We start from the raw sequence: 132,374 nt of genomic DNA, 5'->3' as shown, positions 1-132,374 counted from the left end.
AGTACTTTTATGAAATTGTGGCTTCATTTAATTCAACTTGTTTATTATCATCAAATAAAAGATCTGAACATCTATCTCTCAATGTTTTTTTTAATGATAAAAAATAATCATGAAATGGGTATAAAAGAAAATTGATAAAAGTTACTACGAATCTCTTAAAAGAATCAAGTTACACCTTTCTTTTGAGATTATATGTATAAAAAATGAGGGTGAATTTTCTACCAACCTCCTTATCCATGTGAACATGATTATAATTATCAAATTTCTTGGTTAATATGGACGGATATAAAGATATTATGCCAACTTGATGTACTCGAATAAAGCAACCCACACGTTTGCTTCCATTGAAAATTATAAAGAAAGAAAAAGCTTGTGTACGAAATTTTAAACTAATATTCATATGCATCGTATATAAATCAAGTAAATATATACAACAAAACTGATCAAGAACAAATTGCTTTACCAATGAGAAAGCGAGTGAATAAACTAGAAATTGTATGAATATACAAAGAGGCCGAGGATGGGTATGTAGCAATGCCATACTTTTCCACCGTCCAGATCGAACGGTATATATTCCGTAGACTATTTTCGGGAAAGTGCTTCTGAAGTAGGACCCACAGTGGACACGTGGCAGAAAGAATTCCCGACCATGAGCATCTACATGATAGAGATTGATATTGAAATGTCCACACCATTGCTACGTACACCGATCAGACGGCTTTAGGGCTCCACCAATCACTGCTTTCTTTCTTAATTTGCATGAGATGAGAGATGTCCATGTCCGCCGAGGAAGGCTCCTCTATAAAAGTCTAGTCTACCTACGTCTAAGAGGTCTAGTGGAGTCTAGCTAGGTGGTCACAAAAGCTAATATATACATATTATTAGTATGTATTATAATAAAAAGCTAACATATTTATATAATATTTTAACATGTGAGGATGTTATTTTATTGCCTTATACAGGCCATCCCTAATGTAAGAAGCTACTATGGTAATACCCAAGTTAAAAAGCTATTTCGATTGTCCTTCTCCAACATTTTTTGTTCATAAGAAAAAATATTACATTAAGTTGACAATTGTCAAACTACTTGTTACATAGATAATAAAGTCAAAGAGAAAGTCCAAAAGCACATTAAACTCTTACAATATTTTCATGACACTTTTATTTTTTAGTTACAATGAATCTAAGTATTATTTTATTTTATTTTATTTTATGTTGATCTATGGTGAATTGACACTTATTATAAAAATGTTGTGAAATGTTTTATTATGTTGGTAAAAGAACTCAAAACCGTAAGAATAACTAGGCATCGTATCCAAAATTATGAGATTGAAAAGAAAAAAAATGTAAAGACTAAAAAATTTTAAAGCAACAATAATTACATTTACTCTACTCTACTTCTCTCCGCTCTCTCTTCCTCTCTCTCAATCCAAACTGACCATTAGTGAACAATATATCATTTCCCCCAAGAAATGTACTTCATGGATTCATAATGAATGCTACTGTGTAAATGTTGCTTGCCATGATTGCCATTACAACTTAGCTTTGTCTTTATTGCCTTAACAAACACAAAGGATATTTGTATAGTTTTTCTACAAACACAACTTTTGTTTCACAACTTTAACCATAATTTTGATGTGATTGACCATGAGTGGTTGTCTATCACTTTCATATAAATCCATCATTTTGCTCTCCATAACTCACAGTCGAACACATAATAGTTGTGGCAAAAATTGTGTCTACGCAATTTCTTATAATCATAAAAACCACCTTCGAAACTTTGTATTATTTAAAAAGGCTTTATACACACACATGATGGTATTTGAATCCCGGACATCTACTCCATGAGTATTGATTTTTACTATTGTGCTAAGACGTACACCAAAAATTATTTTTGGTGTAGTTAGGATTCTATCACAAATTTCTTATTCAATTACAAGAAATTTTAACAATAAAAACTAATTAGGCCTATTTTTAAAAAGTTTTTCCGTGTATGGAATCTTAAATTAGGTCCTATCATATAAAATTAGCAAAATAAAGTTGATTAGTGTCTGTTTAGTTAGCTTACTATCAGGCAAGGTACCGATGATTTTTTTTTTTTGTGTAATCGGGATTTTATCATACATCTCTTATTCAATCACAACAAATTTTAACAATTGAGCTAATTAGACCCTTTTTTTTTCTATGGAATCTTAAAATTAGTTCCTATCATATAAGTTTATCATAATAAAGTCGCTTAGTTTGTGTTTATTCTTGATTATATGTCAGCTTATTGCTATTTATTTTTTCCTACTATTTGAGAGTCCCACATGAGTCTCCTACTTATTTTTATTTAGTTTTTACCTTTTATCCACACTACTTTCAACATAAAGTTTTCAGTAAAAAATTTTTAGTATTCGTTTGGCTAGCTTATTTGTTTATAAATGAGACAAAAAATAACTTTAAGGAAATAAGTTAGCTTCAAACAAATTTATTTTCTTAAAACCACTTTTTATCTTACATTTAAGCAAATAATTCAACATCGAATAAGGGATGTTAAACACACATGACTATAAGGAAATAAATTAGCTTCAAACAAGCTTATTTGCTTAAAACCACTTTTTATCTTACATTTAAGCAAATAATTCCCAGCAAATAAGGGATGTTAAACACACACAAGATTAACTTCTAAATATGGTATTGAAAGCTCACTAGTGCAAAACATTATAGCTTATTTAGACCCCCAATTTTAAACTTACGGCTAAATTGCTTTTACTCTACTTAACTAAGTGTGGAATAAGAGTAAAAGAAATGCAATAAACCGGAACTACTCTTTGGTGCATAAGCATATGCAATAAACAATAAATGTAAAGCACAAAGAATAAGAGATGAAAGATGCAAATACAAGATAACATTGAGACGTGCTACTAAAGAGGAAATCGAAATACTCAGCAAAAAACCTCTTTACAGCCCTCCAAGCCAAAATGATCCACTAGTGAATAAAGTTAAAATACAAGGATATCAACAAAACCCCTCCAAGCCTAATCTTCCCACTGTACTTGAACCCTCCAAGTTCCAGCTCCCAAAGGACTTCACCGAGTCTTTTCTTCACTAATTATCCGGATCCTGCAATTAGCTCCAAATTGCATCCACCATAGAATAGCTTCTTCCAATACTTTCATCATGCACCAAAACAACTCTCAACACTTAAATTGGGTGAGGTATATGTTTAGGCTAAGAACCTCTCAAGGATTTGTAATTAGAGAGATAGGAGTAGAGGAAAACTAAGAGAAATGTGTAGATGATTGTGGGTTTAAAATCTCTAACTCTCAAGTCTATTTCTAGGGTTTTCTCTTTGAAAGTCTCCTTACAATTTCATGGGTAATGTGGGCTTTTATAGCGTGGGTAAAGAAATGAGTATAGCACACTAAAACAAGTTGGCAGTGCATTTCGTGGGCCATCTCATGAGTTGGCTTAGTCACGAGATGCCTCCTGGCACTTAATTCTTCAGCTTCCAGCATGTGCTTCTCATGTGGTCTTTCACGAGCAAGTCATGAGTTGTCTTTTCTTCATAGTTCTTCACCAAATTTCACACACTCAACCTTTACATTAAATCTCACAAACATACAGGGACATGATTGATTAAATACAATCAAATTTGACATAAAATTAAAGCCAACAAAATTAAAATTACAACTTTACAAATATTTTTCCTCTAATTAAGACATTTGATATTGTGAATACGTTTGTTCTTGTTAAGTCTTGTCAATTTTATGTTTATTTGCGTAATTATTCTAAAAAGGAAGTGCATGCACGGTAGCCACCTTGTTAGTAATATTTTGACTGAACCAAAAGCTAGGAGCCTGGGACTAAATCTTTGCTTTACTGTCTTCGGAGTTTAAAGAAAAAGAAAAGATAATTCCTTCTTATCATATAGACATTAGGAGAAAAGGTACATATAATAGGGAAAAAAATTGAATTTTACAAGTCAATTCACGTTTATACCATTTGTTATGTGGCCCACTATAATAACTACATTAAAATTATTATAAACTCTATTACCAAAATTTCAAAAAGTTTAAAATATTACTTTGACTAAAAATTTTATTATAAAAAATTTCAAGAAATTTCACTATTAACTTAAAATTATTTTTATCATTTACCATAATTTTTAGTATTGATAAAAATATTTCTTTCACAATTTGCTTCTAGAATCCATCATCTAATACAAGGTAATTTTTATTATCTATTTTATTGTTCAATTTTGATAATATTAATAAAATATTTTGTGTATAATATATATAATTGATGTAATATGTAATAAGGTGTATATAACAAACACTAACTTTTATAAAATTAATGTAATATAGAATTTGAAACAGAAAAATATTACAGTAATTTAAAAGTGCCAATGGCACAATAAGTAGGTTCAAAACTTCATAAGTGGCGTCTTTATGGCTGCTCACATTCATAGTCATGAAACGACTATTCGGCTTGGAAAAACTTGCCAGGAACTAGATTCCTTATTGATGAAGATATTGTGTTTTTGTTCCTTTCCACTTACCCACCTGTGCAGTTCATGATTTTCTACCCACTCGCTTTGGAGGTCTCAATCTATAAAAAGGGGGGATTCAAGAGAAAAAGAGTGACATAAAAGAAGCAAAGAAACAAATAAGAAAGACAAATTACAAGTTGATATCCTCATCTTCAATCGTTTAATGCTAAAGTTGAAAGGCAACTTTGCGGGTTAAAAAGTTGACAGAGATCGATAAACATAGGGCTTTTGCAATTTACTAGCACTTTTCCCCATTCGTTGCATGTTAGAATAATTTAGGTCCTAAACTAAAGAAGATATTGTTATGGGTTGAATTTTACATGTAAAAGTTATCTATAATAGGTCTTTTTTTTTCCAAGTATAGGCTTGATTCTTTCAAACGTTAAAAGAACCTATAGAACATCAACAAACATTCTGCTTTGATGTTCAATTATAGCTTATAGATATAGATTGGTAAAATCAAAGAAAAAGTTTCCTAAAGAAAAAGTAAAAAATTTCATTCAAGCTGATCATTTAAGAATAATATTAGAACAAGGCCCCAAAATAATATTGCTTTTGAAAATAAATTTATGATTTTATTAAACAAAATATTAGGAAGCAACTCAAGTGAAAATAGAAAGGATGGTAGAAAACGTTGATTTCAATGGGGTATCATGTGGAATTTTAAATGGGAGGTAGTGTGAAGAAGACATGAATTGAATTCAGAATTTTATGTTTTGATACTATTTTAAATTATCAATTCTCTCAAAACCTTAAACTTTTAGTAGATAATAAATTTAATCATTTAACCACATAGTTCTAATAGAAATTAGGCGAAATACCACAAGAGTATGTATAAAACAACTTAGTTTACCTAGGAGCCTAGCTATCATATTACCGTTAGTTTTTTATTTTGTTTGTGTATTTATACCTAATTTTTTTCTTTTATAATTCAATAGTTACATAGAGAATAGGAAATTTGAATCTTAAACATCTATGTTGGATATAAGTTGATGAGTTATAAGACTCTTAGCTTTTTTGAGCTACCACTTAGAAACCTAGGTAACTACAATATAGATGTTTTTGTCCCGTAAATGTTTCTTTACTATACCTTTATTTATATATGGTATAGATATCAGCGATATCATAAGTAAATAGCTAGATATGCCTAGGTGCCTGATTACAATTCAAGCAATACTCAGCTTGCAAATAACAAATCCTAGTGACATGATAGTAATTTTATTTGAATTTTGCACGTTATGTAAACCAGTCATTCTGTTCTTTTTGTATACGTTTGTTATAATAAAAGTTAAACGATTAGATTTATCGTTTTAATAGTTTAAAATTTTGACATAAATAATAGTTTCAAATGTCCTTTCTAGGCTATACATTTAAAATAAAAATAAAAAGTTTTTTGGTATATTTTCAATTCTTGTTTTACTAAATGTTCTTGGTCAGGACAAATAAGACTTTACATATATGTGATATATACTTAGTTACAACTGAATTTTTATGTAAAAAAATCTTGTAAAATATATATTAATTTTTTTTTTTTCACATAAAGAAATAAAACATATTAAGAAAATAGTACAATCACGACTCACGAATTCCTTAGCAAATTGTAACTTTTTTTTATTAAGTGTAAACTAATAAGCTGTGTGCACTCTAGTCATTTCCTTAAGAAAAAATCTTATGCCTTACAAAGTGATTCATTCAACTTGTTTTTTTCATCTTTTCGCCCTCAATATATGTACAACATCTACCCTACTTCATGATTTCTAAAATTCAGCTTTAAATGAAAAGGTGGAAAAATTTATTAATGTAGAACATTGTCCATAAGGTATTACCAATTTACGAATACATTTGCATCTCCTTGGATGCCACTTTATAGTTGCTTACTTTTGGATGCTTGTCTCTTTCTATGCCTAAACTATTTTTCCATCACGCTGTTCCCTAAAATATTCATGATGAAGTCATCATGCACGTACGAATATTTAACCTCTTAGGAGTCCTATATAGATATATAACAAGTAAATATATATATCAATATAGCTGATAATTATCTAATGCTAATGTTTCAAAGTAAGCTCAATAGAAAGTTATTGGTGTTGTTCCAATGGCATGTACTCCATATTTTCATTTATGATGGTCTCTATTTAGGTACTTTTTATTGCGGGATCCCACCACATTACCCATATAGACATTCAGAAAATGCTTTATAGTGTCATCATCACTATTATCATCATCATCTCTCTCTTACATGCATGGGGAGCCACTGGTCACTTTTTTAGCACTAAATCACAGTCCACAGCATCAAAAGAAGCTTATATGCTAAGAAACTTCGTCCACTCAAACCCTAAAAATTATAATAAAACAAAAAGAGAGCAGAGAATGAGAGAATAAGAGCAAAGTAAACAAAAGCCTCTCTTAGCTTTCCTCCTCCTCCTCTTTAATTCTCTTTTTCCCTTTCTTTCTTGGCTCTGGTATTCCCTTAGTGTGATTCTCCACCATATTTCTAAAAGACCCATCAAACTTTATAAAAGAAAAAAAAGATCAAAAACCATGGTGTTCTCATCTGTTCCGGTCTATTTAGATCCTCACAATTGGCAGCAGGTAAGGTTTTCTTCAAATTTCATCCACACCCTTCTCAACCCAAAAAGAAAAGAAAAGAAAAAAAAAAAGAAGACCAAATTAAAAAGATATAAATTATTCCTATTCTTTATTGATCTCTTCTTGAATATACCAGATATATATTTCTTTCTTTATGGATCACAATTACATGTGTTTATTATTTTGTTGCAGCAACCAAATCATCATCATCAACAAGGAAGTCATGACAGTGCTCAAAGCCCACAGCTTTTTCCACCACTGGTTCCACCACCAACCCATCATATCGGCGCTGGAGCTTGCTCGATTAGGCCTGGTTCGATGGCTGATCGAGCAAGGTTAGCCAAGTTACCACAGCCAGAGGTAGCTCTCAAGTGTCCACGGTGTGAATCCACCAACACCAAGTTTTGCTACTTCAACAATTACAGTCTTACTCAACCCCGTCACTTCTGCAAGACATGTAGGCGTTACTGGACCAAAGGGGGTGCCCTTAGAAGTGTTCCAGTTGGTGGAGGTTGCCGTAGAAACAAGAAAAACAAAAGCAGTCGCACTAAATCTCCTGCTAATTCCACTGAGAGACAAACGGGTTGTTCCAACTCTAACAATGCAATTCCTGCTTGTTCCTCAGACCTAAGTGACAATTTGCCACTTAAGCAACCTTTTCAATTACCCTACCTTGCCTCTTTACAGAATCATACCCGGTATGGTGTGGGAAATCTTGCTGGCTTAAACTTCAATGATATCCAAGCACAGACTGATATGGGGTATCAGATTGGAAATAGTACTTCAGGTGGGATTAGCAGCACAATTTTACCAAGTGGAGGAGGAGTTGATCAATGGCGTTTGCATCAATTTCCTTTCTTGGGTGGCTTTGATTCATCCTCAGGTTTATACTCAATTCAAAGTGATCATGGTGTTGAAGCACCATCTCCTTTGGTTGGAGATAATGAGCTTAGGACTATGCCTATGTCTTCAAGTTCTAGGGTTTCACAGCTCACAAAAATGGAAGCAAGCCAAACCCAAAATTTATCTGGTCTCAACTGGGGAGGAAATGCTTGGACAGATATATCAGGTCTCAACTCTTCTTCCACTAGCCAACTTTTGTAATCCATGATGAAATGGAAGAAGCTGTATAAGATGTGATGAAATTGTAGAAGCTGAATCGAGGAAACTCTCTCATTATGATGCCCGATCTGAGGAAGAACCAAAAAACAAATGGTAGTATCGGTATTCATTTACTTTTGTTAATTTGTTTGTGTGTACCTTTTTTTGCTTTCTGTATTGTATGGACTTGTTTGCAGAAATATTGTGTGTGTGTAAGTTGATGGGGTTTGTTATATATAAGACTTTATATGAGCTTTATTTCTATAGAAAACCTTCGTGGCAACTTATATCCCAATTCTATGTCTCTTCATGCACAAGTTTTGGCACCATGTATATCTGAGTGGGAAACTTCAGCAGTACATATATAACCAGCATTTTGCACAAGAAATAACCTGTACTACATACGAAAATAGATAGATAATACTACTAAATGAAGCGGATGAGAGCCCCCATTAGTTTTTGTTTGCTTAATATATATACGATTCAATTTGTGAGGACATTTAGGAATATTTTTTTTCTTTAGAATCTTTTCGTGAAACACTAAACTGGGAAAAGTCCGAGTAGTTTTTGTCTGCATTGTGCTAGATAGGTCTGTGTGATTCGATTGTATATATCATTCTCACTACTTGACACTAAATGAAGAAGACACTGAAAGTTGCAGTAGAGCTTCATAAATCTGGATCCTTTTTGTCGGTCAGCTAGTCTAGGTACTTTGTTATTTATGTAGCTGATAATGCTCTGTACGTCTCTCTCCCTTTCTCTCTCTCATTTTGTTGCCTCTCTATGAAATGGATCCATTTCAAATCCAAAATGTGATACTTTTCAGCTACTCTCCGAGAGAGGAACATTGGTTCTCCTCCTCACATTTTTCCCATCCCTCTAGTCATGTCAAAATTTGTAATCCAATAAACCTTCTTGAAGATTCATCATTTGAGAGGTTATTTCTCTCCTTTTCTTCTTTTGTTATTTTTGGTAATGATATACGTCCTCGTTTTCAGTTTTCATATTCCCAAGAAAACGGTTTACTCAGACATTTAGGCATGTAGACCAGAGATAGAGAGAGAATGTACACTACAGTGGCACACAACACAACAACAGTACTCTTAATGATATTGTAATAATACCGACCAAAAAAAAGAAGATTGTGTAATAATAAGATAAGAATCATAAGATGGGACGTACTTATTTGTTGGTTGTGAGAATGAATGATGAGGAAGTGAAAGGCAACAATTTAAGAAAACGCCAAAAATCTCACTCAAAACCATAAACTTCCATTTTCAACCAAACCTAAGTATTCTAGAATTTCGTTGTTGGAAGAATAATATTGTAAGACCAGAGCTTTATGGTCAAAATAATTATTGTGAGACCTTTTGAAAGCTTTGTTTTAATATGGTATGTATGCCTGTCCCTCTCTCTCTCTTTCTCTCTCCCCCTCTCTCCCTCCCATGCCCTTCAAATTTGATTAAGAAATCAGTGCAATTCTTACACAAAAATGACTAATAATTTCGAACATTATTATTCAAATCCAAATGGCTTGGTAGTCTATAAAAAGAACAGGAATCAATGCATGGATTTGCTTTTGCAAGGACCAAGGCTGCCTTGCAAGAACGAATAAAGCAATTTCAAAATAGTGTACTCCCACATATAAAAAGGTTCAGTCCTCTCTCTCTCTCATGGCATGTAGGCAGTGAAAATAATCCCTGTAATTCAGAGAAATGTCGAGGTAAATGGGTAATAAAGAGAAAAGAAAGGGAACAATAAAAAGGAGTGTCAATTTGCTTCTGTGGTACTAAGAAGAGCAATCAAAGGAGGGCTCGGAAATCCATGCTCTACATGTTGGAGACCGCATATATAGATAGTCGTAAAATGTTCAGATCTGTTTGTTAAGAAGTGCTTCTTCTTTTCTTTAATTTATCTGTTTTACCGTGCTTTTAGGGTTAATATATTGGCCAAACCTATGCCATTGTCATCACGGAGAGGGGCCCAAGTTTGCATTTCTCTCTTTCTTTCCTGGTCTTGTTCATGGTCGTCATCTTCTTCTCCTTTTTCTTCTTCATCTTTTTTCTGTTTCTTAACGTTAGGTGGGACATCTAGAACAATCAAGTAAATTAATATGACGGCAAGCCACAAACTACATTTTAAGTGTGTGTGTGTTAGAAATAGAGAGAAGTTTATTTTATTGATTTATTTTTCTCAAAAGATAAAAGGGATAAAAATAAGTTGTATATAGAATAAGTAAGTTTTTAAAAACATTTATATAAAAAACTATATATAAATGTTAGGTTTTAAATTAGCAAATTCCGCAATAATGTAATATTTGGTAAGTCAGTAATTATTATTCAATTCAAGATCAAAGTGCGAAGATGCAATTCAAAGAAGACTTTTTGATGGGCCAAAAACGAATTAACCCCTTGTAATAAATTAATCAATTAATTTAGCCAAGTGAATTAATTAAGTTAATTAACATTCAAACGCGTAGTAGTACAAACAAATCACCAATAAACTAAGTATGCAGTAGAAAATAGATTAACACGGTGATTTATTTACGAATGGAAAAAATCAAAACGACAAAAACCCTATCGGGTGATTTTAAGGTCACTACTCCCGAAATTCCACTATTATCATAACAAGTGGCTACAAGTAAAAAAATCTCAGTACCTTATACCAACCTACAATTGAACCCTTACCCCAATACCAAATTGGACTTGTTCTGTAGTGACAATTTTTCTTTTCGATGCACGGCTCCCAGTACGTGACTAACCAATTGCGTGGATCCCAGTACACGACTTCAATTACTAACTAGAGAAGGTTGTTGGCTGCAAAGTTCTTCAATTCATCCCAACAATGAAGATCAAGAAGATACTTGGTCACAAAACTCTATGATGCACAAACACAGAAACTTCTTCACAAGAAAGATGAATTAGGGAAAATTCTGTCTCCGGTCATAATTTGCTTGAACAAACTTTTGCTCAACACTTGTGCAACTTGTGTACACTTTGACGGCCCTTAAAATAATCCTTTTATATATCTAGGGTTGTGAGAAAAGAAGGTTCAAACACATAAACACGGATTGGAGTCAAAACAGAATTGAAAATCTGTTTTTTATAAACCTCGACAAATAGGGTATCTGTCGAGCCACAGGACTGAACAGCTCTTTAAGCTTGATAGATGGCTAGCTGTCGAGTTTTAATAACAGACACTTTTCAACTTGAATTTTGGACAGACTTATATATCTTCAACACTTGATCTTGAAACAAAGTTTCTTGAAGTATTAATCACATCCTAGATCTATCCAAATACAAGTAAAGTGCGTTTTGTCAAAGGATTAGTTAATTATATAAAATAGTGACATATGTTCCTAACAAGTGAATCACATATGTCCTAACACTTTTTATTAAGATTTCAACTGTTCTTCAATCAACTCTCGATGAATCGAACGTTAGCTTTCAACCAACTTTTGATTTCTACTCGATCAATCCCAAAAATGTTTGACAATTATTCGATCACAGTTCAAGTGATAAAAAATTATAGACTTAGTTCAGCTACGTGTTTTCATTGAAGTTGGTCCTTTTGTATTTAACCCTAGCTACTTGCTTCACCTACATAAGGCCTTGTAATAACACAAGCAGTGACCTTATACTACATAGAGATAAAATAAAGCCTCCATCCCAATAAGCTTGGGAGTATAGAAATAGATATTCTTATAGGCTTGTATCCATATTTTTGGTCAAAGCTTGAAACCACGACCTAGTCAATCAGAGGCTCTAGTCATTAACACAGACGAGTTGTTTGTAAAAGGCATTTATGTAAAAGAAGTAATTTGGAGATGTTCTAAAACTGTTATGAGTCACAATAGTGAGTTCATCAAGGCATTGATGTCTAAATTGGTTCTTTCAATACATATATAAAGCTAAACAAACTGACAATATATAAGCTGGACCAACGGAAATGTATTGTTTTATTTATGCTGTAAACCTTTTTTATTATTAATCTTCTGATGAATGGAGTGCTAGGGGTCAAGATAGAAGGTGAACACTTCTTATAGGAGCCTAGCTGAGTAATTCTTTATTGATAACCAGTTAACCTCAGCTTGATTTTTATCACACCCGCCCCCCCACCCCCCCCCCCCCCCCCCAAAAAAAAAAAAAGAGTTACTTTCAGCTTGATACTGAAGCTCAACTTTCCACCTATCAGCCTAATATTAAAGCTTTTATTTTGGTTAAAGGGAAATATTATAAAACTAGGCCAAAATGGCTAAATTAGAGGCAGTAAGCTTGGGCCTATAGGAGTCTAGCCGTGTAATTTTCTATTATTGATAACAAATTAAGCTCAGCTTGATTTTTCAAAATCTTACTTTATTGCTATCAGCGTATTAGTAAAGCTCGGGCTTAAATGGACTTGACTCATTGAATTTAAGCTCAAAGTCAAGCCAAAACCTAGTGCATTGAACAACTATTGATTCAACATTTGTTTACAAATATTTAATCATTCATGTTTCATAAAGTTTAAGTCTTTTTTATCCTCTCTTTTAAAAATTGATAGCAATAAAGTAAGATTTTGAAAAGGTAAGTAAAAGAATTCCATTAGTAAAATGAATATATAGTGTGTAAAAATTCCAGGAGTTGATGAAATGGAGGAGTTTATGATTTGCTCGCGGTCCCCAATTAAGAAAGCACTCGAGGTTAATGGAAAATCTTAAAACTAAGACACATGGCACAAGACCCTTTAGCCTTTTTTCAGCATGAAGTTTGGTAATTGAGGCAAGCTGTTTCTTTGACATGATAATTGGCATCTTAATAGTACATATATGACTGCCAGTTCTATCAACGAAAAGTTTTCCAACCTCCTTCATAATGAGAGCTAGAATTGGCCTCCAACTAGGTTTGATGGCCTAGTTGATGATATTCAAATTTCTATTCTAGGTGAATTAAGTCCAAGAAGCTAGAAAAAATAGATTAAAGTGGTTACTTTCTTCCACTGGTGAATTTACTTGCAAGTCAGCTTGGAAAAAGATTAGGAGAAAACAGCCAGTTGAAAAAATGGTGAAAATTGAATCTTATGTTGGGTAACTTTCAAAGGCCAAGTTATCCGCCCGTGATTGGCTTGCTAAACGAGGATATTATGCTGATCTCCTGTGTCTTATCTGCAAAGCAGCAAAAGGCAATTGGAGTAGTGTATGGACCATTTATTTTATGAATGCTACTATATTTTACTAAAAGATCGTGGCAGCAAGTATTATAAATCTGTGCGAAGTCAAAAGGTAGATTGAATAGATGGTCCCATGTGCTAAATTTGGAGTATTCACTCGTTGAAGGGAAAATGTGTTAAAGTATACCATATGCTGGCTAGTTTGGGCTGCCAGTATTTACCATGTTTGGTATCCAAGAAATGCAAGAGTTCATGATAATCTTATTAACAATGAGGAGAAGAATTTGGGACGAATTAAGAAATGTTGCTAGGGCTAGAATGGAGAGATGCAAGGGTTTAAAAATTCAGTGCAAAATAGGTTACTGTATAATTGGTGGATTATATATCTTTTCTGTACTAGAATAACTGCCTGGTATTTCGAATTGTGATATGAACTTGTTGCTGCTTCTTCTCAAAAAAGGAAAAAAGCTGTTTGTTATGGAAGGAACTCATTCATCAAAACAAAATAAAATAAAAAACCAAAAAAGAAGTATATAAGTATTCCATCATTTAAATGAACAACATTTAACTATATAAGTGAAATGTCATATACTCATATACAATTTATTATTAATTTCATAAACTAATTAAGCTATTCAGGAGCCCGCAAAAATAAGCCAGCCAATAGCCAAGTTGGAAAGGATATAGGTCCTTTTCATTTAAATGTTGTAAAAATTGGAGGATGGATGTTCTCTCTCCACATCGATCACCCCTTTGCCATATTTGTGTTATATATATATAGGGTTCTTTTTTCTTTTTTCTTTTTTCTTTTTATGAAGTGTATGTATATAGTTAATCTTTCACATACGGAGCCTCAAACAAAAATGATAAAAAGATAGAATCTCCTTGAACTTAATAGAGTTATAGTGTGTTATATTTACGGGGGAAATCTTAATGAAAAAACCTAGTGCAGGCGCGTCTAAAACAATTCAAATGATATGGTGCAGAATGTATAATGCAGTAAGCTAGGTTAAAGAGTGGTCCACTAAAACTCAAACTCAACTACACATATGGAGTAGCAAGCATGCAGTGAAGGTGAGGTGACACAACAACACAAGGCCCACAACATGGGTCCTATATCGTGTTGTGTCAAAGAATCAAGAAAGCGTTACCTCGAACTCGAAGCTGCAGGAATGGCACTTCCTTTTCTTCCAGAAATTTAAAAGCCAAAGCCTAATGTTGAGAGATTGGATATGCAGCATTATGTGTGAGTGTGAGCTGTCAACTATACCTTTCGCTCCTAACTCCAAAGCCTCCCACTGAAAAGTCTGTTTCTTGGCACTTGGACCTGGCTAACTGGGTAAGTATGGAGAAATTATTCTTGGGTCATTTATGAAAATGATCAATAGAAGTGGGTCCACCCTTGTGCTCAAATTATTGGGGAGATAAACACATTGAAGAGCTTATTTAAATAATTTATATAACATATAGAGATGCACATTAACTCAAAAGACCTAAATCCAATAGGTATGTGCTCAATTATGTTATATTAACTACTTACTCTTCTTATCATTATTCAATGCAAGACTTCACTCACATATGTAACCCAACAATCTTCTCCTCACGTATGAGTCTTCTCCTCACGTGTGAGTCTTTTCCTCTCTTTATGAGCTTTAAGACCTCCATGAGCCATAAACAAGTCTTACTTGCTCCTCTTACCTAATGAGCTTTTTCCTTCACTAGTGCATCATCCATGGGCCTCCATGTATCAACCCCGCACATTTTTATCCTCCATGAGAACCTTGTACTTCACCATTGTCTAACACTATTGGCAATAATACTCCTTTATTGGGCCTTTTTCAAGATCGTTTGTGCGAGCTTTATGGACTTGCTCAATGCAATATATTGTCCACACTCCAACTGCGAAAGGGACCCGCTTACTCCATTTGCAAAAGGGTTTCAAGTACACACACTCCATTCTAACTCCAATTGTGAAAGGAATCTCAATAACCTTGCCACCTTTGCCTCACACCACAATGGGCTCTAATACCACTTGTAAGTAAGATAAACATCTTAAGGAACTTCCTTAAGTAATTAATATAACATATAGAAACACATTTTAACTCAAGAGACCTAAGCCTAATGGGCTGGGTATGTGCTCAATTATGTTATATTAATTACTCACTATTTTCATCATTATTCAATGTATAACTTCACTCACACGTGTAATCCAAGGTTCCACCCTTATGTGCATGAGAGGAAAACATGCTCCACTAGATGAATAGAATTTAAAAAAAAAAAAAAAAAAATGGTTTTCAGTATGGACTCATCGACTTTGCACCATGCGAGGGCAATGGGTAAATATCACATGATGTTTCGCAGGAATTGAACGGTTTAAATAGTAGCGATTCAACGAATGTGTTATGCCAATAATGATAATTTCTCGTAAGTACATGATATTTTTTATTATTAAATTGATTAGATTAATTAGACCAGAAATTATCACTTATTTCTTAAAAGCCCATAGTAGTTGACCTGTTAAATAATCACGGTAGTATATATAATCGAGACATATGGCCATATAGGTTTTGAATTATATATGTATATATATTAGTTCTTAACCGGCGAAGTTTGATAATAAAAAAAAAATGTTTGTATATGATACATATTTAATTAATAGGTATTAATAAATGAATAATTAAATTAGAGAATTTGTAGAACATGATATACTTGATTTAATTATAAGTTATTTAGAGAAGATCAATCTAATATAATCGGAATTTGATTAGTGTTAAGTTGTTTTATCCAAAATGGCACTGAGTTCTAATTAGTTTAAGCTAATATAATTTATTATTATTTATTAATATAAAAATAAACTTATATATATAAAAATTGTCGTGTAAAAAAATGCGTGCTTTAAAAAATTTTGTATCGCAGTATTAGAATAATTCAACAAAAGGTCAAAAGTTTTCATTTTATATTATTATATAGATATAAATACTAATTGCTAGTTCATGCAATGCATGAGAAATTTTGACAAAAAACCAATTAGTATATTAATCCGATAGTAGTTAGTAATCATTATGAAGTGAATACAATAAATTAAAATTCTATTGTATCTATCAAAACATATGAAATTTGGTGTGTATATTAACAACAAAAATAACCCATGATCCAAGAATAGAATTTTTAGTTTCAAAAAAAAAGGGTATAGAAATTTTAAATTATTAATTCATATAAATTGATATATACCCATACAAGGAAAAAGACTACAAAGTGCAAAGTTCAAACCAATGAAATCATACTATTTATTTATTTTAAGAAAGATTCAACGCAAAAGGGAACCAGGATCCAAAGCCTCAACATTTAGTTGGGCCCAAAATACAAAAGAAAGGAGAGAAAAGATAGACATGGGCCCTAGTTTGATAGGGAATCGGCCCAAAGGGCTATAGTCAAAAGTCAAATCATGAGCATAAGCTAGGGTTGTAGTAAAGTTACCCAACGTCATGCTGGCAATATGCCTTTTTTTCCTTTTCCTTGTTCCTTTCTTTTCGAAAAAGTTGGGACTCTAGTTGCACAGGAGTCTATATCCCTTTAGCTCAAATAAATGAATAATATATACCTGGATCACGACCAAGCAAAGCGTATTGCCATAAGTTGTAGTTAAATTGATACTGGTGTTTCTAATATAGGCATATATGATTTAAATCCTTTTCTCCGCTGTCCTAATTTGTAACCATCAAATTATCCAAAAATAATAAAATTTAGAGAAAAAAATTATTAAAAAAAAAAAAAAGAGAGACAAAATAAAGTGCTACAAGATTGAATCACAGCATCGTATCCGATTCACTACATGCTTCCTGAATTGAATTTCAATAGCTGAGAAGATTGGGTTGTGAATTTGCACTTAAAATGTAAACTGTTTGGTTTGAATACTACAGGAAACATCTCTTCATTAAAAACCGAGGATGATTACAGATACAGTCGTACATGTTACAATGGTACATTTCACAAGTGTCAGATACATCTCTGCCCTTTTTCTTCCTTTTCTTTTTTTTCCCCCTTTCCCCTATTGAAGGCACTCTGAATAATCTCTTCAAAATAAGGTCCTCGTCCCACAAAAACAAATGAATAACTTACAGACAGGGGTGTAGGTGATCTTCCACCTTTCCCTCCGAAGCAAAGCCGCCTCTTTCAATTACTTTAAAGGAACCAAAGAAATAAAGGTAGAACAAGATAAACAAAAACAAATGTCAACAAGTGAAAACAAAATCCTCAGCTATCCTCCGAATTCACTGTGGAGGATGGCTGTGGCTGCTGACTGCTGGGTCTGAGCTTGAGCTTGAGCCTCAGCTAGTACCTGAGCCTGCTTCTGTTGCTCAACAAACCTAGTCATACGCTCTATCAACTGTGCAGCCTTTCGCTTGCCCCTTTCTGTGCCAGTTTGTGCCAAATCCACCAGTGGACCCATCACTCCAAGCTCTTTGGCCTCTGCAAGATGATGTTGGTGGTCACCAGCACAAAGGTGCACCAAAACTGCAGCTGCATTCTCTCTATTCCTGGGGGATCCATTCCCAATAACCTCTACCAAAACCGGCACTGCCTCCGCAGATCCGATGGAAGCTTTACCTTCAGCATGGCTAGCCAATATTGCTAAAATGGCTAGTGCCTCATCCACCATTCCTCCTCCTGGTTCAGTTAGCAGCCGCATCAGTGTGGGAACAACACCAGCCCTCACTGCCTTTCCCTTGTTCCCTTGGAAAATGCACAAGTTGAAGAGTGCTGTTGCAGCATCCTTCTTACCCCTTTGGGTTCCTTCACTCAGTAATGTCACAAGTGGTGGGATGGCTCCTGAAGCACCAATTGTAATCTTATTTTCATCCACAACAGAGAGGCTGAAAAGGGTAGCTGCTGCATTTTCCCGAGCTTCCATGCTCCCCTTTTTCAGCACATGAACTATACCAGGAACTGCCCCAGAGGATATTATGCTTCCTTTGTTATCCTCACAGATGGAGAGATTAAGCAGTGCCGTAACAGCATGCTCTTGGGTACGGGAGTCAGGTGTGGAAAGGAGACCAACAAGGAGGGGGATTGCACCAGCTTCAGCAATGGCTACACGGTTATCTGCATTACGCTTGGCAAGAAGGCGGATCTCACCCGCAGCAGATCGCTGGTCTTCTGGGTTGCTGGATGTGAGCTTGCGTAAAAGACTTTCAATCTTAGTACGTTCAGCAGGTGAACAGGCAGATGTTGTTTTACTGGGTCTAGTACTACTGGGTCTTTTTGGTGGTTCAATGCCATTTGCCTCACACCACTGGGCTATGAGACTACGTAAAACATAGTTGGGTGTCAGGACAGTGTTAGCAAGGATCTGTTGTGTCTTTGGACATGTCCCATGCCCTGCGTCCAGCCACTTCTCAATGCATGCACGTTCATAGGTCTACAGCAGAGAAAACAAGACCTGTTAGAAAATTGTTGTAGTAGGATGGATATAACTATATAAGCAAATCTCCAGTAACCACTTTTATGTGGCATGTGTTAAGGGGTGAGAAAGTAAAGCACATATATTGTTTTCTCATCTTTCAGTCAAAAGTCAATTCAACCTCATTATTACAATTAAACGCATTCTATTTGTATCCTACTTTGCAACCAAGTTTGGCTGTCAAGGAGCAAGCCCAGGGTGCATATACCTGCCCTGTTGAAACAATGACAGGATCCTTCATCAACTCCAGCGATATTGGACAGCGGAAATCAACTGGTATAACTGGGGCCTTAGAATTTTTGTCGCTGGATACTTGTCCACTGCAGCTTGGAGGATTACCTTTTTCTCCTGCAGAAGCTTCTATGTCAGGGTTTTCTGTTTGCACAAAATCCTTGATTTTCTTTAGCAGCATTGACATCTTTTCAATGCTCTCCCCAGGATCTCCTCCACTGGCATCAACCATCTCATGCAAAGCTAGCGACTCCTGTGTAAGATCAACTATCCCCATCAATTGTAACTTATCCGCCAATCTCCTTAGGACAGCTGGATCTGTTGCTGCATCATTGCTCTTGTTGTAAAGGGACAAGAGATCCTCATGCAGCTCAACATCGGGAGCATCAACCCTTCCTTTGGCTCTTCTGAACTGAGCAAGGACAAGTTCAACCTGGATACAGAAAGAGTTAAAACAGAACTTAGACAAATAGAAACATCATTAAAAATAATTGAAATGAGAAGCTTTCTTTGGGGCCATTCCAATACTTTTTGAACAGCATAGTGAGAAGGTGGCTAAATGGAGTTTTGATGCAACCTCTATAATTAATTATGTATGTCATACATGGGAGAAAGAACAAGCTCAACCTGGACACAGAAAGAGTTCAAGCAGAACTTAGAAAAATATTGAAACATAAAAGAATAGAATTGAGAAACTCTCTTTGGGGCCACTCCAATACTTTTTGAACAACATAGTGAGAAGGGGGCTAAATGGAATTATGATGCAAACTCTAAAATTAATCATGTATGTCATACATGAGTGTTATCATCAGATCTTCAAATCAAGACTACTACGGTCAGTATCAGGCATGTAGCTAAAGGTAGACTCCGCAAGCAAACTAATATGAAATATAAAGAAAGAAAGAGAACTATCATGTGGAGGTCCTAGATAATTACATTCTAACAAAATGACAATTTATATACGAGCCTCTACCTGTTCCTTAACTTCATCTGATATGTCCAGATTTTCATAGGAAATTCCATTCAAAGCTTGTTCCAGTTGAGCTGTCACCTCGTGAAATTTATTCATAATTTTCTCCCTCTCTAGGACCTGCAAGCAGTGTAGTGAAAGTTAATTCAAAGAGAAATGTGGAAAAGAAATATGATAGTCACAAAGGATCAGCAACTACAAAAGAAGGTCTCATCTGACTAGCAAGCATAAGTCATCAAAAAATAAAAACCTAAAATCTAGAGCACCTCTCATATAAGATCATAACTAAATGAAGGTGCATTTATTACACATGCATGTGTACTCTCTAAATATAATTGCAAGTAACCAAATATTCCTTCATTCAAAGACAAAGAAAATGATAAAACCCAAACCCTTTCTCCTACTATCAGGTTCAATGAGTTGTTTTTATCCGTAAACCCCCAAACGCTTTCTCTCCTAAAATCACAGCTTAAAAATTTTAAATCAAGAATATTTTCGTTCTTACTTCCCTATTTTTGAGTTGGGAAGAGGGGGAAGGGGGAAACAAGGATGTGGGAGTGGAAAGATGCCATTTTAATCATCCTTATAAACTATGTCAACAATGGATCACTTTTTCTACTCTACCATGCCCATAAAAGTCGACCGACCAAGTTTTCATTCTCACAACTCTCCGTACACTTGTTTCATCGCTTCTCAATTGATAGCAGCTCAAGATTATACATTAGAGTTCTAAAAAGAAAAGGTTGTCAAATTTATGCGCACCAAGGATGTGGGAGTGGAAAGATGCCATTTTAATCATCCTTATAAACTATGTCAACAATGGATCACTTTTTCTACTCTACCATGCCCATAAAAGTCGACCGACCAAGTTTTCATTCTCACAACTCTCCGTACACTTGTTTCATCGCTTCTCAATTGATAGCAGCTCAAGATTATACATTAGAGTTCTAAAAAGAAAAGGTTGTCAAATTTATGCGCACCAAGAAAGATGGAATCCCTTGGCCCTCCTGTTTTAGGGTAGTATACCTGTTACCTCAATGAATCCCCATATTAAATTCAGGCGTGTATGACTGCATGGATCACAGCCACTATATTGCCACTCTTTTCTAACTAGATGAAAGTATTAATTTTTAAAATATACTCTATTAGAATTAACAAAGGTTGGACCTAGGTGTGAAGACAAGTTTCCTCCACCCCAGCAACATATTGTGGGCTCAAGTCTAGAACCCCCCCCCCCCCGAAAAAAATGATTTGAGTCCAGGAATCAACCTCTCCATAATTGGAGTAACACTACGTCACTACCTACCAACCACCAGCCCAAGACCACACAGAAGCTTGAACTTTGTGCACTAGGTGTGGCTTTTACTCTAGCAGAATCACCATGTACAGCAACCTTGACATCAAAAACCCTAAATTGACAACTGCTCTATACCAAAGAAGCCTATTTTTTGTGGCATAAAATGATAGAACAGTAACAAATTCACCTTGTTTGTGCATCTCTCTCTTTCTCCCTCATGAATTTGAGTATATTACTCCACTGGTGGTGTAACATTTTTTGATAAGTAAAGAAAAAATTTATTAGAAAAGATGGACAATACTCACTCCCAGCACACAATATGTGTGTACACAGATGGTAAGATCATGACTAGTTACAACAAGGATAGCAGTAGAAGCATCTTAAGATCCGTCATGGACCATTCAGACCCTTCAAAAGCTCTGTTATTATGCTCTCTCCAAATGTCCCACATAAGACCCAAAGGTACCTCCCCGGTTTTATCCGTGAACTAGGCCTAATACATCCTTTAAATGAGTTACTATGGCAACACACATGTAATACAGGAAGTGCTTAATACAATCAGAAAATTGATGAGGAGAAAGTTAATTTCAACAAGATGTAAAGAAACTTAAGAATACTCCCAAGATTAAATGTATCCTTATTTTCATTTCAGTTACAAATTACTAGCTTCCGTCCGTGACAGCATGACCAAAAGAACACAAACCCAGATATCATAGAATAAAACATAACAAGAGACAAGTTCGACATCTTGATTGTACAATTAAGATGTACAAATTTAATGGAGAAAAAAACAAAGCATCAACAATAATCCAATTATGAATGTTTTAAATTTCACAATCCAATACATGAAAGGGACACTCGATAAAACCAACCCAAAATCATATCATAACTATTTTAATAGATTCTACTTCAGAACTTGATGCTTTCACAAATGACATGACTGTGACCAAGAACATAAAAATTCACTGATCTAATCAATAACAATGTCACTGAAACAAACATATATAACCAAACCACAACAACATCTTCAATTTTCAAAGCAATCGCTAATGGTCAAACTCGGAAAATTTAGCAATTGAATCGATTTCAGACTCATTTGCAATCCTAAGCTGCGTCTCTATTTGTTTTTGACTGATGGTAAGTTAGTACCTCAAAGTCCCAGTGGCAGCTCCGGTTATAACAATAACAGTAAGATTTTCTCGCACTTTCCTCCAAAATTTTCTCAGCAACCAAACAGACACAATCCAATCCAAAAAAAAAAAAAAAAAGAGAGACTCACGGAAATGCACGCACCAAGTAGATCTTGCTCCCTTCGCAACCGAATCTGAGCAATTCCTTAGCCGATTCAAGCGCTTCCCTCAACGACTTCAGAGCCTCCACAGTCTCTTCAGGTACAACCAGCTCTTTCGTATCCCTAATCTCCTCAAACAGAGGGATCAACAGCTTCAACCTCCTCGCCAAATTGCAGTAGTGCTTCTTGACCGTACACCTGTACTCCGAGATCGACGATATGTCGTTGACCATCTCGATCAAGCTCCTCACCACATCAGCTCCACTCTCTTTCTCCTTCTCTTCCTCCATACTGTAAAACGCACCGTTTCGCAAAAGTACCGCACCGTCAAGTTCGTTTCTTCTTGTTCTTTCTTTTTTTGCTTTATCAGTGTGCTTTGTTTACAGCTCGGCCGAGGCCGAAATAGCAGATAATAGTCGTCTCCATGAGTTTTTAGAGAGAGAGAGAGAGAGAGAAGGGTGTGCGACACGCGCAGAGGCTTTTTTTTGTTTTCTTCTTTTGGTGGCGCGGCTGAGAGAGTGTTAGCTTAACTAGGGGGGTTGGGTTGGGATTTAACTCTGGTTTGGTTGGACCTTTTTCTTTTTTTTTAAGTGTTTTAATATAATGCTCCTCTTAATAATTATACTTTATTATCAAACCAAGAGATTATTTTACCTCTATAGACTTTTACGATGGCAGTAAAAAATTTTATCATTAAACCAAAACATCAAACCCTCCAAATATTTTATTCATTGCCCTATGGTGTCTGGGAAAGTGTGAGAAAGAGTCTGAGTTGTTTAATTCGGCTCGGCTACTATTTACTGAGAAGTGAGAACACAGAACGACATAAAAAAAAGGTTGGTTGATGAATCTGTTAAACTAACGAACGCACGCCGGTTAATTATGCTCTTAACTCTTTTATGTTTTGTGCATACTGATTACTGACTACTGAGAGAGTATAGCGACAGGTGCAGATTATTTTAACCCCAAAAAAAAAAAAAAAAAAGAGACAGGTGCAGATCATCTGCTATATGTCGGGTGCTTTGTTTTTTTCTTTGTTTTAAATAACTCTGTGGTTGTTATGGGTTAGGCTGGTTAAACTCTATTTATATCCATAATATATTTTTAATCTCTTTAGCCCATAATGCACCTCACATGTTCTAAACTTTATCCTATCTTATCTATCAAATTGAGTTTTATGGCTTAGTCTTTTTTTATTACGGATAAACCACATAATTGGTCCTTATCCTATACACTATATTTCAATTTGATCCCTAACCTTTCAATTGTGTCAATTTGGTCCCTAACATTTTAGTATCTTTTGGATGAAAATTTATGACTTGTTTAATGGTCAAAACAAAAAATTAGCTTACGTTGATGAGACAATAAACTTAAATTTTATTTTGGCCGTTTGTCATGTTAGCAATTTCCATATAAAATATAACATTAGGGACTAAATTAACACGACATTGAAAGATTAGGGATCAAATTGACACAATTGAAAGGTTAGGAACTAAATTGAAATATGGTGTAAAGGTTAGGGACCAATTATATAGTTTACCCTTTTATTATTTATTAATAGATACAGTAAAATTTACACTTGTTGTGTCCACCCTGTAATGATTACTCTTAAAAACTATACTAATTGAGATAAGTGAACACATTGTGACATTGTCTAAGGCTTTTTTTTTTTTTTTTTGTTTTTTTTTTTTTTTTTTGGCAAATTACAACTTTCTTATTTATAGTTTGACCGAAATTTAAGTTGCCTATCTGTGGTTTAAAATTTGACACTTTACTCACCTAAGATTTGATCAAAATTTAAGTTGCTTACCTGTAATTTGAAATCTCATTATGCAAGTGTTCTATTGGATTCTTTTTTATCTTATGTAATTTTGCATTTTTATATTTTTTATGTTTTTGGAGAAGAAAGACATAAAAGCAAAGGAAAAATTACATATTTAACCATGTTTTAAACAAAGGTGGGTTTCGGAATTCTAACTGAGCTAACCTCAAGTGAAAAAAGTGACAAATTTCAAACCACATGTAGGCAACTTAAATTTCGATCAAACTACAAGTAGATAAGTTGTAATTTGCCTTTTTTTCTTTCTTTTTTTCTTTTTAAGATCTATGACATTGCACTCAATATACAATGATATACAGAATATTTACAAGTTCCGAAAGAAGTGGTAAAATTGTTTTTTGTATTATTTAACTCTTTTTTTATATAGGGAGTTGGTTAACCTATTTGTTAACGTGTATAGTGTTGTGGCTTTAGGCCCACCTAGATTACTTGTATAACACACATACTTGTACTACACTCTTGTACTGCACACATATGCCTCCTATATAAAGACTCTCATATACATTCTTTAACTGAGAAATACAATACACTTATTTCAGTATTTCTAACATGGTATTAAAGCCACTACTCTGACCTTTTCTCAGCAATCTTGTTTTTATTGGTGCTACTCCATTCTCATCGCTTCCGCTGTCACAGCAGCCATCGTAGCCTTTCACCATAGAACCTCTGACATCTTCCAACCGTCATCCTTAGGTTCCAAACCTGCAGCCGCCATCGTCGAGGAGTCCCACGCCACAGACCACTACACTTACCATCTTCACCTTGCACCTTGCTCCAATAAATATTTTGCAGGTACTACAGTGATCATCTCGCCCAAATCTACTCAATCGTGGAAGTCTCGCAATCATTGGAGCTTGCACATGCCCTCACACGTTGCCCAAAGAAGTTGCGCCTCAGTCACGCGCCTCACGCACCGACCTTTGTTCTTGCTGATGTCATTAATGACATCATCACTACCACGTCAGCCCTAGCTAATATCATCGTCCATTCATCTACTGACATCATCGTTGACCAGACCATTAACCCACGTTGACCAGACCGTTGACCAGATCACTAGCATGTGTTGACCAGATCATTGATTTTGACCAAAGGTTAACTTTGACTGTTTACTTTTCTCTAGGGTTGACTTTTGCAGTCCAGGTTTTTCTTACCCAGTTTTTCGCATAGATTTCATTTTTGTAGTCCATTTTGGCATATTTTGCTTCTAAATGAAGAATAAGGACATGTCTTCTTCTTGTTGCGATAATCGTTGCTGACAATTGAGCAAACGTTTTTGCAATTTTTGCAAATGTTTTGGCCACAATATTGAGATTTGCTATCATCGCAACAAATCAGCTGTTTCAATTTCTACTACTACTGTTGCTAACACTGAAAGTGTCCAACCAATGGCTTCTATCTCTGCACAGTCTAAGTCTTCAGGATGCACTTTCACCATGTCCACAAATGACCTTAAAAACATCATCGCTAATGTCATTTGTATGGTTCGTAATGCATCTTATTCCTCTTCTCTCTCAGCTTTATCTAGTATGTCTCCTTCCTCTTGACTTATGGATTCTGCTTGTTGTAATCACATGACACCTCACTCGTCCTTATTTTCTAAACTTAAACCTGCACCACACCCTCTTAATATTTGCACAACAAATAGTTCTACAATGTCTGGTCATAATATAGGTTCCATTTCGATCTCCAACCTCTTAGTTCCTGGGGTCTTTAATGTTCCCGACTTTTCTTACAATTTATTTTCTATGAGACAATTAGCTGAGTTGGGTTATCGTATTATCTTTTACTATTCTGGTTGTATTGTGCAGGATCTGAGAACGGGACAGGAGCTTGAGACCAGTCCTAGAGTTGGGCGTATGTTTCCCGTGGACAACCTTCGTCTTCCACTTGTTGCTCATGTTTCTGTTTCTACAGCTTCTGCAATTTCTTCTATTCCTCCCCTTACACTTTGGCATGCTCGACTTGGTTACGCATCTTCCTCTCGGGTACAACAATTGGCTTCTAGAGGTTTGTTAGGTTCAGTGTCTACAGAAAATTTTGATTGTGTTTCATGTCAGTCAGGAAAACAACCAGTTTTGCCTTTCAATACTAGTGAATCAACATCCACTGATATCTTTGACCTTATTCATTCTGATATTTTGGGGTCATCCTCTATCTCTAGTATTAGTGGATCTCGATATTTTGTTGTATTTGTTGATGATTACTCTCGCTATAACTGAATTTTTCATATGAAACATGGTTTTGAATTATTACAAGTATATTCTAATTTTGCAAAAATGGTTGAAACTCAATTTTCCAAACGTATCAAAATTTTTCAATCTGATAATGCTCTTGAGTACACTCAATATGCTTTCCAAGATGTTTTGCATTTCTATGGCACTGTTTATCAACTAACTTATCCAGGTACCTCTCAGCAAAATGGTAGAGTCAAACGAAAACTTTGTCATATTCTTGACATTGTTCATGCTCTCTTTCTCTCTGCCAAAGTTCTTGCTCATTTTTGGGGCGAAGCTGCTCTTCATGTTGTTCATACTATTAATCGCATTCCAAGTCTTGTTATCCAAAATCAAATTCCATATGAGCGCCTTTTTGGGTCACCTCCAAACTATCACCACATTTGCTCCTTCGGTTTTGCTTGTTTCGTTCTTCTTCAATCACATGAGTATAATAAACTTGAGCCTCGGTCAAGGCTTTGTTGTTTTCTTGGCTATGGCGAATCTCAAAAGGGGTATCGGTGTTATGATCCTGTCTCTCATCGTCATTGTATCTCACGCAATGTTATCTTTTGGGAATATCGCTTCTTTGTTGAGCTCTCTCACTTTCATGCCTCCCTATCTTCCTCCTTTGTCTTAAATCTTTTTCTAGATGAGGCACAGATTCCTTCTGTAGCTACTCCTGATCCTTCTATAACTACTCTTGATTCTCCTGTAGACTTCTCTCTCCAACCACCAGATATCCTTGATCCCTTTCCTAGTTCACTCTTTAATGAGCAAGTTGAAGACGAGCTACCCAACCCTAAGCTTGGGTCCCCTGCTCCTGCTCCGCCTAAAAATCTTGCACAAGACATTCCACCTCGTCACTTAACTCAAATAAGATCCATTCCTACACATTTACTTGACTATCATTGTTACACTGCCCTTACTACTCTGCACAAGTCTCACACTTATCGTGAGGCCTCCACTGACCCTTTATGGCAAATTGCAATGAAAGAGGAACATGATTCATTATCTAAAAACCATACTTGGGATTTGGTGACTCTCCCCTTGAGAAATCTGTGGTTGGTTGTAAGTGAATCTACAAGATTAAGACTCACTCTGATGAGTCCATTAAGTGCTACAAAACTCGCCTTGTTACAAAAGGTTTTACATAGGAGTATGAGATTGATTATGAAGAGACCTTTGCTCCGGTTGCTCATATCTCATTTGTTCGTGCCCTCTTAGTTGTTGCTGCTGCCAATAAATGGGACCTTTTTCAGATGAATGTCAAAACTGCATTCTGTAATGGGGATTTAAATGAAGAAGTTTATATGCAACCTCCTCCTAGTCTCTCTATTGAATCAAACAAGGTTTGTCACCTTCGACGTGCACTTTATGGCCTTAAACAAGCTCCACGAGCTTGGTTTTCCAAATTCAGCTCTACGATCTCTCGCTTAGGTTACATGGCCAGTCATTATGATTCTACCTTATTTCTTCGTCGCACTGACAAAGGCACTATTTTACTTCTCCTATATGTGGGTGATATGATCATAACTGGTGATGACCTTAGTGGGATTCAAGAACTCAAGAATTTTCTTAGTCAGCAGTTTGAGATGAAAGATCTTGGACATCTCAGCTACTTCTTGGATCTTGAAATCACTCATTCTACAGATGAACTTTATATTACTCAAGCCAAGAATGCCTCTGAACTCTTGTCTCGAGCTAGACTTACAGATAGTAAGACTATTGACACTCCAGTTGAGCTTAATGCACATTTGACTCCCTCAGGAGGGAAACTATTATCTAATCCCTCTCTTTATAAACGCTTGGTTGGCAGCCTAGTTTATCTCACTGTCACTCGTCCAGACATTTTCTATGTTGTTCACCAGGTGAGCCAGTATCTGTCTGCTCTATGATCGACTCACTATACTGCTATTCTGCGCATTCTTTGATACCTAAAGGGCACTCTCTTCCATGATATTTTCTACTCTACTCAATCTCCTCTTGTTCTCCGTGCATTTTCTGATGCAAATTGGGTAAGAGGTCCCACTGATCATAGGTCCACCACTGGTTATTGTTTTCTTCTTGATTCTTTTCTGATTTCTAGGTGAAGTAAGAAACAAACTCATGTGGCCCGCTCTAGTATTGAAGCAGAATATCGTACCTTTGCTAATACCACATCTGAGTTCCTTTGACTACGATGGCTTCTCAAAGATTTAGGTGTGTCCACGTCCTCTACTACTCCTCTTTATTGTGCCAACTAGAGTGCCATTTATATTAGTCATAATGATGTCTTCTATGAACGGACTAAACACATCGAGATCGATTGTCATTTAACCCGTTATCATCTTGTCCATGATGCTCTCAAGCTCTTCTCAGTCTCCTCCAAAGATAAACTTGCAGATATCTTCACCAAGTCACATCCTAAGGGACGCCTTCGTGATTTAGTTGATAACCTCAAGTTGGTCTCACACCCACCTTAAGTTTAAGGAGGGTTGTTAACGTGTACAGTGTTGTGGGCTTTAGGCCCACCTAGATTACTTGTATAGCACACATGCTTATACTACACTCTTACTTGTACTGCACACATATGTCTTCTATATAAAGACTCTCATGTACATTATTTAATTGAGAAATACAATACACTTATTTCAGTATTTCTAACACTATCAAAGCTTAACAACCATTGTCTTTTTGGAGAGAGACTTTGTACTTTTCTTTTTAACTTTTATATTCTAATTAATTAATATAAGCTAAAAGACAATAGTTAGCAAACCAATACCAAGACATGCTTCAACCTTCGAGTGAATTGCTATTTGAAAGAGATTTGACTGTCAGAGTTTCATATGGGTAAGGTGAGCAAGAACTTGATTGGAGCATCGCCACTTAATTACTAAATTTATAATTAATAACAAAATTGGTAAAGGAGTAAAAATAGGACAACAAGACAACGAAAACGATGTATATCAGATTCACTGACATTTGGAATAATTGTCTTCTTAAAAAGATAAAATAAAATAAAATAAAACATATTTATTCGAAGTAAATGAGTGTGATCGGCATGGCTTAACAACTCAGCAATTAGGTTAAAATATATACTTTCCCTTATTTAGCTCCACAAATTTAGTTGATCAATTTGCGGAGGTTTGGTCATTAGTCAACATAACAAAGTAGGAGTTGGTAAAAGCATTTAAGTTGATGAATCCAATTTTAATCTCTTCACCATATAAAACCTAATGTTCTATCATCTATGTTAGAATTATGTGCCCTCAAAAACAATACTGTGCATTTTTATTTGATGATAAAATTCTATTTTCACATTCATAATTTTTATAGGTATATTTCATTGTTTAAATGTGGCATGTGATGTCACCTCTGTAGGAAAAATCATGTTAATGGTTAAGGAACCAAAGACAGGGAGTAATGATTTTTCATATATTATTAAATTGTTCTAGGCTGTGGATATTAATTGAATATTACCATTGAAGCCTACACTTGTTGTGCTGCTATATGATAGGATGATTTACTCCATCATTGAAGTAGTGACTTTAAGCAAACAAGTGGGTGTAATGTAACAAGTACATACACTGAATTGGATCTGATCAAGAACACCTTATGGAGTGATCATTGTTATTTAAAAGGTTGTTCTATCACAATTTTTCTATTGTCCTCAAACATGAGGGGTTTGTGTATATTTATTTATTATGCACATAACTTTGACAATGTCAACTGGTGATGCCAATTTTAAAGGCTATATACAGACACGTTGGGTTATGTATGTAATGAGTAAAATATATAAATGCTCAACAATGAATCCACCAGTCTCTAAAGAAGATAGTATATTCAGTTGATTTTCATATTGAAGTTGGACTCAAAACAAAACCGGCCGGTGACATTTTTCAAAAATGTTTTTTCATATATATATAATATTGTATATATATATATATATTTAAAGAGTTTTTATAAATATTTTGGAGTCCAATAGAAATTATGAAATCAAGAAATTAAGGGTCACATAAGCTAGGGACATAACAATGATATTTATCCAGTCCTAGTGGCTTGTGGGAATATAGTATGGTGGAAGGACATAGATATAAAATTGTATGAAATGGGACCTCATTTGTAAATCTCTAATCTTCAGGGGTCAATTGCAATGTGTTGATGGACATTATTGCAATATGTAGAAGTTCAGATATTTTCTTGATATGCCTTATATATTGTATATTGCTTTTGTGCGCCGTAGCCTATACATGCTTTACAGATTGTCCTTTTATGGTTTCATATGTAGGCTTCATAGATTGTCTTTTATGTTATAGATTGTCTTTGATAGATTGTCTATTATGAACCTACATGCATGTATATGTGCTTATCTGTGTAACCTATATTGATATATATTGGTTCATTGACTCACCCTTTTATATTGATAAAATCTTGAGTATTGCCGAATTAAGGTATTGAATCTCAATTGGTGGGAGTTGTGTTAGACACATAAAGAATGATATTTAGTGCATTGACTCACTTTACAGTTACATCCCAGTGTTGATATATGCTAAGTGCTAAATAGGATAATTTTATAGAATAATTCCTATGGCCCTCCATTGTCGGTGAATAAAGGTTCTTTTAAATTAAAATTTTGTTGAAGCCAAAAGGATAGACTTGATTTTGGTTTAGTAGTTCCTCTTGTTTACTTCTTGGGAAGACAGGTGTGTGTATGACTGGTGGGAGTGTGGCTAAAATAGCAACATAATCATACTAGTACATATATCACACTTAGATAATGGTTTGCACTTATCCAAATAAACATGACCACTAAAATAGTGTAAAACATGTTTGATTTGGAGGCCAAAAGTAAATCGGGAGTCATAGATAAATTAAATAAAATTAGAAACATGAGATGAAATTATGATGAATAGTATCTATTTGCCTTTATATGGTGTGCACAGTATATTTCAAAAGAAATTATTGGAGCATGCAAGGTAAGGGTTCCCGATGCCCACTTCGAACTATTTATGAATATAATTGTTATATTCTGTTCTGGGAATCTATGATATTTTGTTCTTGTGGGAGGTACCATTAGTTATTCAAAAACCTGAATATGATGGATATATGTATGTGAAAATATTATTTTGTATTATTTTGCAGATTCATTATGACCAATTTTAATCCCTTAGCTAAGATTTTGGATGAAAATCGATTGTCTGGACCAAACTATGTAGATTGGAAAAGGAACCTAATCATTGTTCTTACTGCTGATAAGATAGCTCATGTCCTTAATACTGAGGCACCAGAACTTGCTTTAGCTGATGCCACTGAGGCGCAAAGAGATGCATTTAATAAGTGGCATGAGGCTGATGAAATGGCTAAATGCTACATAATGGCCTCTATGACCAATGTGTTGCAAAAACAATGCCAAGGCCTAGTTACAGCACAAGATATGATGCTACACCTCAAAGAGATGTTTGGAGAACAAAGCAGAAGTGCACGGCAAACTGCTATGAAAAATCTCATGTCCACCAAAATGGTGGAAGGAACTCCAGTTCGGGAACATGTCCTGAAGATGATTTCTTTCATCAATGAACTGGATATGCTTGGTGCAGAAATTGATAGTGAGACCCAAGTTGATGTGATCCTAGCATCTTTACCTGATTCTTTTAATCAGTTTATCATGAACTATAACATGAATAAGATGGTAGTGACATTGTCAGAGCTGCTCAATATGTTGAAAGCAGCTGAGGATCTCATCAAGAAAGAAAAGCCTACTGTAATGTTGGCTGAAAAATCTGATTCTTCTTTTAAGTTTAAGCCTAAGGGTAAGAACTTTAAGAGAAAAGGGTCTTAGTCATTCAATAAGGCTCAAGGTGACAAAGTGAATAAGGACACTGAGAAAAAGAAAGCAAAAGGAAATTGTTTCCATTGTGGTAAGCCTGGTCATTGGAAGAGAAACTGTCGCCATTATTTGGCTTCTCTGAAGAATGACAAACCTGCAGAAGGTATGCCTAATTTGCTCGTTATTGAAACAAATTTAATGGATGGTCCATTTGATTCTTGGTGTGTAGATTCTGGTACAATCTCACACATTTGCAATGTGTTGCAGGGGTTCAAGGAGACCCGAAGGCTAAATGAAGGGGAGGTGATCCTAAAGATGGGGACTGGTGCAACTGTTGCAGCCACTGCCATTGGAACCTTTTATTTAGAATTATCTTCTAGTAGAACTCTTGTTTTAGAAGATTGCTTATATGTGCCAGAAGTGCGAAGAAATTTAGTTTCAGTTTCAAAACTTGGTTGTTCAGGATATTCATTTCTTTTTACTTCTAAACTTGTTGTTAAGTTTAATAATAAATTTGTAACTTCTGGCATTTTACAAGATGGTCTTTATTTTTTGAGTTCTATTGATAATTCTATTAATTGTGTTGAGAATGATATTGCTACCAGTGTGTTATCTCTTAAAAGAAAAAGAGATGTTAATCCTACCTATTTGTGGCACTTAAGGCTTGGTCATATCAATATTGACCGAATCAATAGATTGGTAAGGGATGGGCCATTGAATCTTTTGAAGGTAGAGCCTTATCCAATTTGTGAGCCTTGCTTACAAGGGAAAATGACCAAAAGTCCCTTTACAGGAAAGGGAGCTAGAGCCACTGATGTATTAGGATTAATACACACTGATGTTTGTGGTCCTATGAATCACATGGCAAGAGGTGGTTTCTATTACTTCATTACTTTCATTGATGATTATTCTAGGTATGGCTATTTGTACCTAATGAAACATAAATCTGAATCCTTTGAAAAGTTCAAAGAATTTCGTAATGAGGTTGAGAAACAAGCTGGAAAATGCATAAAAGTTCTTCGCCCTGATAGAGGAGGAGAATACCTCTTGGATCAATTTAAGCAATATCTAAAGGAAAATGGGATTATTTCTCAATTGACTCCCCCTGCCACACCTCAACATAATGGTGTAGCTGAAAGAAGAAATAGAACCTTATTAGATATGGTTCGTTCTATGATGAGCATGTCAGAGTTGCCAATTTCATTTTGGGGTTATGCTTTGGAGACTGCTGTTTATTTATTAAATAGAGTCCCTACCAAATCAGTTCCTAATACCCCATATGAGTTATGGACTGGTAAGAAACCAAGTCTAAATCACTTAAAGATATGGGGTTGTCCAGCACATGTTAGAAAGTCTAATATGGATAAGCTAGGACTTAGGAGTGATAGATGTCTATTTGTTGGCTATCCCAAGATGTCTACTGGTTTCTATTTTTACAATCCTAGTGAGCAAAAAGTGTTTGTGAGCAGGAATGCTATTTTTCTTGAGGAAGATTATAGCCTAAATGAAAGTAGAGCAAAAGTTTCTCTTGATGAACAAATTGATAACCCAATGGCTGAGTTGAATGAGTATAATGAAGAGCAAGTAATAGTGCCTACTGAACCAAGCAAAATACAAGAAACTCGACGTAGTAAAAGGACTATCAGGCCTCTAGTTAGACTCACTTTGTTAAATGAGATTTATCTAATGGAGTCAGAGGAGCATGATAATGACCCTTTTACTTATCAAGAAGCAATGACTGATAAGGACGTTGAGAATTGGAAAAGGGCCATGGAATCAGAGATGGACTCAATGTATACCAACCAGGTCTGGACCTTAGTAGACAAACCAGAAGGTATTAAGCCTATTAGTTGTAAATGGGTCTACAAAAGGAAGATAGGACCTAATGGTAAGGTGGAGACCTATAAAGCTAGGCTAGTGGCAAAAGGGTATAATCAAAAGGCTGGAATTGATTATGAGGAAACTTTTTCGCCAGTAGCCATGCTAAAGTCCATAAGGATTCTATTGTCAATTGCTGCACATTATGATTATGAGATATGGCAAATGGATGTTAAAACAGCTTTCTTGAATGGACACATTCGAGAAGAAATTTTTATGGACCAGCCAGAAGGTTTCATATCTCATGGTCAAGAATCAAAAGTGTGCAAGTTGATGAGATCTATATACGGCCTAGAGCAAGCATCACGCAGTTGGAACATCCGTTTTGATGAGGCAATCAAATCGTTTGGTTTCTCACAAAATATGGATGAACCCTGTGTTTACAAAAAGGTTAGTGGGAGCACTATTACATTTTTAGTTCTTTATGTAGATGACATACTACTCATTGGCAATGATGTAGGAGCAATGTCATCTATAAAAATATGGTTATCTAGTCACTTTGCAATGAAAGATCTTGGTGAAGCGTCCTATATACTCGGAATCAAATTGTTTAGAGACCGAAAGAAAAGGTTATTGGGACTTTCACAAGTCAATTATATTGACAAGATATTGGCTAGGTTTAGCATGCAAGATTCCAAGAAAGGGTTTTCACCTTTTAGACATGGAATTCATCTCTCTAATCAAATGTGTCCTAAAACACAAGAAGAGAGAGAGAAAATGAGAAACTGTCCTTATGCTTCGGCTGTAGGAAGTCTCATGTACGCAATGCTTTGCACTAGGCCAGACATTTGTTATGCAGTGAGCATTGTGAGTAGATATCAATCCAATCCAGGTTCTGAGCATTGGACAGCAGTGAAATATATCCTCAAATATTTAAATAGGACCAAACATTATTTCTTGGTGTTTGGTGGTGAGGATTTGACTGTCCAAGGGTATACAGATTCTGATTTTCAATCTGATATTGATGATAGAAAATCAATTTCTGGATTTGTGTTCACTCTTGGCAAGGGAGCAATAAGTTGGAGAAGTTGCAAGCAAGATACTACTGCAGACTCTACTACAGAAGCAGAGTATATAGCTGCAAGTGAAGCTGCAAAGGAAGCTGTGTGGATTCGCAAGTTCATTCAAGAACTTGAAGTTGTTCCTTCTATTGAGTCACCCATTACTATCTATTGTGACAATAATGGGGCTATTGCAAATGCAGTAGAACCAAGGGCTCATCAAAGGACAAAACATATTGCACGTAAATATCACTTGATACGTGATATTATACAAAGAGGTGATGTAGCAATAACAAAGATTGCCTCTGCCAATAATGTTGCAGATCCACTCACAAAGGCATTGTCTCAAAAAGTGTTTGAGAAACATTTGGAAGCAATGGGTATTAAATACATGTATGATTGGTTTTGAGTGCAAGTGGGAGATTGTTAGAATTATGTGCCCTCAAAAACAATACTGTGCATTTTTATTTGATGATAAAATTCTATTTTCACATTCATAATTTTTATAGGTATATTTCATTGTTTAAATGTTGCATGTGATGTCACCTCTGTAGGAAAAATCATGTTAATGGTTAAGGAACCAAAGACAGGGAGTAATGATTTTTCATATATTATTAAATTGTTCTAGGCTGTGGATATTAATTGAATATTACCATTGAAGCCTACACTTGTTGTGCTGCTATATGATAGGATGATTTACTCCATCATTGAAGTAGTGACTTTAAGCAAACAAGTGGGTGTAATGTAACAAGTACATACACTGAATTGGATCCGATCGAGAACACCTTATGGAGTGATCATTGTTATTTAAAAGGTTGTTCTATCACAATTTTTCTATTGTCCTCAAACATGAGGGGTTTGTGTATATTTATTTATTATGCACATAACTTTGACAATGTCAACTGGTGATGCCAATTTTAAAGGCTATATACAGACACGTTGGGTTATGTATGTAATGAGTAAAATATATAAATGCTCAACAATGAATCCACCAGTCTCTAAAGAAGATAGTATATTCAGTTGATTTTCATATTGAAGTTGGACTCAAAACAAAACCGGCCGGTGACATTTTTCAAAAATGTTTTTTCATATATATATAATATTGTATATATATATATATATTTAAAGAGTTTTTATAAATATTTTGGAGTCCAATAGAAATTATGAAATCAAGAAATTAAGGGTCACATAAGCTAGGGACATAACAATGATATTTATCCAGTCCTAGTGGCTTGTGGGAATATAGTATGGTGGAAGGACATAGATATAAAATTGTATGAAATGGGACCTCATTTGTAAATCTCTAATCTTCAGGGGTCAATTGCAATGTGTTGATGGACATTATTGCAATATGTAGAAGTTCAGATATTTTCTTGATATGATTGAGAAAATTAAGAAATAATTTTGGAAAGAGTTTCAAGATAAGTCAATAACGTTCAAAAAGTTATTGATAAAATCCTACGGCTGAAGATTAGGATCCCTAAGGATCCCACGTCCAATCTCTCTCTAGGGTTTTTAAAAGTCTACTATAAAATAAGATTTTATAATATCATATTTAGTGGTTGGCCATCAGAACTACTGTGTGATACTGCAGTCTTCTGAAAACTCAAAAGAAATAGAGAGAGAGACGTGAATACCTTGGGAGGCAACACGCTTGGGTTGCTAAGAGAGGTACGCAATTTTATTCTATTTAGAATCCATGGTTGTGTGGTACAACGATCTTTAAATGAAAATATGATTTTGTTTTATATTGTTTCCGCAAAAGCCTTCAATCTATGTGAATTATTTTCTATGTGCAACAATTTTCATCTGAGTAAAAAAAAAAGGAGGCAATATATGAGCTAAATATATATATATATCTTCCATGATCAGCTGTCTGTCTTCACTGTGCATGTAAATGGTTCCATATGTCTGGGCCAAGGCAATTGAGAAGTGACAATCCAATTACCTAATGCTTGTTTCAGCTTTCAGGGAAAAACATGCACAACAATTGATGGAACATCATGCATGCCAATCAAGCTAAAGAGGCAACAATACTGTACATTTTCTTTCACCCCAAAACAAGGAAAATTCATGCATGCGGCAAAAAGAGAGTAATGCTAACCATGCACACAAAGAGGGCTAAAATCCAATTATGGTGAAAGAAAGTGCAGCTACAAGGTAGGACACGGACCTAGCTAGCCAGTCCTAGCTTCCTCTTCATTCATAGTTATTGGATATATACTGTCTTAGAAAACACGAAAACACGCAAGACGTTTTTTTCCGGTCGACAAATTGAATCAGTTCTGAATATGAGTTACTTGTGATAGGTACATTCGTTATGGCCCTTTGAGTCTTTAACCACCTCGGCAAAGGCTCGTAGATCGTTCTTGGCTCCAATAATCACATATAATTAAAAATAATAATAGCATCCACTTTTGAATGGCAAATTAAAAAATACAATGACAGTGAAGCTAACTAAAATTATGAAAGATTAAAATAAAATAAAAATCTAAGAGTTCTTAATTTGTTTATTGTTCTTTATTACAGGTGGAAAACAACTTCAACAGTGTACGAAGAATTTAATAACTTTTTTGTACAGCACAAGTTTGATGACCGCAACTAGTCTTAACAAAGATATTTGATGCTCTACAATTTGAAAACCTCAATCCCCCGTCATCTCCTCCACAAGGAACCATCTAATAAACATGACAAATTTTAGTGAATATTAAACTCATTAACCATAAAGCCACCAAACAAAAAATATTCTGCATCAAGTTAACCATATATAAGGATTGCAATTTCTGTTGACACTGTCGCTTGCTAATTAACTTTGAATCCAGCTAATATCTAATAGGACTATCATTTAGCAAAACGAATTTAAACCATCACAATATTGATCTGCTTAAAAATATTTTATCCACTACAAAAAAATAAATAAAAAAAATTCAAGCTATAACGGCATTTATAAACCGCCACTACAGGTCACTAATGCAATGGTATAGACCTGGTTGGGCTATGTCGGCAGTTTTTATTCCAGCAGTTTATAATGCTAGCCAAGAAGTGACATAATAGACTTGATCGGACTACACCAGCACTTTTGTAAACTGTGGGAATAGGTCCCATCAATTTGTATGCCTATACCAGTAGTTTCTAGCAAATGATAGAATAGCCCCGAGCAAGCATGCTCTATGAAACGGGTCTAAGACATGAACATTACGTATCGACTAGTAAAACTATCGGTGTGTATTATTTAAATAAATCACGTAACTAATTAAATAGGTCATATAACTATAAATGCATGTGAATAATTTGAAACCTTTCGAAGCTAAACCTTAAGATATACATTCTCCTCAAAAGGAGACTAACAATATTACTATCCCAAAAAAGTTCAGGTAACATTTATGTTAGGACATATGTGAATCATATTAAGAATATATGTCATTTAGAATTGGCTAATCTTTTAACAAAACGCACTTTACTTGTAATTGGGTAGATCTAGCCATCTAGGATGTATTTAATACTTCAAGAAACATGTTATTCAAGTCAAGTATCAAAGCCATGAAGATTGGACCAAGAAACAAGTGAAGAAGGATTGTTCATTAAAGCTGGACAGATTTCCGACAACTCTTGACAGATAATATCTATCAAGGTTTAATGAGTCTCGACAACTCTCGATAGATACTATCTATCAAGGTCTTGACAACTGCTTAGCAGATGTATCTGTCGAGAATTACGAAATTCAGATTTCCAAATCTAATTTTTGGCTCATGCTTATGTATTTGTGTAGGGTTTCTTTTCTCACAACCCTAAACATATATAAAACTTATTTTAAAGGCCGTTACATAAGAGAATACAAGGAGAATACATGCAAAAAGTGATCGAGTGCCTTATTCTCTCTGAAAGAAGCTATTACGTCTTTGCGTCTTAGGGTTTTGTAACCAAGTGCTTCTTGATCTTTATTGTTAATGAAGTGAAGAACTTTGCAACCAACATCTTCTTCAAGTTGGTGTGTTAGTTACGTACTAGAAGCCGTGCATCATTGGTTAGTCACGTACTAGGATCTGTGCAAAAGGGTGGCGTTCATATATTGAAGAGTTCAGAGGTTTTAAATCGGTGGAAGGTTTCTACTGTAAGTTCATCTACGAGGTTTGTAGAGTCTAGGACAAAAGGTTTTGTACTAGATCTGAAACTTCTCTTTATTATAATAGATTGTTTTTTGGGAAGGTTTCTCCCCAGATTTTTTACTGTGAAACTAGTTTGTTTCATTGGTTTTCCTAGGTCATCATATCTTGTCTTGTTTAATTTTTCGCTGTGCATGATATTGATATTTGTTTGTTTTAACAAGATTTATGCATAATAAATTTAATTAACAACTTGGGTTTAAAACTTGTTAATTCTATCAACTGGGGTCTAAATTTCCTAACAATTTAGAATCTCATATATAACATATTAGCTTTTATATATATATATATATGTATATATATATATATATACCAACTAAGGAAGATACAGAGTTTATCAAGATTACAAAAAAGTTGGATCAACCCAACTATGATGTAATGGCATTCAAATTGCCAATTTTGCAGCAACATAAACAAAGTCAAGAACACATTTGGGGACAACTAACATATTACAAACAAGTCCACTTTGATACAAAAACTCTATATTAGCGATCAAGGATCTCTCCTGCCAAGTTGGATTCTTAGACTTGTTTCAAAGTTGGACTAGATTCTTGTTGTTGGTCAAAAAAAGAATCCTATGAAATCCGTAGTTTTTGGCTGTGATGATTGCTTCCATCAAGGCCTCCTATACAACCCCATTTGTTGAACCTGCATTGCTGCTAGCTACACCATACAACTTGATAACTCCTTGTAGATCCTTAGCTTCATAAGCCCAAGCACTTCTATTAAACCTTGAATTCCTAACCCCTGGAACCTTGATGAGTAGCTGCCAGTGTCCTGCAACTATGTTGTGTTCAATTCTTGTTCTGCTACAGCTGTTGATTGATCCATGGTGGATGGAGAAAGCTTCTTTGTACCTACAATACAAATTTTGAACTGTTAGGATAACTTTCATGGGATTTGGTTGTTTTTCCTCATGAACCACCATATTCCTATGAGTCCATGTGATCCACAGTGTGATAAAAATGTTCTGCATATACTCCGTAAGAACCTCATCATCTAGATTATGAGAAACAATCAACTCCCTTAACCATTGTTGCACAGAGGTACCAATAAGGTCAGAAATGTGAACAACTAGTGGTAATCCATACCAACAAGCTTTGGCAAAAAGGCATAGCAGGAATAGATGGGATGTGGATTCCTCTTCACAGTTGCATAAAGGGCAAAGAACAATGTCAATGATTCCCTTGTTTCTTAGTAGCTGCCTGGTTGGAAGACTGTCATGCATAAGCTTCCAAACAAAATTATAATTTTTTTGTGGTGTTTTTATCTTCCATATCAGTTTCCAAATTTTGTTTTCAACATGAGGTAGCCTGTATTGTTCATTGGAAGGTGCTAGGTAGTCCTCAAGAAGAATTCTATAAGCTGTTTTTACCTCAAACTCTCCACTATTTGAATGCTTCCATAACAACTTATCACAAACAAAATTGGTCTTGGGCAGGGGAATTTGCAAAATCTCATTACAAAGAGGAAAAGGATAAGTATCCCTTACTAAATCAGCTCTCCAATTATGTGTCTGTTGGTTTATAAGATCTGCAACAGTACTAGATGTCAGAATGGGATTATTTAAGTTATGCGGCTGACTCTTAAACCAATTTAAGAGGGATATTGTTTCCTTTGCCAACCCACCATCTCCCTTCCTTAAGCTTGGGGTTATCAAATTTGATTATATTCCTCCAAACCCATGACTGGTGTGGTTTAGGAGAACAATCCTGAATGGACCCCTTAGGAAAATACTTTGCCTTGAAAGTCGCATGACCCCACCAAAAGGCATTGACTATAGAATCCATCTTTTTGCAGATTGTTTCAGGAACTCTAAAACAAGAAAATGTATATAAAGGGAGGGTTTGAAGGATAGAAGCTATAAGAGTGGTCCTCCTAGCTTAAGAAAGGAGGTTTGCTTTCCACCCTTGTAGCTTGGATTGAAGCTTATCCACTAGAAATTGAAAATATGCCACTCTATTGCCCCTTAGCTTAAAGTTCAGACCTAGGTATTTGCTGGGATTTTGCACCAAGGTCACATTAAGCTATCTGGCCAGACATTCTTGCTCATCCTTAGACATGTTTGGAGAGCAAAAAAGATCAAACTTCTCAAAGTTAATGCTTTGACCAGAGAGATGACAGTACCAATCCAGAATTCCTTTCAAGTTTGTTAAGGATTGATTATCTTTTTTGAAGAAAAACAAGGAATCATCCGCAAACAGCAAATGAGTAAAAGAACATCCATTCCTACCAACCTTTACTCCATTGATTAATTTATCATGCTCTGCCTTTTGTAAGGACAATGATAAGATGTTGGCACACATGAGAAAGAGATAAGAAGAGAGGGAGTCACCTTGTCTTAGACCCTTACCTGGTTTGAAGGACATAGAAATGCTACCATTGACAAGAAGAGTATACAAGACAGTAGTCACACACTTCATAATCCATTTGATCCATTTTTTATCGAAATTCATGGCCATCAACACAGCTTTCAGAAATTTTCAACTCACCCTATCATAGGCTTTTTTTCATGTCAATCTTTAAAGCTCCAAAACTATATTTCCTACCCTTTTTCTTTCTAAGTATATCCATGATCTCGTGAGAAATAAGTATATTGTCAGAGATGTTCCTACCTTTTATAAAGGCATTTTGAAAGGGGGAAATGAGATTTTCCATGAAAGGCTTTAGTGTATTAACCAGGATTTTGGAAATGGTTTTATAAATCACATTACATAGACTAATAGGCCTAAAATGGGACACTTCATTAGGAAAAGAGATTTTGGGGATTAGGGTGATAAAGGTATGGTTAAGAGGCTTGAAGAGGGACCCTGAATGAAAAAAAGCTTGAATATTGTTGAAAACATCAGATTTTACAATATCCCAATACTGTTGATAAAAGAAGGCAGGTGGTCCATCAAGACCTGGAGCTTTATGAGGACCCAATCGAAAAATAGTGTCTTCAATCTCAAGATTTGTTATTGGTCTGTTCAACTCGAGGCACTGATTGTGAGTAAGTTTTGGTATATCAACCTTTTGGAGTTCATTTAGAATAAAATCAACACTAATCTGATCTGTATCCTCACAGGAAGCCTTAAAATGATTCACCAATCTGTTTTCCACTTCCATTGGATCCTCTAATAGAGTTCCTTCTTCATTTCTTATATGCACAATCCTGCTCCTAGCTCTTCTCTGTCTAACCACAGTTTGAAAATATTTAGTGTTTCTATCCCCATATAAAATCCAATTGTTCCTAGCCTTTTATGCCCACTAAGGTTTTCTCCTTCCTAACATCTTTTGCTGAAGTAATTGAATCTTGAATCTCTTGTAATTCAGCCAATTTCTTTCTGATATCCAAATCTACCCTTCCAAAAACTAATTTGTTCCAATTGATTGCCTCTCTTTTGACATTTGATAATTTATTGTTCAATTGGGCAGCCCTTGAACCTTTTATATGTAAATTCCATGCCTGAAGAATCATATCCTTACATGTAGGGTGGGTAAGCCATATTAATTCAAATCTAAAAGGGTGTTTTCTAAAGGGTAGTTGCTGCTCAAAATTCAGAAGAATAGGTCCATGATCATAATCCACTATAGGTAGATTTTGAAGGGAGTATTGTGGATAAGAGTTAACCCAATTTACACTAGCAAAAGCCCTATCTAGTCTCTCCATCACAAAACCCTTCTCCTTCCTCTCTATTATTCATCCAGGTAAACTTTTGACCAGTAGCTACTAAATTACAAAGTTGTAATTAAGAAATGGTCTGTTGAAATAGATCAGCCCCAACGATTGAGCCTTGGTTAAAGGAAAATTTTTTCTCTTTAGAGAGGATTTGGTTGAAGTCTCCAATACATAACCAGTTTGGATGTGCAATGTTTTTTAAGTTCCTGAGTTATTGCCACACCTCTCCTCTCTTAGAATGCTCAAGATGTCCATAAATGAAAGTAATAGAGAGAGGGTTACCCTTAGTGTCTCACAGATCAGTATGTATAATATGGTTAGATTGAAAGACAATTTGTAAATTATGACCTGGCAACCATGCTAAAATCAACCCTCCACCCAAACCTTCCCTAGGGACTTCCCATCCATCATCAAATCCACATTTGATCCACACATGTTTACCTTTCTCTTTAACTAACCATGTTTCCATAAGAAACATAATATCAAGTTTATGCTCTAGGGCCTTTTTTTTACACTTAAGAACTACAGTAGGTTTGCCCAGACCTTTGCAGTTCCAGCTTAGAATCTTCATAGCCCTTAGGGAAGCTGCATAGGGCCAACTTCCCAATGCTCGATTCTATTCCCATTAACATAAGAAGCATATAAAACACCATATTAAGAGAAAGAAAAAGCAGATAAGTCTACTATGAGTTTAGGTGTACCTTCTTTGGGGCAAAAACCACAGAGAAGTCTTTGCCTAATGTTCCTTCTCAATCTTCCAAATTCCACTCTAAACCTTTTTCTTGACACAGCTGATGTAGAGGAATTCACAGGAATCAATTCCCTATTGTCTTCCTTTTGCACTTCAGATGGGGGTATGGATAAAAAAAAAGGCCAACACTGGTGAAGGTGGGCCAGGTTCAGGTGATGTTGGGCTTAAAATGTTCAAGTTGTCCAACCCCGTGTCCAAACTCCTAGTTAGGCCCTAAGAATTTTCCTGTGGTGCATTTGACACGTTGGCAGTGTTACCCAATTTAGTTCTGGGCTTGTAGCCCTATCTTGTAAGCCTCGTAAATTCAGACCAATGCTAGAATTACCTCTTTCAAATCTAACCTTCCTTTGTTTACTCATTGAACAAGAGTTTCCACCATCTCTTCAGGTGACTCAGGACATATTAGCTAAGTTAGGTGCAATATCACTATCCCAAAAAAGTTCAAGCAATATTTAGAATCTCATATATAACATATTAACTAAGTTAGGTAGCACCTGCATGCAATAATAGCTTTTCAGTTTTAGTTTTTAGATGCCTATACTTTAGCACTAATAATTCAGTGCCAATACTTTTAATGGTAAATTTAAAGGGGTTGATTTAATGGTTCCAAATGCCTCATAATATCCATGAGATTATGTGTTCAAAACCTCTTGTCAGCATCTTGAAGCCACCTCTAAGGGATTTTTCCTCGTAATAACCTGATATGTATGGGATGGGGGACTGCACATGCTTGAATGAATAATCAAATACTCAAAGAGAACTAAATACCTTTGTTTGTTTAAAAAAAAAAAAGTACTTTTAATGGTAAATTTTCAGCTTTATCAAACAACACATGGTCAAATGGGAAAAAACATATATAAATGCCGTTTGAGAACTTATTAGTTGAAAAAATCAAAACAATGTATTTTGCCTAAAAAAGAAAAAAAAAATACAATTACATTGATGTTTCTAAAAAAAACCATGTAGTGGGTTTCAGTTAGCTCAACTAGTAAAGTTTCTAATAATTAAATAAGAGATCTAAGATTCAATTATCACCTACACTAGAAATCAATTGGTATCTTAGTCTAATGATAAAAGAGCTATCATCCAAAATGGCCCTATCATATTCCGTTAAATAAATAGTCTAGGATCATTTATACTATGTTTGGATAGAGGGATAAAATAGAATAGTAAAGGCCATAGGGGGTAGGGGTAGGAATTTATTTCTCCCTTGACTGGGTGTTTCCTACAAGGGGAATGGAAAGTGCTTGAATTTAATACCTCTCCCATTTTTTTTTTTTAACAAATAGAATAAAATTGAACCTATGATATTCACTCCATAAAAATTATTCGTTATCTTTGGACCAAAACACCAATTTTATTTTTAGTGTAATTGGGTTTGAATTTGATAGGGATAAATCCCAAGGCAAACGAATCCAATCTACAGAGTTAGTGATAAGTGATGGTATTGCCAAAAGAGAGGGTCTAAATGGCTTAACAGTCAAAGAACTGATAGAAGGAAATCATGTCTCGGACGGAAAGGCAGAAAGATGGTCGGACTCTTTGTAGTGGACAGATTCCAACTAGATGGACAGACATGAGGGAGACAGGTACAAAGCCATGTGGCACCTACAAGGCCTAAATCTTCTCCAAGGAACCTAATATTGAAATGTCTTGCATCTCACGTTCAATCATAATAAGAGGAATCCCTACAAGGAAAAAGTCCCACAATATATGAGCACTGAAGAGGATCTTCTCTACAAGGAAATATCTTCTCCATCAAGAAACAGAGGTCAGCTCTATGCCACTATAAAAACCCAAAATCCCTCACAAACCAAGGTACGCGTATTTTTTCCCAGCTCTGGTACTCTAAAGTTGTAGAAATTCTCTTTAACTTAACCTTTGGATGGTATTTGGCTAGTACCACACCAGTATTCTCTGTAAGATTTTCTTTGTTTCTATCTCGCGGGTTTTGTCTAGAGCACGTGAGGGTTGTGCAACTCACTGACGATTTTGGGATCATCAGAATCCATGTCTTTTATTCAACAATGAGACATTTTATCTGTTGAGCTAATTAAAATTACCAAAATCTATTTTTTTAGTTCCTCCAATGTGGGGATTTGGAGGGGAAGAGATTTAAGTTTAATAAATTTTATATACTTCCTAATTTGCCCTCAATATTTTCTTAAGCATAAGGTAAATCCATAAATGGTATAATAGTCAATTTTTTTATACACAATCATCTAATGTTCTTTCTCAAAAAAAAAAAAAAATCATCTAATGTTCTTCCAATCTTACAGGCATCTACTTTCAATGTTTCATTATACTTTCAATTATGAAGACATTCAAACAAAGAGAGGAGTATCTACTTTCCTTTCCTAGTCCTCTCCTCTCTTCTGTCTTCCACTACTCTTCCCTCTTGTCATTGTTTGTCTAAACTTTCAAATATAGTATTTGATTCATTTCTTCTTCTTTTTCTTCTTCTTCTTCTTCTTCTTCTTTTTTATGAATGATTCATTTCTTCTTATTATTTTTCTAAAAATAATAAAAATATATTTTGATACAAGATAGAATTTTACTCTAACCTAATCTAAGTATATATATGTGTGAAACTCTCTCCTGGAAACTTCAACCCCATCCCTTACCCCCCACACTCTACAAGCACTTATACTTGTGGAGTGACCATCGCACCAAGGATGTGCGGTGGTAAAAATAATAAAAATATATTGAATGAAATAACAAGTGTACTTTAAAAAGTATATGGCTTTTAACCATTGTACATAAATTAGCATTAAACAATGAGTCATACTAACGAGTGCCCTTAGAGCATTTGTTAACAATCCATTTTATATAAAATAAAAAAAAATTGTCAAAACATTAATTGTTTTTTTTCTTTTCTCATAAAAATTTTCTTTAAATGAATTCTTAACCAATACTCTAAAAACTCTCGTTAGCATTTCCCTTAAACAATAAACACACACAATTAAAACAAAATAAACAGCACATTTTTCTTCTTTCTCGTTTGTATGTGTTTATTTTTTTTAAAAAGAAAAACATATTTTTGACGTAAACAAAATCCGGAAACTTCTTTTAAAGATACTCCACATGTCAATATCTGTTAGATTAAGGCTATCCCAGCTAGAGTAAATTGAGTAATGAAATTATGGAACAGAACCTAACTTCGTGGCCTATAATATTCCTCCGACCTACGGCGTACAAATAAGACTCGCTCACAATCTGAAAGAAAAGTCAAAAGAAACTTGAGATAGATAGCTTGGCTTTTTCACAATTGGGATGAATCTGGACCGTTAACATATAAAGTCACAGGATCTCTAAGACGTCTGATCTCTGCCCAGCCTGTCCGAACCTCCTGTCCATGCAGATACACGTGGCCCACATGCGCTAATGCGTGGTGGTGGGTTAAGGAAAAGATAAAGACACTCATTTTGGTCTACCTGATAGTGATTTTTGCCTTGATTTTGAGGGGACATCAATCAGCTTTAGCTCGGCTGGGTTCCAAATTTCCAAAGCCGATTTCAACTAACTAGCTCAGAGCCTTTCGTTTACCTATGAGCCCTAGGCTGGGTCCCAGTATATATTTAATGAATAAAACATGGACTTATACTAAGTTACTATTTTAGGAATTTTTTTATATGAAAAGATAGGGAGTGATTAACTTTTATTGTCATATTTTTTAATTTTCTTATGTAGATGATTAATGTATACTTGAAACTATTAATGGTAAATAAAAAAATTAATTAAAAAAATAAACTTTTCATTTATATTTAAGGTAGTTCACAATTTTTTTATTTTTTTATTTTAAGAAATATTACGTCTGTAACATTTTCATAATACTTACACAACAAATCTTAGATGATAGTTTATTACTTGCTATTATTAATAGACAAGAAAATAGTTTTAGTAGTGTATTCAAATAAAAACTCCGTAATAACCTGTCATCTAGGATTTGTTGTGAATGTAGCACTTCTCTTTTATTTTTGAAACCAACTAATTTACTTTCTTAATTAAATCTATATATAGCAAAATAGGCTAAATTTTTTTGACCTAACTCGAACTCAAATAGTTTTGACCCAAATAAAAAAAGGGATTGGATCATGATCCAACTCATTTTTAAAAACTTTTTTTTATTGTAAAAAAAAGATATAGTTTTTTTTTTCTTTTTTTTTTAGCAAAGACGAGAGAAAAAATAAGATATAGTTAGTTTACTTGTTTGTTATGAGCTTTACACTGCACAACTTAAACTCAATTGACAAAATGTGATTTTTTTTCTTAAAAACATTGATTTCTTAAAACATTTTTTGGATGACACAAAAAAAAAAAACATGTATTTATATCTAATGTCATGCAAATACAATGGCCTCAAGAAAACAATTTAGACTTTTATTTAGCTACATGCAATAAGTAAAGATTAAGATATTCTTATTGCTTGAATGACACGATAAGTACGAATTTGTAGATATCAAAAGACAAAGCAGATACCAATATTATATGGTTGCAGTAAACTTAAAAAAGTATATTTTAAATTATAGATATGTGTGAAAAGTATTTATCAGTGTGAAAAGAGTAAAGACGAAGTATATCAATAAAATTGACATAAATTATAGATGCCTATTTTTTAACAGTTCATAGCCAAAATAAAAGATGATATTTTGTAAAGTGTATATTACTTAACAATAACATGATCTTAATAAAAGAAAACTATGTGTAAATAAGTAAACGATCAATTTTTTATTTATATTCCCAAATTGAAATAGAGTGTCAACCACAGTGCATCAAAAATTAAACACAACTGTTATATTATTTTTAAAAATATTAGATTATGAAATTAGTTTTCAAGAATTTAAATCTTTTATATGTTTTTATTCATTGTCAAATTAGCTATCCAATTGAACATTTGTAATTTTGTTTTATATATTAGAATGTTGATATTGTGTAGTAGTGAAACTTATGTGTTTGTTTTAATTATATTTTCAAAGGGTAGATTAGACTTTTTGTGTTTGTATTATTTTTTTAATTAGCAATGTTGAGATTTGTATAATTTTATAATTATTGAACAAGTATTAGTTTATTGGGTTTAGATCTTTCTTGATATGGGTGGTGAATTCAAAATAATACATTTCACACAAGTAATTTGCTATATGACTCACAAAGACGCAAATACATTCCTATAAAGGGGGGGGGGGGAAATAAATGTTATTATTTTTTTTAAAGAGTCATGTGGAAAATATAGGTTGACTTGCCTAACTTGACCCGATTTGCAATTCGATTTACTCGACTTCTTCTTGACCCGAACTTGACCCGCCCTTCCATATTGCCATGTCTAGTTAAATCTAATGAAATTTTTTGAAAAAATTATTAGTCTTACACTACAAAGAAAAGAAAAAGTTGAAAATTGCATTATTATTTTTCTTGAATTGTATTTGTAATCATTGTGATTATACTAAATTTAATTGAAAAAATGTATTGGATTGGGGGTATTTATTCATTTTTCAAATATAAATAATAAAATTTGTTGATTTTAAAGATAATGAAAAATCATAAATTACTTTAGATATAGAGAGGAAACATACTTTTTTCTAAAACTAATGTCAATGATAAGTCTCAACATTTTACAATAATTTCACAATAAAACACAAGCTATTAGTGGAAAGTAAAAACTTAATATAAGTGATGATTCAAGACCAAAGTCCTATTAGCCCAAAACCTAACTAGTGATAATTTGGTGCTTAAGTTTTGTTCCGAATTTCTTAAAAAAAAGAAAAAAAAAAAAAAAAAAAAAAAAAAAAAAGAGGGTTTTGTAGCAAAAATGTTTTTTTTTTTTTTTTTTTTTTGAAGGATCGTAGCAAAAATGTTGAACACGTAACATTATTAATTTTTAATAGGGTAATGGAGGTGGGTCCCACGAGACGAGAACTGCAGTTTGAATCACATGGCCGATGTGTAGGCAATGATCGTCCCCCAGACTAACTGTCCAATCCAGCGTGGCTAGGATCCGGTCTTGGAGTTGAGGACGAATCAGGGCCGTCTATTTGGGATCCAATCACGCCAGTGTAAAATTCCTTTTTTTTATTTTTTTATTTTTTATAATTTATCCACCCTCACATCTGTGGGTCTCGATACTGTGTTAGGGTCTATGCTGATGAAGATAAAGATGCGTGTGACCCGCCGAAATTGACAGCTCAGATGCCTCTAAAACGAAGTTTGGTGTTTACCGCAACGGCTTTTTCCCTAAACTATAAGAAACGACTCCGTCACAGGTGGGTCAGCTACATACTTTCCTATTTTGCTCACCACTTATAGTTTTATTGGATTTACACGTGAAATCGAGCATACATACAAAAAAAATTGTCTGCTTTATTATGATGATGAATTTTTTTTTTTTCAATTATATATTTCTCCATAAATTCCAATCCATATAATATAGCTGTGAAACACGAATTAGTGTTGGTTTGGATAGCGATTGCATTTTCTCACAGTTGGTGTTTGGCATTTTTGTGTGGATACTATGCATTGTTAATGGAATCTGTAAGTACAGATTTTAGTAAATTTTTTTTTTTAAATTGAGTTTCATGATATTATTTACACATTTAAAAATTATTTTGCTACAATATTTTCAGTTTTCAACAATAAACAGTATCTAAACAAATCCTTAGTAAACAATATAGCCAACTTTATTGACTTTCATCAAATTTCTTTGCAAGTTTCAATTGACTTAAAATATAAATTAAAATACTTAGTCTAGAAAAGTATGTGATTTTTGCATTGGCATTTATGTGTGTATATATATATATATATATATGGCAAATATTAACCAGCACCACATAGGTGCTTATTAAGGTTATACAAAAATGAGTTTTATTTAATAAAAAATTAAATAAATAAATGAAAAGGACATAAAACTAGTCCTTTTGATTATTTTAATATTTTTTTTCTTTCTACAAAGTTGATCTCACACTGAAAAATATGACATAAAATTACAGAAAAAAACAAAAGAAATTTAAAAAAAAAAGTCAAAAGTTGCTATTAACGGGCACCTTACGGTACCTGTTAACACAACCCTATATATATACCCGCTTTTTATTTACTTTGTATGAAATGTCTAGAGAAATACTTTTGATACATGGGATTTTAGTATACCTTCAACTCTTTTTAATATTGCTAATTATTATCATGAAAAAGAGGCTAAAATGTTAACTTCATTTATTCTTTTTAAACGAAAATAATAGTAATGGTGGTGTCGTGGTGATGATAAAAGAATTGGAAAAATAATAATAATAATAATGTGAGGCAAATGTATTAGTAGTTCCTAAATACTTTTATTTAAAGTTTAATCAACACCGGATATCTCTAACTGATTCATAAATTTTTTTTTTAAAATTACATGAAAAAGAATAGGGAGTCAGTTCAATGACATTTGATTAAACTAAAGGTACCATCGTTGATGTTTCCTTTAGTTTGTTAATTTGTTAAATGACAAAAATGGCTGGTAGCGGTAGGTAAGGATACAGACTTAGCTAAGTGGAGCCGTTTGAACAAATTTTTTAATTTTAATTTTCTAATAATGGAGATGGTGAATTTAAACTAAAGTTCTTCCTTGTGAAGAGAAGTGGAGCGTGAAATACATGATCGTGTCTGTTTGGCATCATTTTAAAGTTTAGTTTTTAGTTTGTATAGCTTTTTAAAATATCATTTTTTTATTTTTATTTTTTAGGTACAAGTATATTTTAGTATATTTTTAACAAAAAATTTTCAATAAAAAATTAGACAAGTTATTTCCAAACAAACACAAAATGTCCTTCTAAAATAATGTAATCTCTCAATCATATAAAATGTGGATCTCTCAAACATACAAACTGTTACAAGAAATATAATTTCACTAGATAAAACCGAAATAAAGTAAGAGAGGTTGTAAAATAAGCTCAATTACCAAGAACCTTGCGGGGAGTGATATTTCATCTCTCATTTAATGTAAAGGTCATGATTTGATCCACCGGCCCAAAATCTATTGAAATAAGTGCAAAAGGACATTTTCTATTAAATTTTTATTTTTATTTTTAAAAACTATAAACTCAACCAGACCGCTTTTACACGAAAAAAAGGCGAAAGTTCAAGAGCATGTGGAGCCCAATAATGGCTATGGTGGCTCTAATGGGCCATCTATCTCTATGGGCTTTCAAGTCATCTATAATCTATTGATCATTTATGGGTTTTGAATCTTTTGATCCAATCTTTTTCTTTTGATCGGGCTGAATTAGTGAGTTCGGGTCCAACTTTGTAAGGTGATAACAAGTTACAAGACACCGACTAAATTGACTTCTTATAGTTCAGAGCCTCACAAGTCACATCCGTACAGTATTCTTGTAACCTTTCTTCGTCGGAATGAGTTACAGTTTGAAGTAAGAAAATGGCACAAATTAAATCACATGATCAGAGAAAGCCGTTGGAGTGGTGGAAGCTGATTGGTCGGTGTACAGTGTCATGTATCAGTGTCTTGCTTTCTCAATTTGCTCTCTCTTTGGTCCCTCGCTTCTTCTCTGCTTCCCCACTTATCATCCAACTCATTCTCTCAGGTCCTCTCTCTCTCTCTCTCTATCTCTATCTTTTACATATATATATATATATATATATATATATGTGTGTGTATGAAGTTGATTGGTTTTGAAACTTTGGGTGGTTTCTGTGGTTTTGTAGCTCTGGTGTTGTTAGTGGTTGTGGGTTTGGGGAGATGTAGTAAAAGGCTTCTTGGAGTTTCTGGGTCAGCTTCGGCTTTTGTTTTCTTCAATATACTCTTCATTTGGGCTGTTTATTTAGCTGTTCTTAGACCAGGTGCGTTTTTTTTTTTTTAATACTATCAAGAATTCTGTTATTCATGCTCTGATGAGTTCTCACTTCCGTTTAAAATTTCTTAACATGATTGAATGTTACTATAATTTTTTAAAAGCAAATTTAATTATTGTACGAGATTGTTGTTTTTGTGTATAGCAATGTTGAAACTGAAAGTATATAATATGTTCTGACCAATATAGGAGGTCTATAGTAGAACTAGTAGTGTACAAGTACAGAAGTATAGTAGTACACAGTACAATTGTAGAGTACAGTATGTACAATGGGTCCAATTGTGCTTTGGGGCATAAGGATAACACAAGTACTATCATTGCAAGAGGCTTAGGAGTGGTGTCAGCCAAGGCTTGATACTCAACCTTGCCACCTTGGTGCTAAAATGAGCAACTATAGTTTATTTCTTGCTATGCCATGAAGTGGGGGAATCATCAAGTATGGAGGAAAAACCTATGGTGGAGTGGTGATCAATAGGGTCTCCAAACCAGTCAATATTAGCAAAGGCTCAAAGCTGAAGGGATGATTGTGAAGAGGACTGGCGACCACAGTACAGGGTGCCTTTGAGATAGCAAAGAATGCGAAGAACTGCTGCAAAGTGAGTAGATTGCGGAGATGTCATGAATTGACGTACTCGGTGAAAATCATACACAATATCAGGATGGGTGATAGGCTGATAGTAATGATACTCATGAAGATGAGGTGGTAGTACTGTTTTCCTAGTGGAGTACGATCAGTATCCTTAGTGGGGTCAGAAAATGGGGACTTGACTGGAGTGGGATCAAAAGTATTGGTTGGAGTGTGAGACTCTGCTAAGGCGGGAGAGGGTATGGTTGAAGGTGTGACCGCAAACTTATGATCAGGAAAAAGGTTAAGATGAGGCTAAAAGGAAAAAGTATGAGAGGGAGAAGAAGAGATGGAAAAATTTGGAAGGACATGAAACATTTTGTATTCCCAAAAGACAACATGATGAGACATCATAAGATGCTCGGAAATTGGATCATAACACTTGTAACGTTTATGTTCAATACCATATCTAAGAATGCAATAAGGTCTAGAGCGTGGTTGGAGTTTGGTGTGTTCATAGGACTATAAAAGGATGAAGCAGACACAAGCAATGACCCTAAGTTGATTGAAGTTAGGAGAGACTCCAAATAACCTTTTCACAGGGAACATGATTATGAATAATTGGGGAAGGCAACCTGTTAATGGTGTAAACAACACTGAGTGTTGCTTCTCTGCAATGGGTGTAGGGATTGATGTAGAAAGGATGAGAGGTCAAACAGTATTCAGGATGTGTTAGAGTTTACATTTGGCTTGACCTGTTGTAAGGTTCCAAGATATGAGGATTAATAAATGGTGCCATATTGTTTTATGGTACTAAGAAAGGCATGTTGTTTAAGGGCTTTGCATGATAATAACTTTTTTGGTGTGTTTTGAGAATTGAGTTTTAATCATTGTGGCAAAGTCAGGATAAGTGTCAAGTAACTCCGAACAACTTTTCATAAAATTTTTCCATGTGTGATGAGAAAATTCATTAAGAAAAATGACAAAAGATCTGGTGGAAATAGAACAGGCAATGATCCCAATACATTCAAATGGATGAGGTCAAATGCGGCCGAGGCAATTTGCTCACTATGATGGAAGGGTAATGTTGGTTGCTGCCAAGTTGACAATGAGTCCAATAAAAAAGATGTGAAGAGACTGAACCAAATATGTCGTTTGACACTGAGGTTTGTGTCTCTGTGTAGCAAATTTGATCATGGTACGAGTTGGGTGTGTGTGCATACATCCAGTGTGTAGCAAATTTAATTATATTATGACCTGTGTGCATGTTTGTGTATAGCAAATGTGATGATTATAGTATGATTTGTGTAGAAAATTTGATCATCGTACGAGTTGGGTGTATGTATGTGCATCCAGTGTGTAGCAAATTTAATTATATTATGAGCTGTGTGCATGTTTGTGTATAGGAAATGTGATTATAGTACAATTTTTGTGTGTTCTTTTTTTCAATATGTTGGAAGTAATGAATTGGCAAGTACATCTTTTTAAGCGTTTTGAGATTGTTTGGTTCTGTGTGTTGTAAATTGGTTTTTGCTATAACTTGTTTGACTGTTGAGGATGCTTAGCACTCCTCCCCCCACCCCGGGCCTAAATAAAAAATAAATAAAAAAAGAAAGAAAGAGAAAGGCAAAAGAGATGCCTGGACTAGTGTTTGTGCAACCAACAAGGTGTACAATATGACTTTCCTTGGTGTTTTGGCTATCATTTTTTTGAATGGATTTTAGATTTTATTCAGATGCTGCTTTCATTTTATACCACACAGCATATGTGCTTCCTGCTTCGTGACGTCTCACTGTTCTGGACTAGAAACCTTGCTTGCCACACTCCACACTTGCTGTAGTAATTATGCTCATGGGTCTATTAACTAGATATATCTTATTATGAAACAAAAAGCTTGTAATCTGCAATGAAGCTGGTTTGTTTGTTTGTTTGTTTTTTTTTTTTTTTTTTTTGGTTAATGTTTTAAGAATTGATAGCTGAATTTGTTTGTTAGCTCACAGTGACCAAATTTTGCCTGCCTTGCAGCTGTATTATGTCTAATGGATATTGCATTTAACGGAGCAATCACCATGCTCATCATTGGGCTGTGTAGGTTGGTTTTTAATTTATACTGTCACTTTCAAGCTTCACCTAATTAATCTTCTCATAAAAAGCAAAAAAGATTTGAAGTTTGTTATACCATGTTTGGTTGGTTATATACTTGTTGCTCTAACAGGCATTGTTTCTAATGGCAGTATCATTTCAAGCAATCCTGGTTTGGTAACATATGGGTCTTCAGATGAACTTGTTGAAAGTTCAGTTGCTGAAGTTGAAGCTCATAATCGGGTTGGGAAATTGTATTAAGCTAATTAATGTTATAAAGTGGCACATGCACACACACACATATACTTGATAATTTAAAGTGGTACATATAATGACCTTCTATATATTCACCTGTGCAGATACTGGAGCCATCGGCAAGTGTCTTATGTCATGAATACCCAACTGAAGTAATACTATTTTTCTCAATTTTCTTTTTAATAAAAAACTTTCCAATTGATTCTTTCTTTGTTGTTTCTCTGCATTTGTCTCCAATAATGGTTTCATTTGCAGGGTTCTGTTTTGGGCAGGAGGGTAAGATATTGCAGAATCTGCAAGGGATACATAAAGGGATTCGATCACCACTGTCCTGCTTTTGGGAACTGCATAGGTAACTGATATATGTCTAACAGTTTTTCCTTGTTAAATTAACTATAAAATTCTTTGAATCCTCTTATGGTGTTATTCTGTGTGAGTTATCCCTCTACTTCGTGATTTTGCACACAATGTGACTGAATACCAGGGTAGATAGTGATGTTCATATGGTTTCCATGCAGGCCAAAACAATCATGTCCTCTTCATGGTTCTTTTAGTTGGATTTCTTTCTACTGAAGCTTCTTACGTAGCATGTTCGTCCCAATGTAAGCCCACGCTTGCCAATGCCTGATAATGTTTGCGTCATAGGACACATGAATGTCTCAACATGTGCTATACTATATAGCTATGATAATCTCACATTTTAGATAGTACTTTTGGCATTGGGATCCCCCTAAAAGAGCACATCTCAATCCAATTAACTCGAGCCTATGTGACTCTTGACCTTCTAAAACATGAATGGTTATTATAATCAGCAGCCTGCGCAAGACTAATTCCATAATATGGATCATAATTAGAGTCATTTTTTAAATTATTTTTCTTGTTTCATCTCTTTCCTTTGGGAAAGCTTTTTGGTGTTACATTTTTGCCCTTGTGTACTGTTTTTCAGTTGCCGCAAAATCCCAGATTGTAGATAAAACCAGATTGGAGGTGGGTCATTGAAGTGTTACTTTGTTATTACCCAATCAACTCAATGTTCATTCATTCTTTATTTTATTTTATGCTAATTTGTGTAGACTAGTCTGTCTGGAAATCTGGCCATTAGCACAATGCTGTTCTCCATTTTCCAATTGCTATGGCAGGTTTGTTTTATTATTACCTATATTTTTAAAATTTGCTGTCTTCTGAATGTGGTAATGAGAAGGAATTTTTTTAGACATATAATAGCATCTACTTGCATGTGTGTAGGCAGTGTTTATGACGTGGCATATATATTGTATATGTTTCAACATCAGAACAGATGAATGGGTAAGTTCCTAATAACAGGAAAAAAGGAAGATGATGGATGTGTGTGTGTGTGTCTGAGAGAGAGAGAGAGATGATTTGGCGTTTTGCTCCAGGACTGTGTCAAGCTATAAGGCAATGATCACATCTTATTTAAGTACTTAACCTTGCTGAATAATTTATGGTTAATTAGAGTGAAGGGATTTCTCTCACTCCCTCCACCCCCCCCCCCCCCCCACCCCAAAATAAAAAAAGGAAAAATGAAAATGCATGAATCTTCCCTTTGTCCAATCTGCAAAATAGGTGATTTGTGTGTGTGTGTGTGTGTTTTCTCAGATAAACTGGAAGAAGTATCCAGAGTTCCAAGATGTTGTTCATTCTCAACAAGGTAAATATATTTCAACGCACTATTCTTCTAAATTTCCATAACCATTGATAAGTGGAATAATATCCAATTTTTAATCTTTCTAGGGCAAAGCTTTAATGAGATGAGATTTAAAAATCCATATGATAAGGGTATTCTACAAAATGTGAAGGAATTTCTAGGCTTCTAGCTATAGGAGAAAAGTACAATCTGCAAGCCTGCTGGGTTGTCTTGCTTCTTTGCATTGCTCTTAATGGCATATCTTGAGTTGTGAAGAGCATCTTTGATTCAGTGCATGAGATTTTGAGATTTGGGGGGGTGAGAGAATGAATCTTTGGGAAGTGTGGATTGGATAAGTACCTCTATGAAATTTCAAGTAGAACATGTACTGGCAGCAGTCTGAGAAGCTTCTTCTTCTTCTTTACATATTAGACTGTCCCAGTGTCCCCTTAATGGAAGAAGGGTTATTGGCTCATGTAACCTCATGGCCTTAAATGTGTGTATATATGTATATCTGTGATTAGTATTTTATTGAATAAAATAGCATGAGAAATTCATGTTGCTAATCCTGAATATGCTTTTTTTGCACCTGAGAATGAAAAATTTTCATGATATTTTAAGTTATTATAGTTAGGATGACAAGAACAAAGTACTCCGTTTTAGTTCTGTTTCTGATTCAGACAACCAGTAAGGGTTGGGTTCTATTAGGACTCAAAACATCCAAAGATCCACTAGAACATTAGAAAGGGAACCAAAATCTTGCAGGACAAGATGCTTGTTAAAGGCTCCCATCTTCAGGGAAGTTTCTTCTTTAGGAAGTGGGGGCATATTTCTGAGACCATGGCATGAATGTACTCACCATGGAGGCTGAGGCTAAAGCTTTATTAAGACCATTTCCATGATAAAGAAATATGTTTCATGTAGCTTGACATGGATATTTTGAGGCATGCATGCAGGACCCTTACATGTTAGACCCAATGCTCATGCCAGTTGGGATCCCCATATTGTTCAACTAAATGTGGAAGCTTCTAGTAGAGTGGCCCTCTTGGACTAGTCAATTTAGCTTATTCTAGTGTTTGTGGAGGCAATCAGTTTACCAGTATGGACATGGTTTTGGCATGACTACATTGCAATCTATAAGGTATGGATTTGTCTATCGAGGTTCTGTATATGCTATGTACTACATGATGACTGCCTAACCCAAATTCAAGAGATCACGAAAAACCTGAATTATAAATAAACACTCATCATTGGAAAAGAACTAAGAGAGCTGTGTACTCTCTCACAGAAATTACAAACACACCAACTTCTCTCACACACAAACAGCTTGAATTACATTTATTTGATGGATAATAAACACAAGCCAGATATGGTAAAACGTCATTGGCCATTTAGCTTAGCCAGAGATCTCAATGTTCTTGACCTCAGGTTTCTTATCCTCCTCCTTAGGAACAGTTACAGTAAGCACTCCATTCTCCATACTGGCCTTAACCTGATCCATCTTCGCATTCTTTGGCAACCTGAACTTGCGGAGGAACTTCCCGATGCTCCTCTCGATACAGTGCCACTTGTCATTCTTGTCCTCCTGCTCTTTGCTTCTCTCTCCACTAATTTGGAGAATTCTGCCTTCTTCCACCTCTACTTTCACTTCTTCTTTCTTAAGTCCAGGAAGGTCAGCTTTGAAAATATGAGCTTCTGGGGTCTCCTTCCAATCAATCCTTGTGTTGATAAATGTGGAGGTTTCACGTGCAGAGGTGAAGACACCATCAAAGGGATCCCATATGTCTAGAGAAATTGGATCGAAAATGTTGGTTCTTCGGCCACCAAAGAGGCTAGGAATGAGAGACATTTTTGAATACTCAAAAAACAAAACTCAGTGACGAAAATAAATGCACTAGAACCAAAATAAAGCTTTGATCAATTCCAAGATAAAAAAGATGGGGAGGGTACACCATATATATAATGACAAGAGGAGGATTCTAGTTCCTTACCTATAAAATAATAGTAGAAAAGTAAAGAGATTTCTGGCACTTTCATGGCCCTTCTTTAATTATGTATGTCTATCCTCTTCTGTAATCTTCCTATACTTTCACCCTCATCTATCTTTTTAAAAGGGTTCAACTACCAAGAGTCTCTGTTGTTCCTTTCTACCATTAGGTTTTAAGACTATAACTACACTAATCTGGATAAAGTTTGGTTTTACTTTTTAAAATAAGTAGATAGGAGGGAGGCTGAGGTGAGTTTGAACTACAAACATAAAACACCATAAAAGATACCATTATCATTTGGTTATCACTTGAACAGCAAGTTTGGTTATTCTTGAAAGTTGAAACATAAGTACTGTTGGAGCTCAGGAACTATATTAAAGCTAAAACAAAATGTTAAAATTCCACATTATAGACGCATTTATATTTGAATAGGGAGCTTGTGTTTATATGTGTATCAAATTAAAGCCAAACTTGTGCAATTAGAGACCTTTTCTTTTTACAGCCTCAATTCTTAAATGCTCATGCGCCAGCACGAAGTACATGTTGAGCAACAACCCATCTCGGAATACAAGCAGTAGCCCTATTGGACTATATTATATTAGCCAAGTCCAATAAATTGTAATAGTATGTCCTGGGCCTGCCAAGGGATTTGTGAACCTCTCAGCCAAACTTTGACCTTTTGAGGTGAGGCTCATTTATAAGAGCTTGCCAGAGCAATCCCCAGTTGGAATTTGCATCATCAATCCTTCAGTTCTTTCTTGACCTCACAGCTATATTATGGGGCTTGCAACTTCTTAATAATTAAAAAAAAAAAAAAAAAAAAAAAAAAAAGGGAAGAAGAAGTGAAAAGGGAACCAGATTGACAATATATAGGTTGATTTAACAGGTGCAAAGTATGTGATAAATGAACCTGAATAAATTCGTCCAGCATTTGAGCTTGATTATTCGATTTTGGCCAATTACAGAATTGGATGTTTCAGATGGGTGGAATAAATGCCTGAGATGAAGTAGGTAGCTCTGTTATATAATAAGAGATTCTATCTGGTATTCTGTACAATACAATTAAACTTTCATTCTTTTTATCCCAAAAACAAGTTTGCCATACTTGAACTCACTTGCCACTTGGGGTAATATGCATGTTAGCTGTACCAACTAGTGAATATTCATGGATTTTACCATAATCTGCATAATAAGTTTGACCGCATCTAGTTTTCTCTACATTTGGCACCTATTTCATTCCTTTAGGATTCTATCATAGTATCATTGCAAACTGCTTAGTTTTATTAAGTTCCAACTGGTATGGTTCCTTTGAAAACCCTTGCAGATTGAGAGGCTGGCATGAGAACCTATCCTACAAAACGTACAAGTCACCTCTAAATTGGCAAAATCAAGGCTATCTATCTATGGTTTTTTGCTAAGCAAAGACGGGTATCTGTTCTTGTGAAAGTATGAGTAATTCCCAAAATATTAACTAGATGCAGGAGTTGGATATAAACCTGAGATTTATATGACCAAGTCTCAAATGACACCCAATTATTTAATAAACAATTAGTTAAGTCTTTCATTTTCAAGCATTTTACAAACACATAGACGCACATACAAACCAAGCTTCTTCCTCATAGATTAACTTCAAAGTTCAAACACTATTTCCAAGGTTGGAGGACATCCTGCTTAGCCAAAGATCTCAAAGGCCTTGACCTTAGGCTTCTTCTTATCCTCCTCCTTAGGAACAGTCACAGAATTACAGTGATTGCTCCATTTTCCATTCTAGCCTTAACTTTATCCATGCATTTTCATGGCAACCTGAACCTACGAAGGAAATTCCCACCGCTCATTTCGAAGTATTTCCACTTGCTATTCTGCCCATGATGTTCTTTGCTATCTCTCCACTTCTTGGAGAATTCTGCCTTCTTCCACCTCAACTTCATTTCCTCCTACTTTTTCCTCTAGCTACCCTTATAGTCTTTTTGAAAGGTGGCAAAAGCAGAGGTGTCTCCTGCTGAGGCAGGGATGTGGACATTAATGCTGGAGGTGAAGAATCCATCAAATGGATCCCATATGTCTGTAGAAAATGGGTCAAACTCATTAGTTTGAGGACCACTAAAGACTTGAGAGGCTAGGAATTAGCAACATCTTTATAAAGCGAAGGAGTTCTTGAGGAAAAACCAAAGACATAAGATAGCTTTGAACAATGATCAATTACACATTGAAATAAAGTGGGATGAGAATGAATAAAAAGAATAAATGTTATGGTGCTTTCATAAAGGTTCTCTAATCAGTCATCATGTCTCCCCTAGTGGATTCACAAAGTGAAATAATTGATCACTAACCATTTCTGTAACAATCTACCGCCATCTTATTCAGCAAGAGACGCAATTGCTAGCGGTTTTCATTGTTGCAAACTATTATTTAATAAACACTACTTAAAAGGCTGAAAGCTTAAAACACATGCGTTCAGACAACTTACTGAGTGACGCATAATTAGTTCAAGGTGAACTCTACATCAAAGACAGGTAATTCCTTTATCAAACATGCGTTGTAAAATACTTGAATAGAGAAAGTCACGCAACTGGTATTCCAGTGTGCTGTGAGGCGTGCCAGAAAATCTACCAGATACTAACAATGACTTCTTTTCTAGACTAAACAAAGGGAAGGAGACCAATCCGTGGAACATCCTACTTGAGCATGATCCAGCACCTACCTATTGAGTAACCAATGTCCGAGCGGCTTAGATGGGAAACGGAGGGACCTCAGACACTCCATCAGGTGGGTTCAGACTGTTCAGTTATAGTTTAACCTGAGTCTCAGTTTGTTTAATTTCCGTTTATTTTGTTAAAACTGAAAACTTTAAAAAATTAGCTGAAATAATATAACGAGACGCATGAATAGTATTAAAAAGTGTAATAGGACCTATAAATAGTTACAAAAATAAGCTAAATAGTAAAATAAGTTGCTCCAAATAATCTTTTGCTGGATGAGGTCTAACTCTCATATTTTTGCCGAAGAAGAAAAAAGAAACCTAAACGATTAGAATAGAACTTTCCAGAGTAGAAACAAATCATCAATTAAGATGGTCATGAAACACAAATGAAATAGGTTTTAGCTAAAACCCCATAAAGCACATACATAGCCCAGCACTTCTACCATTTTTAACACAAAAAAACAACCCACGTTACTCAAAACCCATAATTTACATATCTACATAGCTTAGCAATTCTCCCTTGATTTCTGAAAATCAAAATGAACCGTTGGAGAATCTCCTAGTCATGTTAGATTTGGCTGCTAAGGCAACTCCTCAAGTACCTTATTCCCAAGGAAAACATCTGTAAGAACTGTGGTAGAGTCAAATGAAGCCCTTACCAGCTCCAAGCCCTGAGTTCGAACACATTCAAACCAGATCAATCACATATATAAGCAGTTGAAAATAAAATTTAAACAACATTTTGACTAGTATCATGTAAAAGAAAGCAAGAAAGGCTCTTTGATAAAACCTTCTTCATGTCAACCTCAACCTCCTTCTCCTGGAGGGAACTAATATCTTTGATGTTTAAATCGTTTAGAAGCGAAATGCTAGAAATGGTTGACATGGGTTTCACCATTAGATCATCCATCACCATATATACCACCGCACCTCTAACATACCCTGTATCCTTGTGTTGAGCCACCACTTTTTCCTGAGAGTAACCAAATGAATACGGGCTTCGCCCAACCGTATCTTGTGATCTTGAGAAAGCAGAACAGGGTGGAGGTGGAGAGGTAAAGTAGGAAGAGGTTGAACCAAATACACAATTAGATGTTTTTTGTGCTTCAGTGCTGGTCATTTGGTTTGGTGGTACAAAGTTCAGCAACAACTGGTATAAGTGGCTGATGAGAAGGCTGGGTTAGGCCTCAAGAGAGAATCCTTGGTTAGGTTTGGTTGAACATAGCAAGGGTCAAGGTTTTGGATACTCTCATAGACTTTACTCAAAGACCCTGACCCTGAAGCCATGCCATGATTCCAAAGAAGTTCCATTATGGAACCAAGAGGTATCTGTAGAAGTCCAAAGAGAAGTCCACAAATTCCTTCCTGGCTTCTGCATGCACCACCTTGTTAGAGCTGTTGTCTACAAGAAGGTTCAAGGTTATAGTTTTGCTGCTCTTGGTATTGGTATTGGGTTCTGATGCGTACATCTTGTTGATTATGGGTTTTCTTTTTCTTTCTTTTTTACCTCAGCGTCCTGGTCTCTATGGCCTAGTTAGGAGCGCATATGGATGGAGGATATATAGATGCGGAGAAAAGAGATTTAAGAGTGTAAGACTATTGATTACGGTGAGATTTCACCCGCGCTTAATGTCTTGGTTCAATATTTCAGAACTTTTTTTGACCACTATTAACACCCTGTGACGGGTTTAATACATAATAATAGTGATGTTATTAATTAATAGGATTTACGTAAAAATAATATAGCTCCAATCATAAATGATCTTAGGGTCGTCTCAAAAAAAAAGGGTGTATTTGATAGTGCGAAAAGGCATTAAGAGCTTTAAAACTGTTTTAACAAAAATACCAAACATTTGATAATTTTTCTAAAGAATTCCAAGAAAAATTTTTCAGAACCATATCAAACCAAAAATTAGACTGTCAAATCGATGAATTGTATAAGATTCTGAGTTGATATGAAAGATATTATGAATTTGCAAAATAATCGCTTGAACCATGAAAATCCTTATCCAACCACTTTTCAAAGAAAAATATTAAACCACACGTTTTTATTCAAACTATTTGGTTTTTTTTTTTTTTTTTAAATAAAGTTATTTTAATAAAATTGCGATACTTTCATTCAATTTTGCATGTTAATTTGTTACTTCAAAAGTCTTTTGGTTTTTTGGGTCAAAAGATCAATTCAATTGTCCTATTTTTTATATATAAAAACACATTAAGCTCTACACTTTAATAAATAAATAAAATTTAACAACAATATTGTATTAATTTCAATGTTTGTTTTATAGGCTTGGGGTTTGGTTGAGATCCGCTTATTTTGTTGAAATTGAAAACTTTTTACTGAAAGTACGGTAGATAAAAGTAAAAGTTAACTGAAATAGTATAGTGAGACTTATGAATAGTACCAAAAAGTACAGTGAGACACATAAATAATAGCAAAAATAAGCTGAAAAGTAAAATAAATTGACTTTTTAATTTTTGCCAAACACACACTCATTACAATAATTATGTTTCTTACGTCAACCAATCAAGCCTTACAAAATAGTTAAAAAAAAGAAGATATATTCTCTTAGTCCTAATTTGTTTGTCTTTTATTTTATTTTGGGATGTTTTAAAATATTGTAATGTTTATAAAATTAAAAACCATTAATTTATTAATACTTCTATAATACTCATACTTTATTTCTAAAACCAGTTTAGATTTAGTATTTCAATTTTTTGATAAATTTATTTAAGAGTAGTTTTAGAAACTTACACTTTTTATACCATAGACAAGAGAATAGATAATATTCCTTTAAAAAGTTGGGTTTTTGAAATTGGACAAACAAATTTGAATAGATGGAATATATATATATATATATATATATATATATATCTTTACATTTTTATTGGACTAATGTTAATCTTTCTCCACAAGATTTGAGCAATAAGGTTTTTTTTTTTTTTTTTTTGGGTGGTAAATGGAAATTTACTACCATTAAAATGAAAACACAAAAAATCTCACAACTTTTATTATAAATCGTTATGTAGTGAATTGTAAGCAGGAGAAAGTGTGAACTTATTATTTGACTTCCACTTTTACTAATGACCTGTCTGGATGGAAGGAGAAGGAGGGAGAGTGGAGTGGAGTAGAGTAGAATTTGTTAAAAATAAACTAATTTTGTACTAAATTTACTTTACTCCCCCTCTCTTCTCCTTAATCTAAACAGATTATAAGTGTGCGTTTGGTTTCAAATTAAAAAAGTGTGAACTTATTTTTGAGATTATTCATGGTTATTCATGGTCCTATGATACTTTTTTGTACTATTTATAAATATCATTATACTATTTCAGTTAATTTTTACTTTTATCTATAATACTTTTAATCACAAATTTTTAATTTTAACAAAATAAACTAATCCAAATATACCCCTAATTATGAAAAAAATTGTGACACTTTTTGTTTACCTTCAATTACTCCCTTCGTCATGGAATAACTTGATTGAGCTTTTCAGATAGCACGTGATGCTGCAGCAATGGATAGGGTTATACTTTATAGTTCCTACGTGCCTAGCTACGTTGCATCAGCTGTGCTACTCTTCTGCAAAGTCCTACGTTGAGGTTTGTCGATAGCTCTACTAGGCTATAAATTTTTTTTTTTGAAAGGTTCGTAGGCTATAAATTATTTGCGTACGATGGGTTGTTGTGGGGCCAGTTGGGCTTTAGATAAAGTATTGGCTTGGGTGCAATGATGGGTTGGGAGTGGGCCCAATTACATTTGAAATACAATTTATTATTTTAATTAACTTTTAATTTTATCCACCATATTTTTAGTAAAAAAATTTTTATTTTAACAAAATAAGTGATTCTTAAACATACCCTAAGTTTATATATGTGTGAAACTCTCTCTTAAAAACTTGAATTCTATCTCTTTCTCTCTATACCTCACAAATACTTATACCTGTGAAGTGACCAACACACCAAATGTATACATTGAGACCTTATCTTTTTACTAAAATTGAGACCATATCCTCTTTTTTTTTTTTTTTTTTTTTTTTTTTTTTTTTTTTGTTTTGGAGATAAATTGAGACCATATCTTTATTACCTGGAATGGAGCCTTTTTTACTTAAATTGAGACCATATCTCACATTTTATAAACATATAAGAATTAAAAAAAATTTCTCATGAGCTTTTGGTATATATTATAGGAATATGAATGATGTGTATGTAAGTATTCACATAAAGAACAATTCAACAAACTAAGAGATTGTTTGGGAAGTGATGAAAACTTTCAGCTTATTTGATTTTGTAGTTTCTTTTTGGTATTATTCATGGGTCTTATTACACTTTTTAGTACTATTTATGGGTCTCATTGTACTATACAACTAGTTTTTTTTTTTTTTTTTTTTTTACACTTTCAATAAAAAGTTTTCAGTTTTAGCTAAATAAGCTAGTTCTAAACAGATGCTAAATGAATCCTTTCAAAAGAGCAACGGGTAGAGCAATACTGGGGATCCAAATACATAAAAAATCTCAAAAAATTTTCATAAATTAAAAAGGAAGCACACAAGAATCATGATTTGGAGCAGAAATAAAAATCATAAGAACCCAGGTTAGCTGGGAAAAAAAAACCACAATCAGATTTTTTTTAAGGTTTGAACCTACCACTTAAGAATCCAATCAAAACTCATGAAAATACCAAAAAATAGCAAAATCTATACCAAATCAACAAAACCCATACCAATATGAACGGATTGATATCCAAAAAATAACCCATACCAATAGGAACGGATTGATATCCAAAAAATAACCCATCATAGAAGAGCAAACCTTGAGGTTTAGTGCAACGATGCCAGCTCCAAAAACGATGTGTGCGGCAGCAACGCATGTGGCGGGATGGAGCTTCGGTGCTAAGAGGAGAGGAGGAGATGGATTTGGGGTCTAGGCATTTAGTTCTCCAGGTCTGAGACTATCATGTATTCGTGTTTGAGAATTGTAGGTTTAATTGAATTATGGTTGTGTGTGCTAGAGTGTATTGATTTTTCATTAAAATTATGATGTGGCGTTTATTTGTTGGTAATGTAAAATAAGGCTTTTGCGTCAGCTCCTAACCGAAGTTAAGCTCTTTATTAATTTTAATATTTTATGTCTCGGTTAATGTGGTCAATGGATCACAATTCCAATGGTCAATAAATAAATAAATCCAATAGGACGAAAAATTGTTTTCAACTTTCTTAAGGAGTAGAAGACGCTTATATGTGTGTGTCTATATATATTATTATTATGATTATATGGATGCTTTTGAAAATATTTTATTCTTCCAAAATGAGAACTATGACCACTCATGGTTCATTCAGTTTGACAGGAAATTCAAAGGACAAATACCCTCGTGGTTCCTCAAATGGTGGGAAATGTTTGGATCAATTCCACAGAACTTCCCAGAACCTCTACAGGATGCACTAAGGTATTTTAGCTCCAGATTCCAGGTAGACAGTCATTCTTCCCAGTTTCCAGCAATCTTACACATGACAATTAAGTACAAGATTCACTGGATCAACATGTGGAATTATGCTATCAATCGAAATTTACTCGATAGGGAATTCTTTGTGAAATGGTGGGATAAATTCAGACCTACTGACATTATCTCCAAGTTACATGACGACTTTCCTCTTCCAGTACAGAAACCAATAGCTCATTGCACAAGATCACAGTCCAGCCTAGACTTCGTCCAGATTTCAGGAAAATCTAGCAAAGAACTTAAAGATCTTGCCCAATAGCTGCTCCTCCAATCACAGCAGTTAGAGTCAGCAGAAAAGAACTCTCCTGCCTCTTCAGAAGCCTCATGCAGTCGTGCTCCAATTGACCCATTCCAGGATTCCCAAGATCCTTATGATGGTTACAACTTGGATAGCGACTAAGGCATTTCCAGAACAGCTCCTAGATATTCCAGAACAGCTCCTTTAGTACCCCAGAATAGCTCAAGAACCACCTTTGCCAAATCCGGTTACTATTCAGAATAGTACCCATATCAGCAGAGTTGCCGACAAGCTACTATACACTACACAGTCCAGAACACTATGCAGAGTTACTGTTTCAGAAAAGTAAGGGGACAAAACACTGTTCATAAACAGTGACCAGTTACTGTTCACTCAACAGTGCCTTGACAGAATCATTGAAGTTACTGTTTACTTTCGGTTGAAAAGAGATTCACCTTAGAGTAAAAGCATTTTACCTTCCATGATTTCCGCAATCTCTTGAATGGATCCAAGACTTCCTTCAGCTATAAAAGGAACCCTCTGCTTCAGTATTCAGCAGGTCCAGTTAGACTAACTCAGAGTTCCAATTTTACTTTGTACTCAGAAATACTTTGTAAAACCAGAATGGCTCTCTTCTCTTCTCTCTTAGTTTACACTTGTACTAGAACTACATCTATAACCTATTTATACTTCCGCACCCAGTGCCCTCTGAACGGCACCCTTTATTTGTAACTTACCCCCATTTGATATCAGAGCCAAGTTTGTGGCCGATAGTAAATGTTGTAAGTTACTATAATTATTTTTGAAGTTAATCAAGTTGGCCGGTTCAACCGCCATAGTTATCCATTATTTTGTGATTATACATTACTTTGAAGTATGTTATCTCTAACAAACATTATTTTGTTTTACATCTATTTTCTGATAGCACTTCCACTTCCATATGTTGCATTCTTCATCTACTACTTCATCTTAGTCAGTGTTTACTGTTCTTTCTTTTGGTGGTAGGCTGAGCCTCCCGTTCATTCATTTTGTTATCCTGTGATTACTTGTTTGAGCTAATCCTTTACTTCCCAGTTATCTTCTTTTTCCTGTCTTTGTTTCTTACCCAAAATTTGTTGCAGATGTGTACTACTGAGAAGTGTCAATCCAGTTCTGTGTCGGTTTGTAATCCGGTAAGATTAAAGTTCTTAATAGGGTGTCAATACTCGCGGCCAAGCAGTAATTCCCGTCAAGCTAGGAGAGCGTTAGGGTTTGCGTACGGTGGGGTAGAAGTACACTAGAATAGGAACCCAGTGGCTGTAAGTGATTACAAGAGACATAGAAGGTGTTAGGCTCTATTGAACACACCCTGTTTCAGATCTAAGGTTAGATCCAGAAATTGGAAGATAAAGGTAGTCTAGGTTGTAATTGATTTCTTAGGCTTTTAATCCAGAATGATAAATAGGATCTTTAGAAGGAGTGACTCATCCACCAACATTAGATCTAGCAGTACTTCCCTCCCTGAGATTCCACAAGAAGATGGAACAATCAACTCGGAGTCGTACTAGCTTTCAGATCTAGATCAGAAGTTAGGAGATTGGAACATACCTAAAGTTCCCACAACCCAGGTCTATAAGTCATCATCATGGTCCTTTAAAAAGTCTTTCAGAACAGACTACCATGTTAGGACTATAGAACAAATCTACAGCATCAACAAGGAGTATGAAACATGCTACTTATTATCCCCTACAGTCATGAAAGCTCACAGGGAAAAAGATCATAAATTCCTCCACATAGGACTTGTCCAAGTAGGAGTAAAACCATTGATCAGAGAAGGGTTGAACAACTCAATTCTTATGGCCTTTAGAGACACTCGTCTTATTAGATTTCATGATAGTCTTCTAGGCACCATTGAATCCAGTTTGAGTAACGGACCAGTTCATTTTGACTGTTTTCCTAATCTCACTGTAGCACTTGATGACCCTCATATCTTGAAGGTCTTCACACTCAACATCAAAACCCATGGAACCCTTGTGTTACATGGCACCAGATAGCTTGCTCTTGTATACAGAGTGTATTATAAGTGCATGAGGACAAACATGTCCATCCAAGCGGTAGATAAGAGAAAGGCCGAAGAAACCACTCTTATCCAAACCCTAGACGTTAGATCCACAGTTCAGGTACCCAGAACCCTGAAATGGTCTGAAGTCACTTTCCCAGCACATTGGACTATAGAAAATGAAAATTATCCTCTACAGGTCCAAAACCCAATAAGAAATCCAGATCTAAATTTTGTCCAGCAGTTAGCCGATGATACGGTTAGACTAAGCTTTGACTAATCTAGGTTTAGGTCACCCTTAGAATATGATGAACCCAGGCCTAGATCTTCGGTAGATCTGTATCAGGAACAAAGGTCTAGATCCGTAGATCTACGCCAACCCCTTAAGCAGCCAACTATCCTCCTTAGAGATAGACCTGCATCCTAGTGTAGTTTGTCCGGAACACGAGCTCCCTTTCCCACATCTAGAAGAGACTTAGGTCCAGTATTCCAAGGAGTAAAAGACCACTCACAGGTTAGTACCCCTTGTTACACAGCCAAGCAAGACTCAATTGCTGATCAAGAAGAAGACAGCAATAGTCAAGACAGTCTTAAGCCTCTACCACCAAGAACTGATATGAGAAATCCTATTCAGCAAGAAACTGAATATATATATATATATATATATATATAACACAATTTAATACTCAACAAACAATCTCTGATAGTTGAATAAGAGATCTGAGGTTCAATCCCCACCTACACCAAAAACTGATTGGTGTCTTGGTCTGATGATAAATAGCTATCATCAAGAGCGGACGTCATAGGTTGAAACTCTCTCTAAAAAAAAACAATCTCAAATAAATTTTCTATCACAAAACCATCACAATAGTAGTAACTTGAGTCTACATAGATTGATTGATTGTTTGACTAATCATTGAATTCTTTTCAAATGACAATTTTTGCTAATATTAGTCGCTTTACCACTCAACTTTAATTTTCATGTAAATATCATATTAAAGGCTCCTAAATGATCCCAAAAAAAAAAAAAAAAAAATCCTTTTAAGGGTGTGTTTCTGTGAATAAAATTGTTTGTTGATATGATTATTTGGATATCATAGGAATAATTATGATTTTCCTTATGTGATAAATAATAAGAAAAAGTTTGCTTAAGGATTACAACCAAACACAAGTTTGCTTCAACAATCCCTTTCTATTCTGGTAATTGTTAGAGCAAATGATGTTAGTGATTTTGATCTACACATTCCTTACTTTCTCAAGCAGCAAACGATGATTGTGAAAGTGGAAGCAAGGATGACTATAGACTTCACCAATGAAGGTGGAGGTTGGCAACAATGGTGATGGAGATTTGAGGTTGTTTGGGTACAGGGAAGAATGTGAGATTTGTTTGGGTTTGATATGTTGGATTCTAATGTGTTATTTATTTATTTACTTATTTTTAGCTGAGATAATGTGTTATTTTTTTTATATAATTAATTTACATTTTATTATTGGACCAATGCAAAGATTGCATATTTAGCTATTGTAGGTGATATGGTCTCGTATCAAATATGTGCCAGCAGAGACTTTTTTCTTCAACAGCTTTGATTTGTAAAAACTCATGATTAATCACAAAGTACACATTGAGTAACGACCCATCTCAGGATACAAAGCAATAATATTATTGTATAAGGTATTGAAAATTTGAAATATTGAACATGCAGGAAAATTTTTAATTTTACTATAAATAAAACTTACAAATTGATATTGTGATAATTGTGATGTTGGAGCATGTGTGTTTCAAACACTTAACCTTTACTTTGTGTCCTACATTGGTTAGGAATAAACATTGTGTGGTGGGCCTTTTTTTGATTTTGTGGTTGGACTATCTCCTGCTATACTGAGGGCCCAAATATTTTGGATTAGAGAGTTGGGACCATTCCAACTGTAACTCGCTTTGGTCCGGCTTATGCACAAACTATGCCCCGTTTGCCAAAACTTTAGTCACATGCCCATGGCAGACGAAGCTGCTATGGAAGGGTTATGGAAAGCAGATGTAATAATAGTAATAAAAGAAAGCACTTTTGTCATTGGACAAAATAAATAAAGGATCCCTAATAAAAGATGAAGAACACAACAATAAGAAACACCTTGTAAAGAAAGACGGTGGAAGTAAATAGGGAAGAAATGAGTTATCAAAGAAAGAAAAAGATCAATCCGTCATGCCAAGTTATGTTGCAGGACCAAGACCAAGGAGGGAACCGTTTTTTCTCAATGTGAATAATCTCTCAAGAAGATCCTGCCGTAGAAATTAATCACTTTGAGGGAAACGGACCTGAATGGCTTGCCTGAAAGAATCCTTTGCCTTTGGCAGAAAGTATGCCTTTAGAGGGAGAGAAGAGATTAACCTATTGGTGTATACTTGTCATTCTACACTCTCTGTTTTCTCTTATTGATTCTCTCTTTTCACACCGCTTTTGTTATTTCTAATTCTTTCTCCCCTCTTTTCTTTTCTTAGTGCTTACCTATCTAGTAAGGTTGTGATTCTCTCTTCCTAGTTACTATTACCGTCCCCCCCTTCCTGTGCATGGCTATACTGTCTGTCATGACTGGCTTTTACCATTTTAGCCTTTAATTATCTTTGTCTGGTCTGGGTGTCCTTACCGACCATCGCTGGTTTGTCAGCTGTCTAGCCACCACCACTTACCTATGTTAGCCGCGCCACTCCCTATTACCAGACAAAAAAAATTATTTTGTTTGCTTACTCACCGTGGCATTTTTATCTGCCGTGGTGTGGGTATTCTCTCTTACTATCTCTCATGGCATGCACTTAGTGGTTCCAACTCATCATTGCTTCTTTTAGGTGGTATGTCATTCCAGCAGGACATTTCCCCCGAAAGAACTTGAGCAGGAACCCTAGAATAGGTTTTCCCCTCTCCCCACAGCCAGACTATACCTTCTCTTACCTCTAACCCATGACCCACCACTTCCTGTATTGGCTGGGTACAGGCTGATGATGTCTGGGTTTTGCGCGTGCTCCACTTCTGTGCATGTCCAAAACTTGTCCACTGCTCATGCGTTTGCCGTGGTTTGGAGTCTCGTCTACATATTCTGCCACCCATCCTTGACTTCTCATGGCGTGAGCTATTTTCTGATTTCCCATTCTTTATGGCCTACTCCCTTTAGGGGCTGGGCTTTTCTTTCTTCAGCCTACTATTTTACTCCTTCCATAGTCTTGCTACCATTTCTTGCCATACCACTCCGTCATTCCTGCTGTGATGTTATTTGTCCCAAGCCTGCTAGGCTTCTTTGGGCATGCTGCTTATTCTTCTCTCAATGACTCAATATGGTCATTGGATTCATACTCATGTTATATTTGGGCTTTTTTATTACATTGCTTGTAGGCTCCTTTGTCCCATTTATTTCTTCTTGGGCATCCTTGGCCCATTTGCTTTCCGTAGGAATCCTTAGCTCTTTTTCTAATTCTGCGTTCCCATGGGCTTTTACTAACTCCTTTCGGCTTCCCTGGCCCAATTACCTTATCCTTCATCCTTGGAGCTCATGGGCTTTCCTTCAACCCCTTACTTTTTTTACTTGCATTACTTCGGGCTTGCTATGACCCATTCTTACTTTTCTACATCACATACTACCCATAAGTTTGCTAATTCTCTCTCCAGGCTCCTTTAGGCCCGTTTGCTTCCTCAAGGCTCATTTGTTTATTTTATGGGCCTATGATCCATTATTCCTACCATTTGAGTTTAATGGTTTTTCTATCCACTCACTAACTCTTCTTTGCCCATATTGTTGGGTTTCTTCCTTCTATCGGGCTTCCCAAAATGAGCATCAACACATTGTTATAAGTTTATAAGGCTTTGCATATCTTAAGTGGTAAGTTGGAATACAATGGACTAGGTGTTGGTTTAGACTTGAGCTTGGGTTTGTTATATCTTTCTTGGGCCTCACTTTTTCCCTTTCATTCTTTTAGCCCAAATTTGATTTGATATATCCGTTGGTGAGTATTTGAGCAACTCGTTGGGCATTTAATGATCAACCTGTTGGGCATCAAATCTGCACAATAACTATTAGAGGCCTAGTCCATTTAGTTAGCCCACTTGTCTTCCTTAGTTGGCATATATAAAACCCTGTTTTCACTTCTTTTCTCTTCAGTATTTCCTAGCCTTGCTACTACCACTCTCCCTCCTCTGTTCAGCTCTAAATTTTTTGCTCATCTCCACAAAATTTTAGTTTTAAGTTTTTAGTTTTAAGGAAAGACAATTAAGATTGTTCCTAGTTCTTCTTGTTTGAGTGTGCGATCAACTTAAAGAAATCACTATAGTCTAATCTTGGAGGGTTGTTCGGCCAAGAGAGCCATTCACACCGAATTCTACTCCGGGTGGTACAAATCAACTTTTAAGGACAACGCATTTTACGTGATTCTATAGTTTGTGAGATCTTTCTAATTCTATCTATTTATTTTTGTCATTGCTAATTTTTTTAGGGTTTGTATTATTGAACCAAAACTTGTTTTTTATCTCTATATTTTCTAACAATCTTAAAGGTTGAAATTTGTGTTTCAAAAATGAAGAAACAAGTTGTTGATTCTCTTAAGATCATTTTGGAAATAATTTTAAACGTTGGAAAGAAAGGGTTTTGCCCATCTTGGAATTTACCGAAATTGACCGGGTTCTTTATGAGCCTAAACCCAATGATGATCCCAAAAATATAGCAAAGTGAGAAAAAAAAAACATATAAATTGTGTGTTCATACTATTAAGTGTGGTTTATTTAACAAGTTGTTTGATAATTATTGTAATTTTACTTGAGTTAAGGATTTATGGGATGAATTTAATGGTCGTTATGGGTTTAAGGATGAGGGTGCTAAAAAGTTTGCTACAGCTAAATTTATGCCTTTTCAAATGGTTGAGGAAAAAAGTGTTTCTAGCCAAGTTGAAGATTTTCAAAAATTAGTATTTGACCTAGCTAAAGAGGGTGATATTTTACCTGAGAGGTTTGTGGCTCATGACCTTGTGTTTAAGTTGTCAGACTCTTGGAAAGAGTATAAACACCGGTATAGCCACCATAGAACCTATTTGAATCTTTAACAAACTATCGTTGATATTCAAATTGAAGAAACAGATAGGACGTCAGAAAAAGTTTCTAGAGCTAAGGAATTTACTTCCAAGGCTAATGTTGTAAAGCGAGGACCTTCTAGACCTCCACAACATAATAAGAAACATGATTTCAAGAGAAAATGAAAATTTCATAATAAAAATGGCCCAAATCCTCAAATCCAAAAGAAAAAGGGTAATTGTTTTATTTGTGGCAAGGTAAGTCATTATGCGGCAACATGTAGGGCAAGGGGCAACTTCAACAACAATAAGAACAATAACAAAGGCTCTACATCAAATAACGCAAATGTGGTACAAACCGAAGAGATCATTGTGGCGGTGGTGTCTGAGACACACTTGGTGACGAAAGTGAAGGGATGGGTAGTTGACTCGGTTTGCACAAGACATATTGGTGCATTCAAAGAGGAGTTTAGTGCCTACACTCCTATGGCAGAAGGCACTAAATGTGTATATGTTAGGAACAATAGGTCTGTGCCAGTGAGTGGTAAGTACTCTTGAAGCTAACTTCCGGCAAAACTCTTTCACTCAATAATGTCCTTCATGTACCTCACTTTCGACACAATCTCATTTCGGTACATTTACTTGGTAAGGCCGGTATTAACGTTTTATTTGATGGTGACATAGTTACTTTAACTAAGAATGAAGTTTTTGTTGGTAAGGGCTATAATGATGAAGGTCTTTTTGTATTTAATGTTGATCAAGTTATTAATGAAGATGGTTCATCTTCTTGTGCTTACTTAGTTGATTCCATTGATGTTTGGCATGGTAGACTTGGACATGTTAATCTTGGTTATATAAAGAAAATGAAAGAATGTGGAATTATTAACTCACTAAGTGAAGCTAATATGGACAAATGTGAAATTTGTGCCGAAACTAAAATCACTAAAAAACCTTGTAAATCTATAACAAGAGAAACCAAGCTTCTTGGATTGGTACATAGTGACTTGGGTGATTTAAAACACACCATGACTAGAGGTAGTAAAAGATTTTATGTGATCTTTGTTGATGACCACTCTAGATTCACTAAACTTTATTTACTAAAAACCATGGATGAAGCTTTGGAGATGTTTATAAAGTATAAAAGTGAAGTTGAGAACCAAAAGAATAAAAGAATTAAAAGACTTAAAACCGATAGAGGTGGTGAATATGAGTCTAATCCTTTTAAGGAATTTTGTGACCAAAATGGCATAATACATGAGGTAACTCCACTTTATTCATTGAAATCTAATGGAATAGCTGAAAGGGAAAATATAACTCTTAAAGAGATGATGAATGATATGCTTGTTAGTTCTGGGCTATCTTCCAACATGGGGGGGGGGGGGATTCTTTCGGCTTGCCATATTCAAAATAAGGTATCTCATAAGAAAACCGGTAAAACTCCTTATGAACTTGGGAAGGGCGTAAACCTAACTTGGAGTATCTCAAAGTGTGGAGGTGCTTGGCTAAGGTCATGCTACCTGAGCCTAAAAGGAGAAAACTTGGTTCTAGAACATGTGATTGTGTGTTTATTGGCTATGCTTGTAATAGTTCATGCTATAGATTTCTTGTCATCAAAAGTGATGGATTAGAATCATACACTATTATTGAATATGAAAATGCCATATTCTTTGAGCATGTGTTTCCTTCGAAAAATAAGGAAAAAGAATTGCATGATTCTATTGAAATTTCTAATGACTTTGTTGATGATGTGCAAGAAATAAGAAGGAACAAGCGAGCTAGGAAGGAAAAGGATTACAATAATGATTTCCTTGCCTATGTTGTTGAAGATGAACCTGTAAGTTACTATGATGCAATTAAATCCGTAGATGCACCTTTTTGGTTGGAAGTAATTAATAATGAGTTAGAATCTATTATGTCTAATCATACTTGGGAATTAATTGAGCTTCCACCCAAGGTTAAACCTTTTGGTTGCAAATGGGTGTTTAAAAGGAGATTAAAACCGAATACAATTGATAAGTTTAAAGCTCGCTTAGTAGCCAAGGGCTATAAGCAAAAATATAATGTGGATTATTTTGATACTTATTCTTCGGCTACTAGAATTGCATCTTTTAGAATTTTATTTGACATTGCTTCTATTTACAAACTTGTTGTATATCAAATAACCGTTAAAACTGCTTTTATAAATGGTGATTTAGAAGAAGGGATTTATATGGAGCAACCCGAGAATTTTGTAGTTCTTGGACAAAAATATAAAGTTTGTAAGTTGGTTAAATCTTTATATGGTTTAAAAGAAGCACCTAAAGAATGGCATGGAAAATTTAATAATGTTATGCTTACACATGGGTATGTGATCAATGGTGCCAATAAATGCATATATAGCAAGTTTATTAATAATGAAGGTGTTATTTTATGTTTATATGTTGATGACTTGCTTATATTTGAAACTAGACTTGATGTTGTGTATGATACTAAATGTTTCCTTGCCTCTAATTTTGATATGAAAGATTTGGGTGAGGCAAATATAATCTTGGGTATCATGATTCTTAAGGATAACGATTGCATTACACTATCAAAATCTCACTATGTAGAGAAAATTCTTTAAAAGTTTGAACACTTTGATATGTCACCTATGTCTACACCTTTTGACTCAAAGGTGCACTTGTTTAAAAATCGTGGTGATAGTGTTTCACAAGATAAATATGCACAAATCATTGGTAACTTGATGTTTTTGACAAACTGTACTTGCCCTGATATTGCATATGTTGTTGGTAGATTGAGTAGATATACTTATAATCCTAGCATTGAGCATTGGGATGCAATATCTAGATTGTTAAGATATTTAAAGGGTACTTTTGATTATGGTTTGTCATATTGTGGTTATCCTGCTATATTAGAAGGATATTGTGATGCTAATTGGATATCTGATACAAATGAGGTAAAGCCCACTAGTGGATATATGTTTACACTAGTTGGAATGGCTGTCTCTTGGAAATCATCCAAGTAGACTTGCATAACAAGATCCACCATGAAATCAAAGTTAATAGCCTTAGAGAAGGCTGGGTCTGAAGCTGAGTGACTTAGGAGTTTGTTAATTGATATACCATTATATACTAACTCTGTTGCCTCTGTTTGCATACATTGTGATTGCCAGGCTGCCATAGCACGTGCTAAGAGCAAAATCTATAATGGGGAAAATCGACATATCTAATTGAGGCACAATATTGTGAGGCAACTTATTGATAATGGTGTAATGTCCTTGGACTTTGTGAGGTTAGAAAGGAATTTGGCCGATTCTTTGACCAAGCCACTAGCAAGAAGGTTGGTGAATGAGACATCAAGGGGGATAGGACTAAAACCCAAATTGTGACACTATGGCCTATGCCCAACCTCTATGATGGGTGATTCCACGCAGGGGTTAAATGGGTAAAGGTCATTTGTGGTCCATATAGGCACTGTCAGTTATTATGTATTCAGCTATCTCATTGAGGAGATTAGTGATGAGTCCATCCCTATGGTGTGAGACAGTGCTAAGTTGCAGATTGTTGGAGGTTGAGCTCTAGCTCTTAATGGATCCATAGTCCCTACCTATTGGGATGGGGTGTAGCACACACACTCTTGATGGATGCCACCTATGTGGGAGTGGAAGTTGTGCCGTTTCCTACGAGACTTGGGTAGGTCTCTAAAGCTCTCATGAAACCCGACGGCGCATGACCTGTATAAGGCCTCAACCTGTTTATGGAACAACCTTGGTAAAGAAAGATATGTGGGTGGTAAGTTTGGTTATCTAATAGCTTGGTTAAAAGAGTCTAACTCTACCATTGTCTAGTAGTTCCTACTTATTTATCCTAAGTATTGTTAAAACCTTATGGTACCATATTGATGCATGCCTTCTTGAGTTTATTGCATTTCCTAGTTTAGTGTTTGTAATATATGGGGGGGGGGGGATTGTTGGAGTATGTGTGTTTCAAACACTTAACCTTTGCTTTATCTCCCACATTGGTTAGGAATAAACATTGTTATAAGTTTATAAGGCTTTGCATATCTTAAGTGGTAAGTTGGAATACAATAGGCTAGGTGTTGGCTTGGGCTTGAGCTTGGGTTTGTTATATCTTTCTTGGGCCTCACTTTTTCCCTTTCTTTATTTTAGCCCAAATTTGATTTGATATATTCGTTGGTGAGTATCTGAGCAGCCCATTGGGCATTTATTTATCAACCCATTGGGCATCAAATCTGCATAGTAACCATTAGAGGCCTAGTCCATTTAGTTAGCCCACTTGTCTTCCTTAGTTGGCATATATAAAACTCTGTTTTCACTTCTTTTCTCTTCAGTTTTTCCTAGCCTTGCTACCGCCACTCTCCCTCCTTTATTCAGCTCTAAATTTTCTGCTCATTTCCACCAAATTTCAGTTTCTAAGTTTTTAGTTTTAAGGAAAGGTAATTAATGTTGTTCCTAGTTCTTCTTGTTTGAGTGTGTGATCAACTTGAAGAAATCACTATAGTCTAATCTTGGGGGGTTGTTCGGTTAAGAGAGTCATTCACACCGAGTTCTACTCCGGGTGGCACGAATCAACCTTTAAGGACAACATATTTTGCATGATTCTATAGTTTGTGAAATCTTTCTAACTCTATCTATTTATTTTTGTCATTGCTAATTTTTTTAGGGTTTATATTGTTGAACCAAAACTTGTTTTTTATCTCTATATTTTCTAACATGTGATTAGTATGAACAACATAAAATACTTCTCAATTACTTTTTTCTTTTAAGTTGATTTATCAAATTTGTAAGATCCATATACTATAATTAATTTGTAATATTTGTAACATTACTCAAATGGTATATACACCAAGTCCAATACCTTGCAACAAATAAGGAAGCCTAACCTTTCATTATTGGGCTGAATGCAAATTATTAGAGATATGATGAAACATTTTTCAGATATTTATGAACACACACACACAAACAAAAGCTTTAAGCTTGGCGGACATCTTTCTCAGCCAGAGATCTCAATGGTCTTGACCTCTGGTTTCTTCACAACCCCCTCTATAGGAACAAACACAGTGAGAACTCCATTCTCCATACTAGCCTTAACCTGATCAGTCCTTGCATTTTTCGGTAACCTGAACCTACAAAGGAACTTTCCACTGCTTCTTTCTACACGGTACCACTTATCTTTCTTCTCCTCTTGCTCTTTGCTCCTTTCTCCGCTAATTTGAAGAATTTTGCCTTCTTCAACCTCAACTTTCACCTCCTCCTTTACGAGTCCCGGGAGGTCCGCCTTGAAGACATGAGCCTCTGGGGTCTCCTTCCAATCAATTCGCAAGCTGGGCAAATTAGCATAGGTTTCGATTGCTATGGCGGGGGCGTAAGCAATGCTATAGTTGAAGAAGCCATCAACGGGATCCCATATGTCTAGAAATGACTGAGAGCGCTGAAATTTTTGAAGCTAGGTAAAGCTTAAGAAAGAAGGAAATATTAAAGTTTATGTCTAGGAATGTACAAGGGCAACAAGGCTTTGGCAGAAGCACGAGCTTGTAGCTAGATTAGATATGAAGACAGCTATTATGGTTTCACGTACCAAAATTGGGTGACGTTGTGTTTTCATGTACCAAAATTAGACCACTTTTGGGTTTTTGAAAGTTGTTACTACATAGGTTTTAACTACTAAAATTCAATTGAAGAAGGAAAAAGAAACCAAAACAGCAGTCGGAACATTTTACAGTAGAAACAAGGCAAATCCACTCGTCTATTAAGATGAATCATGAAACACAAATGAAATAGCTTTAATTGAAACCCATTATAAGCATATAATTAATAACCTACATAGCCTAGCACTTCTACCTATTCGCAAAAACCCCACCACCATTTGTGGTGTTCAAATGGTGGTGGGGTTTCAACAAGCTAGCAAGCCGTTGCCAAAGATTTGCCATTTCACATTGCTTAATAACCCATAATTACATTTCTTTCCCCTTCATTTTTGAAAAGCAAGATGTATAATTGGAGAAAGCTTTCATGTTATAATTGGCTTTGGAAGTTCAATAAAGCTAGTGGTGTGTGGGGCAGTGTGGGTGTTGATATTACTTCCATTTAAATAGAAGTTTAAAATGCCTTATTGAAGGTTGTTTGAGTTTGCTAAAAGAACGAAATATTTTACTATCGTTCAGTATGTGGCTTTGGTAGTTCAATAAAGTGTGCTTGATTAATTGGATTGTTTATCCTCCCACATAATGCCATCAAGACTAAATAGAAAACTCAGGAATTTTTTTTGTTTAATGTAAATATGCTTCATTGGTAAGAGCTAAAGTAACATGAGCAGTGGTTTGTGCTCCTAAGAAAGAAAAAGGATCCGGACCTAAAAATAATTTGGGATTGAAACAAGACAAAAATTATTAGAAATATCTGGAAATCTATATGTCTTGTCTTCAGGATCAATTTGGGTGGCTTCAATGAATACAATCTAATTGAAAGAGAAAAGTTTTTAGGTGGAAAAAATTCCTAAGGACAACACACGTGGTTGGAGAAAGTTGCTTAGACTAAGGGAAGATTAGGTGACATTGTATCTTGTATGGTATAAGCCTAGTAAGAGCATTTACATCAATCCATCTAAAGTAGCATAGGCTCTACAATTTTGCCCAACCAACCCCAAAAAAAAAAAAACACTCTCATCAACTCATGCAAAATTATGTAAAATAGGATTCTAGTTAGAGTAACCATACAAATATACATGGTGGTTGTTCATATCCAAATTTGATTTTAATATTTTCTTTATTCAGAGAGAGAGAGAGAGAGAGAGAGTAATAAAAAATTGATAAAAAAATCTAATGAAATGTAATGTAAAATAGATAATATGATGTGAGTATTTTTGAAAAATGGTTATGTAAAATAAATAAAAAGTAAGTTTTTATATTAAAGATTTTTTGCACGAATTGGTGCGAATACTCTTATACCAATCACATCGGGATATTCAAGCACACTACTCTAGTTCAAAAGAATTTGGAGTTTGCATCTTTGGGGTCATATATAAAATTAATTCTAGAATTATCATAAAATGTCCAATTTAGAGTTTTCTAGAGAAAGTTATGATCATTTTACTAAAGATTGCTTAAGATGGCAGAATACATAGAAGCAGTAAATTTTGAATTCTCTTACTTTTAGTTTTGTCCATTTGTTTTCCAAAGTGTATTTTCTAATTTCCAAAGTTACGGCCATTAGTTAGTTGTGTTTCTAATTTTGAATTCGCAAGTTTCTTGGACTGTATCTCTTACATTGTGTTTGGAAATTTGGAGTGGAAAGAGAGTAAAGGCTGGGGGGGGGGGGGGGGAGGAGATGGGAGGGGAATTGTTACCTCTTTTCCATTCTTTGGATGTTTTAAAACTTAAGTACGGAGAAAGGAATCATTCCCTTTGTTTGGGTAATTAAACATCAATGGTCCATTTGGTTGGGGTGATAAAAATGTAGGAGGATAGAAAATAAAGAGATGATGGAAAAGTAGAAGGATAAAAAATATTTTAGTTTTTTTTCATCTTGTTTGGTTTGGGGAGAGAAAAACTGGAGGGATGGAAAACTAATTTGTTAGTTGTGAAGAAAAGTTAGAAGATATAAAAATGTAGTTTGTATAAAATTATTCTCATACCCGTATTACATAATATAAGAAATAATTTCCTTACAATCATTAAAAAAATTATTATCAAATAAAATTAAAAGAATAAAACCTTACAAAAATGAATACATCATTAATATTCTAATATTAATTTTTTTGTTATTACATATAAACAATTAGAGCTGCCTTCTAAAAAAATACATATTGAGAGGTGGAAAGCTAACATTTGATGTAAAAGAACCCCACCGTTGATTAAAAAAGGAAAAAAAAAAAAAAGAGGCAACTTGATTAAAAAGAAAATACTTTGAAAAAAAAAAAAAACATAAACATAACTCAAAGACATTGAAAAAAAAAAAAAGAATAAAAAGAAGAAAGAAGTAACTTAATGCATAGATACACTAGAGAGGGAGGGGCAAAATTTGTGTTTTCCCATTTACCCCTCTTCTTCTCATTTTCTTTCCTCAAATCTCTTCAAATTGGAGAGATAAAATTTTGGTGGGCTTAGAGATAAAATACTTAATTGAGCCCTATCAAAATTTTGTTTGGGTAATTCAACATCAATGGTCCGTTTGGTTGGAGTGATAAAAAAGTGGGAGGATAGAAAATGAAGAGATGATGGAAAAGTAGAAGAATAAAAAATATTTTAGTTTTTTTCATCTTGTTTGGTTTGGGGAGAGAAAAACTGAAGGGATGGAAAAAATAATTGTTAGTTGAAAAGAAAAGTTAGAAGATATAAAAATGTAGTTTGTGTAAAATTACTCTTTTAAATAGAAAAGATTATAAAATGTTCCCATCAACTCTTAGAGCTTTCAATTTACTGAGAGCCTCCCTGATAGCTAGCAAAATTGCAGAAAAGACATAGAAGAGCTATTTCTCATTGTCCAGGTGAAAAATATTTAAAAATATTTAGGCTCCATCCAAAAGAGAAAAGTTAGAAGATATAAAAATGTAGTTTGTGTAAAATTACTCTTTTAAATAGAAAAGATTATAAAATGTTCCCATCAACTCTTAGAGCTTTCAATTTACTGAGAGCCTCCCTGATAGCTAGCAAAATTGCAGAAAAGACATAGAAGAGCTATTTCTCATTGTCCAGGTGAAAAATATTTAAAAATATTTAGGCTCCATCCAAAAGAGTAACCAGAATAAAGTTCTTCAATGCACCCCAACAAAGCGTTTGTAGTCCAACGGTTAGGATAATTGCCTTCCAAGCAATAGACCCGGGTTCGACTCCCGGCAAACGCAATTCCTTTTAAGAACAACAGTACTTGAAATCAAGTTTTACTTTTTCAGAATATATAAGACCATTTTATTTGCAAAACAATTATTACAATTGAACACCTATTTCAATATTTTTAGATGCAATTCACACTTCTTCTACACAGACAAACAAAAACTCACACATTGATTCCTTGTTTATTTAAGGAATTTTGACAGAATTTTAAGATCATTCTATTCACAAAACAATTATTACAATTGAACACCCATTTCAATGTTTTTAGATGCAATTCACACTTCTTTTCACAGACACAAAAAATATAAATAAATAAATACTGATTCCTTGTTTATTTAAGGCATATTTGATAGCTTAAAAGTTTTAAACATGATGATCAAAATTTTGATTTGGATCCTATAATTTCACCAAATCAAAACAATCTAAATCTTTCAAAAATCTTTGCGATTGTTTAAAATCGGTAAGACCATATAATTCTGAAGACCTCAAACATCCTTAATTTCTTATAATATTTTTTAACTTGATAGAAAACTTAGTTAAACCAAAAAAAAAAATCCCAATAGATTAAATTTTTCTACTCTAATATAGAGAAAGTGCCAATTGAATCAAAATATAAAATATCCCAATAAAGTATTACATTTTGAGATTTTTGACCTCTTTAAATAATACTTACAAATAAATATAATAATATATGATAATTATATCAATGAATATATAATTTATGTAATTATTTAATATACTAATGTATATTTTTTGTTTTTTTCTCAAATAATATAAGATGTTACGATCCACTATTCAATTTACAATTCATAATCTCCTCTAACTCTCACAATCCTACTCACTATCCTACGTAAAATCTTAATTTTGACAACCTTAATTTTAAGACCATTTTATTTACAAAACTATTATTACAATTGAACACCTATTTCAATATTTTTAGATGCAATCCGCACTTCCTTTACACAGAGGCACAGACAAAGAGTCATACATTGATTTCTTGTTTATTTAAGGCATTTGATATCTTAAAAGTTAAAAGTGGTCGCTTAATTAACCAGAGATCTCAATGGGCTTGACAATCATGTTCTACTTTTCAAAATGAGACCATTTTATTCACAAAACAATTATTACAACAATTGAACACCCATTTCAATTGTTTTACAAGCAACTCGCACTGCTCTTACACACAAAGGACACAAACAAAAACACACATTATAATTCCTTGTTTATTTAATGCATTTGGTAGCTTTTAAAGTTAAAAAACCGGTCGCTTAATTAACCAGAAATCTCAATGGGCTTGACATCAGGCTTCTTTTCCTCCACCTTAGGCACGGTCACAGTGAGCACCCCATTCTCCATGCTAGCCTTAACCTCATCTATCTTTGCATTTTGAGGCAACCTAAACCTCCTCAAGAACTTGCCACTGCTCCTCTCAACACGGTGCCACTTCTCATTCTTCTCCTCTTGCTCTTTGCTCCTCTCCCCACTAATCTGAAGAACTCTACCTTCCTCAACCTCAACCTTCACCTCCTCTTTCTTCAGCCCCGGAAGGTCAGCTTTGAAAACATGAGCCTCTGGGGTCTCCTTCCAGTCAATCCTCAAGTTGGCAAACGAAGAGGTTTCACGCACCGAGGTGAAAAGCCCATCATAAGGGTCCCATATGTCGAGGGAAAATGGGTCGAACACGTTGGTTCGTCGGCCTCCAAAGATGCTAGGAATGAGAGACATGTTGGTTGGAAAACTTTGAAAACGATAACTCAAACGCAGAGTGCGCTTGAAAGAGAAACAAATGAGAGCTTTTAGAGTTCGGTCTTTTCCACGATGGGTTTGAGAGTCTATGAGCTACCTATTATATAGATATGGGTGGAGGATTCTGGGTTGTGATAAGAAGAGACTAGAAAGGCCAATAGGAGACTAAAGACCAATAGGGAAAGTGGATTCTGGCACCTTCATGGCTATTCTATAGCAAGTTATTATTGAATTCTAAAGTATATTATATTATTGAATATTCTAAATGAATAGTCTGCTTTTTCTATAACCTTTTACCACCTTTTTGTTTTTGGTTAAAAAAAAAAAAACCTTCTACCACCTTCATCTGCAATTCTGCATCATCTTTCATTTATTATCATTTGATCATTTATTTATTAGTTTTTTTTTTTTTTTTCTTTTTTAAGACCACCCTATTTCTCATATGGGTGGTGTTCATTACTTACACTTTGTTATACATACTCGAACCAGACATAAAATTGTAATTTAAAATCACAGTTTTGACAGAGTTTGTGAACTTCTCTCATAAATTGTTGAAATGATTAATTGTGATTGGTAGATAATAACTTTCAAATGGATTCACAATTTTTTTTCTCTACCATTCTTAACCAACAATATTAAAATTGTGACAAAAATTATATCAATAAACTTTCTCCTTATTTATAGAGATGCATGAGTTTCCATAATTAACAGAATGTTTAGTTAGTGAAATTTGATATGCTTCAAACATGTATAATCATGACAATGTGATTTTTTTTTTTTTTTTGATAATCTGACAATGTGATGTTTGGAAACCTAAGTACATGGAAATCTAAGTATGTCAATGTTAGAATTGATTAGAACTTTGATAAGATTTTAAAGAATGTGAGATGTTTTTCTTTTGTTTATTCTAACGAATTGTGTAGGAATTCTTTTTCTTCCAAGATATCATTAGGTTTATCAATATAATGTTTTTTTTTTTTTTTTGAAAACATTTATCAATATAATGTTAAGCGTATTAGATTAAGTTATTTAATTAAATTCAAATACATAGGTGCATTGAATTTAATTGTCCTTAAAAAAAATAACACCGCATGTGTTATATAGATTAAGCTTCTCCTTTAATATATTACTAGGTCATAATTTGTGCTTATGTGTGAAAACATTAATCAACAGTGACGATTGAGGTGGTCTTATGTATGTGAGTGGGGTGATCATCTAGACTTTAAAACTAAATATTATGAATATGCACTTTGCAAGAAAATTTAGAAATTAAATTAGACACATGGAGCAAAATTAAGCAATAATTAAAAACTAATTTAGATTTTAATTGTACTTTGACTTTAATATAGTAATAGATATGATTATTTGCACTAAACACTTTAGATTTTAAATAATCCTAAACGATTAACCCGAACGGGCCGAACCAAAATATTTCCAAGGGTTTTCCATTGTGCACCTGAAAATAACGAAAAATCTAGAAAATTGTGGCCCAAACTGATAAAAAATTGGGCCTGAGAATGAAAGCCTTTAAGTCGTGTAATGAAAACTTGAATTAAATTGGTCCTGATATCTTAGAAGCAGCCCAGGTGTTGAGTTAGCTTGGACCTGATAATTGAATTGTAGGATCTGCTAATGGGCTCTATGAAAATTTTATAGAAAATAGAAGGGTGTTTGTCAAATGTCAGCCACATAATCAATACAAAATTAATAATTTTAGTTTATTTGTAATTTTTCTAAACCATATGATAATCATGTTATACTCTTTTTTATGGAAACATACACAAACTTTTTTTTTTTTTTTTTTTTGAGAAAGAAACATACACAAACTTAATATGAATTTAAAATATGACAAATTAAGAAGAATCATGAGTCTTGTGGCTTTAGTCACCTCATAATAGAAAATCTGGTTTGATTTCCCCTACTTAAAAAAAAAAAAAAAAAAAAAAAAACCTTCCACATACATTTTATGACAATCCTTTCTTTTCTTTTCTTTTTGAGGGGGATGAGAGTCCTTTCTTGTATACTCCTTGTGTTTCCCATTGGCATTTTTAATAAAAATATTATCTATATAATAAAAAAGAACCACTTTCATTAAAAATTTTGAGAAAAACGTGTGTATATATAATTATATATTTATAGATAACCAACAAAGACATATAATTAAAAGCCAAGTATACTATTTATGGTTAGTCCAATTCTATAGTTTTTTTTTTTTTTTTGAGAATCCAATTCTATAATTTGTCAAATTGATTGTCGGTTGCACAATAACTTGCCGAATAATGCTTGAAAGCGTGTCGTTTCTTAAAGTATTCTTTTGTCTATGCTTTTCTAGTTCTAGACTTCTAAAAACCTGAGAACGGTGAGAAGCTATTTTCAATTGCAATGGAGAAAGATGATGAAATTGTTGACAAATGATTTAACCTGTTGGATATCTAAATGATTCTTATTTGTAAAATTTAACAACAGATTAGGATCCAGATCGGATTTGACAGGTTAGAAATATCTCAACCTGTTACTCAATTCGATATTCTAAACTATCTATCTAATCCACTCAATCTAACCTTCCTCACTTAGCGGCGGATTCGCATGAATTGGATTTGGGCCGCAAACCGATTGGTCAGTCATGCAATTTTTTTGCATAGCCCTAAGTATGCTCACATCAATTGTCACCTTTTTTTTCTTTTTTGGATGTATCTAAAAAATGACAAACCATTTCGTAGGAAATATGTAATAAACTTTAAAGGTGAATTATATCAATGTCCCCCGCACATCTGTTCCAACCAGCACCTAAAAAGAGCAAAACCCATCTTTATCGATGTTCCTAATACTCTGCGGCCCTTGATATCTCTCTTTCATTTTTCTTTCCTACTACAAACGTAAACTATTTCTTGAAGAAACTATCTTGAAAATATCTGAAAGGAAAATTTGACAACTTAACCGACTCCAATGAGTCCAATCACCCAAGCTCACCTCTTATTACAATCTAGAAAAGATAAACAGCGAAAGGAAAAATCAGATCGATATATTCTATGTTGTTAGTGGACCTGCTGAATGTTAATACTTGGTTGTGACTTGTGAAGGGTGATCACACCATTTACAAAAATACCCCGCTTGGTAGATAGTGTTGCTCCTACATATCTGTTTAGTTTCTTTTAACTTTTATACATAACTTTTTAGAATCTTTATTTTTTGTTTTTTATATTTTAAATTATAAGTATACTTTAATATGCTTTCAACAAAAAGCTATATAAGTTTATGTCAAACGCCAACATAATGTTGTTTCCTATGGAGAATTAATAATGAAATGGTATTAGGATAAGGTTGAAATGGTATTTAGATAAGGTGTAACTCTTGGAATAAGAATATATGTTTATAACAGATATGTCTCTTCCCAATGGATATATGCTTGCCAATAAATAACTCATGACATTCGTTTGGACAATTATAGGATCCGTTTGGATTGAACTTATTGTTGCTGAAACTGAAAACTAAAAACATTGTAACAAAATAATTTTTAAATGTGCGAATAGTGTCGTAAGACCTGTGAACAATGCGTGAACAATATTTTTGTCTCATGAACAGTAAATTTTGTCTCTCCCTTAAACGCGTGAAAGCCAAAGAAAAAATAAATAAATAAAATAATAAGAGGAAAACACAACGCAGGATTCAGCAGAAACGCTGAATCCAAACCCACACATAATTTTTCTCTCTGCAAACTCTCCTGGCCTGTAGTCTGTGATCACCATCCTAAAGTGATTGTCATCTACATAAGGGACCAACAATAATATTAGAGCCATGTTCTTGATTCAATTTCCTTAAACGAGATTGTATCAATTAAGACATTCATTTGAACAAAACATAATTATTCTCTCCGCAAACTCTGATCTATAATCTGTGATCACCACTCTAATATGACCACCTTCCACGTTAGGTATCAACACTGAGAACATTAATTAGACGAAGAAGAGTCAATCCGGAAAACAATCATAATGTTTGTTACAATTTTTCAGATGTGGCAAGTTTATACTGTTTCTTTGAGAGAAGAATATAGTCAATATAAAAACAAAAAAAAACATCCAACTTGCCCACCACAAATATTTTGATTTTTGGTCTTAATTACATGGATAATGACCCAACTATAAAGTTACAGGTTTCTCATAAAAAAAAAAAAAAAAAAAATGCTGCCACTTGAATGTGACTTGTGAGACACGGAATTAGTAGGTAATTAGTAGATAAAAAATTTATCGTAGGCTTTAAGCTCTTGACTCTTGCAGTAGTTGATTATAGGTGTCTCATCCAACAATTCTAGCTAACATATATAAGGTGTATTCAGGGTGGTGAATAAACTGTGCAGATGCCTTCTCTAATTTAGGGTTGTAATCAAGGCGAAGACTTTGCCATGTTCTCAGCTCTTGGGTCGACCTCCTTCTATGTTACAAAGCCTATTTGCATTTTCTGAAGACTTTAGTGTTTGAGATGTAATGCATAAATTCAAGGCATCATCAAAGGCTTTTATTTTTTATTTTTTTAATCATCATCAACTGTGTTTTGTTTATCGTATTTTGGTGAATGAAAAATAAGTTAGATTTGACACTAATAAAAAATAAAAAGGCTTAATAAGAAAATAAACAAATATAATTTATAAATTAAAAGGTAACCTACAATACCTTAGGGTAGGTTTGTTACATTTAATAGAAATTATGTTTAGAATGATAATTTTTGTTATTAGAAATAAAATATATTGTAATGGAATAACTAAATTTATTCATAGATTTGGTTATAAGTTTTTTTTGGTCGTAAGTTATAAAATTATAATAAAACTCAAGATCTGTATTTAAGAAAAATATTGCTTATATAATTATATTTTCTAAAAATATATATTTTTTAAATTTGAGAGAATTTTTTTTTTTTTTGAGAATCGAATTTAAGAGAAATGGGTTATTTTTTTATGATTTTTTATTTTTATAATTGTTCATGCACATTGAAAGTTTGTATATTTGAAAAAAAATATTTTTTTAGAAATTATTAGACAATTTTAGAGATGAATAATTATTACTTGTACCGAGTGTGCAACCAAATAATTAGATAGCATAGGTTCTAATTAGTTCAACTGGTAAAGTTTTTAGTGCTTAAATAAGAAATCTGAAATTCAATCACCGCCTATACAAAAAACTGATTGGTATCTTAATCTCATAATAACGAATACAATCATCAAAAATAAACACTTTAAGTTGAAAAAAAAAAAAGAGATAACTATTTTACATTAATAGCAATTCGATTACATAACTTACTACAATAGTACTAAAGATGCCCTTAGGTTCTTTACTTTTGGTATAATGTTAACGTAGGACGATTCCCCACTTTATACTTTATAGTAGTAAGTAAAGTATATTTTGTCAATAACTCCAAGTAACCATCGGTACCTTCTTAAAAAAGAAAGTAATTAACCATCGGTATCAATATATAAACTTTACTTGGCTGTGTTTGAAGCTGACCCCACCTGTGCAATAAATGTAAATCTGTAAAAAGTCAATACAAATTAACAGGTGTAACTGTAGGGTCCTTCTTTTCTTATTCTTTTTCCTTTGTTTTGGGAGGTCTTTGTGAATAAGTCTAAAACAATACCAAAGTTCGCACTTAAATCTATAACATATGTAGGTGTTATTTTGTGATTAGTGTAATTAAATTTTATATTTCAGTAAATACTCGAGGTAATCCTATATATAAGTGCTGAAATCTAATCACAATCTAACACTAAAAAATATTATGAAATTAGATATAGATTTGAGTATGTTCATAACTTATGAATCATAAGTAAACTCAGTTTTTATTATTACGTACTGAATTTTCATTTCAATTGCGTGGCATAATTTGTCAATTTCATTATTTGGTCATTGGCAAAATAAATTGGGTGAAAGGTCTTCTCCAAAAGATTCAAAAGAAAAGAAAAAAAGTATGTTAATCGTTATCTGGTGAACTACTAGAGCATGAAATTATTGTTTAAACACTCATTGCATGACAGACCATTTCAGGTGTATACACATAGATGGTAGATAGGATGTCATGATCCTTCAATAAACACTAAACATGAGCTTCGAAGCAAATATATACAAAATGATTGCTCTCAACTAGTCGTGAGGCAGTTATCGGTTTCCCACAAAAATTAGTGTTTGTGACAGAAATAATTGACTCATAGAAAAACAAAGGACCGGGCTGCACAAGCAACTTAATAATTGAATCATATTAAGATAAACATACTTAACGACAATGAATATGCCAATAAATCAATAACCTTTAGGTAAATTGGCATTTTATGATGTTTCTAACTGAGACGTTTTGCAAAAAATCACAATAAATCCTACCTGTAAACCAATAAATTATTAATAGATCTAAACTTTTTTATTTGAAAAAAAAGAAAATAAAAAAATAATATTATTTAAAAAAAAAAACAAAAATTAGGGAGATCTGTCCTATAAAGAAGAGGAAGGGAATTTATTATCAATCAGCATTCTTTCTCAACCATTTGTCGTGGGCATATTAATTAACTGTAGGAGAATGAGTAACCCTCTAGCATATTCATATTCACATTCCAACCACATTTGTTTTGAACCACAAGTTATTAGTATTTATTTGACTCTTCTGGTCCTTCAGGAATAGGCTACCCAAATCCAGTCGTTGTATCTGAGTCCACCTTCGGTGCTCCTAAATGCAGCTTTTTTTTTTTATCATCCCCTATAAAACGCATCAGTTTCTTTTTGTCATCATAAGATTCCATCATGGAACTTAGTACTATGCCTTTATTTTTTCCACCTGTAGATCTTTCAAAGTGATGTCAGTACTCAATTTTCTTTTTAAACAGTAAATTATTTTGTAATTATTTTTCTGAAAAATCGTAAATTACTTGCATAGACATATCTCTCTTTTTTTTCTTTTAATGAAAAAAAAGAGGTTTTTGGCATGGATTTATTGGTCTTATGCTACGTGAAGACAATAGGTAATACCACATATATCACACAGCTTTGTTAGGCAATCACTTGAACTGCTCCTCTTTAAATGTTGAAACAAAGACTCCTATCATCAAGTCACATTTCGTGTGATAGACATATCTCTTATTCATATCTTCAATGAATACTAGATAGTATTTTTCTCGCAACTAGCTTGAAAGAAATTTCTTCCAAGCTGAAATGAGTATATCTATGTAATTCTAGTCACATGATATTTAATAGTTATATAAATCATTTAAATAATTTAATACATGTGAATGATCTTATAAATCATGTAACATATTTCTCTTACTATCCTATAATAATTTGCTTAATCAATAACTGGAGTTGGCATGGAACGTCTTCCTTCCCCTTTCAGTAAGGGGAGGTCTTGGGTTCATAAAAGATTTTGGTACCAATTCTATTATATAATTCTAAAATATTTTATCAGATTAATTATAAGTATTTTATACAATTATAAAACATTCTATCCACTTTAATTACCCAAGAGCATCTCCAATAACATCAGCAAACACAAAATACACTCTATTTTAGAGAGTATAACTAGCTACGGTTCATTATTCAAATCATTTTTTACTATTATAATAATTAGATGTTGAATAAAAAAATGTTAGAAAATATGTAGTTGTTAAAAAAGAATAAATAATGAATGAAGAAATAATATTTAAATGAGATAGAGAATAAGATAGAGAATCTATTAAAAAGTGTATTTGAAAAAATTGATAGATAAAGATGAAAGTCACTGTTTATTCTTCCAACAATATAAAAATTTAATGATTCTGCTCAAGATGACCTGACACCTTTCTTCTCAAAAGAAAATTGCCTGACATCTTCACGATATTTTTTTTTTCTTTTCTATTCATTCAATTATTTGTGATCAAAGATACAGAGGTACGATCATATAGAACAGATCCGGTTCAAGTAAGGTCGTTATTCATTCAATTATATATTGGTGCTCTTTTTGGAATTATAAATTTCTGATTGGCCCATCAATTATATATATATTTAAATGCAACTTTCTTAGCAACCATGTGACACTCTCTGATAGCAATGCCTATGGCCCTATGCCCGAAGTCTGTGTTTCTACTGGGAAGTGGGGACTTGGATCTAACTCCCAACTATTTTATTCTCAAAGCTTTGTAAATTACTAGCACCGACATTTTGTCCCTCATAACCATGGCTGCGGTACAAGTTACGGACCATTCTTTATTGCTCCCATCAAAGTAAATAACTAAATATACAAAAAATAAATAAATAAATAAAACACTTTTTATTATAGAATTTATTCCATCAGCATCATATAAAGAAAATGAAAAAAAAAGGGAAAAAATGGTAAAAGAAATGTAATAATACAATTTTAATTGAATTATGTATCAAATACTACGTCATCCGTGAAAAAAGCCACATATGCAAAATCAAAACATATGGAGATACATGAAACACCCGTAGAGATTAAGATATTTTGTTTTTATTTTACTCAGTTTTCTTTAAATATTAAAAATTCACATGTTTTAATATTGTATTGTTTGCATGTTGATAATAAAAAATAGTAAGAATGCCATTGTGGGGTCCGGCCCAAAATAATGGGCTAATCTAACTACATGCCCGTCCGAGAAGCATCCTGTCCGAGGAGAAGTCACAGTTAAAGTATTATTTAAGCCCAATTTCGATAAAAGAAACATGTCCGAGGAGTAACTCCTCCTCGGACATTACGAAGTCCGGGCGAATAGCTCGTCCCAACCATTGCATTTCATCCTCCCATCATATAAAAAGAATAAAACCCAAAATATCTCATGGAAAGCTGCCACCACCACATTAAATGTGCCACAACCACCCTCTTGGCCGCATTAATGAGGAAAAAACCCCTGAACAGTACTACCTTGGCCACTGCAACTCACAAAGGGAGTGATAGGGGTGTCTGATGGGACAGGTGCTCAAGTGGAGGCTTAGATGATCAACAAGTGTAAGGTTCAGATAAGAATGAGAGAGCTATATAATGTAGTGAAGTCCCTCAAAGAAAGGGGACGAAGAAATGTATTCAGAACTGAAGAAATAAAATCTTCTGTTAGATATCCATCTTTGTGTTCTTGTTCCTGCAACAATATTGTCCATGCATCAGACCGGGTAAGCTCACTGAGGCTAAATTCTTTGACCCATCCTCTATAAATATTCATTGTGGGTTGCGCCTTGGGCCAAGGCCTAATCAGTAGGGTTTGGGCTAGGAAAATCGTGCAACTACAGCCATATTTTTAAAATTTCAAAGATTAAATTAAAGCAATTACAGTTTAGTTAGTTAACATTTTCTAGAGTTTCCATGAAAAATATCCAAAATTAAACCAAAATTTCCTAAACTCATCACTGTTCTGATTCTACACAAGTATTAACTTAAACCCCACTTTTACCTACCTTTAAATACATATTGATGCACATCTTTCAAGAAAAAAGATGTCATACCATGAGCATATGAGAAGCCTTATCACTTGAGTTTAAACCAAGAAAATCATTTCCTTGGATTTAACACCTTGAGAGCCCGTCATAATCTTATCCTTTGAGGGTTCTTGATAATTCCTTTCAAAGATTCTATTAATGAGTTTTTCATTCAAATCATAGAGTTTCCTTATCGGATTTCAAGTGGTTGCAAATGAGTTCGTACGTGGAGGAGACTTTGTGAAGAATTCCAAAACTCTTGGGCCATTGTGTTTGGAAGCAAACGGGTTGTTTAAAGAGGTTACCAAAAAAAAAAAAAAAAACCTATTTACAAAAGTTTTGTTAGTCTAGACTCTAGACTATTGTAACTATTTCTTATATAGTGAAATTTCTTATGAGTAAATGTTCGGGTAAGAAAAAAGAGAAAGGATAGTAAAAAAAAGTCTACACACAAACATTTATTATTGGGCTTTGCTTTAGATATAGACTTTCCAAGAGGATATTGTTTTTCTTACCATGTTATGCCTGCACCATCAATTGTGCATTGATATTGAGAAAAAAATACATATAATTACAATAAATTTACAAATATATATTATAATTCATAATTAAATATTTATTATTTCTAAACTTGTACCCTTAAGACCCTCATTAATAAGATATTATCATCTCATGAACTCATGGTTTATGCGCATCTCATTTCTACTCTACTTAATCCAAAAAAACAAATAGAAAAAAGATGTCTCATTTCACTCATTTTTCCCTCTCCAAGAAGTCAAGAACATGTACTAGTTTCAATTTAGCCAATGTTTCATTTATTCAAACATCTTGCCTAGCCAAGTGAGGCCATTCTAGCCTGGCAAACTCTTTATTGGGAAAATGAAACTTTATTTGGTTCATGGTTATTGGTCACATTTACATTTAGATAATAATAATAATTTCAATAATATGCATCAAAGTTGGCTCCAACCCCCACCCCTTTATTTTTGGGTAAGTACAATGGTACATCAAGGTAATCATAACATAGGAAATTCGGAAAACTTTTTTAAAAAACAACTTTGTGAAATATAGAAATTTTTATATATATATATATATATATAATATTCAATCTCAATTTCACAAACCATGACGTAATAAATTACATTAACTGATTGGCAGAACACTGATAAGCTGAATTCTGTAACAAGCAGCAACATCAAAAGCAAAATTGAATGAAAACATGATTTTGTCGTGAGGGAAAAGTTTAGGTAATTTATGGTGATATACCATATGTTTTTCAATTAGATTTGAATATATGGTGATATACCTTATTTTTTTTTGATAATTTTGAATTCTAAACGTCTTAAAAACACCCAAAAAAATATCAACTATTTGAGCTATAAGATTTTTAACATACAGTTGTATCACTTAATAAAGTACAAACAATGTAAATTTTTTATAAAAACAATTAAATACAATGCAACCGTATCCTTCAATTTAATTTAAAAATCTAATCAAGAATATTATTAAGAATCTAAATTATACACTTAGAGGATTGTATCTGAGAAACCAAAACCAATCTTTCAATTTATACCTTGCTTTGGCTTGGACATCAAAGTTCTTGTGATTCCTCGAGACAATTAAAAAGCAGGCAGTAATGCTTATTCAGATTATTAAGTTCAAAAAGCAGGTAGTAAATGCTTATTCAGATTATTTAAGTTTCTTAATGGAGGTTGCGGTTGTTACTTTTCTTGGAATCGGATTTTTACTTGAAAGGATACATGTTCTGAGAACACTTTCGAATACATTGTTTGCTTTGGATACACTTCATTCATAAATTCTACTAAAACAATGGGTAGAATACACCTATATGGTTTAATGCATTTGTATTGATATTCCCAAGTTTTCAATTTTTCAAATTGCTCCATGTGGCGTCCAAATGTCTTAGTTCTTTTTTATTTATTTATTAAAATCGTTAATAAAGTTTAGCTACATGAGATGAAAGTATCAAAGTAACCCCCCCCCCCCCCCACCCCACAAACTCATTCACTCACATATCTTTGTTAAAAGCACATATAAATTCTAAATTGAACTACAAGACTCTTAATATCTAATTAATCACATTTATGTGGTATCTACTTATTCTCTTGCGATTAATTTTTGGGAAATGTAAACAAAATCCCCCATGTGATTTCTCCATTAATCATGGGATTTTATTGAAATTTTGAGTATAATACTTAACCCTGAATAAGGTTGTGTTTTATGTGTAATTTGTTATTGTGTTACACACACGCTTAACCCTCATGGGGTTTTTTAAGTATAACACATAACCCCATGTGTAATTGATGTATATGAAATGAAAATTTAAATATTCAAATAAAACAAAACCCCATAGGAGTTTTGTGTATTTTTTTCCCTTATTTTTTTTAATGAGTATAAAGGGAAATGGAGGAAAATAGTTGGATAACTAGAACAATTGAATATCATATTGGCAAATGATTAAAAAAAGAATTTGAAAACCCACTAGATGTTAATAGAAGTAGAACTACATCAAACAACAAGAAGGTCATTCATATTTAAAGCTTTTTGCTTAATAGAATAAATAGAAATAACAACCATAGTTGTAGTTTGTTAAGATTGATGTATATCATGCGTTCAAAAAAAAAAAGATTGATGTATATCATAAAAATGACATCAATCATAAATAATTTATTTAAAAGTTATATTGCTTTAATAAAAAATTTTATCTTTACAAATTGTGAAAATATGTCAATTTTTTTGTTTTTGTTTTTAACATTGCTCAAAAGAATTTCCTCACAGTCAAGGGTCCACGATTAGGGGCCTGTTTGGTAGAAGAGTTTGAGTAATGTTGTTTGTATTTTTTTAAAATACGTGTGGGTGAAAAAATATATAGAAATATATGTAATATTATTTAAAACCTGAAAATATGTGTTTAAGATGATTTAACAAACAGGGCCTAAATTTTCAGATTTTTGTGGGTCTATTTGTGAGACATGGAAGATACATCATATTCGTTTATTTATTTTTTTGGCTGACTGTATAGGACCGTTTTGTCCCAAGGCTACGATTGAAATCTTAATAATATTTTTGTTAGGAAATGGGCCGACATCAAGGAAGGAGCTGTTAAGACGAAAAGATATAACGGCGATATCTCTCCGCATTATAACCTTTTTCTGCAATGAAGTTATTAGCCATAAATTTCCATAAAACTTTATGAGGCGCCCACTAACATTCTCGAGGCGATAAATAATAAATATCGCCTCAATAAAGCTTTTTAATCGTAAATACCAACGGCCGACGCAGTTTCTACTTTTATAATGTTTACGCATTGTCAAGTCGTCGTCGTCGTCGTTTTTTTTTTTTTTTTTTTTTTTTTTTTTTTTTGGATATGAGTCAAGTCGTTGTTAATAGATTCGGTGCAATTCTATAGAACAAAGCTGCAAAGTTTTATAAAAAAAAAAAAAGAGGCTGCTAAAGCCTAAAGGTACGCTTTCATTGGCTGATGTAAATATGCACACAAAATAATAATATTAATAATAATAAACCCTAAATAAATTTCATACAATTAAACTTAGGGTAAAATTATGACATACCAATAAGAGCATTTACAATAAATAAGGCATAATAGCAAAAAACTCATATAAATATAAGGGCAAGACTTAGGTACAATACTTAGATATTGTTTCTTAAGTTCTCCTTTTACGATTCTACTATGTGGATTTTTCTTCTTGGGATGAAAATGTATTTTTTAGTTAAGTAGTCATATAACTGAATCTTAAAATGAGAATCTAAGAAACAACACCTAAAGGTACGCTTTCATTGGCTAAAGGTACGCTTTCATTGGCTGATGTAAATATGCACACAAAATAATAATAAACCCTAAATAAATTTCATACAATTAAACTTAGGGTAAAATTATGACATACCAATAAGAGCATTTACAATAAATAAGGCATAATAGCAAAAAACTCATATAAATATAAGGGCAAGATTTAGGTACAATACTTAGGTGTTGTTTCTTAAGTTCTCCTTTTATGATTCTGCTATGTGGATTTTTTTTCTTGGGATGAAAATGTATTTTTTAGTTAAGTAGTCATATATCTGAATCTTAAAATGGGAATCTAAGAAACAACATCTAATGTACTATACCTAAGTTTTGTCCTAAATATAAATATAAGCATTCACATAAGTTACCATGTTCTTTGCAATGCTTATATAAATATAAGCTAAGGATCTTATAGTTGAATTGGCATCTCTAGATCTCCCTCCATACATAAAGTGCTTCAAATTCAGGTAGAAAATGGTACGAATTGATCACTATTAGCAATTAATCTCACATCAATACCACCATGGGGTGTAGCTTGGTGGTAGGAGTTTTCATATGATTCTTGGCAAGAGTTAAGCAATTCAAGCAGTAATACTTCAATTAATGTATTGTGCCTATGATGATACATAATATATTACAATATTACATGTTGTCGTCAGATGGCGTGAGGTCAACGAGTTCACATCGAAAAACCCCTTTTTATTTAGCTTAAAAAAATCACATCAATAAATCTTATTTTGGACTTGAAATTACTATAGTTATTGCAATATTTTTGAATAGCTTTTGAGATGATAGTTATTTTAAGATGTGTTGTATTTATTGGTATTTTTTTTTTTTTGGATATATCAATAGTTAGAGATCAGGGATTTGAATACGAAATGTTTCAATTGGAAGTATGAAAATGTTTTATTTAAGTTATAAGACACTTGGCTGTTATTATGTAATTATTAATAGATATTTGTTATGATTGTGTTTATAAATGAAACTATATATTCATTTTAAAAAAATGTGATGTATCAATTTTTTTAATAAAGGGTTGAAATATATAGAATAAAATTCAAATTCAAATTCAATTAAGAAATAATTATTAAAATAAGGACTAGAAAAGTTGTGATATCTCAAAATTTTATGTAGTACAGTAAAATATGAGGTAAAAAAAAAAAAAAAAAAAGACTTTGTGGATTTTATACGTATTATAAATTATAGATTATAGATAAATTAAAATGATTAAAAAATGACCATATAGCGTATATATTATGGGGATGCAATACGATACGAGTAAAGTCAACACCTGGTACATGTCATTAAATCCTATTATTACGCCACTTTTATCAGTAAGGTTTGAAGAAACGACTAACGAGTATAGCACTATAGCCTCACAAAAAGTTACCCAAAGATTGATTAGCTTAAATATTAGTACCAAATTACCAATCATCTCCCTAGAACCAAGAAACACGTCGGTAGATACAATAGCTATCTTACATTAAGAACAATAGTTCATCAAAAAGTGATTAGCAAAAAAAAAAAAAAAAAAAAAAAAATAGTTCATCAAAAAGTTTATAAAAAAATAGAAAATATTTAGGAAAACAACCAATAATAAAAGGGAAATATAAACTAATACTCTGAGGGTATTGGTTTAAAAACTAATTTTAGAAATATTTTGTGAGAAAATGATAAAATAATTAATTTTCTTGACAGTTTTTTATAAATAATGTGGGGCCCAATAATTCATGGATCAGGCCCATTTGCCCTTAGAGAGTCCAAAGGCCCGAGCCGAGGAGAACTGTGGTCCAAGCTCTACAATATAGAGCACAAAACAATTTTGGGAGGCAGCCGAGAACAGTTCAGTCCTCGGCAGATCCTGAATCCCACCGGAATAAAGGGGTAAAATTGGTATAGAGACGAATTTGTAAGGAGATCCAAAATATCTTGGGGAAGTTATCCTTACTACCTTTCCAGATAAGACCCAACACCTGACAGAGCCGTACTCTGCAGCCTTATCAACCATCCCCAACAATTCTGGGATTAGATTGATGGGACAAATATCAGTCTTGTAAAGATTGACCCTACACGTGGACGAAGGACAATTAACGTAGACGAGTATAAAAGAAGAAAGTAAGTAAATCTAGTGGGGGATCCATCCCACCTCCGAAAAAGAAAGACTACATGGGGGAGAACCTCTCAACAACACCGGACCTCACTGAAGAAAGTCCGTCGTTGGGTAACCGGGATAAGGCCTCAATGGTCCTCGGATCAGTTCCGAGGAGTCCCATCCCATAGGGTGCGATACCTTAGGGCTTAAATGTTCAAGCCCAACTCCTTTTCCTATAGGAATCCCTCCAAAATCAGGATCGGAACATCGCCCCGCGACCAAACCCAAGCTTTTCAAGCCTACTCTATACAAATCATATTGTGAGGGATCTTTCGTGTGTGAGCCCAAAAATGTTAATGAGCCGCAAAGGAATCGTGTCCCTACAAATAATATTAAAACTTTCTTAATATGATTTATTAAAAATTGCTCTAAAAACACCTTTTAACATGACTTTCAGTAAAATGCTATATATATATATATATATATATATAAAAAGACAGGAAAGTGTCAATCAAGGTACAGATTTAGTTTATTAGAAAATAACTTTTCCGGATTTAGTTTATTAAAAAAAAAAAAAACTATTCAACTGAGAAAGGGTATGGGTGAAACTGAAACAACACTGGTGTCCTGATCATCTTTCTTGCATGTATCTAGTTGCCCACATTAACTATGCAATAATATTATTTATCACAATACATTAATGGCATAATTAATTTTTAATAAAATTTTGTTATCATAGAATCAAAGATACGTGATCCTCCAATTACATTTCACCGACTTCAGTTAAGATGACTCGTAACATTTCCATTAAAATATATGGTATGTAACATGTATTTTGAGACCTAGCCATGATGTAGGTCAAGGAATATTAATGATTATAATAATTAAATATATATGAATCAGTAATTGGTTTTGTATCCGACATGTGGATTATATTAAATTATATTATCAGTCTTATTTTTCTAAAATATTTCCATTCCCATGTATACCTTAGAAGTTAGAACAAGGAACCATGGGTTTGTACGGCTAAGATCTGTCCACAATAGCGGCCTTGAAAAATCAAAAGTCTCTAAACTTTGTGTTACGTATTTGAAATAAAGTGAAATAATAATGATAATAATATAAGAGAAATTCGTTACATATTTGAAGTAAAGTGAAATAGTAATAATAAGGGAAAGGTGAACAAATGCACTTAACACAATAGTTAACAACTTATTTAAAAATAATAATATTATAATTATAAATTATTTTATAATATTTTTAAAAAATAATAACTTTTTACTAAATTTTATATATATTTATTATTATTATTTATTTATTTATTAATGAACATTCATGCATAATTTGTAAAAAAATAGTTTATGGTTATAGTATTTTTATAAAAAAATACTTAGGAAAAAAAAATCACTGAGTTGAGTGGTTTTTCACTTTTTTGACAAAAGACTCATTCTTGGTCTTCAGCCTCGGTTGGTCCACAATGTACTGTATGAGGAATCTAAAAACTGCCCGATAAATATCTGACTTCTGCCCGAGACTGACACGGTCAGCTACACGCTCTCTCTCTCTCTCTTCTGTCTCTGAAAGACTTGCTTGCTCTAATAAAAGAGTCTGAACTCTGAAGCCTCTTCCTTATGACTTATGAGTGTAGTACTACTTTAAGAAACATGAACTACACACATCATATATAGAGATTTAAAGAGGCCACCTTTGTAACAAGGTGGCGCATGTGTAGAGGTGGAGCGCCACGCCGTAAAGCCTGGCTGAAGTGCGCTCACTTCTTCTTCTTCTTCAAAGATCAGAGAGAGTGAAAGAGAGAGAGACATGGGTCAAGGACTGAGTTGTGGAACCAACCATGAACAAGGGCTCTTTAGAGCAGTACAGTTAGGGGAGTTTGAGACTGTGGAGGCTGTGCTGGAGAGAGAACCAGCACTATTGCACCACACCACTGTGTATGATCGTCACTCTGCGCTTCATATTGCTGCTGCCAATGGCCAGATCAAGGTGGGTTCTTTTTCATTTCACTAGTTTTTCTGATTTTCTCTGACATTTTTGGTGGAATTTGATTGCTGGGTCTTTCTTGGTTTTGTGCTTTCTTATGTTGAAATTCATTGCTTTTCTATACATTCTTTTTGTTCTTTTTTATTGACGCGTGTTTCGGGGTTTTGTGCATTTTGTAGATTCTATCCATGCTTTTGGATCGATCTGTAAGGCCAGACGTGTTGAATCGTCAGAAGCAGGTAACATTTTATTTTCTATGCTTGTTGTTCGATTTGAATGTGATGCCTTTTTTGGTTCAAAATGTTTGATCTTGTGGTTGATTTGGAATGGTTCAGACTCCGCTAATGTTAGCTGCAATGCACGGCAAGATCTCCTGCGTAAAAAGGCTCCTTGAAGCTGGAGCTAATGTATGTAAAAGTCCCATTTAAATCTAAATTCAGATTTACTGATATTGGTTTGATCTGAGAATTAAAATATTGATGTGGTTAATCTTTTTATCAGATTTTGATGTTTGATTCCCTTCACGGAAGAACCTGCCTGCACTATGCTGCTTACTATGGCCATGATGATTGTCTTGAAGCGATTCTTTCTGCGGCTCAGTCTAGTACAGTTGCTGCTTCTTGGTTAGTTCTTTTCTCTGAATTGATTCGGTGTTCTCTCTAGATTAATTTGACTTATGAATTTTGGCTAATGCTATTTATGGTGTTTTAATTACAGGGGGTTTGTGCGGTTTGTGAATATTAGAGATGGTAGGGGAGCAACACCCCTGCACTTGGCAGCCCGTCAAAGACGGCCTGAATGTGTACATATTCTGTTAGACAAAGGAGCCCTTGTGTGTGCTTCAACCGGTGGATATGGGTAATGATTCTAGCGAATTTCAACCATGTTGATTCACGATATTCGTTTGTTTTCTGGATTGATATATTGCTATTTGCAGCTTCCCTGGAAGCACTCCTCTTCATCTGGCTGCCAGAGGGGGATCTCTTGATTGCATCCGTGAATTGTTGGCTTGGGGTGCAGATCGGCTTCAAAGAGATGCATCTGGGTATGATTTAATTCTTTTATTAATTGAAACCAAAACGCAATTAGATTTTCAATTGTATTTCCTGAAAGCTGAATAAAATGCATAGATTCCCAGTTTCAGTTAAATTTGACATCTCTTTTGATTGAATAATAAAATCATCTGCAAATTTAGCATTGTAAGTTGAGGAACACTAAGCAATTCCCATCAATGAGATAATTAAAATTTGAAATGAAAGTTTTTAATCCTTCAATTGATAATATATAGAATTTTGAGTAGCCCATTCTGTTGAATTCATACCAGCAAACGTTGTTTCTGTCCCAGCAGATCCAGAATTTCCTTGGGAAAACTTTAGATTACTAGTCTATCTTTTACTTATCAAAAAAAAAAGATTACTAGTCTATCTTTGGGTTGTTTTGTAAAATTTGTACTTGTTACATTTTCCTTAAACTTGATTTTGGATCGCAGTATTGACAACTGAACTCTTTTTTGCCATGTATATGCAGGAGAATACCATACATGGTTGCTCTGAAGCACAAGCATGGAGCTTGTGCAGCGTTGCTAAACCCTTCATCAGCAGAGCCTCTTGTCTGGCCATCACCTTTGAAGTTCATCAGTGAGCTTAATCAGGAGGCAAAAGCTTTGTTAGAACAGGCCTTAATGGAGGCAAACAAGGAGAGGGAGAAGAACATCTTAAAGGGAACTGTGTATTCCCTTCCTTCTCCATCCAATTCTGATGTTGGGTTAGAGGACAGCATCTCTGAGGTATTTTGTTCCCCGCCATTCACTTTGATATTTTTCATTATTGAATAAGAATATGCAGATTTTGAATTTCTAAAGAAGCTGTAAATTTCAATTAGAGACAACGTAAAGATTTAATTGAGCTTTTCAAAACCATAATTTTTCTGAAGCCTAACTTTGAAGATGCAGCTCAATCTACTAAACTAACCATTTATGCTAGTTTTATTGGGGGTTAAATCTATAAATCCTTTTAAAAGAATCAGAGTTGGCCACTCAGCTATTTTGTCTTGCTTGATATGCACTACTTGGCATCGATCTCCCAATTTTTAGTTGTTCAATCTCAATTTGGCAGCTTACTTGCATCTCTAACATTGTTTATACATTTGCATTTGAGAAAGATTTAATATCTTGGTCTTAAACCAAATTATGATCCTGAACTTAGTCATAAAGGCAATCAATTTCCAAAACTTTGTCTAAGGTATTTTTTTTTAGGTTACTAAGAATGTTTGAGGCAGAATCTTCCAAATATATATATATTGGAAAATCTTAAAATTCTTTCAATTTTAGACCTTGTCCCAATTATTAGCTGGTTAGCTGCTTCCAATTTACATTCGTTAGGACCATGTCTTCCGTTATTATGTGAAGTACTAATCATATGAACGCATTAAGAGAAAATTCACAGATTGTTGCAAAAATGGAACTAATGTATTCATTGGGATGATTGTTCTGCAGGTCAGTGATACTGAGCTATGCTGCATATGCTTTGAGCAGGTGTGCACGATTGAAGTCCAGGATTGCGGCCACCAAATGTGTGCACAATGCACATTAGCCCTCTGCTGCCACAACAAGCCCAACCCAAACACAGCATGCTTAACACCACCAGTTTGCCCATTTTGCCGAAGCACCATTGGCAGACTGGCAGTTGCAAAGATGAAAAATTATGATGACACCGATCACGACATTGGTGACTTCAGTTCTTCCAAGTTAAGAAAGTCAAGGAAATCCCGGAACTTCAGCGAGGGAAGCAGCAGCTTCAAGGGCTTATCTTCTGCGGTGGGTACATTTGGAAAGATGGGTGGGCGCAGCTCTGGAAGGATTGCAGCTGAAAATGAGTGGGTTGATAAGACTTGACAGTTGGTGGCATTTGGTAATCAAGACTTCATATGGTGATCAAAGGATTCACTCTTTCTAATAGTAAAAAGGAAGACCAAAATTCAAGAGAAAGCCATCATGCTGGACCCATTGGTATGTATAGATAGAAATCGATCTGTTAAATAGATTTGGGAAATAAGCAAAGAAGTGAGTTGCAGTTTGGGTTGGTAAGCTTGGTAGTTGGGGGTCATGTTGTAATATTTCTTTACTTGAGACTGAAGAAGTATTGATATTTTTGAGGGTCCTGGTCCTCTTGGATACCTGAATTGGTTAAAAAAAAAAAAAAAAAAAATTCTTTTTCTTATTCAAATCAAAATTCAACATTCTTCAGTGGCTGCTCTACTTGTATAGTTGTGGACTGCTACAGTAGTCTTGGAAACAGTCAAGATATGAATTGGGCTTTGACCCCTCTTAGCTCTCTTTCCTTTGAAAGTGAGACTCTTAAATTGAGATGTAATAACTTTTAGTTTCTATATTTTATTTGGTTGTGGAAACTGAAGAATAAAAAAATACAAATAGAGAAATGCCTTGTTTGGCTGTTGGTTGTCATGTGATCATGTATAGTCTCAAGTCCATGTATAATCTTCTAAAATAGATAAAAGTACAAATTTTACACATTTTGAACAAAAAAACACTCACATCAATGGGTGTAAAAATGTGTAAAATTATGTAAACATTTCCATGAGCTACAATAATCATATATATTTACACGGTTACTGTAGTTTGTTTATAATTATTTTATTAATTTTTTTTCTCTCGTCTTTGTTGGTCTCCGTTTTTCTCATTTTTTCTCTCTTGTCTCTCCTTTTTTCCTTCTCTCTCACTCCTCATTCACTCTCTGCTTCAATAGGTCTGATCAACCTCTTCGTTGGCCTCTTCTTTTCAACCTGCTTCAATGGGTCTGATCAACATTTTCTTGTCTCATTCACTCTTTGTTGGTCCTTTTTGTCGGCGTCGATTTCGGCTTGAATGGGTCTAATCAACCTTCACTCCGATCAACCTTGGGTTTTTGCTTGAATGGGTCTAGGTTTTGGCTTGATTTGGGTTTCAACTGCAGCTGGGTTTCGGTTCTGATCAACCATGAGAATGAAAAATGAAAAAATCACAAAGCTTGGGTCTGAGAGATCTAGGTTTCGGCTTGATGGTGGTTGGGTTTGAGAGAGAGAGAGAGAGAGAGAATATATATAAAAGAATGAATATTTTATTGAATAAATGTGTAGAATAGATAAACTGATGTAGGTGTTTTGTAAAAGTGGACGTGTAAAATAGAAAAAGTAAGTTTTTTCTTGTAAAATAGACAAAAAATTTGAACGAACTAATGTAGTTGCTCTTAGCTCTCTTTCCTTTGAAAGTGAGACTCTTAAATTGAGATGTAATAACTTTTAGTTTCTATATTTTATTTGGTTGTGGAAACTGAAGTATAAAAAAAATACAAATAGAGAAATGCCTTGTTTGGCTGTTGGTTGTCATGTGATCATGTCTCCATGGGTTAAATAATTTGAGCACTCTCACATGACCCCTATAATATAATCCAGACAAGTCAGACTGAACACCCAGGTGGGGCCTTACTGTGGGACCCAAATGAGCATGATCTAATAGGATGTTGACACGTGCAGAGGGGATATTGGGCTTTATGAGTGTGTTAAAAGCCATAAAATATGCAGGCCCACCTAACTTTGTGTGGGGGTTCAATTTTGGTTGGCCTTTTGCTTTTGGATTAATAATTTTGGACGCATACCAAGTACCAACCATGTTTGTGTTGAAGAGGCATCTAGAATAGAAATTGATGCTTGCTGATGCATGTCTTCATGCGCATGGGTATGCCCAATATAATGGCTCTTATATTTGGCTTAGGACTTATCTCTCTCTCTCTCTCTCTCTCTCTCTGAGCTCTTGATGTAGACACTTTGTTGACCTGTTCTTTGAGTTCAGTCATGGTTGGTACTAGTAGTGGATCTTTATCATGTGTCCACTAATTGACACCATCGTGTACGATTAAGATTCTAGACGCGTGGGTGATTTGGGATCCCAAGTCCAACACCTAAAACGAATAGAAAAATAATACAGTTACTACAATTTTTGCAACAAAACTTAAATAAATTTGTAGTATTTTTAAATGTTATTTAGTAAGATTTATAGTATTTTTAACATTACTTGAATAAACAATAAGCATTTATTTGGTCTTCTCATGCACGTTGGCCAAAAAAGGGGAAACTTGCCTATAGAGCACTTATGTTCACGTCACATTAGAAGGGACAATATCTAACATAATTCGAATAGCCGAAAAAAAGGAAAAACATGGTTATAGGGCATTTATGTTCACATCACATTAGGAGTGACAATATCTAACATACTTCGGACAAAACATGATATTCTGCAGGTTAGTATTTAAGATAAATAAGTTTGTATCAAAACTAGTTGACTTGCTTTGAGTTGATTAATAAGTGAGTCAATTCCATGTTCACCTTTTAAACTTGCAATTAATTTGAAATTCCTTGATTCATATACATGAATGTCATTTTTATTTAATAAAAATTAAATTTAAATATAAAATCAAGTAATTAAAAAATCAATAATGGTATTGATAAATTCTTCATTTTGATTCATTTATTTAATTAGTTGAAATGAGTCATGTCTATGTTAACCTAATACACATTTATTGAAACCAATTCAAAGTGGTCTGTTTGTGTCAAGTGTCAACCTAACAAGGCCAATATATTAAGCACGCTATGTGGGTCATGCTATATTAACCTACTTAATAAATAGGTTGTGTTAGTATAGACACGATTGATGATGCAAAAAATTGTCAGTTGAACTCCTCGTCAATAAAGATAGATGAAGGTGTTGGCTTCATCCAGAGACGAACCTTTTGGTGTTGTTCTTCTCCGGCTTTATAACTTTTGGTGTTATTCTTCTTTGGCTTTATAGTTGATGATGCAGAAAATTGTCAATTGAACTACTTGTCAATATAGATGGATGAAGGCATTGGATTGGTCCAGAGACAAACCTACAATAAGATATGGAATAAAGAAAAAGAAATACACCAATGTGGTGTGTGCTAAAGGGCCTCCGATGATTAAGTTAGAATGAAATTCAATTAAAGTATATCACAAAAGAATTCAACTCGAGAATAGTTTTTGGGATCAGAATTATCTACCTCTGGCACTTTGGTTTGTGTGGGTTTTTATAGCCCTTGTCTTTATTCTCTAAAGGAATATCTGCATTTATGGGATATGGAGCCGTTGGTATTTATGGCTAGCTTTTATGGCTACGTCAGTCATTGATCTCCATAGGCTACGCCTTACATTGAATAGCATTTAATTTGTTTGTCAAGAGATGGACAATCTTGATATATTAACACTCATCAATAATGAATGTGGAGGCGTTATAAACTTCAATGGTCTTTTGCCCGTTGGTCCGTCAGTTACGGTTTTACCCGTCTGGGGGTGTTAACTATTACTCATTTCATTTATGGGGAACTCATTTAATGTGTGCTGTAGTCGTTCATCATATGGACGATGCTGACTTGATGGATGATGCTGGCTTGATAGACGATGCTAAATTTCTCTTTTTTTTGCTATATGATGGACGATGGTGATTTTTCTCATCTTCAATAATTATTAAATAGATCTCTTCAAACCCTTGCCTCGACATAACACGAAGACAATCTGCTAAGTAAAACAAAACTATAATTATATATTTTTTAAAATAAAAGTTGTGTATAAATAAATAAATAAAATGTCCCCAAAAAAAAAAAAAGTTGAAGCAAACGTGCACCCATCTGACCATCTCCCACCCCAAGTTAAAAACGGGAAAAGACAAAGATTGGCCATTAAAATCTAATTTATAGGAGAAAGAAAAAAAGAATTCGAAATCGATGATCTAGGATGATGTCTGATTTGGTTTGCTTGTAAGCTTGTTCCTGATGAATGGATTATAGCAATCGCTGTTTTGGTGACGAGTATCTTGTGCTTTTGTTGGGGTTACGTACATACTTTGAAGTATCAAAAAGTTATTCCAAATCTTATCTCAATGTATAAATTAAGCTTATGAGGACTCAAATTGAATTGAAATCGTATTAATTTGCTCGTGCAATAATATTGATAAAAAAAAAGAAGGGACACGTCAAGATTTGAATGAATTTTTTCAGCATTGCTCTTGACGTATTTGTAGTTTTGTACCACTCAGGCACTCAATTGTTATTCATAAAGTTTGTTTTTTAGCAAATGTCAATGCAATGTGACAAGAACTGAAATATATATTTAAGCAAAGAAAAAAAAATATCCGTACGTTACAATTTCTTTTCAGCTAACTAAGATTTTGATTCCTAAACAAAATATTAAAAATATTAATTTCATCCCTAAATTACTGATTATTTCAATCTAGTCTTTAATATTCAAAAGTAAAACATATATTCTTATAATGTTTACATAACATGTTAGTCACGTGTTGATCTCACAAAAATCAGAATATAGACTCTGATTTTAGGCCAACATTTCAAAGAAATTTATTATTAAAAAAAAAAAAAAAAACTGTCACATTAATAATTGTAATTCGCAGTTTCACACTATGACAATAAGGTATTGTAATTGTTGATTGTTCTACAATCCTTCGATTGATTGTTCACATTAGATTTCAGGTTCTTTATTGCACTCCCTAGTCCCTAATAAGGTTCTTTTCACATTTTCCTCTCGGTACTTGTATTATAGTATAATATTGACTCATTTTAAAATATTAATGATTAAATTTAGATAATCAATACCTTAAGAATGAACTAAAATCAAACAGGTAGTTTAGGGTTCAAAATTAAAATTTGATCTTACTTTTTCTTTACACAAACGTTGCGATCTATTTTACTTAATAAAGCGTGTAGCTCTTTTCTTGCAAATTGTCTCATTTTTAATCAATTTCTTACTCGTATCGTAGTGACCTAGTGGGTCAATGATCATTACAGTTATGTTTTATATATTGCATTATATAATGAATTTGACAAGAAAATATCTACAAGAATGGGTCATTTTCATTGGGCTTTATTTCCAAAAAAAAAAAAGAAAAGAAAAGAAAAGAAAAAATATAGAATCTTGCATGGTTATTCCAATTTGATTCCAAATCAAAACTGTTGGAGATTCACATGAATCTGAGTACGTGTTCTATACGGCAAGCGAGATGGGAGCCGCCTATCAATTCTTCACAGGTATCAATCTTCTTCTTTAGAGGTTGTTGAATTGACGCGAAGTAATGATTCTTTTTATTAAGCAATTTCATCACCTATCATTATTAATAAATTAAGTTTGTTTTTTTATTAAATTCTTAGACAGTCCTACAAGTTTTGATTATTCGAAACTTGCGTCACTTTCCTTTCATAATTTAATTTTAAAATTATAATCAATAATTAATCTTTTCTCCACTACCGCATATCTTTAGTGCGATAATCATTCTACAAGTATAAGTGCTTGTGAGGTGTGAGGGACAAGGACCAGGGTTCAAGTCTCTAGGAAGGAGTTTCACACACATATACACTTAGATTAGGCTAAACTAGAATTCTATCTTGTATTAAAAAAAAAAAAAAAATTCTTCCCTCCAGCCAAAGCTCAAAACTATATCGTGCATGTCATGGTAATGCCGACATAGCTCTCTTGTGGCCAAACGGTTTAAAAAGGAAAATTTGTACTTTTGCCTCCATATTTTATGTCATTTATTTTTTAAATTATTGCTTATGTCAAATTTTATGTGATTTAGAATTTATGTGGACCAATTTATTATACCATATTTTGGTCCCCACGAGCAGAAATTTTTAGCTTCGCCACAGTTCTTAGTTGTTGAAGGGTTTTTATCCTTGAGACATAGAAATGACTTGAAGTTAGAGGGGGCGGCTTTGCAATTGACTGTACGCAACAACTCCTACCTCCAACTATGCTACTGCTTAGCCATTAAAGGTTTTTTTTCTTTTGGTGTGTGTGAGTGTCTTTGATGCATGCGTCTATGACTAGGAAAAAACAAAATTATTTTATTTAAATTTTTTTAAAGGGATGAGTTGTTTATTTTGGGTAAAATTGGTTGATTAGGTCTAATTTTTTGGACAAAACTTAAATACAACAGTACCTTAGGTTCCCCTTTTATTCTACTATGTGGCCACTTAACTAAATAATACACTTCCATCTCATGAGAAAAAAGTCATATGGCAGAATTTTAAGAGAATAACCTAAAAAACAGCACGTAATTACTATATCTAAATCTTGCCCTAATTTTTTTAGCTTTGCTATTAGTAATTTTTGTTGTTGGCCTAATTTTTTTGGGCTCGTATAATTCGTTTTAGATTTTAGATCTATCATCTATACGGACTTTAGAAGAGGAGAAAGGCTAAGGGTGTGTTTGGATAGAACTTATTTTGCTGAAACTGAAAACTGAAAACTGAAAACACTGTAGCAAAATAATTTTTAAATGTGTGAATAGTGCTGTGGGATCCATTTTTAATGAAAAAATTGATAAAAAATGAAATTTGTGGGTCCGTGAACAGTGCACATGTGCACTGTTCACTGAGAAAGTCAACATTTGCGGTTACTGTTCAATGAACAGTAACCGAAATACTCAAAAACGCGTGAAAACCAAAAAAAAAAAAAAAAAAAAAGAGCAAAAACGCAAAGTAGAAAACGCAAAGTAGAAAACGTTGAATACAAACACACACTAAAACTACAATTTTTTTATTTTTTTTTTATTTTTATATAAATGGTTCATGTGGTAAATGGTTATTGGTAAGTAAAAAAGTGATGTAACTGGTAAGCTCAGATGTGAATGAATAAGAATTTGCTTACCTCAACAATTTGTAAAAATGTAATAAAAAAAAAAGTATGTAGTTAGTATTACTCTTAAAAGAATTAATGATATTGTTAAAAGGGACAAGGTGTAATTTTATAGAAAATTTTTTCTCTAAAAATTAATTCGTGTATATATATACACGCTAGTTTTTTTTTTTTTTTATAAATAATTTTGGGGCCCCCCAAAGTCCAAAAATGCCTCCATCCCTGAATGATCCTTAATAGTCACAGCCACAACAAGGCAAAAGCTAGGGCTGTCCATCAGGAACCGAAAACCGACCCACCCGTTCAAACCGTCCGGACCGACTCGAAAACCGGCCGATCCGACGCCGGTGACGGTCGGCGGCGGGTCTTTGCCACGAAGAACCGATTCAGGCGGATCGGATGACGGGTTTTCTTCTCCAAAACTCGATGAACCCGATCCGACCGCCGAATCCCGTGAAAGAAGACCGAATCTACCTAGAACCACTCAGATCCGGTGAAGATTTGGTAGTTTTTGGTTAGATCCGGCGATTTGATGGAAGTTTTCGCTCAAATCTGGGCTTGAGGTGGTGTTTTTGGCTTTGATCCCGTGGTTGTCACACAAATCCGAAGAAAAATCAACAGATTCGGCGAAGATCCAGTGAAGAACGGCGAAGATCCGTGAAGAACGGCGAAGATCCGGCGATGAGATGGAAGTTTTCATTCAAATCTGAGCTTGAGGTGGTCTTTCCTGCTTCGATCCCGTGGTTGTCGCACAGATCCGGCGAAGATCCGGAGAAGATTCGGCGAGATCCGGCGAATATTTGGCGATTTCCGACGAAGATTCGGCGAAGATCTGGAGGGTAAAACTCACTCCGACTTCGACCGACCCGACCGTTGTGCACCGGATCCCGATCCGACTCGACCCGAGGTTGCCGGCGGTCGGCGGCGGGTCGTTCAACGTCCCACCCGATGTGAGCGGGTCGGTTCCGGGTTGGGCACAAACCCGACCCGGACCGACCCGTGGACACCCCTAGCAAAAGCTACCAAATTTTTATATAAGCATACCCCCGCAATGGTCTAATATATCTCTTCTCACTACTAGTTGCAATACTATAGCGTTGATGTTGTTGTGGTGTTTGTAAAATCATGTACTTCATCCTGATGGGTTAAATGAAACGCTATCATACACTTTATTTGAAACTTTAACCTCAAGCTCCACTTGGTTGTTGATCCCCCGATCTTTGATTATCACAATGCTTTCTTTTGACTAGTTAAGAATAACAATCATCTCTACTGATAATTGACACTGGGACTTTGGATCTATGCACCACCATAACTTAGGAATATGCACTTTTTTTGGCCCTCAACTTAAATTTACCATTATTGACTTGAGCATAGACAATCAAATACTCTTAAACTCAAATAAAATAAAAAAACTCTTAAACAGTTAAACTAGAGTAATCAACAAAAGTACCATATCATACCTCAAAAGCAGGTTTATATTGAAGTTTATTTGATGGGGAACTATTTATCAAATAGTAGGCCATATTAGCTACTTCAGCTCAAAAATCTTTTGACAATTGGCATTGAAACATACACTTTTTTTTTTTTTTTTTTTGAAACTCCTTATTTCCAAAGATGTGAAAGCCAAGCAACTGGAAGTAACCTATAATTTAGAAAGTTTAAATTGCATTTTAGTGTCCGTTTGGAACAGTTTATTTAGTTGAAGTTAAATTTTTTTTACTAAAAGTGTTAAAAAAATGTTAAAAAAATAAACAAAATAGTACAGTGGGATCCATGAATAGTATCAAAAAGTGTAGTGGAACCTATGAATAGTATTTAAAAGTACAATAGAACTCATAAATAATAATAAAAATAAACTAAAAATGGAAATAAACGGAAAAATTCAACTCATTCCAAAGTCTAATTTTTTCTTACTATCATTCCCACCACATGATTAGTTCAATTTGGTGAAACAGTAAAAGCTTAAAATTTAGGGACAAATTGTTATTTGGCATGTTATCACAACAATTTATTTTTTTGGATGAATAGTAGCACAGGCACAGCCTTATTTATTTAAAGGGCATTCGTTAGAAACTTTTTTTTTTGGATTTTGTTAATGTGTGCCTTTAGGGCACACAATATTTTTCATTTTTGGAAAAAATTTTCTCAAAAATTGAAAAAGTATTGACAGCTTTTTAATTTTTAAGAAAATATTTTTCAAAATGAATAGTTTAATATGTATCATTAGGCGCATATTAACCGAACCCTTTCTTTTTTTACTTGCTTTCCCCATGTTTCGTAAACCCAAAAAACCGCAAAACTAAAAAAAGAGCCTTTTGGCTGTTTTCTTTTCTTTTTCTTTTTTTTTTTTAAATTAGAAACAAAAATTATTTTCTCTTTTATGTTGTTTTGAGCTTGCCAACCAAACAAATTTTATATCATCGAAAACAGAAAATGGTCCTTGGAAACAAAAAAATTGATATTAACAAAATTAGTTACCGGATATACCCTTAGTATGCGATTGCTTTTATTTATTTCTTTGCTAAAGTAGTGTGGTTTTGCTCCTCTCCACGACCTGATTATGGAAATTCCTTCCAAAATAGCAGAGCAACCTGATGAAAAGGTGGAACTGGATGTCCCAACATATATGACAAATTTGCTGAGTTCGAGGGTTTTCAATATGTGGCAAATATGGAAAGCCCGCAATGATATCAGGTTAAATTGGAAACAAGGTCAGTCTTGGAACAATGGTCGCTAGGACAAGCAAGAGTACCTTGGACTTTGCAATGGCTGCTAGAAATTTAAAATTAGTCCCAGATATTGATAACCAAAAATAGCAAGAAATGGACTGATCCATTTGCAACAATACGTAATGGTGCTGTGCATGGTGTAAAAAAAGGTATTGATGTGGTTTCCAGGATAAGTAAATGCCTAGCCGGTGGAGGCTATGAGTAATTGAGTATGACATTTGAATAGTCTCTCTCAAAGGTTTACCATTGAGGGAGGGATAGGTGACTGCATTCCTGGATACCTCTATCTCTCAATTGCCTATATCTCTTATGCTCGAGAATTCCATTTGTAGCCTCTCATTTTTCAAAATACTTTGATTGGTACACTCTAGAAATAAGTTAATTCGCTGATTATCCTGAATTGTAAAAGATAGTTACTGCCTATCAATTTTAGGGATTTTTTTTTTTAATCATTTTAAAGATTTTCAAGGTATTTTGGTTATTTTAGTAGTTTTTGGGGTATTTTTACCATTTTAAATGTTTTTTTGACAAGGTTCTAGAGGAATTTTTGAGATTTTGATAATGTGGTCAATTTATAGATTTGAATTTTTTTGCCGCCCCAAATGCCTGAAAATGAGGACATTTTTCGAAAAATGTTTACACCAAACAAACTGGCTGAAGTTGCAATAAGGCTAATCTTAAGATTGAATCAATGATTTGGTTAAGGAAACCACCCATAAGAAAACATTGTAGCTCACTCCCTTAATGAAAAAATTTATTTAATGCCTGCAATGATTATGATGACCAATAATGTGATTCCATAAACTTTGTACTTAGAATTACAGATGGAAAGTGTCATAGAGAACAAACTAGACCAGGTGGGTGTTTAGAAAAGCCATCATCTTCAATAGGTTTAAAATACATTCAATTTTTTCTAACAGATTATTCCTTCCTAGGACATTAAATTCATTTCAATCAACAATTGAGAGGCCAAAAGGAGTTTCACACATGTTTAGTCCGATGGTTGTCCACACATGCATGAACATAGTGAAGGAACTCCAAACCCATCACCATGCTCTAAACCTCTATCTTTTCTCCTTTCAACATCTGAACTACTTTGAGGAGGAGCAATATGACCATTAACAAAAAGTGAGTTGGGTTCTGTGACAGGCTGACCCAGGTCAAGTTCGTCGGGTCCAATATTAGTAGGGCTCTGGTTCCTTCTATATTCATCAGCAGCTCTTCTCTCCACTTCAAGAAAGTGGCCAAGAGATTGAGGACTCCTCACACTCTTAGCATCAGTACTGTCCCTTAAGCACAAAGAAAAAAGCCATATTCTGGACTTGGTGCTTTTCTTTTCCTTTGAAGGTTCGGTTTTTCTTCCCCTTAATGATCTTCTAGAGAACTCTAAAATGCTAGAAACCCCAATAAGGCTCCCAAGGGTAATGCTCTTGTCATGGAAAAAAGACCCTGTAGACTGCAATGCACCATAGTATGGTAAGTAACGGGTACTTTTTGGGACTAATATCATTATAAAATAAAACCAAACAATAGTAACATTTAAATTCAATCAAATAGTTGACTGAATAGGAGTATTTTAAAAGTTCCTCCATCAATGACTATTGTCTAAATATTAAATCTTGAACCGCATGGTCAAGTCAATTGACTCAATTCTCAAATTTTCAAAAGCTATTCAACATAAGTATTTAGATGATGATGATGAATAACTTTTAAAATATATGCTAAAGTGAGATTAAACTACTGTAAACCGTTTTAAAGTCATTTTTTGGTCCACATTTGAGAGACCCCTGTATATGCTAAACTAGGGTTGCAGAATTTTCTTTTACCCTCTCCTTTCATAAGATAACTGCTGCAAAGTTCTCCCAGTCAGTTCATGGTTTATTACCATCATTAGCAAATACCTTACTTCAAATGGTTGCTAGTACCTGCCAAGAGTTTTAGCTAAGTAGTATTCCCCAATTCTCACAATAGGAAGAATCTTGTTCAAATCTCCTCTCCACTTGTTGCAAGAAAAAAAAAAGTTACTACTACCATATAAAACTAGAGCATTTCTATCACATGCTATAGATATAAATTACGGTCACATCCAGGTAAGGTAATCATAATTGGTTGTCACTGGGAAAGGACATCCATCCATCCAATATCTAATGTGCATTTGGTAAGCGCAAAAACAAAAGGTCAATTTATTGAGCTTATTTTGATGGGTTTGGCTTCCTTCCAGTGATTTTGAGCACTGGAAGGAACATGACATGATACGTGTCTTAAAATGGACACGTGTCAATTTCGTGTCCCATCCTATGCTCTTGTCCACATGAGGGAAGCTCTACCTTATTTTCGCGGGCTTTATACACACACCAAAAAAAAAAAAAAAAAAAAACCCTCCTTTTCTATAATACTTTCAACACATAAGCAATTGATAATGCACTTCCAAATGTACTCCTAATCTTGAAGTGTCTAGTGATAATTGAATTCATCTCGCTGGTACAATTTGTCACTTCATTAGAGCATCCACGCAAATAGAATTACACAAAGTAAACTGTGTGGCAATTAGGAAGTGCTAGTAGTACTATAGTGATATTAAAAAGAGTACAACAGCTTGAAAAAGGACCAAGATAACCCCTTAGAAGAGGCATTAAAGAAGAATTAATAAAGATGATACCGATTAAGAGTCTTGTAACTGGATGACATTATCTAATTCTCTTATGAACGCAAACTTGGATTTAAATCCTCCATTTTGATTTGTGGTAAGAAATATTAAAGACGGCAACAATCAAAGAGAGAGAAATTAGAAAGAGGATTTTCAAATTAAATTCCTCCAAAGGAAATCACCAGGCATCTTTGTTCATAAAAAGGACAAACTGAAAGATACCAGTAAAAGCAATAGGACTACTATAGTCTATAATCATGTCAGAGGATATGACTTTTCCTTTTTACACTAATTACATGTCAATAGATACATCAAAGACTAGACACCTAGGAAAAATGTACCAGAGCAAAATTTTTACCTCAGATTTTGTTAATATTACTGACCTCTGTGTCCAAATCCGATGAAGAATCTGTGGAGGAGGTTGGAGAGCCAGTGATTAAAGTGTTGAATGATATTGATCCAGAGAAATTTTGATTTCTAGCCAACCCAACTCTCACATTCAGGGGCTGCAAACCCAGGGGCCAGCCTTCCTCCTATAATCAAATCAGTCAGAAAAGCAATTCATTGAACCTCAGACAAAATAGACAAATATGAATAAGAGAACGCTACAATAAGAAACAAGACAATGGTACAAAAAGTAAGGCCCATTATATATATATTAAAAAACTTATAGGAAAATACTGTAGAACCAGCATGCAATCATGGAAAGAAAAACAAAAATCCAAATGAGTCAAGAGAGAAGACAAATGAATACCTGTCCGGCCATGTGTGCCAAGCACTTATATAGTACTAATGGTGACTGATTATGTTAAAACAAGTTCAATGAGGTCACCTCAAGTACTAAAAATGAATGAATGAATGAATGGAACTGTCATTTTCTTGGTGTTTTAAGCTCTGCAAAAGAACTGCAGTTAGATAGGTTAGTGAGAAGATGAATCAGGTAAATCTATATAGAGGTCCTTCAAGTGCACAGTAGCTCAAGAACATCACTAATAAGCGAGAGAGAGTGTACTAAAAACAAGCAGAACAAAACAGGGTCAAAAAGAGTAACAAAATGAGTAAGAGGGGTTATCATTTGTGTGCACCCTTTCTCGGCTTTACTTGGGTTTTGTTGACCAGAAAGAGAAAGCAGAATCATTTTGTTTTCCAAGTGAACAAATGGCCAAAGTCCAGAACAAGCTCAGAAACTGTCTTCCTAATTTAATGACAGATATACCGTATTTGAGGAGATAAAGCATTTTAATACAACAAAACACTTCTCTTTTTTTCTTTTTCTTTTCCAAATTCTTATCTTCTTGCATAAAGAAATATTTATTTGTCTTTCTTTTTTGTTATAATTTCAAGGGAAATAATATTTCGACTGATATAAGTCTTTTTTTTTGAGAAGATCGACTGATATAAGTCTAGAGAGAAATGTTCACACTATTTTTCACTAACTTGACTTATAATATAATATATGTATATTACAAATTCACAATTTAGTATCTTAGAAAACTATAAATAAAGGTTGTGGCCCCTACTATTGTTCTATCTTCTATTTGAATCGTTTTCTTTCTCATCATCCTCTCAAATAAGCAGCTTTCACGTTGCGTGAGAGAAATCAGTAATGACATGGGAATAGGAACCCTCTTAACCTTAAACGCAAGGAATATTTATTTTGAACTCTTAGCTTAGTATATAATAAGGTTTTCTTTTTGAAATAAAAATTATTTGGCTAACAACCTTGTAATTTTTTAGGAAAGTGTCTAAGATTCCAATTTCTTTTACTCGAATTATTGATTTATATATAAAAAAAATTACTTTGAGGATATTAGTGGGTCCATATATTGTAAATAGACTATTGTTATAACTCCTTAAGGTAGTTCAATGGTGGGTTCAAGTGTATGTCTGGGTGATCACAAAACCACTTTAACTTGCAAAAAATTGTGTGTGTGTATATATGTATGTATGTATGTATGAAAAAAATTATATATTAAATGAATCTATTGTAACTATCCTAATAAAAATGTTTTACACTCTAGCTTGAGAATCAAAAGAATTTAGATTCAATAAAAATAAGTTTAATACTATATTTACAATATTTTTACAATAATTTTATAACAAATTTTATATAGTAAGTTGTTACCGATTCTAATTTGAGTTCAACACTAACATCACTTTTTTACCCACCAATAATATTTTATTGTATAAAATTTGTTGCGAAAATGTTGTGGACATAACATTATTCTAAAAATAATTCTAACTCCCCAAACATAATCGTTAACCCCTTAAAAAACAACTTAAATAATATAAATAAAAATTAGCTCAAATAGCAACAAAAATAACCACAAAAAAAGGATTAGACTAAACAACAAGAAGTGAACAAATTATCAACAAAAAGCTTATTAAAAAACCAGAATAAAATAAAATCGTTAATCATTCAAATTTGTAGATCGTTTAACTCATTACATAAAAATAATATCTAATTTCATTTTTTCTTAAAAAAGGGTACCAAGAGAACTGGGTCGTGAGTTTTTCTTGGCAATGCCAACAATTATGTTCTTTTTGACTTTACAGTCGCAACAATTTTGCTCTTCTTAACTACTTGGCTCCCATTTATAGCAAATATCATTCCCTCCCCCCCCCCCCCCCTCTATTTTCCTATTCTCTATTATCACTTTAAACTCTTTCTCACTTTATTATTTTTATTTTAGCATTATCAGTTTTCACTTTATCTCTTATCAATATATATATATATATATATATACATGTTATCAGGTATATTTTTTTAGATATTAGAAAGAAATTATAATACTTCATATATTTATGTGGTTTTTTTTTTTCTTTGTGATATTGATATATTCAAATTATTTTTTAATAAAATTTATATAATTTAATTTCTTATTGATCACTTTAAAAAATATTCCTAGCGGCGGCAACAAGGCAATTGCATCAAATAATGACTAGATATTAGAATACAACAAGTCAACAACTCATAGTGGTCACACATAAATTAGATAAAAGAGAACCATTCCAATTTGGATATTTTTGCTACTAAACGATGAGGTGAGCAGTTGGACACATAGGGGATGACCCATGTGCGATGGCCGATGGGGTCAATTAATTTGGACAAAACCTAAAGATGTGCATATGTACGTGCCACGTGCCTAAAAATAGAAGCTTTTTTTGGGTCCCAAAAGCTAGTAAATTCCAAAGGTACTTGAGAAGAAATTTCAGGAACAATGAAGGAAAATTATACATAGGAACTGTTATACGAAGAAAGTTTCTGGCATTTTATGATATGATGAGTGAGAAGAAGTTGGAAGAAGAGGATCCAATAAAGTGGACAACAAATAAAGGGCAATGCTTTTGCTTTTTGTGGGTGGCAAATTGGCAATCACATCATTAACCGTATCAACAAGTCCACCCCTAGCTAGCTAATTCTAATTGAGTACCACCTTTTTAAGTCTTTTTTTTATTTGACCCACCACAAGTCCCTCCATCTTTGTCGTGACACAACCAAGCTTTCAACATTTGGGGCCACCATAAATGGGTCTCTCTGTGGAAAATCAAATTACAAAACGATTTGGTGCTTTGACTATTGTCTTCATCAGTGTTTTATTACTTAGACTTGGTCCATATGTTTTTATGACCCAAAAGAAAATGAGACCAAAGTTTGAAACAAAAATTTCATGACCCAGTTGTGGATAAGAACTAGACCCAAAAAAATAAAAATAAAGATTTTGAAAGATCTACTCAATCTCTATCAATCTCTTGTTTAGGGTTTCTTTTCTAACTAACTAAGAGCCTGTCTGGTAGAGGAGTTTGAGTAATATTGTTTGTATTTTTTTGAAATACGTGTAAGTGAAAAAGTGTGTAAAAATATATGTAATGTTGTTTAAAAACTGAAAATGAATTGTTTAACAACTCTACCAAACGGGCCTAGACTTTGAGATCGTAGTTAGTGGACAAACAAGGCCAAGCTCCTTCGGGCTACAAGTCTCATTGTCGCTTTATGAAGGCTCTTTTCTGGCTGATTATATATCAAGTCTTGAAAGCCCAATTTAATTGACAGGGAAGATCCAATCCCTTTGGCCCTTTGGGCCACGGATCTTATTTTCTCTTGCACTAACCTAGAGACCATGTTTAGCCGTTGACAACACTGGCCAAAAATTATACGACCATCTATAAGACAATAAATAAACGTGTAAGGCCCGCTAAAATTACGTGCAGCACAACCTAAATCATGGCCCAAATCAGGGATATAGTCAAAAAATTTTAATTAAGGGGGGCCTTTACTGTTGATTATGTGCAATGCTACTATTTAGCTACTGGGATTTCTTTTCTCTTTTTTTGGTGATGGTAAGAACAAAATTATCTTTGTTTAGAATTTTTTAAAAGGGCAGGGTTATTTATTTTAAATAAAATTGGTTTATTTAGCTTAATTTTTTTTTTTAATTTTACTATTGGTAATTTTTGTTGATGAACTATTTTTTTTTATCTTGTATATTTTGTTTTAGATTTTAGATCTATAAATTTTTTTTATAGTCACTAAAATGAGGAAAATACTAGCACTACAAACTTTTTTATAAATTATTGCTGTGATAAGTGGTTATTAGTAAGTAAAAAAATGATGTGAGTGGTAGGCTTATGTGCGAATCAATAAGAATTTGCTACTAAAATAGTTTGTAAAAATATTGTAAAAAAGTTTGTGAGTATAACATTACTCTTAAAAGAATTAATGATATTGTTTAAAGGAAAAAAAAAATGTAATTTTATAAAACAAAATTGCTAAAATTAGTACATATATATAATAATATATTTTTTTTTAAAAATGGGGGGGGGGGGGGGGGGGGGGGGATTGGCCCTAGTCCAAAGGTAGCTATGTACCTGGCCCAAAGCCTTTGTTTTGTTGTTGTTGTTTGTTGGTTTTTTTTTTTTTTTTTTTTTTTTTTTTTTTTTGTGGGGGTATAATTTGGTAGTCAGAGAGACGATTTCAACCTTAGACATTTTCGTTGAAAATACTACTCCCTCCATCCCACTTTGTTTGTTCTTTATTCCATTTTGGGATGTTCCAAAATATTGTCCTGTTTCTAAAAATAAAAGTTATTAGTTTACTCATGTTCCTATTATACCCCTAAGCCTCATTAAGAATAACTCTTTTTTAAAAAAGCTACTCCCTCCGTCTCACTTTGTTTGTTCTCTATTCCATTTTGGAATGTCCCAAAATATTGTCCTATTTCTAAAAATAAAAGTCATTAATTTACTAATATTCTTATTATACCCCTATTAATTTACTAATTCAATTTTTTGATAAATTTATTTAAGGATAGTTTTGGAAACTTATACATTTTTAAAAGATAGACAAGACAATAAATGATGTTCCCTTAAAAAAAATTGACTTTTCAAACAGGACAAACAAAGTGGGACGGAGGGAGTAATAAATTTATTTAAGGGTGGTTTTGTAAACTTATACATTTTTATAAGGCAGACAAGATAATAAATGATGTTCCCTTAAAATATTTGACTTTTCAAACAGGATAAACAAAGTGGGACGGAGGGAGTATTAGGTATTATCTAAAGGGTTATGCTAACGAATGCCCTTAGGGCATTAGTTAAAAATCCATTTTAGGAAAAATTTTACACCATTTTTATGGGAAATGAAAAAAACTGTCAAAATATTAATTGTTTTCTTTTCTTTTCCCATAAAAACTTTTCTTTAAATGGATTGTTAACCAATGCCCTAAAGGCATTCGTTAGCATTTTCCTTATTTTAAATTATAAATCTCTTGGTGATCCAAAGCCCATGTGAACTCAAGAAAAAAGTTGAGGGAAGTTTAGTTTATCAAGTAGGGGGAGTATTTAATAAGTAGTTGGTATGTCTAACACGTTCATTGTTCAATGTGTCAATTAGCTAAGAGCTACCCAAAAGGTTCCTAAACTAATGAACTCAAGAAAAAAGTTGAGGGAAGTTTAGTTTATCAAGTAGGGGGAGTATTTAATGAGTAGTTGGTATGTCTAACAAGTTCATTGGTCAATGTGTCAATTAGCTAAGAGTTACCCAAAAGGTTCCTAAACTAATAGGCTAGGCAAATGTAACTAAATACATGAACTCAAAAGTTTTATTACATAAGGGGAATGTGTTAGGCATCACACCCCATCTATTATAAAATATTACGTTATTTTAATATCATTCCTAATTTTTATCAGTTGGATTCCAACCCATGTATTTGGCAATTGGATTTAGAAAAAATAATATAAAGATTAAGAAAGTATATAGACTCATAGTTGTCAAAATATGAATCGTATCATAAATCAATTTTTTATTTTTGTATTTATAAAGGATATATTCATGATAAATTTTGAATATATTCAACTAATGACTAATTTATTCATCACTAATGCAATAATATTTAACAGGCTAACTAAATAAATCAAATTAGGATGTGTTTATAATAAACACATTCGAATTTATTAAACTCAAAAGAGATAATACATTACAATGGCCCAAAATAATAATTTCTTTTCATTATATTTACCATCTTGTCTAATCAACTCCATCTAAGTCAATATTATCAGCATGTTCATCATTTGCAAACATATTTCTTCATTGAAATTTTCTTTAAGATCAAAAAACATTTACTATCTCTTCTTGTTCTTTTTTTTTTTAATAATTAAAAAATAATAATTTCTTCTTGGGCTTAGACTTATAACAATAATGACAAAAATAAAAAATAATTATATTGTCAGTTAATACCTTATTCATAGTATAAGTAAAGTGTAAGTATGTAGTCCAAATTTTGTAGGAGAAAAAGAAAAGAAAAACTTATGGACATGTTATTTTATTAGGCTAAATTAAGTAACTTAATAATTTTGTGTTAAAAAAAAAAAAAAAAAACACATATACTAAGCATGTGAAGTCTAGGAAAGTACAAATAGGCATGCTTAAGTCATGTACCATTTTTTTTGGGGGGGGGGGGGGGTGTGGTGTGGAGTTGCATATTCATGTGTAAATGGGCTTATCTCACTCCCTTAAAAGCAAAGCAATTTATTATTAATATTTTGCGTAATTCTCCTACAAAAAATACACTACTAAAGGAAAGAGTTAAATTTAGATTTAGAGGAGGGGGACTTTGTTGGCTTGGTTTTTGAATTCTGTGTGCATAGGCCCAGTTGTTTTAGACCATGAACAAATTTCTTTCTTTTGCAAATAATTATTGAAAAAATATTTTTGGAAAAGAAAAAACATATTTTAAAAGTGAAAATCTCATATCCTTTTGGATATTTGGAAAAATGTCACTTTGAATTTAGAAGGAAATTCTTTTTTTGGATATTTGGAAAAATGTCACTTTGAATTTAGAAGGAAATTCTTTTTTTGGATATTTGGAAAAATGTCACTTTGAATTTAGAAGGAAATTCTTTTTGGCTTTTTAAAAAAAGGATTGATATTTTGGATTTTTGGAAAAAGGGAATATTTTCTTAGGTATTTTAGAAGATATTATTTTAAAAATCTCATGAGTTTTTATTTTGGAGAGGATATTTATAAAAAGGTGCAATTTCTCTTATGTTTTTATGGAAATAATATTTGGGCTAGAAAATGGATTTTGGGAAAATCTTAAACACTTTGGAAAACATTTTCAAGGAAAAACTGAATTCCATATGTTTTAGAAACTTACTTCTAATCTTTGAGAAAACATTTTCTAAGGGAAAATCCCATGAACATGGAAATCATTTTTTGGTAAAGATAAATCCCATGGTTTCTAAGAGAAAATTTTGGAGATAAAATCCATGGTGTTTTTATGCAAGTTTCATGGGTCTCTAAGAAAGTTTTCTTCAAAGTAAGTCTCATGGGTTTTTTTATTATAAGAAAATGTCTTTGAAAGTGAAAATCCCTATGATTTTATAAAATGTTTTCATAAAAATATCTTTGTTAAACACATGATTTGGCACTAATTTCAAAGGGTCTAGTTAATGGCCTTAGAAAATTTATTAATAAACCATTTAAAGAATTTTGATACCACTTTCATGGGAAAAATAAAAAATTGTGAAAAAAATCACTTTTTTTTCTCATAATTTTTTTTAAAAAAAAATTTCCTAAATCAATACTTTTAGGGCATCCGTTACCTTTTCCCAATTTCAAAAACAACTTGTAAAACATGTTTGAAAAATGATTTTGGAAATTTGCTTTTAGCAAACAAGCTTTGAAAATGTCTTTGAAAAACAATATGAAAATAGTTTTGAGTGAGAATTTTGACCAAACCATTTGATGTAGAAAAACCGAGTTTTACAACACTAGCTAAAAAGCTAGTATGCAAACCCACTCACAAGATAATAGTAAAAATCATAAAGGCAATAACAACATGCTAGCACACATCAATCTAGGAAAATGAGAATTCAAACATGTAAAGTTGTAATTTCCAACTAGTCTTTGTTGGGTTTAATTCCGTATCAAATTTGATTGTATTTTCTTCAATCATTTCCCTGTATTTATGTGGGTTTAATTGTAAGAGATGAGTGTAAGAGATTGATGAAGAATCAAGCGTCAAAAGAAGATTAGTGAAGTTTGCGACTAGCTCGCAAGAAGAGTAACCCGCGAAAGGCCACATGTAAAGCACATGACTTGAAGATGAAGAGTCATGCCAAGCTGTCAAATTCATGAGTACTTTGCGAGAAAGGCCATCTCACGTGGTACCCGCAAAACTCTCTGTTTGGCAAAAAGAAAAAGTGTTTTACCAAATTCTTTATCCACACTATAAATACTCTCTTTACCCACAAAATGTATGGAGTACTTTTCAGAGAGAAAACCCTAGCAAAAACACTTGAGAGTTAGAGATTGTTATACCCACAATCATCTATACATTTTCTTTTGGTTTTCCTCTACTCCTACCTCTCCATCTCTACATCCTTGAGAGTTCTTAGCCCAAACACTTACCACACCCAATCTGAGTGTTGAGTCAAGTTTTGGTGCCTTTAGGAAGTATTGAAAGGAGCCATTAAGTGGCGGATGCAATCTAGCAGAATTGTGGGATTTGGAATGACATGACTTTGAGAAGTTCATTGGTAGCAGGAGCTTGGAGGGTTCAAGTACATGGGGTAGACTAGGCTTAGAGGGTCTTTTGTTATTCGTGTACTCCAATTTATTCACTAGTAGATCGATTTCGACTTGGAGGGTCACGAAGAGGTTTTTCGCCGAGTTCTTCGGTTTCCTCTTTGATAACACGTCTTGGTGTTATCTTGTATTTGCATCTCTCTTCCCTAATCTTTAAGCTTTTCATTTATTGTTCATTGTGGTTGGATATGGCTTAGAGTAGTGTTATCGGTTTATTGCACATATTTACTCTTATTCTGCACTTTGTTAAGTTAGAGTAAAAGCAATCTAGTTGTAATTTTAAAATTGGGATCTGAACAAGCTTTAGTGTTTTCACACTAATTTGAACTTTCAATTCGTATCAGAGTGGGTCCACTTTGTTGGATTTCGATATCCTTGTGTGATCCTAGAGCCCGTTCGAAATGGATAGATCTCAATCCCTCAACGCACCTCCCTACTTTTATGGGAGTAACTATGCTTTTTGGAAAGTATGTATACGTTCTTTTCTATGTGCTATTGATGAGACCATTTAGGATTCCGTTAAGAATGGTTGGGTGAGACCTACAACACCCAAAGTCAAATGGGATAAGGCTGCACTTGCTTTGGCAAATGCTAATAGCAAAACTATTAATTCTATTTTTTGTGGTGTTTCTACTGATGAATTCCATAGGATATCTCATGTGAAGATCGCCAAAGAGGTGTGGAACATTCTTGAGACCACCTATGAAGGAACCAAGAAGGTCAAGGACACCAAGCTTCAATTACTCACTACTTGATTTGAGGGAGTGAAGATGAGTGACGATGAGTCATTTGATTCATTTTATGGAAGACTCAATGAGATTGTTATTTCCAAGCTCAATCTCAGAGAGAAGATTGAAGACGCCAAAGTGGTGAGGAAAGTCTTGAGATCCTTGCTCGAAAGCTTCCAGGCTAAGGTCACCGCCATTGAGGAGAGCAAAGATTTGGACGAGATCAAGATTCAAGAACTTGATGGCTTTCTTCAAACCTATGAGCTCCAATTGCCCTCTCACAAGTCTAGCAAATCACTTGCTTTTAAAACCATAAATGAGAGAACCAGTGATTCTTGATGATGATGTTGAAAAAGAGGTGGCATATCTTGTAAAGAAATTCCAGAAATTTCTTAAGATGAAGAACAATGGGGAAGTTGTTTGGCAAAGGGAAGTTCTCATCCCCCAAAAATGACAAAAGAGACTTCAAGAAGAAGGATTGGAAAGACTCATCATCATCCCAAGGAATTGTGTGCTGTGAATGCAATGGCCATGGGCATCTAAAGAAAGAGTGTCTAAACTATTTGAGAGGAAAGGGAAAAGTGCTAACAACTTCCCTTAGTGACTCAAAGAGCTCAAATTCCGATGCGGAAGGAGAATATGATAGTGATGGAAACTATTCATCATTTATGGCGATTACCATGGTTGATTCTAGAGATGAATTAAGTGATTTGGTTGAAGAACTTGGTGTACATTCTAAAGGTGAAGAGATTGAAGTTTCTGATGATGATGATGTGTACCTCAATGAGGGTGATAAGAATCTTCAAGAAGTATACAATGCGTTAGGGGTATAATTTGGTAGTCAGAGAGACGATTTCAACCTTAGACATTTTCGTTGAAAATACTACTCCCTCCATCCCACTTTGTTTGTTCTTTATTCCATTTTGGGATGTTCCAAAATATTGTCCTGTTTCTAAAAATAAAAGTTATTAGTTTACTCATGTTCCTATTATACCCCTAAGCCTCATTAAGAATAACTCTTTTTTAAAAAAGCTACTCCCTCCGTCTCACTTTGTTTGTTCTCTATTCCATTTTGGAATGTCCCAAAATATTGTCCTATTTCTAAAAATAAAAGTCATTAATTTACTAATATTCTTATTATACCCCTATTAATTTACTAATTCAATTTTTTGATAAATTTATTTAAGGATAGTTTTGGAAACTTATACATTTTTAAAAGATAGACAAGACAATAAATGATGTTCCCTTAAAAAAAATTGACTTTTCAAACAGGACAAACAAAGTGGGACGGAGGGAGTAATAAATTTATTTAAGGGTGGTTTTGTAAACTTATACATTTTTATAAGGCAGACAAGATAATAAATGATGTTCCCTTAAAATATTTGACTTTTCAAACAGGATAAACAAAGTGGGACGGAGGGAGTATTAGGTATTATCTAAAGGGTTATGCTAACGAATGCCCTTAGGGCATTAGTTAAAAATCCATTTTAGGAAAAATTTTACACCATTTTTATGGGAAATGAAAAAAACTGTCAAAATATTAATTGTTTTCTTTTCTTTTCCCATAAAAACTTTTCTTTAAATGGATTGTTAACCAATGCCCTAAAGGCATTCGTTAGCATTTTCCTTATTTTAAATTATAAATCTCTTGGTGATCCAAAGCCCATGTGAACTCAAGAAAAAAGTTGAGGGAAGTTTAGTTTATCAAGTAGGGGGAGTATTTAATAAGTAGTTGGTATGTCTAACACGTTCATTGTTCAATGTGTCAATTAGCTAAGAGCTACCCAAAAGGTTCCTAAACTAATGAACTCAAGAAAAAAGTTGAGGGAAGTTTAGTTTATCAAGTAGGGGGAGTATTTAATGAGTAGTTGGTATGTCTAACAAGTTCATTGGTCAATGTGTCAATTAGCTAAGAGTTACCCAAAAGGTTCCTAAACTAATAGGCTAGGCAAATGTAACTAAATACATGAACTCAAAAGTTTTATTACATAAGGGGAATGTGTTAGGCATCACACCCCATCTATTATAAAATATTACGTTATTTTAATATCATTCCTAATTTTTATCAGTTGGATTCCAACCCATGTATTTGGCAATTGGATTTAGAAAAAATAATATAAAGATTAAGAAAGTATATAGACTCATAGTTGTCAAAATATGAATCGTATCATAAATCAATTTTTTATTTTTGTATTTATAAAGGATATATTCATGATAAATTTTGAATATATTCAACTAATGACTAATTTATTCATCACTAATGCAATAATATTTAACAGGCTAACTAAATAAATCAAATTAGGATGTGTTTATAATAAACACATTCGAATTTATTAAACTCAAAAGAGATAATACATTACAATGGCCCAAAATAATAATTTCTTTTCATTATATTTACCATCTTGTCTAATCAACTCCATCTAAGTCAATATTATCAGCATGTTCATCATTTGCAAACATATTTCTTCATTGAAATTTTCTTTAAGATCAAAAAACATTTACTATCTCTTCTTGTTCTTTTTTTTTTTAATAATTAAAAAATAATAATTTCTTCTTGGGCTTAGACTTATAACAATAATGACAAAAATAAAAAATAATTATATTGTCAGTTAATACCTTATTCATAGTATAAGTAAAGTGTAAGTATGTAGTCCAAATTTTGTAGGAGAAAAAGAAAAGAAAAACTTATGGACATGTTATTTTATTAGGCTAAATTAAGTAACTTAATAATTTTGTGTTAAAAAAAAAAAAAAAAAACACATATACTACAAGCACTGAAGTCAAGTCAAATAGGCATCTAACGTTCATTAACCATTTTTTTTGGGGGGGGGGGGGTGTGGTGTGGAGTTGCATATTCATGTGTAAATGGGCTTATCTCACTCCCTTAAAAGCAAAGCAATTTATTATTAATATTTTGCGTAATTCTCCTACAAAAAATACACTACTAAAGGAAAGAGTTAAATTTAGATTTAGAGGAGGGGGACTTTGTTGGCTTGGTTTTTGAATTCTGTGTGCATAGGCCCAGTTGTTTTAGACCATGAACAAATTTCTTTCTTTTGCAAATAATTATTGAAAAAATATTTTTGGAAAAGAAAAAACATATTTTAAAAGTGAAAATCTCATATCCTTTTGGATATTTGGAAAAATGTCACTTTGAATTTAGAAGGAAATTCTTTTTTTGGATATTTGGAAAAATGTCACTTTGAATTTAGAAGGAAATTCTTTTTTTGGATATTTGGAAAAATGTCACTTTGAATTTAGAAGGAAATTCTTTTTGGCTTTTTACAAAAAGGATTGATATTTTGGATTTTTGGAAAAAGGGAATATTTTCTTAGGTATTTTAGAAGATATTATTTTAAAAATCTCATGAGTTTTTATTTTGGAGAGGATATTTATAAAAAGGTGCAATTTCTCTTATGTTTTTATGGAAATAATATTTGGGCTAGAAAATGGATTTTGGGAAAATCTTAAACACTTTGGAAAACATTTTCAAGGAAAAATTGAATTCCATATGTTTTAGAAACTTACTTCTAATCTTTGAGAAAACATTTTCTAAGGGAAAATCCCATGAACATGGAAATCATTTTTTGGTAAAGATAAATCCCATGGTTTCTAAGAGAAAATTTTGGAGATAAAATCCATGGTGTTTTTATGCAAGTTTCATGGGTCTCTAAGAAAGTTTTCTTCAAAGTAAGTCTCATGGGTTTTTTTATTATAAGAAAATGTCTTTGAAAGTGAAAATCCCTATGATTTTATAAAATGTTTTCATAAAAATATCTTTGTTAAACACATGATTTGGCACTAATTTCAAAGGGTCTAGTTAATGGCCTTAGAAAATTTATTAATAAACCATTTAAAGAATTTTGATACCACTTTCATGGGAAAAATAAAAAATTGTGAAAAAAATCACTTTTTTTTCTCATAATTTTTTTTAAAAAAAAATTTCCTAAATCAATACTTTTAGGGCATCCGTTACCTTTTCCCAATTTCAAAAACAACTTGTAAAACATGTTTGAAAAATGATTTTGGAAATTTGCTTTTAGCAAACAAGCTTTGAAAATGTCTTTGAAAAACAATATGAAAATAGTTTTGAGTGAGAATTTTGACCAAACCATTTGATGTAGAAAAACCGAGTTTTACAACACTAGCTAAAAAGCTAGTATGCAAACCCACTCACAAGATAATAGTAAAAATCATAAAGGCAATAACAACATGCTAGCACACATCAATCTAGGAAAATGAGAATTCAAACATGTAAAGTTGTAATTTCCAACTAGTCTTTGTTGGGTTTAATTCCGTATCAAATTTGATTGTATTTTCTTCAATCATTTCCCTGTATTTATGTGGGTTTAATTGTAAGAGATGAGTGTAAGAGATTGATGAAGAATCAAGCGTCAAAAGAAGATTAGTGAAGTTTGCGACTAGCTCGCAAGAAGAGTAACCCGCGAAAGGCCACATGTAAAGCACATGACTTGAAGATGAAGAGTCATGCCAAGCTGTCAAATTCATGAGTACTTTGCGAGAAAGGCCATCTCACGTGGTACCCGCAAAACTCTCTGTTTGGCAAAAAGAAAAAGTGTTTTACCAAATTCTTTATCCACACTATAAATACTCTCTTTACCCACAAAATGTATGGAGTACTTTTCAGAGAGAAAACCCTAGCAAAAACACTTGAGAGTTAGAGATTGTTATACCCACAATCATCTATACAT

The 132,374-nt window shown here is 33.8% G+C and overlaps 10 protein-coding genes and 1 non-coding gene across 27 annotated transcripts; 5 read left to right on the top strand and 6 right to left on the bottom strand.

Moving 5' to 3' along the window:
* The first annotated feature begins 6,870 nt into the window (after positions 1-6,870).
* Positions 6,871-8,486, top strand: LOC115949777 (dof zinc finger protein DOF3.6-like). The gene is made up of 2 exons (XM_031067076.1): positions 6,871-7,126; positions 7,316-8,486. Exons 1-2 carry the CDS (start codon positions 7,076-7,078, stop codon positions 8,225-8,227), a joined length of 963 nt encoding a protein of 320 aa, XP_030922936.1. The 5' UTR covers positions 6,871-7,075; the 3' UTR covers positions 8,228-8,486.
* Positions 8,487-17,227: 8,741 nt separating this feature from the next.
* LOC115987148 (U-box domain-containing protein 13) lies at positions 17,228-23,114 on the bottom strand. 2 transcript variants are annotated; one of them, XM_031110624.1, is made up of 4 exons: positions 22,625-23,114; positions 20,038-20,154; positions 19,042-19,497; positions 17,228-18,791 (listed from the first exon to the last, which is right to left on the bottom strand). In XM_031110624.1, the coding sequence occupies exons 1-4, from the start codon at positions 22,910-22,912 to the stop codon at positions 17,631-17,633; spliced, it is 2,022 nt and encodes a 673-aa protein (XP_030966484.1). In that variant the 5' UTR covers positions 22,913-23,114; the 3' UTR covers positions 17,228-17,630. The 2 variants fall into 2 exon arrangements, with proteins under 2 accessions (XP_030966484.1, XP_030966488.1); XM_031110628.1 differs by having other exon boundaries at positions 22,611-22,706.
* Positions 23,115-35,079: 11,965 nt separating this feature from the next.
* On the top strand, positions 35,080-35,772 carry LOC115952667 (secreted RxLR effector protein 161-like). Its single transcript, XM_031069859.1, has one exon. The coding sequence runs from the start codon at positions 35,080-35,082 to the stop codon at positions 35,770-35,772; it is 693 nt and encodes a 230-aa protein (XP_030925719.1).
* Positions 35,773-52,267: 16,495 nt separating this feature from the next.
* On the top strand, positions 52,268-71,230 carry LOC115987082 (probable protein S-acyltransferase 15). Of its 14 annotated transcripts, none has more exons than XR_004090966.1 (16): positions 52,268-52,508; positions 52,630-52,764; positions 55,366-55,432; positions 55,575-55,665; positions 55,782-55,829; positions 55,933-56,029; positions 56,196-56,279; positions 56,624-56,664; positions 56,751-56,816; positions 56,923-56,982; positions 57,295-57,346; positions 58,279-58,463; positions 61,949-63,619; positions 65,506-65,611; positions 67,348-67,476; positions 71,048-71,230. XR_004090966.1 is itself a non-coding variant. In XM_031110569.1 (12 exons), exons 1-12 carry the CDS (start codon positions 52,343-52,345, stop codon positions 61,951-61,953), a joined length of 912 nt encoding a protein of 303 aa, XP_030966429.1. In that variant the 5' UTR covers positions 52,268-52,342; the 3' UTR covers positions 61,954-62,035. The 14 variants fall into 14 exon arrangements, 3 of the variants coding, with proteins under 3 accessions (XP_030966429.1, XP_030966420.1, XP_030966445.1); XR_004090964.1 differs by lacking the exon at positions 71,048-71,230 and having other exon boundaries at positions 61,949-62,076; positions 63,524-63,619; positions 67,348-68,568; XR_004090967.1 differs by lacking the exon at positions 67,348-67,476.
* On the bottom strand, positions 58,470-59,820 carry LOC115987130 (18.2 kDa class I heat shock protein-like). Its single transcript, XM_031110606.1, has one exon. It carries the CDS (start codon positions 59,169-59,171, stop codon positions 58,719-58,721), a length of 453 nt encoding a protein of 150 aa, XP_030966466.1. The 5' UTR covers positions 59,172-59,820; the 3' UTR covers positions 58,470-58,718.
* Positions 62,337-63,563, bottom strand: LOC115987140. The gene is made up of 2 exons (XM_031110616.1): positions 62,802-63,563; positions 62,337-62,682 (listed from the first exon to the last, which is right to left on the bottom strand). Exons 1-2 carry the CDS (start codon positions 63,129-63,131, stop codon positions 62,593-62,595), a joined length of 420 nt encoding a protein of 139 aa, XP_030966476.1. The 5' UTR covers positions 63,132-63,563; the 3' UTR covers positions 62,337-62,592.
* Positions 71,231-79,749: 8,519 nt separating the features above from the next.
* LOC115952659 (16.9 kDa class I heat shock protein 3-like) lies at positions 79,750-80,759 on the bottom strand. The gene is made up of 2 exons (XM_031069848.1): positions 80,685-80,759; positions 79,750-80,260 (listed from the first exon to the last, which is right to left on the bottom strand). The coding sequence occupies exons 1-2, from the start codon at positions 80,757-80,759 to the stop codon at positions 79,823-79,825; spliced, it is 513 nt and encodes a 170-aa protein (XP_030925708.1). The 3' UTR covers positions 79,750-79,822.
* A 2,840-nt stretch (positions 80,760-83,599) lies between these two features.
* On the top strand, positions 83,600-83,671 carry TRNAG-UCC. Its single transcript has one exon. It is a non-coding gene; the product is annotated as a tRNA-Gly (tRNA).
* A 1,070-nt stretch (positions 83,672-84,741) lies between these two features.
* Positions 84,742-85,494, bottom strand: LOC115949692 (18.1 kDa class I heat shock protein-like). Its single transcript, XM_031067008.1, has one exon. It carries the CDS (start codon positions 85,383-85,385, stop codon positions 84,933-84,935), a length of 453 nt encoding a protein of 150 aa, XP_030922868.1. The 5' UTR covers positions 85,386-85,494; the 3' UTR covers positions 84,742-84,932.
* Positions 85,495-102,275: 16,781 nt separating this feature from the next.
* On the top strand, positions 102,276-106,216 carry LOC115987073 (putative E3 ubiquitin-protein ligase XBAT31). The gene is made up of 8 exons (XM_031110525.1): positions 102,276-102,756; positions 102,933-102,992; positions 103,089-103,160; positions 103,255-103,376; positions 103,471-103,611; positions 103,691-103,798; positions 104,281-104,539; positions 105,248-106,216. The coding sequence occupies exons 1-8, from the start codon at positions 102,577-102,579 to the stop codon at positions 105,644-105,646; spliced, it is 1,341 nt and encodes a 446-aa protein (XP_030966385.1). The 5' UTR covers positions 102,276-102,576; the 3' UTR covers positions 105,647-106,216.
* A 9,756-nt stretch (positions 106,217-115,972) lies between these two features.
* Positions 115,973-119,109, bottom strand: LOC115987056 (uncharacterized protein At3g17950-like). Of its 3 annotated transcripts, XM_031110512.1 has the most exons (4): positions 118,932-119,098; positions 118,601-118,740; positions 118,230-118,379; positions 115,973-116,655 (listed from the first exon to the last, which is right to left on the bottom strand). In XM_031110512.1, exons 2-4 carry the CDS (start codon positions 118,610-118,612, stop codon positions 116,191-116,193), a joined length of 627 nt encoding a protein of 208 aa, XP_030966372.1. In that variant the 5' UTR covers positions 118,613-118,740; positions 118,932-119,098; the 3' UTR covers positions 115,973-116,190. The 3 variants fall into 3 exon arrangements, 2 of the variants coding, with proteins under 2 accessions (XP_030966372.1, XP_030966364.1); XM_031110504.1 differs by having other exon boundaries at positions 118,601-119,098; XR_004090962.1 differs by having other exon boundaries at positions 116,568-116,655; positions 118,205-118,379; positions 118,601-119,109.
* Between the last annotated feature and the right edge of the window lie 13,265 nt (positions 119,110-132,374).

The sequence above is a fragment of the Quercus lobata genome, chromosome 1, assembly GCF_001633185.2.
Source record: "Quercus lobata isolate SW786 chromosome 1, ValleyOak3.0 Primary Assembly, whole genome shotgun sequence".
In the NCBI taxonomy this organism is placed as follows: Eukaryota; Viridiplantae; Streptophyta; class Magnoliopsida; order Fagales; family Fagaceae; genus Quercus; species Quercus lobata.
The sequence above is the reverse complement of the archived record's forward strand: the minus strand, read 5'-3'. Positions and strand labels throughout refer to the sequence as shown.

Excerpts from the sequence above, each read along its gene's own strand:
- LOC115949777 (XM_031067076.1), top strand. The coding sequence starts at position 7,076 with ATGGTGTTCTCATCTGTTCCGGTCTATTTAGATCCTCACAATTGGCAG. Across the intron at positions 7,127-7,315 it reads ATCCTCACAATTGGCAGCAG|CAACCAAATCATCATCATCA; the intron begins GTAAGGTTTTCT and ends ATTTTGTTGCAG.
- LOC115987148 (XM_031110624.1), bottom strand. The coding sequence starts at position 22,912 with ATGGAGGAAGAGAAGGAGAAAGAGAGTGGAGCTGATGTGGTGAGGAGC. Across the intron at positions 20,155-22,624 it reads AAGGGAGCAAGATCTACTTG|GTCCTAGAGAGGGAGAAAAT; the intron begins GTGCGTGCATTT and ends CACTGCTTGCAG. Across the intron at positions 18,792-19,041 it reads TCATTGTTTCAACAGGGCAG|ACCTATGAACGTGCATGCAT; the intron begins GTATATGCACCC and ends TCTCTGCTGTAG.
- LOC115952667 (XM_031069859.1), top strand. The coding sequence starts at position 35,080 with ATGAGAAACTGTCCTTATGCTTCGGCTGTAGGAAGTCTCATGTACGCA.
- LOC115987082 (XM_031110560.1), top strand. The coding sequence starts at position 52,343 with ATGGCACAAATTAAATCACATGATCAGAGAAAGCCGTTGGAGTGGTGG. Across the intron at positions 55,433-55,574 it reads CTCATCATTGGGCTGTGTAG|TATCATTTCAAGCAATCCTG; the intron begins GTTGGTTTTTAA and ends TTCTAATGGCAG. Across the intron at positions 56,983-57,294 it reads ACATCAGAACAGATGAATGG|ATAAACTGGAAGAAGTATCC; the intron begins GTAAGTTCCTAA and ends GTGTTTTCTCAG.
- LOC115987130 (XM_031110606.1), bottom strand. The coding sequence starts at position 59,171 with ATGTCTCTCATTCCTAGCCTCTTTGGTGGCCGAAGAACCAACATTTTC.
- LOC115987140 (XM_031110616.1), bottom strand. The coding sequence starts at position 63,131 with ATGACCAGCACTGAAGCACAAAAAACATCTAATTGTGTATTTGGTTCA. Across the intron at positions 62,683-62,801 it reads TTGAGGTTGACATGAAGAAG|GGCTTGGAGCTGGTAAGGGC; the intron begins GTTTTATCAAAG and ends GTTCGAACTCAG.
- LOC115952659 (XM_031069848.1), bottom strand. The coding sequence starts at position 80,759 with ATGGCAAATCTTTGGCAACGGCTTGCTAGCTTGTTGAAACCCCACCAC. Across the intron at positions 80,261-80,684 it reads ACACCACAAATGGTGGTGGG|CGCTCTCAGTCATTTCTAGA; the intron begins GTTTTTGCGAAT and ends CAAAAATTTCAG.
- LOC115949692 (XM_031067008.1), bottom strand. The coding sequence starts at position 85,385 with ATGTCTCTCATTCCTAGCATCTTTGGAGGCCGACGAACCAACGTGTTC.
- LOC115987073 (XM_031110525.1), top strand. The coding sequence starts at position 102,577 with ATGGGTCAAGGACTGAGTTGTGGAACCAACCATGAACAAGGGCTCTTT. Across the intron at positions 102,757-102,932 it reads CTGCCAATGGCCAGATCAAG|ATTCTATCCATGCTTTTGGA; the intron begins GTGGGTTCTTTT and ends TGCATTTTGTAG. Across the intron at positions 103,377-103,470 it reads AGTACAGTTGCTGCTTCTTG|GGGGTTTGTGCGGTTTGTGA; the intron begins GTTAGTTCTTTT and ends TTTTAATTACAG.
- LOC115987056 (XM_031110504.1), bottom strand. Across the intron at positions 116,656-118,229 it reads CATCGGATTTGGACACAGAG|TCTACAGGGTCTTTTTTCCA; the intron begins GTCAGTAATATT and ends GGTGCATTGCAG.